This window comes from Coregonus lavaretus (genome assembly GCF_964263955.1).
Source record: "Coregonus lavaretus genome assembly, chromosome: 27".
Lineage (NCBI taxonomy): Eukaryota > Metazoa > Chordata > Actinopteri > Salmoniformes > Salmonidae > Coregonus > Coregonus lavaretus.
Window position 1 is genome coordinate 12,131,152 of NC_140014.1, and position 144,179 is coordinate 12,275,330.

Consider the following 144,179-nt stretch of genomic DNA (forward strand, 5'->3'; position numbering starts at 1 on the left):
AGGTTAGGGTTAAGGTTAGGTTTTTGGGTTAAGGTTAGGGTTAGGGTAAGGGTACGGGTACGGGTTAGGGGTTAGGGAAAATAGTATTTTCAATGGAACTGAATTGTATGTCCCCACAAGGTTAGCTGTACAAGATTGTGTGTGTGTGTGTATGTGTGTGTGTGTCCTATCTCAGTGTGAGTTTGTCCAAATCTCAGTGTTCGTGAGTGTGTGAAAATCCACATTCCCACTGAGACAGAGGGAGAGATTACTAAATGATTTAGCCATCAGGGTCTATCTATGAGGTTCACTGCAGGTCTGAGAGAAGTGTATCAGTAGAATGTAGAGCCAAGTCTATCATTTCTAGCCTACATCTAACCTCTCTCATGGCATTACCAAGTACGACGAGGGTGGGCATACTTTGATGTACTGTATATTGACTTAATAAAACATGCTGAATTGTATTAGTGTTGAGGTGTCAACAGGAAGATATGAAAGTACTAAGGTACAATTGGGCTGCCTGTTTAAACGCAGCCGTTGTGTTCTGAATATAAATTGTTGATTTGTGCAAGGAGATATAATTTTTCAACACCCCATCTCACATTTTCACATTCTCATTTAAATCCTCTGGGTTAATCTGGGTGTAAAGTATTTTTGACTCATTTAAGTGTCTTGGATTCCATCTTGTTTCCTATTCCAGATGTGACATCTGCTTCTAAATGCCCTCTATGCACTACAGGCCTTTCATAATCACAATTAAACATTCATTAAGAGATGTCTTCATGACATAGTCATCTCACACACGGAGGGAGAGAGTGTATGTGTGTGTAAGAGAGGGAGAGAACACATTTCATTGCATTCATTATTACTGCCCATTCTGTTGTCGTTTTATATGGTTCTATCTTGAGAACACTGGCTGCCAATTATATCCTGCAACACAGAGAGACACACAGAGACCAGGTTCCTTGAGTTGGCATCACCATGGCAACTTCCCCCAAGCTCCACAACACAAACCTTCATCAATGCGGCATCCTGTCTTTTTAAACACTGCACCCAGGGGCCTATATTTTGAGTGTGTGGTGAGAGAGGAGAGTCCTGTGAGAGCTTTAAAGGCCAGAGAAGTACATGTCCGAGTGATGAATGGCTTTTAGAAAGTTCCCACTCAATAATAGACCTAACCCTAATTCTACTATTACTATAAAGAAGAATGCCCAAATACATTTCTTCATTCGTTGTGAATTACATCTGTTACACAGTGCCTCCACTGACCCTAAAATGAAGGACAGGGTCATTCAGCTCGCATCCTTACATAGTAAAGAAAGAATGAAAAAGAGAGTGAGAAAAAAAAGAAGAGAGGGGTTTCCAGGCCAACCCGTCCTCTCCAGGGAAACTTTTTTTTTAGGGATGAGACAGGAAATGTCGGCCAGAGGTCACTCACTGTACCAGGTCTCAGAATAGAACAGGACTATGCCACAGAGATGGACATGTTGTTAATTTTGCGTCTGTCTGCAACTCCTCATGTCTGAAAATCATGTTATAGTATGATCATTTGCTCTTCCCCCATCATCCATCCTTCATCCTCCCATTTTCCACTAACAATGTCTGCGTACACTGAGTGTACAAAACATTAAGGACACCTGCTCCTTCCATGACATAGACTGACCAGATGAATCCAGGTGGAAGCTCTGATCCCTTATTGATGTCGCTTGTTAAGTCCACTTCAATCCGTGTAGATGAAGGGGAGGAGACAGGTTAAAGAAGGATTTTTAAGCCTTGAGACAATTGAGACATGGATTGTGTATGTGTACCATTCAGAGGGGGAATGAGCAAGACAAAATATTTAAGTGCAGGGTACGGTAGTCGGTGCCAGGCGCACCTGTTTGAGTGTGTCAAGAACTGCAATGCTGCTGGGTTTTTCACACTCAGCTGTTTCCCATGTGTATCAAGAATGGTCCACCACCCAAAGGACATCCAGCCAAATTGACACAACTCTGGGAAGCATTGGAGTCAACATGAGCCAGCATCCCTGTTGTACCCTTTCGTCACCTTGTAGAGTCCATGCCCCGACTAATTGAGGCTGTTCTGAGGGCAAAAGGGGGTGCAACTCAATATTAGGAGGCTGTTCCTAATGTTTTGTACACTCAGTGTTTTTCTACTGAGCAAGCACTGTCTGATCACTCTAATGGTCCTTTCATCTCCGGGGGATTTCTTCTTCAGGAGGAGCACTTTAATACAAACATTTGATAGGCTATTTTGTCTGACCTGCGGGAGCCAATTAGGTGCCTCATCAGGGTGACGTCGTCCAATCAATTAGGTATTGTTCTCCGCAAGTCCCAGATTACATTGAGGCCACTCTGGTTATCTAAGACATGAAAACACGCTGTGTGTCCAAATATCGATTCCAACGTAACTCTATGAAATAATAGATGGCAAATATAGTCTGCTTGCCTTGTAATATAGAGTGTAGTATCAGCTTTGGTATTGGGACTCAGTGTGTTGAGCTCATTGTGGCGTTTGACAACCAGAGGCAGGGGAGAAGATACCACAAAATCCAAATCAGCCCCACACTGGCCCAGGCTAGAGACAGAGCTGTGATTTTCCCACACCGACAGCACATTTAAAAAGAGATTGGTTAAGTGCATACACCGCCATCTATTTTTGTGAAGGAAAAATGAACTCCTTTTAGCTCTTTGTTTCTTAGCTGCCACAGTAGGCAGAATGGAGGGACAGTCAGCATTCACTTTCCTTGAGCCTGACTTCGTGTGTCCTCTCTCTCTCTCTCTCTCTCTCTCTCTCTCTCTCTCTCTCTCTCTCTCTCTCTCTCTCTCTCTCTCTCTGTCTCCCTCCCTCTTTCACCCTAGAAATGGCCCCGTTAATTCAATAACAAAACAAATGCCTGTACGCCACATGAGGCTGCTGAGGGGAGGACGGCTCATAATAATGACTGGAATGGAGTGAGTGTTTGATGTGTTCGATAGCATTCCATTTACTCCGTTCCAGCCATTACTAAGAGCCCATCCTCCCCAATTACAATTTTTCTCAATTGCTAAAACACTAAACCCTATTGTCTGAACCAAATGCTCAGTTGCCTGAACCCACTGATTGAATCAATCACTCTTTTGGCAAAACCATAAGCACTTTTCACCTGTTTAGACATAACTTGCCAACACATTTTCATTGTGATGCACCCGTGCTGCATAATGGTGAGCACAGGTGACAAAAGTCAAACACAATTAGAGCTCAGGTGTCACCACTTGAACACAACAACTCAAAATTGATCACACTTGTGGCTAATGATGTGAGGGAACATATACAGTAAGCCAGTTCAGAGAGCACTGGTTTGTGAGGCCCTACAATGGATAGAAGTCTGAGAGGAAGAGTTCGTGTGAGAGGAGGTCGAGGTGGTCGAGGTGGTCAGCGAAGACAAAGAACAGTAATATCTGATGAAATCAGAGCTACTGTGATTGACCATGTTCTTGTCCATGGTATGAGCATGAGGGAGGCTGGACAAAGGGTACAACCAAACATCAGTAGATTCACTGTGTCCACCATAATCCGAAGATTTAGAGAAGAGAACAGGTAATTACCTTTTTTTGACATTATAGTACAGTATGTAAATGTTGACAGCAATTACTGTATGACATACTATATACTGTACCACAGTATACTGTAAGTAAATATATGTTTCAGTACATCACTGTACCAATGTACTGTAGTATTGTAATGGAGGGTTGGTCTAACTGTTTGTAGGCCTAGTATTCCATGTATATTTTTTGTAACTCCATGTTCTCTTTTTGTAGAATTGAAAGACTGCCACATGGGGGTGGGAGGACAGGTATGTTCTCCCCACACCAAGAGACCCTAATTGTTGATATGGTCCGTGAGAACAATGCCATTAAACTGAGCGAAATTCAGCAGAAGATCATTGAGGACCATTTAAATTTTGAGGGTATCAACAGTGTCAGCCTCTCTACTGTTGATCGTGTCCTCAAGCGCAACAGACTGCGCATGAAACAGCTATACAGAGTGCCCTTTGATCGCAACTCAGAGTCAAAGAGCAAAGATTCCAGTATGTACAGGTTGGCATATATCCAGACACATTCAATGTTGATTACTCTAAGTAGTGATTTACTGTAGTGGCCTAAATCACTTTTTCCGTATCACTTACAAAACTATATCTATTTCTACAGAGGGTTTTTCAACTGGATGCAATGGAAAGACCCCATCAATACATCTACATGGATGAAGCTGGGTTTATTCTCACCAAAAGGAGAAGGAGAGGCCGTAATGTGATTGGCCATCGGGCCATTGTTGGTGTTCCTGGGCAGCGTGGTGGCAATGTCACTTTATGTGCTGCCATCAGCAATCATGGGGTTGTCCACCATCATGCCAACCTGGGGCCCTACAACACTCACCAGCTCCTCATTTTCCTCAATCACATGCGAGATGCTTTGTTAGGGCAGCAGGATGAGCATCCCATCTATGTTGTTGTTTGGGACAATGTGAGTTTTCACAGAGCCCTCCAGGTTAGAGAGTGGTACAATATGAACCAAGGTTTTATCAATCTTTGCCTTCCACCGTACTCCCCTTTCCTAAACCCCATTGAGGAATTCTTCTCCTCATGGCGGTGGAAGGTATATGAACGCCAACCTTACACCAGGGTAAATCTCCTGCAAGCCATGAGACTTGCCTGTGGTGACATAGGTGTGGAGGCATGCCAAGCCTGGATACGGCATGCCAGGGGTTTTTTCCCCTGTTGCCTGGCCAGACAAAATGTGGCCTGTGATGTGGATGAAGTCCTGTGGCCTGACCCAGTACGGAGACATGATGCTGTGGCTGAGTAATGCACTTATTTGTATATTTTTGTACTTTATTTTTACATGGGCTTACTGTACACAAGTGGCAAACGCATAAGATTTCTGTTTGTTTTTACAAGTGCTACATGTAAATGCACAAGATTTCAGTTTTGTCTTTTTGTACAAGTGCTAAATGCACAGTTTTTTTTTGTTTTGCAACATGCATTTAGCCTACAGTGAACAATAAACATTTATTTCTCCAGCTTCATGTCCTGAGCATTGTGTTTTCTATTTTTCTACGTAGTGTTTAGTGACTGTTCAGTAGTGTTTTTTATTTTGATTGACTCAGGGCACGATTTGACAACATAGTTCAGTTTTGAGCACAGATTGAACGGTTTTGAGGTGAAAGTTTGGTTTTGCAAGAAGAGTCTGAGGTTTTGTGAATGTAGCTTGAAAATTGGGTTTTGTGTTCACAGTTAAGAGAAAAGGAGAGCAGCTTTCAAGAAATGTGTCTTAGCAATCGAGAAAAACTGTAAAGTACCACGGCCGCCTGTGCTGTAATCTCGCTTTTCCTGGAAGCCATTTCTCTCCTTGCCACAGCAGAGGAGCAGCATATTCTCAGACTCATTGCATTGCAGGTGCTGTTGCCGCCATGTGTGAATCTGTATTCATGCCCTGGAGGAATGGGAAGAAGAGAATGTGTCAAACCAAGCCAACCACCCCAGAAAGCATGTCCTCATTATCCTGATACCCCTGGGTAGGAGTGGAGATAATGACCACAGCAGCAACAACTTTACCACTAGCAAGCACTGCAGAGTGGGCTCACAATACATGCAGACTGGGAGGGAGGGGAGTGAATGTGTGTGAGCAGACTCAAATTCAGGAATGCACCTTACCTTCCCTTAAATCACCAGTATTGCCCTTAGTTACTCAAAGTAGCATCTCCTGCTGACTTTTTTGAATTGTTTTTGTGAGAGTTCTGCAGGTTTTAGAGTCCTTACTACAAAATAAAAGTCACCATCTAAATAACAAAATGTGTGTATGGCTGGGTAGCCAGGACTGTTAATGAAAGCCTGCAGTTAGATAAACATACTAGGATAAAACGACAGCGCAATACTTTTTTATTCAAGGTGACTTACAATGGGATCAATATTCCAATACTACTGTGGCTTATCATACTGGATCTTCCTTATCTTGCCTCCTTGTGTGTTACCCCTTTAATTAATGCTATAGCCTGATAAAGAACAGGGTTGGTAATGCAGGCGGCTGTGTTCTGTTGCTATATCTAGAGGGTGCTAAAATACCACTCTTTTTCACTTTTTTCTTTAATACATTGGCATATTTCAGCTAATATCTATGGTATCTAATATCCATGGTAATATCTATGGTATTCTGCAAAACATTTTCTCCAATGTTGAGAGGGCTACTATATCTAATCTTCTCACTCTCCAAGAGGGAGGTGCCAACCCTGTCACACATTATCAATCATTGAGGACATGCTTTTTCGTGACTAACACATCCATAGAGGCAATCATATTTTTTCATCAACGTTCCTGAGCATAAGGGCTTTCCTTTACCCACACTCTGAACCCCTCAGTCTAAAATGTCTGACTGAACTCACCTGTTTACGTCTCTGAAATCTCCACTGAGGATTCTACTAACGCTTTCAGTTCATATGCTGGGTTAGCATCCTCAGACAATATAGTGGTGGGAGGATTGTTGCTAAAGGCTATTTGAAGCATTACCCAGCAGGACCACCACTGTCCTCTGACTCAAATGAATGAACAACGTGCCCCAGAGATACACTTTCTTCTTTCACATCCATCCATCTCAGCGGATCCCTTCTTTTATACACCAATTCAAATGCATCCCAGTTCGAATCAATCTGTCTTCCTCTGCTTTAGTAGTGGTAGTAGTGGGGCATTATGGGAATTTCACTATGACAGGTTACAACTTAGGGAGTTCACAGAACTGTCAGTGTTCTGATATGGGTTTATAGTTGTTAAGCTGATTCAGTCCAAGCTTACAAAGCAATCTGCTCACAAACGGTTACCCAGGATTGCATTCAATTAAGGTGAATGGAGTCGGCAGCTGTGGTTGTAGCCCGATAGTCCTCCCCAAAGTCTTATCCATTTCTGCAATTGGCTGCATGTCAGCCAGCTAAGAGCATATTGAAAAGGTCTGCCCCTCTGGGACCCATGGTGTACTTCTACTGTAGTACAGCATATGCTCACACTGGGTATGATATTGAGAGTGGGATGGAGCCATGTCCTGTATTGCATTCTTTGCTATATGAGCAGACTAGAATGTTCTGGCACAATGTCTGTCACCACTGCCTGTCTTCTCTGATATATGACATTTGTCACTTCCAGTGAGTAAAAGCAACCCCCATCCAAATGACAACAAATGGACTTACAGTGTATATGGGGAGACATCGGAAGTACTGTACCTTCCAGCTCCTTCCGCCTCCCTTTATTAATCTCATGAAGATAGTGGTCTCGCTGTCATGAATATTGAGTTGCAGCTTATGAAATGCAACATCGCAATGAAAGATTGGTTTCCAAGGTGTTACCATGCGAGACAAAAAGTTTGTGAATCATCAAATAATTATTTACGACATTTCCATAAATGTGTAAATGACAAATAAATGACTTGTCGTTTGTGTTTTACAACCATAAAGGAACAGCAACTCACGGTTCAGAGGCATACACAAAGTTATATGAATCATTTTCAGCTTGATAATTCGGTGTATTGTACTATCAGCATTTCAGAAGCGTTACAATTATCAAATCTATTGCTGAAATTCTACCAGTATACCAAATATACTACCAGTATACTACAGAGTATACAAAATATTAAGAACCAGGTGAAAGGTGAAATCCAGGTGAAAGCTATGATCCCTTATTGATGTCACTTGTTAAATCCACTTCAATCAGTGCAAATGAAGGGGAGACAGGTTAAAGAAGGATTTTTAAGCCTTGACACAATTGAGACATGGATTGTGTATGTGTGCCATTCAGAGGGTGAATGGGCAATACAAAAGATTTAAGTGCCTTTGAACGGGGTATGGTAGTAGGTGCCAGGCGCACCAGTTTGTGTCAAGAACTGCAACGCAGCTGGCTTTTTCAAATAAAATAAAATTGTATTGGTTGCATACACATATTTAGCAGATGTTATTGCGGGTGTAGCGAAATGCTTGTGTTCCTAGCTCCAACAGCGCAGTAATATCTAACAATACACAACAATACATACGAGGGAGAGGGGGGGGGGGGGTGCAATTCAATATTAGGAAGGTGTTTCTAATGTTTTGTATACTCAGTGTATGTCACTATATCGAATGTGTTACTGAGCCATATTGTGTAGTGTGCTGTAGCTAATGAACAGGTGCTACTTAGTTGATTGCATTCCAGGGTTGTGAGTGAGAGGATTCCCTGGGTGGGGGTTAGGAGGTGTTGAAGTGTGGGGGTGGGGTATGTAACTAGGAGACAAAGAGATGATGAGGAGGGTTGACATGTTCCCTGTCAGAGAATAATAAAGGTCTGAGACACCCTACATGCCTGGGCTTGTGGGAATGAATCCTCTGGGAAATCATAATGACTATACCATTTAGACATTACCCCAGGATGTCATTGATAGTCTATTGCACACTTCCTGATGTTCAGGTCTTAGAGATGGCTTTCATGGCTTTCAATAATGTGGTTTTAAGCAGTAAATCAATTAAGGAATCCAATGGCTTGATATCCTTGATGTTTTCAAGGTTAAGTGAGACTGAGAGTCGTCGTTCAGAAGCTTTCATTTTTACACACACAAGTGCACGGAATTAGGCCTAGACTTGCAGCGTTTCCCAAACTCTGTCCTCGGGACCCCAAGGGGTGCATTTGGTTTTTGCCCTAACACTGTACAGCTTATTCAAATGATCAAAGCATGATGATTAGTTGATTATTTGAATCAGCTGTGTAGTGCTAGTGCAAAAACCAAAACATGCACCCCTTGGGGTCCCGAAGACCGAGTTTGGGAAACCCTGGCCTAGAGGTTAAAATTGACAAAAGCTGTCAAATAAAAGATGAATCAAGTCACTACACTCTTTAGAAGTGGTACCAATGTAAGATAATTTATGATAGATTTACATATCATCTCTGGACTCCCTTATAAAACATACATTTTTGTAAGGAGAAGTATAACACATGTAAATTACATCATCGATCATAACATGCAACAAACTGAGTCCTCAGGAATTGTAATTAGCTTCGGAGAGAGTGCAAGAAACACTTTTATATTTTACTCGTAAACTGATTTCCTATTGATTAGGTAAGCTGTAATCAAAGCTGACCTTTGTCCTAATTGACATTAAGCAGTTAATCCTACATTGAGTTGAGGAAAGCAATGCAGTCAGTGTCGGATCAATGTGACAAACAGGCAGAGATAATACTAGATCAGAGATGTTGTAACCTTTTTACAACCACACAATTGATAGGGGACACATTAAAATCCAGCCTGAAGATTGTGGATCTTTATTAACTCTTATTACAAAAGACATAATCAATTGATGTTTATTCACTTATAGTCACAGTTAGTGTAATAACAATATTGACAATGATAAGAAGAGGTATGGGGATTAATAAGTAAGTTCTGAGTATGAAGATGCAAGCTGGTCTGTTGAAGAAGCTAGCAGGAAAGAGTGAAAGGTGCTAAGTATTTCATAATGATGACCCGATGACATAACATTTCAGGCACCACCATCTGTGAGTTATTAAAATAGAGCTCACTGTCGAACCAGCCTGCTTATACCGCCATCTTCTCTCTGCAAGGCGTTCGCACCACAGAGATACTATTTTTGGAGTGCAGAGGTGGAGGGAAAGTAAGAGAAAGTACAGTTGGGTTAAAAATAGGTTTCCTCTAAGATTACAGTGGTTTTCAGAATAGTTGTTTTATTTATTTTTTACAAAGAACTACCCCCCTCTTCCATTTCCCTCAGTATAGTTCCATTGTCCTATGACCTTGAACAGACAGAGAGCCCAGTCAATTCATGCATACATTTTGTCCATTTGTCTAGCAAGCATTGCTTTAGCCTGCCCACAAAGCAACATACAGTGGGGGAAAAAGGTATTTAGTCAGCCACCAATTGTGCAAGTTCTCCCACTTAAAAAGATGAGAGAGGCCTGTAATTTTCATCATAGGTACACGTCAACTATGACAGACAAATCGAGAGAAAAAAAATCCAGAAAATCACATTGTAGGATTTTTAATGAATTTATTTGCAAATTATGGTGGAAAATAAGTATTTGGTCACCTACAAACAAGCAAGATTTCTGGCTCTCACAGACCTGTAACTTCTTCTTTAAGAGGCTCCTCTGTCCTCCACTCGTTACCTGTATTAATGGCACCTGTTTGAACTTGTTATCAGTATAAAAGACACTTGTCCACAACCTCAAACAGTCACACTCCAAACTCCACTATGGCCAAGACCAAAGAGCTGTCAAAGGACACCAGAAACAAAATTGTAGACCTGCACCAGGCTGGGAAGACTGAATCTGCAATAGGTAAGCAGCTTGGTTTGAAGAAATCAACTGTGGGAGCAATTATTAGGAAATGGAAGACATACAAGACCACTGATAATCTCCCTCGATCTGGGGCTCCACGCAAGATCTCACCCCGTGGGGTCAAAATGATCACAAGAACGGTGAGCAAAAATCCCAGAACCACACGGGGGGACCTAGTGAATGACCTGCAGAGAGCTGGGACCAAAGTAACAAAGCCTACCATCAGTAACACACTACGCCGCCAGGGACTCAAATCCTGCAGTGCCAGAAGTGTCCCCCTGCTTAAGCCAGTACATGTCCAGGCCCGTCTGAAGTTTGCTAGAGTGCATTTGTATGATCCAGAAGAGGATTGGGAGAATGTCATATGGTCAGATGAAACCAAAATAGAACTTTTTGGTAAAAACTCAACTCGTCGTGTTTGGAGGACAAAGAATGTTGAGTTGCATCCAAAGAACACCATAACTACTGTGAAGCATGGGGGTGGAAACATCATGCTTTGGGGCTGTTTTTCTGCAAAGGGACCAGGACGACTGATCCGTGTAAAGAAAAGAATGAATGGGGCCATGTATTGTGAGATTTTGAGTGAAAACCTCCTTCCATCAGCAAGGGCATTGAAGATGAAACGTGGCTGGGTCTTTCAGCATGACAATGATCCCAAACACACCGCCCGGGCAACGAAGGAGTGGCTTCGTAAGAAGCATTTCAAGGTCCTGGAGTGGCCTAGCCAGTCTCCAGATCTCAACCCCATAGAAAATCTTTGGAGGGAGTTGAAAGTCCGTGTTGCCCAGCGACAGCCCCAAAACATCACTGCTCTAGAGGAGATCTGCATGGAGGAATGGGCCAAAATACCAGCAACAGTGTGTGAAAACCTTGTGAAGACTTACAGAAAACGTTTGACCTGTGTCATTGCCAACAAAGGGTATATAACAAAGTATTGAGAAACTTTTGTTATTGACCAAATACTTATTTTCCACCATAATTTGCAAATAAAATTCATTAAAAATCCTACAATGTGATTTTCTGGAATTTTTTTCTCAATTTGTCTATCATAGTTGACGTGTACCTATGATGAAAATTACAGGCCTCTCTCATCTTTTTAAGTGGGAGAACTTGCACAATTGGTGGCTGACTAAATACTTTTTTTCCCCATTGTATATAATCTATCTGTCACACACTTTCAGAGTAGCTAGGCATTCTCATTTATTGTGGCAATCATACCCTCTTCATGTTAATGCACAAGAGATAATGTACAAAATGAGAGCACATACCGTAATGTTATATTCTTTACTTGAAAATCAACTTGTTAATGTTCAATTTGAAAGTGGAATATGATTTGTGTGGTTCTTTCACCTGTTAGTTACACAATCCTGGGTATGAATGAAGCCCTGGCAGTGGAATGAGGAAAAAGTAATATTACAACCATCTAGATCATTGCTTTGGCATGATGTTAGTTTCCCATAACAATGAAGTGCCAAGTTAATAAAACTACTTTGGATGTGTGGGCTTTCTCTGACCAGAATCAGAAGACAGAGTGTACCAGAACCCCACCCTATGGGTCTGCCTTTTCAATTTAGGACACAATGGTAATCATGAACATTCTTGCCAAGAAACCTTTAATCCAGAATTACGTCTGCTTTTGGTTACTGTTCTGTAAGTCTGCAGCTGTCTTTGGATCCTGGTTTCTGTGCCTTGCAAAAGTATTCATCCCCCTTGGCGTTTTTCCTATTTTGTTGCATTACAACCTGTAATTTAAGTGGATTTTTATTTGGATTTCATGTAATGGACATACACAAAATAGTCCAAATTGGTGAAGTGAAATGAAAAAAATAACTTGTTTCAAAAAATTCTAAAAAATAAATAACAGAAAAGTGGTGCGTGCATATGTATTCACCCCCTTTGCTATGAAGCCCCTAAATAAGATCTGGTGCAACCAATTACCTTCAGAAGTCACATAATTAGTTAAATAAAGTCCACCTGTGTGCAATCTAAGTGTCACATGATCTGTCACATGATCTCAGTATATACAGTGGGGGAAAAAAGTATTTAGTCAGCCACCAATTGTGCAAGTTCTCCCACTTAAAAAGATGAGAGAGGCCTGTAATTTTCATCATAGGTACACGTCAACTATGACAGACAAAATGAGATTTTTTTTCTCCAGAAAATCACATTGTAGGATTTTTAATGAATTTATTTGCAAATGATGGTGGAAAATAATTATTTGGTCAATAACAAAAGTTTCTCAATACTTTGTTATATACCCTTTGTTGGCAATGACACAGGTCAAACGTTTTCTGTAAGTCTTCACAAGGTTTTCACACACTGTTGCTGGTATTTTGGCCCATTCCTCCATGCAGATCTCCTCTAGAGCAGTGATGTTTTGGGGCTGTCGCTGGGCAACACGGACTTTCAACTCCCTCCAAAGATTTTCTATGGGGTTGAGATCTGGAGACTGGCTAGGCCACTCCAGGACCTTGAAATGCTTCTTACGAAGCCACTCCTTCGTTGCCCGGGCGGTGTGTTTGGGATCATTGTCATGCTGAAAGACCCAGCCACGTTTCATCTTCAATGCCCTTGCTGATGGAAGGAGGTTTTCACTCAAAATCTCACAATACATGGCCCCATTCATTATTTTCTTTACACGGATCAGTCGTCCTGGTCCCTTTGCAGAAAAACAGCCCCAAAGCATGATGTTTCCACCCCCATGCTTCACAGTAGGTATGGTGTTCTTTGGATGCAACTCAGCATTCTTTGTCCTCCAAACACGACGAGTTGAGTTTTTACCAAAAAGTTCTATTTTGGTTTCATCTGACCATATGACATTCTCCCAATCCTCTTCTGGATCATCCAAATGCACTCTAGCAAACTTCAGACGGGCCTGGACATGTACTGGCTTAAGCAGGAATATCCGGAACTTTGAACATCCCACGGAGCACCATTAAATCCATTATAAAAAAATGGAAAGAATATGGCACCACAACAAACCTGCCAAAAGAGGGCCGCCCACCAAAACTCACGGACCAGGCAAGGAGGGCATTAATCAGAGAGGCAACAAAGAGACCAAAGATAACCCTGAAGGAGTTGCAAAGCTCCACAGCGGATATTGGAGTATCTGTCCATAGGACCACTTTAAACTGTACACTCCACAGAGCTGGGCTTTATGGAAGAGTTGCCAGAAAAAAGCCATTGCTTAAAGTAACAAATAAGCAAACATGTTTGGTGTTCACCAAAAGGCATGTGGGAGACTCCCCAAACATATGGAAGAAGGTACTCTGGTCAGATGAGACAAAAATTGAGCTTTTTGGCCATCAAGGAAAACGCTATGTCTGGCGCAAACCCAACACCTCTCATCAAGACATTTAAATGTCTTGGAATGGCCTAGTCAAAGCCCAGACCTCAATCCAATTGAGAATCTGTGGTATGACTTAAAGATTGCTGTACACCAGCAGAACCCATCCAACTTGAAGGAGCTGGAGCAGTTTTGCCTTGAAGAAGCTTATTGAGACATACCCCAAGTGTCTCTACAAAGTATTGACTTTGGGGGGGTGAATAGTTATGCACGCTCAAGTTTTCTGTTTTTTTGTCTTATTTCTTCTTTGTGTTACAAGAAAAAATATGTTGCATCTTCAAAGTGGTAGGCATGTTGTGTAAATCAAATGATACAACCCCCCCCCAAAATCCATTTTAATTCCAGGTTGTAAAGCAACAAAATAGGAAAAATGCCAAGGGGGGTGAATACTTTCGCAAGCCACTGTACATGTGAATTGTGTATCTCTACACTGCAGTATGATGTCATGTTATAGCTATGTCACTATTCCTCACCTTATTTTGAAATAAGAAAGCAGTTTGGTATACACTATGATGTCAAATGAAATGTAGAATCAAGGGATTGTTGAACGTGTGCACATTTTGAAATTCAAATTTCAAAGAAACTCTCCTCCAGCAGTGCCAATACCTTTGTCATACATGGATATCTGCTATTACAAACAGAGTTGGCTTTCCGATTTGATATTCAGAGCGCCTGTTATTTTGATTCACCTCAGATCCATAACGAGGATGCCCACCGACTAATAAACAAGCTTGTGTTAGGTTTATTAGGCAGACTGACAGCTTCTGATTTGGAAGCTCTTCATGAGCATTGGCAAAAACTTGGCTGTAAAAGACAACAACAAAACATTGAGGCTTCACAATATTGATACTGGTTTTAATCAAAGACTATATACATTATATGTTGGCTAGAAGAAAAGTCTGTCCTTGAGTTTCATTTTCAAACTTTCGATGGGCCTACACAGGGATTGAAAGTAATCTAGGGCCCAGAGTTTCCCAGTGAGGTGATGTGGTCAAGAAAACCCCTGGCCTATACAGAGCAGAGTGAATGATGATCCTTTCAACCATATCCCAGAGAGTGACTATGTGAAAGAATGTTAATAATCAAGGGGGAGTGTGGCTACCTTTGGCCTCTGTAACTCTGGGTAGCAGATGTTCATTGGGATTGTGCTGAACGCAGCCCAGTGTTGTGATTTAAAGGCTGCCCAGGGTTCCAGCCTGCCGCTGGGTCTCTACTTATAAACGGTGGCGGTCCCGCCGAGGTTGAATGAAACAGGGAACGTCAGCAGATTCTCCATCACAAAGCCCAGGAAAAACACAAGCGTTAGGGAGCTCAGTGAATCAGTCCTTCAAGCTCCCCCCAAAACTACAGTGTAGGAGAGACTATTCAAAACACCTCAATGTATAATGATGGAGATGTTTTTTTAATACTCAACAATGTTTGGGGTAGAATATGAAACTTTCATATCTATTTCTGGCTGTTCCTCATAAAAACCTGTCAATGTTTTCTCCCATGAGAATACTCTGCTCACTGTATCATGGCAGTGCTAATGCCACTAGTTATAATTGGTGTATGCTCTTCTTGTAGAGATATAGAGATAATAGTCCTCTTCTAATTATCATTTTAATTAGTCTTTTGTTGCGATGCAGCAGGGTGTAACGCTAGCATCGACATAGTAGAAACTCCTTGTCAGTGTCACATTAGTAAATTAATGTTTCTTGCATTGATTCCAATGCCCGGCTTCCCTCCATAACCAAAGGTGGACACAGAGAGGAGGCAGGGAACATGATGAGGAAGTGAACTGGAAGTGATCATCGTGTCATAGGAAACTTAGGTACAGTCCTGAGGTCTGCCTGTCTGTCTAGCTCTCTTTCCTTCTCTCTACATCTCTCTCAATCCTTCTACCTACCTATCTCTTTCTGTTTTGCTCTTGGTGAATTAGGCCTACTGAAATGACAGAAGAAGTCCATCAGGATTAGGGCTGACATTACAAAGTTGAAGTCAACCTGCTCTCCGGAGCCCTACAAGGAAGGAAGCAACAGATTGGTGTTATCATACATTCTGATACACATTCTACAATAAAATAATAATGAAACGAGAGGGGAATAGACATCTTTTTGAGTGGACTATTTTCTCACGACAAACAGGCAATAATCTAGAGAACTACATTAATATGAATAACTGACAGAGGCTGCCATGACGGATGCCATGCATGACAACCAGTTCTACACAGCACAACACAGCCACCTGCTCATCTGAAGATAAGGGTTTGAAATGCAAGTCTCCAAAGGATTGTTTGATATAGCATTGTCAAAAGGAGACTCTTGTGATAAAGACTCAAATATGCATTTTCTGTATTCAACACTGTATTCAAAGAGATCATGATTTCCCCAAACATACAAAGTACGTATTTACACTGAACAAAAAATAAACACAACATGTAAAGTGTTGGTTCCATGTTTCATGAGCTGAAATAAAAGAGTGTGCAATTGGCATGCTGACTGCAGGAATGTCCACCAAAGCTGTTGCCAGAGAATGGAATGTTCATTTCTTTACCATATGCCGCCTCCAACGTCGTTTTAGAGAATTTGGCAGTACGTCCAACCGGCTGATTGCTCCCAACTCATAGGAATCCACACCCAATTGACAACTTTAAAATGGTGGACGCCCTCAATGGAAATGTCTATCTCTATGAGACTAACTCTTTTGCAAATGCAAATGCACCATAGAATAATAGTACGTTGAAAGTCAAGCTGTTGCTAATAATTATTTGTTTTCCACAAGCTTTCATTTTATAGCCTTTTTAAGATATTGAAGTATGTTCAGTTGTGCAACTGGCTAGGTATCCCCTTTTCCAAACAACAAGTTAACTTTTTAACTGTAATTTAATATGTGTATTAATTAATTTATAGATTATTCTGATTTAGTTTTATCTTACAATGAATGGAAACATAATAATGAACAGATTCAGTACTATTTCTATTTTCCAGTCAGTTTTAATCAATTTTAAAAACCTCTCAGAATACCGCTGTAATGATGACAGAGACCACGCCTTCCTTCGACTCTGATTGGGTTATATTTGCCAGCTGGTGTTCTCCATTGGATAGTGCACATCCATTGAATCCCTCCTTCACCTTTGTCAATTTCTGCACTTTCATTGAAACGCCTTGTTTGTTTCCAAGGATAGGAAAGAAGTTCACAGGCTTTATCTGAGGTTTGGAAGACAGAGGGCACCACCAGAAGAGAAAAGCCTAGAAGCTCTTTTTGGATTTCCCTGGAAGTCGAGTACCCGCCAAATTGACGGGAAAGGATACATTTTAGAACAGTGACCGCGAGCCATCGAATCGAAAAGGCTGCAGTAGCAACTGAGTTAGAAGCGTGCAACATTGTTGCAGTGAGGTTGTGCTGTGACTGCGCGAGCGCGAACAAGGGAACAGCACACAGCAATGGTTAACTTGAGAGCATTTTATCAGACTTTTCTATTGTAAACTTTTCTCAAATTCGAATTAAATCCTTGAAGTTTAACAGGAATACAATATATTTTCTAAAAGGATAAAGAATGCCGGACCAAATTACAGTTTCGGAGTTCGTGGCGGAGACAAATGAAGATTATAAAGCGCCAACGGCTTCAAACTTCACCACTAGAATGTCCCACTGTAGGAATACCGTTACTGCTTTGGAGGAGGTGAGTTGTTCGGTGAATGTAGAAGCCTATAGGCTACTTCAAGGTCCTCATTCGGTAGCGTCAATGGACACGACGGGGGTTATAGCTAATGCATAACTTCAACCTAGTTGTATTACGTTGGTCGGTTATAAACGTACCCTAAAGTAACTGGCAAGATGTTGTCATCACAGTAGGCTATTTTGTGAATGGTTGGGCGTTTTCATCAAGCAGGCTACTAGCTCCATTTGTCCTGCATTGCTCTCACACAGAGGAAAGTGGAAACGTATCTTCTCCAATTAGGCTACTAATCGTCATTGATTTTACACAGCTTCTCTATTGTTGCTATTATGTGCATAAGAGAATAAAAGCCAAATAGTTGTTGGATAATAGAACTGCGTAATGGGAATTAGCCTCTTTGTTTACTTGGGGCCGCCGCCTTTGGCCATTAGTTTACAATCAACGAGTTCAAAACGAATCGCTTGCCCCTAATGACAAATTAACGTAAAATAATAACAATTTTCCCAGGGAAACATGGACAGCACAGTGGAAAATTATATCATGCAAACAAAGACTCTACATGTTTTTTTGTTTTTACAATGTAATGTATATTGAGGAATAGAGCTTTGCAATGAATGTGGCACCTGTCTCAAAAATTAAGTATTTATGTTGCATTGTTAGGCTACGCCCGAAATACTATTTTACTTTGGTTTATTAGATGGGGAAGCTTAATCAAACTTGCAGGTCGTTATCAGAAAGGACACTTCTGCTTTGTTCTATGAAAACCCACCAACACCACCCATCTCTATACAGCCAACTGAGAGCTCTGAGCCTCGCCCTGTCAAATGATATAAATAGCATTTCCCACATGGGAAGCTTCGCACCACAGACTGCATATGCGCCACTTCCACATATTACTAATCACATAGCCATTGTTCAAAAGGCAACAATAGCTAATGTCATCCATTTCTGAAGTTACATAAGTGACCAGCATTTGAGACCCAGCAAAATGTTTGAAATATGCCTGCTCCATTCTTGGTTGTGCGTGAGGAGACCCACCTAAGCCCTTGATCATGTCCCCAAACCTGTTGTATTGCCATTGTTTGCATGAAAGGTGTGCAGCTAATCTTCCTCCATTATCATGCATGTAAAGATGTATACTGAACAAAAATATAAATGCAACATGTATAGTGTTGGTCCCATGTTTCATGAGCTGAAATAAAAGATCCCAGAAATGTTCCATACGCACAAAAAGCCTATTTCTCTCAAATTTTGGGCACACTCCAGCCCAGGACCTCCACATCTGGCTTCTTCACCTGCTGGATCGTCTGAGGGGGGAGAAGGAGGGGTGCTGAGGAGTGAAATCCATAGATTAGGGCCTCATTTATTTATTTCAATTGACTGATTTCCTTATAGGAACTGTAACGCAGTAAAATGTTTGAAATTGTTGCATGTTGTGTTTTATATTTTTGTTCAGTATATGTAGTTATTTCAGGGAGGAAATGCTGCAGGAGGGACAATAGGTTCATGCTAAACAAACTGTTTTGTATGCTTTGAAATGATATCAATCTCAACCGTTTATATTTTCCAGTGATGAAGACATGGATGTATGGTGAGGTATATTTTTCGAACACACATTGTGTCCAGACGGCTGCCTGGAATCAGAAATGCAGTCAAAAGGTGCCTTGGCCCGCAGCAGTGCTTTTGAACACGACAGTGTAATCTCTACAGATTTTTCTTCTTATTGTTCTAGTAGTGTTATTAAGGAGCTATGAACAAATGCAAACCGTATTTGATTAATCCATTTGATTTAAGCAGGTGAAAGGTCACAAGTTTTTTTTTTTTTTTTTTGTGTATGGGAAGTAGGCCTAATATTCATTGTCATGTCTATCAATGGACACTGGCACTGTCAATCAGAGAAGCAACTTCCTATTAAATGAGGTAAATAGACAACAAAGAAAGACCCCAGTGCCTTTTGGTTCTCTATTCCTCGCTCCTTGTTGATGACGAAACAATAAAGACCCACTGTTTTATTTCACATGGGCATTAGGCTACATCCCTGTTTATAGAGTGCACCAAGGATATCTGATAGGGCTGTTTTGGATTCCCAGCACTGTGCTGATTCTGTGACCATAAAGAATTGTGGCTTGCTATAAAAGTGCTAGTGTCTCCATTTTTGTCCTTGAAGTGACAGTTGAGGACTGTCTGAATGTAGCGGTAGCTGAACACATCTAGCCTACTCAAGTCTGTATTTCAGCAATGAAAAATGTCGACTGTGCAGCAGATCTTTCGCAATATATAGAACAACCGTTGTCATTCCTTTTTTTATAATTGCCTTATTGCTTGTCATACTGCCTCACTCTTCACATCCCTCAAACTGGACTGATGGCATTGATGGGGTCTGTTCAGATGAGCCCTCTATCCCCACAGTGTTGCACAGAGGGAGATACTCTATCTATGAGACACTATACAACTCACAGAGCTTAATGGGACCTTGTCTGTTGCGTGATAAACCAATTACAGTGGACGGAACGTTAATTAGGCTTGCGGCTGTAAAAGCTTTGTCGATCATCCCCAAATAAATTGGCTTAATGTGTCCAGCAGAGGAGGAGCCAATAGAAGTGCTACTCGGATTACCGTGTTCTTAAAACCACAACTATAAAAAACGGTTTGTCAACTAAGAGGATGTTTGTGCCTTGTGTCATTAACCCCCCCTGGGTTGCTGTAAAACAAGGCAACTCCTCCATGCCTTTGTTTTACCCGCTGAGCTTTTTTTACAAGAGCCTTGGTTTATATTAGTCTGATGATCACATACGTTCTCATTTTGAGCAAGCAAGTCTCTGACTGTGCAGATGTTACTTTGCTCAGAGTTCAAGAGAAATGCACACTGTGTTTTGAAAGAGGCAATGCCATTCACAGAACATTAGGGAAAGGGAAAGGGGGATACCCAGTCAGTTGTACAACTGAATGCATTCAACCGAAATGTGTCTTCCGCATTTAATCCAACCCCTCTGAATCAGAGAGGTGCGGGGGGCTGCCTTAATCGACATCCTCGTCATCGGCACCCATTAGTGTGGACTAAGTGCTCAGGTCAAATGGCACTCACTCTAATGTATTCAGAGTCAAAATATACCATCACTTGTATGCCTTACGAAGAACTGAAAAGATGTCAAACTCCCTCCCACTTGAGGCTAAGAATGTCAGACACTCTTAGTTAGTTATTTGGAGCAGTTAAGCCCCAGTCTTGTCTTTGCCCCTGGCTCTGATTTATCATGCCTCCACCTCCAGATCTGTGTCAGAAGGAGAGATTTTTCTGATAAGTTAATGTTCCCTTCACTAATGGCTGTTGTTCAATTACGCTCCCATTTAACTGCTATGGCAGGGGTTCAAGACAGGAGCATTTGTACAGTAGACTAGAGGCACTGGCAGAGAGGATTTGCTTTTGGCCTCACTCACAACGTGAGCGAAGCCTCTGACTCAAGAACTAAATTGCTGGTCTTACTGAATATCAGCGTTGAACAGCAGGTGAGTTATCTAGTTCTTAGATATGACTTCTAGTTATTTTGGTTTTATGGAACTTCAGCTGACAGCCATGTCACCTCTGATTATGGGTTCCAAACAAACTGCAGTTTCCTACTCAAAGGTACATGTGGGTTAGCACATCAGTGTGAAACCCACACCGTGTTGCATAAACGGCGCCTATCCTTTGTGTTGGCCTGTAAATTGGATGATATTTCATGTGTTCTGATAGCACCCACGGTGCACACACGGGCCTTCCTTTCACAGAGAAACATTCCTGGACTCTGAGCATGGCAGCAGGCCACACGAGTCGACAATAGGGGGACCAATGGTGGACCAGGTTCATTGACTGTCTCTCCCCCCCCATCCATGCTGCTCATTTTTCTCAGTTGAATCATGGATATTTATAACCAGCATTTTGCATGGACATTTTTGTTGTTGTCCTGTACATACATTCCTGAACCCTCTGGCTATTTTATCTCGGCACAACTCTGAGTTCCTCACGTTGGTATTCCAGCAATGTGCTGGTGATGCATGTTGTCCAACTGCATTGTTCTGTATGGAGATTATTGGGAAGTATTAGGGGAATGACAGTGTTGTTCCTGGAATCTGGGGCAACTGTTTGCACCAGCCAGACTCTGTATTGAGTAAATTCTATGTTCCTGGTTAACAATGAGGAAGTGGTCTCCGCTCCATACTCAAGTGGTTTCTAATTGAATTCCCAAAGATTTTGGAAAGCAGGGGGAATAGCGGATGCAGTGAGGGTGACTGCCAAGGCTAGCTGCATTGTCTCATGAAAGGAATGATGCAAAAAGGACTCTTCTTGGCCTTCAATCATCCTTTTCAGCACACTTTTCAAACCCCTCTCCAGTTGTTCTGAATTGCGGTTCCTCTTTGAGTACGGAGAAATGGATGCAACTGATATCCTTTATAAAAGATTATATCAATACTCTAGCGTCCAGCCACACCAGGCTGCTCCACTCTGCTGAGAGGTGTGTAATCTGAAGGCTTAACAGCAATATGCCCCTGACCGTATCTACAGACAAAGAGTAATAGGTTTTCTCATGGAGCCTACAACCCTGTTCCCTCTAGATAAGCAGCGTGATGGTGTGTCCGACAACCCTTCATGTGTTGTGGTTGTGTTCCCGGGCCAGTGGAAGACGTAGCCTCATCTACTCAGAGATTCTTGTGGCCATTCCAGGCATTGTCCACGGGAACAGCCAGCCAGGCTGGACTGGAACGAGCAGCTGTGGGGCAGAACAGGTGGCATGGAGGAAAGTTTTAACAAGGCCTCAGACACAAGGATTAAGCATGCATGCAGAGACGATCCATGAGTAATTGCCTTAGGGACAACACAGGAGGACGTTTGCCTAGTGAGCTACCCAGACTGCCAGCCACCTTGGCCTGCATATCCCTCTTAAGGAGCTTATCATACTTACTGTAATTGAAATGTCAGATTAACTTTTGGATCAGATGAACTTGTGGATAAAAATTGTATGTCTCTGCGTCCAGTATGAAGGAAGTTGGAGGTAGTTTCGCGAGCCAATGCTAACTAGCTTAGTGCTGTACCCGAAGACTTCAAGTCTGTTAACGTTGTTCTATTCGGTCATTGAAAGCTGTGTAAGTGTTTTTTGTGTCTCTTCATTCTTCAACTTGGTCTTTGTTTTAAAAAATGAGACCTTTAAGGCTTGAGGCAATGTTTTTTCTACAGCTTCACTTCAATCTGTTTGTTTAGCAAATAGGCAGAAATGCCATGTGGTATCACACAATCGGAAACTATGAAAAGTCATCTTTTCCACCCCAAGAGTACCCAGCGTGTTTCCTCCATGGCGTGTGTTAGAAGTGTGAGGTATCTCATACAGCTGGAGCCAGAGGCAGCAGGCTCCCTGTTATCACTGAGTCTCAGGCTCTCTCTCTTGGTCTTTCCTACAGATGAGAAATCCTCCCCATGGGGCTAAACAGTGGAAAGGGGGGGGGGGGGGGTCACGGTACTGACCCAATAATCTTTTGAGGCTGTCCTCCCAACTGGTGAGCCTAGGCTGTTGGGATACAATACTGCAAGCAAATCTCGGTGGTGTGTGGGCATTGATTGGGTAGGGGGGTCAGGAGTGCACTGGCCTTTGTTGGGAGTGGGGTTACATGGAAGTGTGGAGGCCCTCCGTCAGGGGGCCTGTCAAAGATTGCCATGGACAGCTCCTTTTTAAGGCCATTGTTCTCTGACAGGCCGTGCCTCTTCATTAATGAACTCCCTCATTGATTTGTTGCCGTGCCCTCTGCACATGCAGTTTCCTTAGGAATCCTTGTAATTGTGTTGCTGGGTTGTGGCTTTCACTTAAGAAAACTGCAGTGGGCTCATGGAGGACGGGCTTTCAGATGTGTTCACCCTCGAGAGCTTTTATTAGGTTCTGTGAAGCTGGATCTAAGTAAGCCATCAAGAAAGCCAAATGTCTTAAGTAGTCATAAATGGCTAGATTTAGGTTATGTTGTTTTTTACATGATTGGAAGTGCTCTTAGCAATTATGCCCCTTTTCAACAGATGTTCTACATTAATCAACAAAATATAGATTTAAAGACTCTTAAAGGAACTCTGTTTTAGAAATGATCTAAGTCATCCTTGTCAGGCTATGATATCTTTGATATCCTCTGTCCTCATGTGGCTGATATTCTAGTTTCCTGAATGTCGGTCCTCTGACTGACTAGTTCCATTTCTCAAGCAAATCTGTCTCCCTAGATTGTTGGGAAATGGACAGTGCACCCATTCTCTCCACATATTGTAGAGCTGAAAAAAACTACAGAAATGTGCTGAGAGATTTCAACTGTTCGTGCATCTCAAAGAACTCTATTTTTAACACAGCTGAATTTATTATGCCTCTGCCTAACGTGATTCTGTTGCGGTACCTCTCTTCATGTTGACTTGGTACTCCTAGAGACAGGACTTAAGTGGGATGAGAATCCTTAAAAGTAAGTCCTGAAAAACTTAAAAGGAGCTTCATACAAGGATCTTGCATTCCTCTTCATAGCATTCCTTCCACAGCACACTGTACAATATGTTTTCCAGAATGACCAGTTGATCTTTTCTAGGTGAACGCATGGTCTTACTCCTTGTCTATCAAGCCTCCTCATATGCTCCTTGAATGTAACTATGACACTTTGCCTTTGGCATTGCTAAGTTTCCACCATGGTGCCTACACATTGGAAGATGCGAGCAGACCAGAAACTGTTTACGTTCACTGGATTGTTTTTTTTGCAAGACACATTTGGTCCTAATTTACCCGCCCCTCCCTCAAGCTGAGTTTATCAGTCCCCTGCTAATTTATAGACTTTGTTAAATACTCTGTTAAAAGTCAAACAGACTCCCAAAAAGTGTGCTGTCGGGTCTCTTTCCTGATTCCCCTAGGTAGTTAAAGCTCTCTTTTCCTTCAAAGCTTGATATTTGCATTGTCACTTGGTATACTCAGACAGGGCATCATCGAATCCTGAATTTCCAGTTTAACAGTTACTCATTGTACTGCCTACCAGAACATGCCCACTGAGAGTGGATGCGGGTCACTGTGTCACACTTACAGCTAATGGTCTATGTGTGATTAAGTAAAAGTGTACTGCACCATTGGGGTTTGGCGACGCTCCCTGTTTGTCTTTATTTGACCTTTTCATCTTCTGAGCGCTCTATCAATGACCAATCATTGAGGGCTGAGGAAAAGTCCCACTTGCCCCCACTGCTCAGTCACCTCAATCTACAAGCACATCAGTAGTATATATTTTCAATCGGTCCCTGTGAGTCTGTAGTGTTGAGATGGACAGTTCTCACACGGTCTCAAATAGCCACCACGTGTTGAAAAAGCCCAAATCCCTATGCTTTTGAGGCATGCCCCATCTTGTCCAGTGTTCACAGGAAGTGGTGGCTCATGAAAGCTGAGAATCATCTTGCACCCAAACCCCAAGTGCATTATAACCTGTGAGAATCTGCTCAGGCTAGACCCTTGAAAGTTTGTTGACGATGGTTGAGAAAGCCAATTTGCGATGGGGAATTTTGGACCTCATATGTTCGAAAGTGTCTAGATAACACAATAAACCCCCAATGAACACAAAGGAAGGGTATATGTCTTTTGAAGTGGTCAATTGAAGGGCAGAGGGTCAGTCGGATGGCAAGTGGTTTCTCCAGACACAAATGGAGCCATCCATTGATGTAGCCTAGATTGACATGAGGTAGCTAGCTACACCAGAGGTTCGGCACTGGCTGGCTTTCTATTTCAAACTAGGGTTTGTTTTCTTTGACGGTTTTAGTACCTCAGTTTATGTCCTCACCAAAGTGTGAGTATTATTGCTGGCAGGTGGTGACTGTTCAGGTCCAAGGGTGCCCCCTTTAGTAGTTTTTACAGTTTTCACTAAGGAGTAGTAAAGCACCAAACACCTTTGAGTTAGTTTTGAAATAAGTGTGAGTCTGGCAGTAAGTTTTACATATTTACCAGGTTGTCAATGTAAGCTGGTACACTTGTTCTCAGTTTACCATTTTGTGTGTTGTCCTGTGTTTCTTTTTCTTCTATGTTGTGTTTAAAGTAGCAGGTACTGCACATGAATCCTGCTTAACATCAGACTCCTGTTTTGCTGTGTAATGGAGTGGCCTTCAGAGAGGTGTGTGTGTACTTGAGACTCACTCACTGGTCAGAAGCTGCAGGGGCTGGTCTTGTGACACCGGTAGAGAGAGAGAGAGAGGGCTGTGTTCTCCCTTCTTTTTGCTAACCTTCCTCTGCATGGCTCTTTAAACATTCCCAGCGAACATAATATGCCCAGTGAAGACACTGACTCTTTGAGCCGACTGACTTTTCCACAGTCCCCCAGGCTAGCTGCATGCATTACTGTTCTGTGCCAAACACTGGAACCATGGCTTGTTAGTAGTTCCCTTAATGGTTCACGGGCCTATTCAAATATTTACTTAGTTGCTCCAAATTGCTCAAAGTTGTGAATGAAGCGCTTGGAAGGTTTTTTTCCTTTTATTTCTCACTCAAATCACATACTGTGAGTGCATAGAACTGAGGCAGTAAAGCACACAGAAAAATTGATATGGAAGTAGGCTGTGCTGTTTCCTTTGCTCAGTACTCTTCTCATGCACACACATGTTTTCTGGCCCGACTCGTCTGCTGTGCGTTTCAATTGTTAAATGACATCAGTCTTATTCTCTAGAGCTCTGAATAGCTTTACCACAAGGCAGCTCCTTTAGTCTCCTGCCTGCTCTCACGCGCTCTTAACTACGCACTTCAGCCATGAACCTACAGTGCATTCGGAAAGTATTCAGACCCCTTGACTTTTTCCACATTTTGGTACGTTACAGCCTTATTCTAAAATGGATTAAATCATTTTTTCCTCCTCATCAATCTACACACAATACCCCATAATGACAAAGCAAAAACTAGTTTTTAGACATTTTTGCAAATTAATACAAAATAAACAACTGAAATTTACATTTACATAAGTATTCAGACCCTTTACTCAGTACTTTGTTGAAGTACCTTTGGCAGCAATTACAGCCTCGAGTCTTCTTTGGTATGACTCTACAAGCTTGGCACACCTGTATTTGGGAAGTTTCTCCCATTCTTCTCTGCAGATCCTCTCAAGCTCTGTCCGGTTGGATGGGGACCATTGCTGCACAGCTATTTTCAGGTCTCTCCAGAGATGTTCGATCGGGTTCAAGTCAAGGCTCTGGCTGGGCCACTCAAGGACATTCAGAGACTTGTCTCGAAGCCACTCCTGCATTGTCTTGGCTGTGTGCTTAGAGTCGTTGTCCTGTTGGAAGGTGAACTTTCGCCCCAGTCTGAGGTCCTGAGGGCTCTGGAGCAGGTTTTCATCAAGGATCTCTCTGTACTTTGCTCCGTTCATCTTTCCCTTGATCCTGACTAGTCTCCCAGTCCCTGCCGCTGAAAAACATCCCCACAGCATGATGCTGCCACCACCATGCTTCGCCGTAGGGATGGTACCAGGTTTCCTCCAGATGTGACGCTTGGCATTCAGGCCAAAGAGTTCAATCTTGGTTTCGTCAGACCAGAGAATCTTGTTTCTCATGGTCTGAGAGTCTTTAGGTGCTTTTTGGCAAACTCCAAACAGGCTGTCATGTGCCTTTTTACTGAGGAGTGGCTTCCGTCTGGCCACTCTACCATAAAGGCCTGATTGGTGGAGTGCTGCGGAGATGGTTTTCCTTCTGGAAGGTTCTCCCATCTCCACAGACGACCTCTAGAGCTCTGTCAGATTGACCATCAGGTTCTTGGTCACCTCCCTGACTAAGGTCCTTCTCCCCTGATTGCTCAGTTTGTCCGGGCAGCCAGCTCTAGCAAGCGTCTTGGTGGTTCCAAACTTCTTCCATTTAAGAATGATGGAGGCCACTGTGTTCTTGGCGACCTTAATGCTGCAGAAATGTTTTGGTACCCTTCCTCAGATCTGTGCCTCGACACAATCCTGTCTCAGTTCTCTACGGACAATTCCTTCGACTTGGTTTTTGCTCTGACATGCACTGTCAACTGTGGGACCTTTATATAGACAGGTGTGTGCTTTTCCAAATCATGTCCAATCAATCGAATTTACCACAGGTGGACTCCAATGAAGTTGTAGAAACATCTCAAGGATGAGCAATGGAAACAGGATGCACCTGAGCTCAATTTCGAGTCTCATAGCAAAGGGTCTGAATACTTATGTAAATAAGTTTTTATTTTTATTTTATTGTTAATACATTTGCAAAAAATTCTAAAAACCTGTTTTCGCTTTGTCATTATGGGGTACATTATGGGGTATTGTGTGTAGATTGCTGATGATTTTTTGTATTTAATCCATTTTAGAATAAGGCTGTTACGAAATGTGGAAAATGTCAAGGGGTCTGAATACTTTCCGAAGGCACTGTATATAAGGGGGATGTGTGTATGTGTGTGCCTGTGCGGTCATATGTTTTTTAATGAGTTGCAGCTTTCCCACTTCTGTTTCTCCTCCTCTCGACGGGGAGGCTGAGAGAGTGCTGTTCACCCTGTGCCACGTGTCTACTGCTTTATAACATGCTCTGTGTCAGCTGCCTACCAGAGCATGGGGGCTCCTACTGACCGTTACTGTGTGGTTGACTACACTTAATGGAGAAAGCTGTGTGTGCAGGCGTGTCTTACCATTGTGCTCTTGTGTGTATCAGGGTTTTGTGTGTGCTCGCTCAAATGCATCTGTATTTGAGTGTACGTGCATGCAATTGCGTGTTCGCACAAAGGTAACTAGAGTAGCTGCCGGCTTGCCATTGAGTGACTGGACCCCTGCTATGATGCCAATTGGTCGGTCTGACGTGGCAGATGAGGCCCATTCAAAGAGGGCACCATTAGAGAGGAGGAGGTTTGTCCACCTCAGCAGTTACAGTAATGGGCTCTGCAGTGGCAGCCTACTCCCCACGGTCATGGCTGCACATAGAGACATCATTACCCAGACCTCTCTCTGCCTCATTTAATTCCTCACCTCCCCAGTCTTGCTCCATTTTTCTGAAATATGACTTACAGCAAGAGCTAAGAGGTAGCCAATATCTTCTGTGAAGACTTCCAGGAGTGACACTCTAGTGTGTACTTTTACTGCCACCGTCGGAAGGGGGAGGCTTGAACACAGTAGTAAAATGAGTGTTGGAGCACTGTGCGCCAAGTCTCTCCCATGGCATACAGGATTTCTCTTCTTTCACACAGACCAGGGTAGTGTAAAGTAAACCCTATGGCAGAAACACTGCTGCCTAGGCCCAGCCGGCTTTTTTTCCCCCTTTTTCGGGGTGTTTGTTTGCTTTAACTATAACATCTGGTGCCTCTATAAAACTTGGATTAGAATCAAGCCCCCCCCCCCCCCCCCCCCTCCTACCCCCAATGAATTAGATAATTACCCCAGACTGCCTCCTTTCTTGGCACTGTCCCAATTTGTGTCAGACTGTTTCCTCGTATGACTCCAGCTTTGGGGGAGGGGAGTCGGTGACGTGTAATAAATTGACACCAGACGGGAACCAGACGTGTTTTGTGGGTGTCCCTCCCTACTCCCTCCCATGATCTTCAGCAGTTCAAAGAAGGTGTGGCGGCGAGGTTGACCGACTAGTCTGAGGCCAGACTAGGAGAGCTGGCTGTGGGTTAAAAAAGTGCCGACCCCACACAACTGCTTTGTTTTCTCTGGGTGGGAGTGTGTCGTGGTGGGGTCCCAGCTGCTAGACGTACGGTCATCAAATAGTTCCAAGAAAAATGAGTCAGGGTCGTCCCTGACACCACACAATATGCAATCATCCAGGAATACCTTTTATTCTGTGTAACTAATCTAATCCTGGCATTTTGATTAGTCTCTTCCTGTCTAGGAGGAAGAGCATATTGTCCTAGATTGTCAACATATCTTTCTCATGTCCCTTATTGACCAAAACATCTGCTCTTTTTACTCTTCTTGCCCAGTTCCAACTCCTCTGGCCTTAAGATGGCCTTGGAATCAGCTGTGGACAGAAAACACATTTGCCTGGCTACCCAAACTCATTGTTTCGGCCAAATGCTATGCCACACCCACGGACGTTAGTTTCTTCTCCACGATGAGTCTGGATCTGAGTTACTCCCCTATGATTCCTAGAATGGAAATACATTCTAGATCGTCTGATTGGTCCCAGAGACCGATGGGTTGGGCCAGAGCCAGAACACACGTGAGTAAAGCCAAAGACAGTACAGTATGAAGATAGGCAGAAATTGCTTCTCCAATAGAAATCCCCGATCACTCTTGTAGGCAATGTCATGGTGACGTTGGCTATTTAATCTCATGCGCAGAAACATATAATCGGGTCTAATGGTCGTCTTGTGCCGAACTGCACATGTGCAGGCCGTCAAATCAAAGGCAGTCCTTCGATATAAAGTTGTTTTCAACGAAAATGAAAACGTGAAAGTGACAAACTGACATAAGGTTGGATTAATAACATATTCAACTACTTAAGATGTTGGCTCAAATGTAGGTTGTACCTTTTGAGATTTGAGAAAATTAACAAGTAAATAATATTCTTTTATTTTTCTAATTAACTTCTCAAACCCCGGCCTGGTCTGTTTGGTCTCTTTCGCAATCGTTGCCGGAAGTCTGGCGATGTTGCGCCTCTGGGTTTAGAAACTGAGTAGTAAAATGACATTCTGAAAATGTGTCATTGGCTTCAATTCTCTGATTGGTTAGAGATGATCGAATCCCTGATGACTTTGTTTTCTACAAGCGGAAGGATTCAGTTTGAGCCTTGACAGAGGCTCTTTTCTGATTACAAAACAAAACTGTCTCTAGCCAATGTGATGATATCATAGCCTAAGAATACACATGAATTTTTAAATCACACTTGTTATTCCAAGAATTTTCCTCCCTCATTTTCACAAACAGCAGAAGAAGAAAGGGGCATTGAAATATACACCAAACCCACGAAGAGACTGAACAATGGATGCACTATGAAAAGCTTATGAAATATAAATGACCCTCCCCAGCTAATTTCCCTCCATGTTTTTGTTTGGGAGACCTTGGATAATGTAGGGAAAGTGGTTTAGGTATGAGGCCTTGCCTCACATTCCCAGCTCTGAGCTAAACCAGGCCCAGACAGTAGATGTGGGGGCCTGTGTTGGTCAGTTAATATCTGGCTGGCAGGAATTGGTGTTTTTCTCCGGTTATGGCGGTGACACTGACAGCCAGGAGGGAAGTGGCATGGTAGCGCAGCCAGAGAGGATGTTAGTGTGGTTTGGGGAAATGGGTTTGCAATATGGTCATGGGTTTACTTGTAAAGCCTTAAAAGAAGATCTGTGTCCATCTTTTCCTGTTATCTTAAAGCCAAGTAGATCATACAAGGATTTTCCATTTGTTCAACAAGTGTTAGGCTAATCGTGACGTAATAAACCCACTAGTGAGAACCCAATTTATGTCCATTGGCTCAGTTTCTTTTACAATGGCCAATATTTCTGGTTAGACTGGTGAATTCATTCAGAAATATATTATTGCTCTCTCTTAAGACATTATAAAAACATATTTCTATACGCAACTCTCTCTGTGAAATAACATGGCTTGCAACATCTTGATGCTGTAGCCTGCCCTGTTTTGTCATTTGACTCCGGGCCGGTTGTTTCCTGATGATGATGCGTTGTAAATTTAGAGTGAATCTATCGGAATTGATGAGGAACTTTGAAACCTTAACCCTCTCTGTGTCCTGGGATGTACCCTACAGGCTCAATGGTGTTAGTCTCCAGATTGGAGAGAGCCAGATGGTGCCTGATGTCATGCATTAAGACTCATTATTTCACTCTTATCTACTCAACTCAAGCAAGGTCATCGTCGGTACCAGCAGAGGAACTGAAATCTTCATCCTCAAAAAATACTTTGTTTATCATCTGCGAAATGTGCTGAGTTTGCATTTTTAATGTTTTCTCTTGGAACAGATTCTGTTATAAGCCCAATCCATTCAGGCTGGGTGGGGTGTAACAAGGCCCAGCATTGTCTTATCATACTATGGTGCAGTGGCCAGTGATGGAAATCTCCTCTTGTTCTCTAATCTTTTGGTTACAAGCCTCTAATTTTAAAAACGTCTGCTTCAAACAGCAAGACATACAAAAGAGTGGCCTGGTTCATGGTGAACTGTGATTTTTTTTTTTTTTTCAGCGCTTGGAACAGTGAATGCCTCAGTGAGGATAAATGCCTCTGAGCAAGGGAGAGTGAATGTGTGAGAGTGATTGAGGGTTGTGTTGTCGTGTTCAGCTGGGCTTGGTTTATGACTCCGTCTGTCCCTGTGCACTCGCCCAGTTTCCTGACAGAACACTCTCCAGATTGAAAGTGTCTACTGAGACATGATGCTGGCTGACCACACTGCTCGCATTGCAAAATACATTTACACATAAATGTTATTCAATGTTTTCATCAACTGTTTGCGCAAGAATGCGTAGCTAGGCGCTAAAATAGAAATTTGTTATATTTTTTACAATTGAGGCTATGCAAGTTCCGCCTCTCCCATCTCCTCATTGGTTTTTAGGAGCATATACAGTGCATTCGGAAAGTATTCAGACCCCTTGACTTTTGCTGCATTTTGTTACGTTACAGCCTTATTCTAAAATGGATAAAATAAATAAAAATCCTCATCAATCTACAAACAATACCCCATAATGACAAAGCAAAAACAGATTTTTAGAAATGTTTGCACATTTATTAAAAATAAAAACTGAAATACCTTATTTACATAAGTATTCAGACCCTTTGCTATGAGACTCGAAATTGAGCTCCGGTGCATCCTGTTTCCATTGATCATCCTTGATTGGAGTCCACCTGTGGTAAATTCAATTGATTGGACATGATTTGGAAAGACACACACACCTGTGTATATAAGGTCCCACAGTTGACAGTGCATGCCAGAGCAAAAACCAAGCAGAGGTCGAAGGAATTGTCCGTAGAGCTCTGAGACAGGAATTTGTCGAGGCACAGATCTGGGGAAGGGTACCAAAAAAATTATCCTTAACAGCGTCTACCCCCAAGCAATAAGACTGCTGAACAATTAAGCAAATGGCTACACGGACTATTCTTACACTGTTGCTACTCGCTGTTTATTATCTATGAATAGTCACTTTACCCCTACCTACATGTACATATTACCTCAATTACCTCGAGTAACCTGTACCCCCTCACATTGACTCGGTACCGGTACTTTAGTTTATTTATTTACTTATTTTCTTAACTGCACTCATGGTTAAGGGCTTGTAAGTATTTCATGGTAAGGTCTACACCTGTTATATTCGGCGCATGTGACAAATAAAATGTAATTTCCCTCAAGAATTTCCCTGTATTTAGCGCCATCTATCATTCCTTCAATTCTGACCAGTTTCCCAGTCCCTGGTGATGAAAAACATCCCCACAGCATAATGCTGCACCACCATGCTTCACTGTGGGGATGGTGTTCTCGGGGTGATGAGAGGTGTTGGGTTTGAATCAGACTTAGTGTTTTCCTTGATGACCAAAAAGCTCAATTTTAGTCTCATCTGACCAGAGTACCTTCTTCCGTATGTTTGGGGAGTCTCCCACATGCCTTTTGGCGAACACCATCCCCATTGTTGTGGTGCCATATTCTTTCAATTTTTTTAAATAATGGATGTAATGGTGCTCTGTGGGATGTTCAAAGTTTCTGATATTTTTTTATAACCCAACCCTGATCTGTACTTCTCCACAACTTTATCACTGACCTGTTTGGAGAGCTCCTTGGTCTTCATGGTGCCGCTTGCTTAGTGGTGTTGCAGACTCTGGGGCCTTTCAGAACAGGTGTGTATATATACTGAGATCATGTGACACTTAGATTGCACACAGGTGGACTTTATTTAACTAATTATGCACCAGATCTTATTTAGGGGCTTCATAGCAAAGGGGGTAAATACATATGCACGCACCACTTTTCTGTTATTTATTTTTTAGAATTCTTTGAAACAAGTTATTTTTTTCATTTCACTTCACCAATTTGGACTAATTTCTGTATGTCTATTACATGAAATCCAAATAAAAATCAATTTAAATTACAGGTTGTAATGCAACAAAATAGGAAAAACGCCAAGGGGGATGAATACTTCTGCAAGGCACTGTTGCTCCTCTCAAAGCCTCTTATCTTTGTGGGTGATCTAGGTAGGTATTATCTTCTTAGAAAGCAAGAGTGATATACAGTACATCCCTGTAGGTTTGAAAGAGTGCCTTTATCTCTAACAAATTGCTGCCTTCAGTGAAAACGTGGCAAAAGCCAGAAGCAGCATGTTCTCACTACGTTCTAAATCGTCTGTCCATTTGGCTTGTACCTATCCAGAAAGCCGACAACCAACTTGCCAGAGAGGACAGCTGCGCTTAGTAGTCTGCTGGATCTGAACCCATCGCACCACAGCCACTTAGTCGGCACATTTTCAACTGCCAGACTTCGCAAGTTGTTTTAGGGGCCTGTATAATTATTTCTCTTATGGGGCTCCCCTGCTGTCAGGGCTCTACGCTGACCTTTTTTTACAAGGAGCACGCGCCTAAGTAGAAAAATGTTGGCTCACACAAAGAAATGTAGGAGGAGAACAAAAAATATTTGAGGTCATAAAGGTAGAGAGCACTGGTGCTCCTAAATAAAAATTCCAGGTCACACAGCAAAATATTTAGGCGAATATGCGAGTAAAATGGTCGCACTCTAGAGCCCTGGCTGGGTTGATTGCTTACCTCTGCCAGCCATGGCTATGGCTTTAATCAATCAACACTTTGATATTGCAGCTACAGGGCAAAGCTAAGACCCCACTGACTGACTCCTGCGGAAGCTATGTGTGTTCAGACTCAGTTTATTTGGCAGAAGTGATAAAATACTGGATCTGGGGAACATGGAGCTACAGAGTGACTTATAGCGCGGTCTTGGGCATGCTTGGAGATGATGTTCCTTTTTTTTCGCAGCAGTAGTTAAACACCCACACCAGCAAAAGCAGTTTTTTATAATCTGAAAGTGACTACGCCACTGCTTATAAGTTAAGTATAACTAGAAGAAGTCTTTGATGTGTCATAAGTTATATCCAGCTCAGGGCTCCAGCTATGCATTTGGTTTGCTTAAAGCCGATTTTATACTTGATCCTGCAATGCGATCCGGAGGCTCCGTACGTAGGGTGTGACATAAATGCGGCACCTTTGGAACACTGCGGAGGGCTCCGTATTGCTCCACATTGACATGATTGGTTGCCGGTAGGTGTAGGTGGTACATCCTGTATAAACACAAACTCACTTATTTGACCAGAAACATGGAGAACTTTGACGAAAGGCTATCAGAAAAAATTAAATACATCTTTATGATACCTCGTGTAGGGATTTCAAAGACACAAACATGTGTTTCAACTCCTGGAAAGAGATCGGGGAGGTGATGGGGATAGATGCGATAAAGAGGTCAATGGAATGCAGACCGTGGGGGATAGAAGGACGCCGGATTGGCGCACATTCAACACATCTGATCTAACAAAGTGGATATTCGTCAAATTTGTCATGATTAACGTATTGTAACAGGCCCTCAATGTGGTTACTAAAATACGATTTGGATATATTTGGCTGTTTTTCGCTGTGTAACATTTAGAAGATGTCCGGTTTCAGGTTTAGATTGCAGTTGATTGATGACGATGACATGAACATGTTTTGGGGTTGACATCCATACAAGCATTATACTCAGATTTTTACCTCAACATAGTGTGAAATACACATATAAACAATAGCCTAAATGCCCCCAGCTAAATTAGCCTACAATGGGGAGATTCGGGATGGAGATGCAGGTGGGAAAACGGTGCAGCCTTTTTACTTCATGCTATCTTGGCTGAGCTCCTATGTCAAGCACCGGGAAACGGACTCTAACATCTCAGAAGAGGTACGGTCTTTTCGTTTAGCCAGTTGCTCGAAATTAGCTGGATGGCTAAAGAGATTAGCCCTGAATCACTACAAGTGGTGTGGCGCAGACTAATTTATTGGATGCGTATGACAGCTCCCCAAAGCGCAAGAAGTATGAATGCTCTGATTTCTGCAGAGGCCACATTGCAGTAAATGCTGTATGGCCACTGCAGACGACGGATTGACCATAAATCGGCTTTTACTTGCTAGCTATGTGGCTAGATGTCAAGATCAAGCTTCTTGGTTACAGCAAAGACATTCAATCCCATTCAATAGCGCCCCTTGTGTGCACTTCTGGTAATACCATATACCCCGGTATGGTACAGAAACGGTATGACTGTATGAAAATCTGGATACCGCCCAACCCTAATATGAAGTAGCTAAGTTCAATATATATAGTTCAGTGAGTAAATCACTGCTTTACCAGTACTAACACTACTGCATCGCCTTTATGTTACCAAACGCGAAGCTGTCTCCAAAACTGCAAGGTGTCTCTACGTGAAAACTACAGTTCAAGTAAAGTTGTAAGGACAGAACCTAATTATGTTTTAATTAGCTAGTTAGCTTACTTTCAAAATTGAGAGATTGGGTGTATATAGCTAGTGAAATTACACTGACCAAAAATATAAATGCAACATGTAAAGTGTTGGTCCCATGTTTCATGAGATGAAATAAAAGATCCCAGAAATTTGCCATACGCACAAAAAGCTAATTTCTCTCAAATTTTGTGCACAAATTTGTTCACATCCCTGTTAGTGAGCATGTTTCCTTAGCCAAGATAATCCATCCACCTGACAGGTGTGGTATATCAAGAAGCTGATTAAACAGCATGATCATTACACAGGTACAACTTCTGCTGGGGACAATATAAGGCCACTCTAAAATGTGCAGTTTTGTCACACAACACAATGCCATAGATGTCTCAAGTTTTGAGGGATGATGCAATTGGCATGCTGACTGCAGGAATGTCCATCAGAGCTGTTGCCAGAGAACTGAATGTTAATTTCTCTACCAAATCCACCTCCAATGTTGTTTTAAAGAATTTGGCAGTACGTCCAACTGGCCTCACAACCGCATACCACATGTATGGTGTCGTGTGGACAAGCGGTTTGTTGATGTCCACGTTGTGAACAGAGTGCCCCATGGTGGTGGTGAGGTTATGGTGTGGGCAGGCATAAGCTATGGACAACAAACACAATTTGCATTTTATCAATGGCAATTTGAATGTACAGAGATACCGTGACGAGATCCTGAGGCCCATTGTCGTGCCATTCATCCACCGCCATCACCTCATGTTTCAGCATGATAATGCACGACCCAATGTTGCAAAGATCTGTACGCAATTCCTGGAAGTTGAAAATGCCCAGTTCTTCCATGGCCTGCATACTCTCCAGACATGTCACCCATTGAGCATGTTTGGGATGCTCTGGATCGACTTGTACGACAGCGTGTTTTGGCCTACACTTTGTTTCATAGCTTGCTTTGAACAGTACCTCCAGAGTCGTTGAAAACCAGAGTTTCAGTATGTGTGGGGTCTGGACTTTGTTTGGGTCTATGAATCCAGATGGTCTCTGTGGAGCTAATAGAATTGTGTTTATGTGAGTCATATTTTACGCTAGACTGGCTCATGACTCATATTTGTACAGTAGAATGGTGAATGGGAAACTTTTGGCACCAAATTAAAACAAGGCAGAATACACCTTAGGAAGGGTGGTTAGGATAACGCCATCTATATCGATGGCATTTGGAGGTTTGTCTGACATCAATTAGCTACAATTGCTGCAAAGAATTGCTGGCCACTGGCTAAATCAGTCAGCTGTAGCACATGCAGTGACTGTTGTGTGATAAATGCTTATAGGCTGTCTTAGGAGAATCTTAGGAGGCTTGTGTTGTGTGACTCTCAGCTAGTGGTGGGCAGGCAGCTAAGATTAAGTGGGAGAACCCAGGTGGAGATCTCGTTAGCGTCAACGCTTGTGATGAGTAATTCTGTTCAGCTAATGAGACAGTGTTTTTAGTTTTTGTGTTGTTTGTTTTTCTCTCTTTCAGAGCAAACGGTACTTCAGCGCCAGGATGAAAATGACTATTTGAAGAGCTCTTATGAGAGATGGCTTTCTTCTCTCCTGATAAAACGGGTTTGATGGAAACTTCTAGAAGTGGGATGTGGATTGAAAGTCAATAATGTCTCACACAATAGGCCCAGTGGCATCGTAACCCGGGGCAATGCTGCTGCACTACTTCCTATTGTCCAATCTCAGAGGTCAAGTTAAGGTCAGAGGCAGCCCTTGTTTGACATTACTACAAAGAGGAACGGTTTTCAGAATTCCAGTCACTGACATGTTTTCATCTTATTTTCCACTTTCTAAAAGGGAACCGCCCCTAAATTGTAGGATTCAACAAGTTGTAGCATATATTTGACCACTAGTCTATGGTCGTGGTCGATAAGCGTGGGTGCTCAACTGTCTTCTAATTCTCAATTCCTCTCTTTTTATTATATCTTCTCTGTAGGTAAGAAGTCTATTTAGATATCCCTACGCCCACCTTGTCTCCAACACTTTGTATGTAGGTGGCCTTCCCTGTGTCAGCAAGAGGCCACCCCTGATAAATGTGGATAAGTACATTGTCAGCTCTCGCCCACTCCGTGAAATTCAATACCAACAAAAACAGAGCACAGAGCACTTCTCAGGGCCTTTTTTTAATATAACGCTGATTTAGGCCTACTTATTCTCTCTCATGGCTAGCAGTGTAGCACGGGGAATACTGTGTATGTTTATCTGTGGCAACTGAATGGAGCTGCTGTGCCTGGGTTAGTTTTCACTAAAGTAGATTCAGACTGAGGCAAAGAGGAGGGATATGATGATCTGTTGAATTCAGTGATATTGGGAACAAGGGCAGAGTGGCGCCGGGTGGATCTACTTGGTGAAGGACAAAACTAATTTCCCAAATCCCCCGGAGACCCTCCAATCGTTGGTTGGTTGGTACAGTGGTGCATTGTCTCCGCTGGAGTCAGAGAGAGTATGTGTGTACTGTAAGTGAATTAGCGTCTGTGTGTGTGTGAGCGCGTTAGCATGAGTGTGTGTGTGTGCATGAATATGTATGCTTTGTGAGTGTGTGTACATCTTATAGGAAAGGCTTCTTAGTAGTGTGAGACCTCATCAGCCTGACCTACCTCCATAACGGAGTGGCTCCACCTATCTGGTCTGTATGGATGCCTCCTGCACTCCTCTCTCTCCCCTCTTACGCCACACTGGGATTCTGTTGAGCCTATTTATAGCATCGTCCTGAATAATGAATCTCCTGCAGTCAGGAGGCTTTGCCCTTCCTCCTTAGACACACACACACACACACAAACACACAGATGTTACCCAAAGTCACACACATATACACTTTCAAACACACCTGCTACCTACAAAAACAAACGTGCACCCACATACAGATAGTAGGCACACACCGACACCCCTGTGTCCACAATGGCTTGTGGCAAGATAACCGCTACCAATGCCAAAGATGAGAGAAACTCTCTATCCTCTAGAGAGAACGTTAGGAAACAGAAGTAGCCCAGAGCTGACAAAGTGCCTCAAACGACATTATCACATCCAATATTACCCTTGGAAACGATTCAGACATGTTAATAGGCAAGGCAAAATGAATGCTACGGCATGTGTGCCATATTGCTTTCATTGTGATCTTGATCTGACAATAACTGGACTTCCTTCCCCCTTTTCTCCTCCCTCTTTCTCTCCTTCCCTCCCTCCAGGCGCTGGATGTGGACCGTAGCGTGCTGTACAAGATGAAGAAGTCAGTCAAGGCCATCTACACCTCGGGTCTGGGTGAGTCAGAAAGGTTAACACTCATTTACAGTCAACACCATACCGTTCCCATCTGATGAAAGGTCATAGGTCAGAGTTCAGAGCCACCTGTGACGGTCATCACAGAAACTCAATAAGCTAGTCCATGTACCTGCTCAGGCTGTGTGTGGGCCAGGGTATGACAGGGTTTAGGGTCCGGGTGTTTTAGGGTCAGATGAGGGGAGAGGATGGCCTCTGTTTGAAGATTTATGGCCTTGCCTTCAAACTCCATATGTTCTCCAAACACAGGGTATGAACAGCATCGCTGACTACCTCTGTCAATGCTTGTCAATAGGCTAGGGTTTACACTGAGGAATCCATATGTACTGGAAGATGGCCACTGGTAGACTGGCTTCATTAGTGTGTGCTTGTTTTGGGTGGGTTGCATGTGTACGTGCGTGTGTTTGTGTGCATGGAGCTCATCATCATGCTCACTCTGGCTGGCTGTGACAGTGTGGGGTGTTTCCAGCGCCTTGTGTTTGGGCTGTATGACAGGGTCCTGCTGAGAGCGTATGGAATGCTTTTCTCTATCTGTGCTGAGCTGGGCTTTTTTGGGAACACTGCTACCTCTGTTCAAGGGGGGACAGCTGTCTACCCCAGACCCTCGAGGAACAGCTGTACCAGGGCACACCCTTTGTGTGAGTGCTTGTGAGTGTACGGGGGCAAGAGGGTGACAGTGTTCCGCTCTGCCCCACTACACTGTGTTCTAATGGAGTTCCCAGCACTCACTCCCATCTCCTTCCTCTCTTCCTGGTATCCTGAAATAGTGCCTTTGTGTCACTAAACAACATTGCAGATGTGTTTTTATGTGTGTGTATATGTGTGGATGGCTCTGGTAGGCGTTTTGACTCTTTTACCAGTTGGTTACTAGGCAACATCTGCATAATTTGCTGTGGTATCACCCTCAATAGACTTCATGGTGTTGGCTGAATCCTCTCAAAAACAAGTGGCTTAAATTCTTTAAAACCACATTAAGCTTTTAAGCACTTTCGGTAAGAGGCTTTATGGACCTCTTAACACTGACAATCTTAATTGTTTCTTGGACAACAGAAACTCCAGGGGTTCCATCCGTATGCTTTAGGTAATTATCTGTATTTCAGTACAGAAAACACACTATAGATTCATCTTGTTTCTGACATTATTTTTGCTGACATAAAGGGAAGTTAGAGATTCAAATTTAATGTAAATTTGATGGCTTTGCTAGCCACTGAGCGTGAGCGTACAATGAGCGTGTAAACGCAGCTAGCAGCTTGTGATTGTAACCTAGCCTACAATTCCCCTAAGGTGCCAGTACAAGCCATTGCTCATTTGAGAAACGTAATAACTGCGTAGATGTTCAGTACAGTAAAATCAGTGCATAACAGGAAGGTTTCGATAACATTTTTTTTAAAGGTGCAGTGAAATGTTTTACAGTGTCGGCCATAGTAGTGCGGCGCCCCTTGAGTAAATTAGAGTTAAGTGCCTTGCTCAAGGGCACATCGACAGATTTTTCACCTTGTCGGCTCGGGTATTTGAATCAGCAATCTTTAGGTCACTGGCCCAATGCTCTAACTGCTAGGCTACCTGATTTGAGTGGCGTTGGAGGCCAGCAGTAAATCTGAGGCCTGGTGACGTGAGAGATTAATCTCTCCTGAAGGCTTTAGTCTGTGATCCTCACAGATAAACCTCGACTACTGGTTAACCTCAGGCCTCAGAAAACGAAATAGTCAAGACATCAGCACCCAGGTTTATTACACCCCTGTCAGCTCTGCTCAGCTGTCAGATGTGTTACAGCTATATTAGATACCTGTAGGTAATATTAGTTAGTGTTGTTCGTATTCAGTAACTCTGGACTTATTGTCAATACAACCTTTCAAGTAGTCTTGTTAATTTCACGAGGCAGAAGTGTTAAGAATGCTGTAGAAAAATCAAAGTAGTTGTACTGCTCTGGTCATTGATGTAAAGAGACTATTGTGAAGTAAGAGATGTTCCGAAGTCGTCGCTCACATTAGATTTGAATCTGTCCTTGACATTCCACTATTGGTGTTCTTTCATGTTGTGGTTTGCCCCTTGTCATTCATCTAGATGGACCCTTTTCTGAATGTACCCTCAGTCAGAAGAAGAGCAGAGGTTGATTACAAATGAGGAGAACATTTGGTGACCAACCAGTCTTCCTGAGAATTAATGCTGTGAATGAAGACTATTTTGCTTTAGCAGAGGTGTGGGAGCTTACATTCACTGGCCCTTCTGTGCAGAGACTTTGTCAGTTCCAATATGAACAGTGAAAGCTTGTGTTGCCGGGCTTGTTAGCATTAGTGCTAAAGTTGGTTCCAATGCTAGCTATCATATTTAGCGCTTGTGTCAGGCTCTGCATAGAACAGAAGGTACCCTTAGGCATAGAACCTAACCCAGAACCTAACCCAGTCCCTCCAGGATTCTGCGCTCACATATGCTTTTGTAATATCAACAATTCCCTGCATATTATGCAAGGGCTTGCAAATTTGACCAATCACTGCACTTTTTACGCATTAAAAACAGTCATATCATTGCAATATTTTAGCGTAGAAACGGACCCACCACTGCAATACAAAAAGAGTGCTCGCAATTTCAACCAATCACTGCACAATATGGTTCAATCAAGCCACACGTCGACAAACCTTTTCCCTCGTCAGCGCATTTTCACCACAAATTGGACAAAATCATTGCAAATGGCAGAATTGCTGCAGCAAAATCAAGGATCTTTGCCTGCAAATATCACAGAAAATCCCTGTGAAATCCTGGAGGGATTGCTAAACTTGACCATTAAGAAGAAGAATGACATTTTAACAGCTCGACATCATTGTCAGTGAGATTCTGTGTTGGTATTGACCAGTCAGGAGGTCTATGCAACTTTGAGTCTGTGCTGCTTGGTATTCTAATGTGGGCTAGAGGCACTGAACTGAACCTATACATCTCTCCCAAGTTCCCTTCCCTACCCACAATCTTAGTCAGTTACCTGGGCCTCACTCTCCTTTGGTGAAATATTCATCCCTGACAGTTGGTCCGAATGGGGAGAAGTCTCTCTTTGCTCTGTAGATTTTGTTTTATCTGTGTTGCTGCCTGCCCTCCATAGCTTTGACAACCACGACCTTCACATGCCCAGGTTTGTAATGTTATTCCCTCCAGCAATACCGACAAGCTGTTTTATCTCAGTCTCCCTCTGCCTCTCCATCTCTTCCTCCCTCCTTTCTCACACTCAGGTAAAAAGGCACGTTTTTGAGAAGATGTGAAGCTAGCTATGTTGTCGAATGGACAAGAATCGTTTTCTCGGAAAGCAGCACCAAGAGATTCTCACCTTGTTACAGTTGATCTGAGCAGCCTCTCTTGCCTGTCTTGAACAGTCAGGCATTTAGTCAATCAGGCACGCAGGCAGTCAGTCACAGTGACTGAGAAGATGATATGTATCTCCCTCACCACGGACAAAGCACCATCCTCCTGGAGGACAGGGACCCAGCGGATAGCCCGGTCAGACTGACAGAACTGGAGCAGAGCTTCCCCTTGCCACGCCACATGGCTCCCTGGTGCCGCCTATCAGTCTGCCCATCACTGGGCCTGCAGAGCTGTTTTTCATCTGGGTGGTTTATTTTCAGACACAGCTGTTGGTCTAGCTGATGGTGTTTGCTGTATGCACTGCTGTGCCACTGGGTTAGATCTGTTTTTCTGGGTAAACTTTGTCACGATGAGCCCATGGCTCCATAGGCAGGCATCACACCCATGATAATGAGTACACATCTACTTAGTACTCGCTTGCATACACACATGTTGTAAACTGTGATGAATATACCATACATTATACTGGAAGCACACACTCACATACTGTAGATACAGACACACATGAATTAATTTGTCATTCCCCGTGCAGTCTCGCCTTTTTCCATCACAAGCCACACACACACTTTATCGCCAAGCTTCTAGGTAACGGAGTGAATTAGGTTTCCATAATGTAACTACACTGTGGATAGATGTGTCTGTGCCTTAACTGCAGGTAGAGGCCACTGAGAGCCACAGAAACCGCAGGACAGCCATAACACACACACACACACACACACACATTTTACTCCTCTGGCCTCTCTCACTGAGCTCTCCCCTAACGACGACCCCTCTCTCCTCCAATTGGTTGTCCTCTGGGTAAACCTTAACGGCCATATTGTGAAAAGGGTGTTAAGTCCAGCAGTATTTATTCAGCCTCCATGGAGAGTGGCCCTAAGCTGGAAATCGATAGGGATGTGGACATGGAGTTTGTCAGTGCTGAAACCTCCAGCAAAGTAAGCTTGTGATTGACCCCCCTAGAGTGTGTGTGTGGTGTGAGAGTTTGGGTTGAGGAAACAGAAGCTAGGCGACTATCTGTTGATTAAACAGAGATCTGTCTGGGGAAGCAGACAATGCTGGCGTAACAACACCCCCACCACTCTCTGTGCTGTTAGATAATCCACAGCAGGGGCGTGTGTGTATGCATGTCTGTGTGTGTGTATTACGTTTGTTGTTGCAGATCTACAGTTGGTTTGTTCTGTGTGTCTTTGTATCCATTAAGTTGTCAAAGAACTGTGTGTCTGCCCGTGTGTTGATTGTCAAAGAGCTTTCTATGGGTGAATGTGTCACCTCTCCTTTCCTGAGGGCCTGCCACAGACAGGAACCCAAGTCATTCCATCGACTCATCCACAACAGCAGAACACAGCCCTCCATGTCATGTTATCACTGACTATCCCTGGCTGAGACGGAAAGAGACGAGACAGTGTAGGAATGCAATGGAGGGTGGTGTATACTAGTGTATTTACAATTTACACCCTCACAGACACACAGTACCCTGACGTGTCTAACGGCTGGGGTTGCATAACAGTAAACAGGAGACTAACCCTGTGGGCTTTACACCGGGTGTGTTCTGTCATGGGTTGATAGTTAAGGCACTGAGAGACCCTGAACTCAGGTGCCACTTCAAAACAAAAGCCCAGGCAGGGCCCGCTGGCGACACACAGGCCAGGGCAACCCACAACAAAGCAGTTGGGTTTGCTGCCTAAACAGTCTGCGTGTGTTTGAACGCGTGTTGTACCGTTAGACACCTATGGCCAGAGGTGAGCAAGGGCAAATATAACAGCAACCCAAAAGGAGTTCATCGGTAGGTCCCATTTAGGTAACTTGACTAGAGCTTTATGGGTTCTCTAAAAGCAGGAAAAATGTCCTTCAGTAGACATTTTGTCTTTGGGAATAAGGTTTAAAAGCCTTTAAAAAGGACTTTCAACTCGCCCGTTAAATCTATGCCTATGAGCTCAGAGGACTCCGAACGCAGTGCTTGTCGTTCATGTTTAACATTGCAGTTGGATTTTTATGATATGCTGGTTCTAGACATGATTCATCCACCTTGATCTTATTGCACGACCATAAGAGTTGCTTGTAGTTTTTCAATTTCACGTGTGAACACGTTAAAAGTTGCTCGTTTGTGTGTGGCAGTCTGTCTGGACAGATGCTGTGCGATAATGTGTTCTGCTGACTCATTCTCTGGGGGCAGATGCCTTGGGGTGTCGATACTCACACTCCTCCTCCACACCGCTCTCTCATCTCTCTCTCATCTCTCTCTCATCTCTCTCTCATCTCTGTCTGTCTGTCTGTCTGTCTCTGTCTGTCTCTGTCTGTCTCTGTCTGTCTGTCTCTGTCTGTCTCTGTCTGTCTCTGTCTGTCTGTCTGTCTGTCTGTCTCCTTTACTGTATCTCGTTCCACCTCAAAAAGCACAGGAAAGAGGATGTGTGCCACAAATGCTACAGTGGCCAAGTAAACAAAACCAAAGCATAGGTTGCTGTCGTACCTTTTCCATAGACTGCTTACAGGGTATGGAAACCAATATGTAATTTGGGTGAACTTTCCCTTTAACAAATCACCTAATAGTAGGAACAGCACCGTCTAGTGGTCAGAACCTGGTAATATGAGGATGTAGGATGGGACATAAACCTAAACAACTTTAATGACTACTTTCTCTGAACAGAAAAAATATTTTTTTACTGAGAAAACATTACATAGGATGAAGAAAAAATACTCAGAGCCGCAGCTCCATACTACTTGTCAAAAATATTATCTCTCTCAATTCAATTCAAAGGGCTTTATTGGCATGGGAAACATGTTTACATTGCCAAAGCAAGTGAAATAGACAAGAAACAAAAGGGGAATAAAAAATGAACAGTAAACATTAACACATCTCGCTTTTTTCTCTCTCTCTCTGTGTTTTCGAGGGGAAGTCTCTGGATCGTCATGGCAACGCTCCCTGCACCGAACCAGTGCCTCAAATCCCAGTGTTCCTCTCCACCTCTGGTTTATTAGCTGTTAGCAGCACTAAATGAAGTGTGGCTCAGAGGCTAGGTGACATCTGTCAGGCCTGCTTTATGGACTTCCCTTTTGTTGCTTGAGTTGGTGCTGCTGGGTTTGATTAGTTGAATTGCCCACTTCCTGTTCCTCTTAGGTTTGACTCTCCTTTTTAATGAAATACCACACCCATATGTATTAGCTTTAGCCTTAGTTTTAGAATCAACCTAACTTTAACATGTACATTTTAGTCATTTAGCTAGCACATTTGGTTCCTTTGAAGTTGTGGGAACGTACGTTTTTGTTTTCCAATTGCTTCTGGGAACGAAGCCATAATTTATTTTTTTAACATTCTGAGAACGGAAGTGAAGATTTTTCGTGATATCCAATTGGTAGTTACGGTCTTGTCCCATCGCTGCAACTCCCGTACGGACTCGGGAGAGGCGAAGGTCGAGAGCCATGCGTCCTCCGAAACACGAGCCTGCCAAGCCGCACTGCTTCTTGACACACTGCTCGCTTACCCCGGAAGCCAGCCGCACCAATGTGTCGAAGGAAACACCGTACAACTGGCGACTGAAGTCAGCGTGTATGCGCCCGGCCCGCCGCAAGGAGTCGCTAGAGCGCGATGGGACTAGGACATCCCTGCTGGCCAAACCCCCCCCCCCCCCCCCCAGTATGACTCTGCTGATTAGCTACTTTATTGATGAAAATATACTTACTATGCCAGTGATATGTGGTTGTCCCACCTATCTTAAGATGAATGCACTAACTGTAAGTCGCTCTGGATAAGAGCGTCTGCTAAATTACTAAAATGTGAATGTAAAAATTAACTGGAATTCCCACAGAAGAACGTTGTTTCTTAACGTTCTCTGAACAATTTGAGAACATTACTTTAAATAGAAACATGAGGGAACCTGTAGAAGACGTTATGGGAAGGTTGTATGCAAAATGACCATAGGACAAACACGCTCTTACCAAGCTCTTAAGATACATTTGGTTCTCAGAACGTTATGTGCTAGCTGGGTTACAATCAGGAAGTGCATACTGTAACCAGTGACACTGGCAGTTTTAGCTATCGACTCCTACAGTCTAATGAATGGCATCGTTCATGAGTAATTCCTCTTTCTTTCATCTCATTGTAGGAGAGAGTTTGTGATACCCCGTCTGCACAATTGAACCCAGACAGTGTAACCACAGTTCCCTTTGACTGTCTGTCTCTCTTCCTCTTTCAAGGCCTTAGTTTTTCTCATCCCCGCCACATGGCCACTGCTCTGGAGTCACTCCAGTGTGACAACACAGGCTGTGTCCCAAATGGGACCCTGTTCCTTATATAGTGCACTACTTTTGACCCATCCCCATTTGGGATGCAGACACTGTCTTCTCCAACGCTCTCTCTCTTCCTGTCCCATTGTGTCCTTGATTCCCAAAGACAATGCCAGAGAGATGGGGGGGATATCGGAGTGAATGGAATTCCACACACACTGCACTGTGCACTCTAAACAAGGCCCCTATTTATTATTCATTGGAAGGGATTGATTTTTGCCATGTAAGGATCAGAAAAGGTGTGCGTGTGCACTTGCACATGTTATCCTGCTGAGATGGCCCGTGTGTATGTCCATACCTGAAGGACAGGCTGGCAGACTGATTGTTAAATTGCACACTGGCATTGTGCTGCCGTATTCATCCCTTCTTCTCTCTCTCTCTCTCTCTCTCTCTCTCTCTCTCTCTCTCTCTCTCTCTCTCTCTCTCTCTCTCTCTCTCTCTCTCTCTCTCCTCTCCTTCCAGCCCATGTGGAGAACGAGGAGCAGTACACCCAGGCTCTGGAGAAGTTTGGGGAGAACTGTGTCTACAGGGATGACCCCGACCTGGGCTCTGCCTTCCTCAAGTTCTCGGTCTTCACCAAGGAGCTCACTGCCCTCTTCAAAAACCTGGTGAGAGGAAAAACCGAGATTAACCCATACCTGGCAACCCATGTGGTCAGTTCTTGAGGCAACACAGATTAAATCACCAGTGAATCAGCTCTCTGTGTAAATTGACATTGTTCCTGTGGTGAGGCAAAATCCTCTAGAATGACTGTCAGGTGTTTCTAATAAAGCTTTGGGGTTGTTTGAATCTATTGGATTCAAAGCAGGGTCTCGGTAAATTGGATCCAGCAGGTATTTGGTCTTCAAGTAGCACTTTGGACACTGTGATGGAAAACTGATCTACCCCAAAGGCCTCCGATTCCAGATAACATTCTGACCCTAGAGTATATGCACACAATTAGAGCAGGATGGAAATCTCTCCATGTCCCTAGGGTAGGAATTCCACACGCACACATATGCCTTTAATTCCACAGTAGATACAGTATTTTCAGAAAGTACACTACATGACCAAATGTATGTGGACACCTGCTCATCGAATATCTTATTCCAAAAGCATGGGCATTAATATGGAGTTGGTCTCCCCTTTGCTGCTATAACAGCCTCCACTCTTCTGGGAAGGCTTTCCACTAGATGTTGGAACATTGCTGCAGGGACTTGCTTCCATTCAGCCACGAGCATTAGTGAGGTTGGTCATGGTTGGACGATTAGGCCTGGCTCGCAGTCGGCGTTCCAATTCATCCCAAAGGTGTTCGATGGGGTTGAGGTCAGGGCTCTGTGCAGGCCGGTCAAGTTCTTCTACACCAATCTCGACAAACCATTTCTGTATGGACCTCGTTTTGTGCACCGGGGCATTGTCATGCTGAAACAGGGAAGGGCCTTCCCCAAACTGTTGCCACAAAGTTGGAAGCACAGAATCGTCTAGAATGTCATTGTATGCTGTTGCGTTAAGATTTCCCTTCACTGGAACTAAGAGGCCTGAACTATGAAAAACAGCCCCAGACCATTATTCCTCCTCCACCAAACTTGACAATTGGCACTATGCATTGGGGCAGGTAGCGTTCTCCTGGCATCCGCCAAACCCAGATTTGTCCGTCAGACTGCCAGATGGTGAAGCGTGATTCAACACTCCAGAGAATGCGTTTCCACTGCTCCAGAGTCCAATGGCGGCGTGCTTTAAACTACTCCAGCCGACCCTTGACATTGCGCATGGTGATCTTAGGCTCGTGTGCGGCTACTCGGCCATGGAAACCCATTTCATGAAGCTCCCGACGAACAGTTATTGTGCTGACATTGCTTCCAGAGGCAGTTTGAAACTCGGTAGTGAGTGTTGCAACCGAGGAATGACGATTTTTACGCACTTCAGCACTCGGTAGTCCCTTTCTGTGAGCTTGTGTGGCCTACCACTTCGCGGCTGAGCCATTGTTGCTCCTAGACGTTTCCACTTCACAATAACAGCACTTACAGTTGACCGGGGCAGGTCTAGCAGGGCAGACATTTTACCAACTGACTTGTTGGAAAGGTGGCATCCAATGACGGTGCCTCGTTGAAAGTCACTGAGCTCTTCAGTAAGGCCATTCTACTGCCAATGTTTGTCTATGGAAATTGCATGGCGGTGTGCTCGATTTTATACACCTGTCAGCAACGGGTGTGGCTGAAATAGCCGAATCCACTAATTTGAAGGGGTGTCCACATACTTTTGTGTATATGGTGTATTCACACCCCTTGACTTTTTCCACATTAAATTGCAAATGTTTTGTCACTGGCCTAGACACAATACCCCATAATGTCAGTGGAATTATGTTTTTGACATTTTGACAAATTAATTTTAAATGAAAAGCTGAAATGTCTTGAGTCAGTAAGTATGCAACCCCTTTGTTATTGCAAGCCTAAATAAGTTCAGGATTAAAGATGTGCTTAACAAGTCACATAAGTTGCATGGACTCACTCTGTGTGCAATAATAGTGTTTAACATGATTATTGAATGACTACCTCATCTCTGTACCCCACACATAAAATTATTTGTAAGGTCCCTCATTCGAGCAGTGAATTTCAAACACAGATTCAAGCAGAAAGACCAGGGAGGTTTTCCAATGCCTCTCAAAGAAGGGCACCGATTGGTCGATGGATAAACATTGAATATCCGTTTGAACATGGTGAAGTTAATAATTTCACTTTGGGTGGTGTATCAATACGCCCAGTCACTACAAAGATACAGGCGTCCTTCCAAACTCAGTTGAGGAAAGAAACCGCTCAGGGATTTCACCATGAGGCCAATGGTGACTTTAAAACAGTTACAGAGTTTAATGGCTGTGATAGGACAAAATTGAGGATGGATCAACATTGTAGTTTCTCCAAAATACTAACCTAATTGATAGAGCGAAAAGAAGGAAGCCTGTACAGAATACAAAAATTCCAAAACATGCGTCCTGTTTGCAACAAGCCACTAAATTAAAACTGCAAAAAATGTGGCAAAGCAATTCACGTTTTGTCCTGAATACAAAGTGTTATGTTTGGGTCAAATCCAATACAACACTCCATATTTCAAGCATAGTGGTGGCTGCATCATGTTATGGGTATGCTTGTAATCGTTAAGGAATGGAGCTAAGCACAGGCAAAATCCTAGAGGAAAAACTGGTTCAGTCTGCTTTCCACCAGACACTGGGAGATGAATTCACTATTCAGCAGGACAATAACCTAAAACACAAGGCCAAATCTACACTGGAGTTGCTTACCATGAGGACAGTGAATGTTCCTGAGTGGCCGAGTTACAGTTTTGACTTAAATCTACTTGAAAATATATGGCAAGACCTGCAAATGGTTGTCTAGCAATGATCAACAACCAATTTGACAGAGCTTGAAGAATTTTGAAAATAATAATGGGCAAATGTTGCACAATCCACATGTGGAAAGCTCTTAGAGGGTTATCCAGAAAGACTCACAGCTGTAATCGCTGCCAAGGTTGCTCCTACAAAGTATTGACACGGGTGTGAATACTTATGTAAATTATATATTTCTGTATTTCGTTTTCTATACAATTGCAAAAATGTCTAAAAACATGTTTTCACTTTGTCATTATTGGGTATTGTGTGTAGATGGTTGAGAAAAAAATATATTTAAAGCATTTAAATTCAGGCTGTAACACAACATTGTGAATAAGTCAAGGGGTATGAATACTTTCTGAAGGCACTGTATGTCACTTAAAGGAATACTTTTCTCAAAACCACAAATTCCTATGATTTATGTTGTTAAATAATGCAAAATATGTGAACAATATATGTTGTGAAAAAATGTTGTGTTTTGTTGTTGCTTCCTACCTTATTATAACATGTGACATGTGGGGGGGGGGGGGTGCAACTCAATATTAGGAAGGTGTTCATAATGTTTGGTATACTCAGTGTACATAGCTATGATGCGTTCCTACACTATTTCCTGAATTGACAGACCACTAGAAGTTAAATCATGGTGAAAATTGTTATTTGACCTACTGATAGAACATAGGCTTTCACCAAATTGACAGGAGTTTCATGATTTCTATTTCTGGGAGTAGATTATCCCTTTAAGACAACAACACACCGTACAGTATATCGAAAGACAACCCCCCCCCCCCCCCCCCCCCACACACACACACACACACACACACACACACACACACACACACACACACACACACACACACAACCAGCTAAGGTGAGGGCATTTAAACAGCACACATCATCTCTGGTTGTCACTATTCACCCATGCTTGTGTTAAACCCCTCTGACCTAAGCCCTCTCCACTCTGTCCATTCCAGTTCCAGAACATGAACAATATCATCACCTTCCCTCTGGACAGCCTGCTGAAAGGAGACCTGAAAGGAGTCAAAGGGGTGAGTAACACTATCCTCCATGGCTTTCTGTTACACTGTTTGGGGTGTTGGTTATCACAGGCAGAGATTAAAGTAGAGGCCTCCATAAGGATTTGTATAAAGGCTCTCCCATTACCCTACTGCACTGTAGTAACTCAGGCTTCTGTTTGTGTGATGTTAATTACTAGGTACTGTACATGTTTTGTACCTGGTAGAGATAAGGTGTGTGAGATGGTGTTTTCCTGCTGGCACGGTGCGACCCCAGACCCGGTTTGTTTGTGTGTGTGTTGGGGGTGGAAACTATAAACAGCGCACCATTCTTGCACTAGACAACACCGTAACTACACTCCATCACACATGTAAAGTCTGGGACCAGCCCACACATTCTACTAGCTCCAGGAGAAACCAGTCAGCCAGCCAGCCAGTGTGTGATGGTGCAGACAGCCTACTGCAGGAATTCAATCAGCGTCTTGTTTATATAAAAGGGAGGCTGAGCCCAGACACCCATCCAGTCTGCCAGGCCTCTAATCCCATCAGCACTCATTACTGTCTTCTCTGACCTCTACACTATAACCACGTGGGTCATTAGTGCCTCTCTCTCTCTCTCTCTCTCTCTCTCTCTCTCTCTCTCTCTCTCTCTCTCTCTCTCTCTCTCTCTCTCTCTCTCTCTCTCTCTCTCTCTCTCTCTCTCTCTCTCTCTTCAGAGAGACTGGCTAGCAAGCTAGTCCCTAGCTATCCCATGGCTGCTCACTCTTGCCTCTTCAAATCTCCAAGGACTCTTGCTTTTTTTCTTCTCTACCTTGCCCTCTCCCCCTCACCGTTGTAACTGTTGGCATCCACAGGCTACATCAGCCCAAACGATTAGGCTTGTGTACAGATTAAGGCTGACCCCAATTAGTCGACTGGTCGATTGTTTGGTCTTTAGGCTGTTGGTCGACAGAGATTGTTTTAGTCGATTAGTAACAAAATAAAACATATATATATATATAAATATTTGCGCCCATCTCAATGAACTAATCCATTGCGGAGGCCTAGACTAAAAGCCAATTTATGTTTGATCCGAAAACGTCATAAAATAGACCTACCTGATTACTTCTTACCAGTGCTTGACTTGGACTGAAATAGGTTCTGGTACTCATTTTGGGTGCTGGTACTGTTTATATTTAGGTGCAGGAGCTCCACAATACTTTTGAGCTAATATTCTATAAGAGGAACAGAAGCTCAAGCAGTAGAAAATTGAGGTGCCGGTACTCCACTCTGGTGAGCTCCTGCCCAAGTCAAGCACTGCCTCTTATCCCTTGCGCAAAATAGCCTACAGCTGTGTCTGTCCCAAGCTCACTGGCACAGGAAACTCTGAGGGCCCAGAATATTTTATACAGCAGGAGCGGGAGGAGAATAGTTCAGAAGCAGTGGTGCAGATATGCTCATTACCCCACTGATGACTTTCATTACACTCCTGACATGGGGCTAATGGGGTGCTAGTTATGGTGCTTTCTGCTCTGACTCACACAGCCTGTCTCTCCATTACCACTGGGGGGTGAGAGGAGAGAGGGAGGGGAGAGAAAGAGAGAATGCGTGCGAGACTGTTAAAAAGAGAGACAATTAAAGACTTTCCATCCCCAGCTTGCAGTATGTACCGTTCACTATCTCTCACCTACACAGCCACAGGGCCTTTTCCCTCCTCCCTTGCTTTCTCCATCATTCCTCTCCTCTCCCAGGGGAGGTACCTGTGGAGTACAGGAGGAAGGTGTCTAGACCAGCCTGAGTAGTGTTGGACTGAACACAGGAAGTCTCTAACATCCCCTGCAGTCTCTCACACACACACGTAATTTATCTGTTTCGTAGTACTGTTTCTTATTTTTGTTTAGTTTAGACACATGATTTCTCAATTTACAGTACGTTTGTCAATCAGCTGTGCAGCCAGACTTAATTACCATTCCTTTTGCCTTGTCGCTCACTACCATAGTTTTTCAATTCCTCATCAATCCATGGAGCCTTAACAGTTCTAACAGTCAGTTTCTAAATAGGTGCATGCTTATCAGTAACTGGAAGAAACAATGTCATAAATGCAGAAAGTGCAGCGTCTGGTTGCTCCTCATTACACCAGCAAATACGTTTTACATCTTAAACATAGGAATCACTAGAAAACCTTTTGTATGATCTCTTGTACAACATTTTAGACCCAGCCTTTGGAACTTTGGTTTTTCTAAATATGGCCACTATATTATGATCACTACATCCGATGGGTGTGGCTACTGCTTAAGAGCAGATTTCTGCAGCATTAGTAAAGATATAATCAATACACGTGCTGTTTGTAAATGTCCTTGTAGGTTGACTGATAACCTGAACCAGGTTGCGGGCACTGGTTACAGTTTGAAGCTTCTTCTTGAGTGGACAGCTTGATGAAAAACAGTCAATATTTAGGTCACCCAGAAAATATACCTCTCGGTTGATATCACATACACTATCAAGCATTTCACACATATTATCCAGATACTGACAGAGTACTCGGTTGTCTATAGCAGGGTTTCCCAAACTCGGTCCTGGGGCCGCCCCTGGGTGCACATTTTGGTTTTTGCCCTAGCACTACACAGCTGATTCAAATAACTAACTCATCATCAAGCTTTGATTATTTGAATCAGCTGTGTAGTGCTAGGGCAAAAACCAAAATGTGCACCCGAGTTTGGGAAACCCTGGTCTATAGCAACTTCCCACAAGAATGGGCTTTAGGTGAGGCAGGTAAACCTGTAGCCATATTACTTCAACAGCATTTTACATGAGATTCTCTCTAAGCTTTACAGGAATATGACTCTCAATACAGCAACACATCCCCCATTGGCATTCCTGTCTCTTCTGTAGATGTTATAACCATTTATTGCTACCATTTTCTCGTCAAAGGAATTACAATGCCTTCAGAAAGGATTCATAATCCTTGACTTATTCCACATTTTGTTGTTACAGCCTCAATTCAAAATGAATGACATAAAAAAAAATCTCACCCATCTACACACAGTACCCCATAAAGACAGTGATAACATATTTTTAGAAATTTGTGCACATTTGATTGAAAATGAAATACAGAAATACCCCTGAGTCAATACATGTTAGAATCACCTTTGGCAGCGATTACAACTTTGAGTCTTTCTGAGTAAGTCTCTAAGAGCTTTGCACACGTGGATTGTACAATTATTCTTACAAAAATTCTTCAAGCTCTGTCAAGTTGGTGGTTGATCATTGCTAGACAGCCATTTTCAAGTCTTGCCATAGATTTTCAAACCCAATTTAAGTCAAAACTGTAACTAGGCCACTCAGGAACATTCAGTGTTATCTTGGTAAGCAACAATGTTATTTTGGTAAGCCTTGTGTTATAGTTTATTGTCCTGCTGAAAGGTACATTTGTCTCCCAGTGTCTGTTGGAAAGCAGACTGAACCAGGTTTTCCTGTAGGATTTTGTCTGTGCTTAGCTGTATTCCGTTTATTTTTATCCTAAAAAACTCCCTTGCCGATGACAAGTATACCCATAACATGATGAAGCCACCAGCATGCTTGAAAATATGAAGAGTGGTACTCATGTGTTGTGTTGGATTTTCCCCATACATAAGGCTTTGTGTTGAGGACATAAAGTTAATTTCTTTGCCACATTTTTTGCAGCTTTACTTTAGTGCCTTATTGCAAACTGGATACTTGTTTTGGAATATTATTCTGTACAGGTTTCCTTCTTTTCACTCTATCAATTAGGTTAGTATTGTGGAGTAACTACAATGTTGTTGATCCTTCCTCAGTTTTCTCCTATCACAGCCATTAAATGTAATTTTATCAATTTACCAATAGGTGCCCTTCTTTGTGAGCCATTGGAAACCCTCCCTGGTCTTGGTGGTTGAATCTGTGTTTGAAATTCACTGTTCGACTGAGAGTCCTTGCAGTTAATTGTATGTGTGGAGTAAAGAGATGAGGTAGTCATTCACAAATCATGTTAAACACTATTATTGCACACAGAGAGTCCATGCAACTTAGTATGTGACTTGTTAAGCACATTTTTACCCCTGAACTTATTTAGGCTTGCCATTACATTTACGTCATTTAGCAGACGCTCTTATCCAGAGCGACTTACAAATTGATGCATTCAACTTATGATAGCCAGTGGGGGAGGGGGGGAGGTGGGGGTAGAAGGATTACTTTTAATTATTCCAGGTATTCCTTAAAGAGGTAGGGTTTTAAGTGTATCCGGAAGGTGGTCAGTGACTCCGCTGTCCTGGCGTCGTGGGGGAGCTTGTTTCACCATTGGGGTGCCAGAGCAGCGAATAGCTTTGACTGGGCTGAGCGGGAACTGTGCTTCCGTAGAGGTAGGGGGGCTAGCAGGTCAGAGGTGGATGAACGTAGTGCCCTCGTTTGGGTGTAGGGTCTGATCAGAGCCTGAAGGTAAGGAGGTGCCGTTCCCCTCACAGCTCCGTAGGCAAGCACCATGGTCTTGTAGTAGATGCCAGCCTCAACTGGAAGCCAGTGGAGTGTGCGGGGGAGCGGGGATGACATGAGAGAACTTGGGAAGGTTGAACACCAGACGGGCTGCAGCGTTCTGGATAAGTTGTAGTGGTTTAATGGCACAGGCAGGGAGCCCAGCCAACAGCGAGTTGCAGTAATCCAGACGGGAGATGACAAGTGCCTGGATTAGGACCTGTGCCGCTTTCTGTGTAAAGTAGGGTCGTACTCTGCGAATGTTGTAGAGCATGAACCTGCAGGATCGGGTCACCGCTTTGATGTTAGCGGAGAACGACAGTGTGTTGTCCAGGGTCACGCCAATGTTCTTTGCACTCTTGGAGGAGGACACAATGGAGTTGTCAACCGTGATGGCGAGATCATGGAGTGGGCAGTCCTTCCCCGGGAGGAAGAGCAGCTCCGTCTTGCCGAGGTTCAGCTTGAGGTGGTGATCCGACATCCACACTGATATGTCTGCCAGACATGCAGAGATGCGATTCGCCACCTGGTTATCAGAAAGGGGAAAGGAGAAAATTAATTGTGTGTCGTCTGCGTAGCAATGATAGGAGAGACCATGTGAGGAAATGACAGAGCCAAGTGACTTGGTGTATAGAGAGAATAGGAGAGGGCCTAGAACTGAGCCCTGGGGGACACCAGTGGTGAGAGCACGTGGTGCTGAGACAGATTCTCGCCACGCCACCTGATAGGAGCGATCTGTCAGGTAGGACGCAATCAAAATGTGGAAAAAGGTGTGTCAATACTTTCTGGAAGTGAGTTTCAGAGATAACCAGTATATGAATGTTGTCGATGTTATCGACTTCATGAACCTTGTTTCTCAGGCTACATATGTTAATGTGGGCTATTTTTAGCCCTTTCTGGGTTGCTTGTAAGGCCTCCCAAGAAAGCACTAAAAACAATCAGAGGTAGACATGTCAGTGATATTTACATTTGAGCCAATAGTACAGGGAGAGCTACCCACAGTGGGCTTCCTACTAGGACAAATGGTCTCAGTGCTAACTGTGTAATTCTTGTTTATATGCACAAGATTACTGATATCAAGAAGGTCCTTTTTTAAAATCAAACTCTGCACGTTTAAGTGTCACAGCCCAAGCCCCTTAAGTGATTTGAAAACCGAGGGGATATCCATATTTATGGAATTCACATTTAAACGAATAGCACTGGTTGAGCTTTCGCTAGCCACAGTGGACTTCCCACCAACTTTATAGGTTCAGGATTATGACTGATGACATGTTGGAATATGAACATCTGTAACACTATTATGATAGTGCTGTGATATAATGGTAGGGATTACCTGAGACAGCACTGATTTCTCCTGCTGTGGGGGATGGAGGGCGATAGACTCCTGAGGACTTGGGCTGTGAAAGTGTCAGAGTAAGCAACTGTTTTATGCTCAAAGAGAGCCTCTGTGCTCCACGGTAGTTGGGATATATTCTGTCCTCACTGAAACAATCCCTCCGCATCTAGAACCAGTCTAAATTGTCAACAAATGCCACTTCCACTGAGGCAGAGAACATTTTCAGCCAGTGATTCATTGGAGGAGTTCACTGAAGTGGTTGGACTCATGGCCTATTGAGGGTAGTGGACCCGAGATAAGTAGCCGCTTACCTGCTTACTTTGCAGCTCCTTTCAGGTCCATTACAGGCCATTTTACGCTCCACTCATCTCTCCATCCCACTGTTGAACCTCAACTGTGGAAAATATATAGGTGTTTAATATGCTGCTCTCTGGGGGTTTCAAGAAGCGTTTTTTGGTTTCCTCTAACTTCATTACCCCCTTTTCTCCCAAATTTTCGTTATATCCAATTGGTAGTTACAGTCTTGTCCCATCGCTGCAACTCCCGTACGGACTCGGGAGAGGCAAAGGTCGAGAGCCATGCATCCTCTGAAACACTACCCTGCCAAGCCGCACTGCTTCTTGACACACTGCTCGCTTAACCCGGAAGCCAGCCGCACCAATGTGTTGGAGGAAGCACCGTACAACTGGCGACCGTGTCAGCGTGCATGCACCCGGCCTGCCACAGGAGTCGCTAGAGCACGATGGGACAAGGACATCCCGGCCGGCCAAACCCTCCCTAACCCGGACGACGCTGGGCCAATTGTGCGCCGTCTCCCGGTCGCGGCCGGCTGCGACACAGCCCGGGATCGAACCCGAATCTGTAGTGACGCCTCAAGCACTGCGATGCAGTGCCTTAGACCGCTGCGCCACTCGGGAGGCCCTTCAATTCATGCCATTTTGTTGGTACTTCCGCATGGACAGTGCCTGTTAAAGGATGTACAAGTAGGAAGGTTACTGGTCTGTCTGGTTACACTAGCCTGGGTCCCGTCTGCTTCTACTGAGGCAGAGACAGCCCTAGATTAAGATTGATGAGGTACTTCAGTTGAAAAGGGGTACACTGTATATGAAGTACAGGTAACTGCCAAAATAAAGAAAACCCCAAAATAAAGTGTCTTAATAGGGCGTTGGGCCATCATGAGCCGCCAGAAAAACTTCAATGCACCTTGGCATAGATTCTACAAGTGTCTGGAACTCTATCGGAGGGATGCGGTACTATTCTTTCATGAGAAATTCCATCAGTGGTCAATTGGGTTGAGATCTGGGGACTGACACACAAGCACACACTTACTTTAAACCACCTATGCTCCTTTGAGACCTCTCTTTCAAAGTCACTGTCTTCTTCTAGCCACGCTAGCCAAAAGAATGGGCAACTGGGCGCTTTTATACATGACCCTAAGCATGATGGGATGTTAATTGCTTAATTAACTCAGGAACCACACCTGTGTGGAAGCACCTGCTTTCAATATACACCAAAAGTATGTGGACACCTGCTCGTCGAACATCTCATTCCAAAATCATGGGCACTAATCTGCAGTTGTTACCCCCTTTGCTGTATAACAGCCTCCACTTTCTGGGAAGGCTTTCCACTAGATGTTAGAACATTGCTGCATGGACTTAGCCATAAGCGCATTAGTGAGGTCGGGCACTGATGTTGGGCGATTAGGCGTGGATCGCAGTCGGCGTTCCAATTCATCCCGAAGGTGTTCGATGGGGTTCAGGTCAGGGCTCTGTGCAGGCCAGTCAAGTTCTTCCACACCGATCACACCTTTCCCAAACTGTTGCCACAAAGTTGGAAGCACAGAATCGTCTAGAATGTCATTGTATGCTGTAGCGTTAAGATTTCCCTTTACTGGAACTAAGGGGCCTAGCCCGAACCATGAAAAACAGCCCCAGACCATTATTCCTCCTCCACCAAACTTTACAGTTGGCACTATGCATTCGGACAGGTAGCGTTCTCCTTGCATCTGCCAAACCCAGATTCGTCTGTCGGACTGCCAGATGGTGAAGTGTGATTCATCACTCCTGAGAGTCCAATGGCGGCGAGTTTTACACCGCTCCAGCCAACGCTTGGCATTGCGCATGGGGATCTTAGGCTTGTGTGTGGCTTCTCGACCATTGGAAACCCATTTCATGAAGTTCCCGACGAACAGTTATTGTGCTGGCGTTGCTTCCAGAGGCAGTTTGGAACTCGGTAGTGAGTGTTGCAACCGAGGACAGACGATTTCTATTTGCTACGCGCTTCAGCACTCGGCGGTCCTGTTCTGTGAGCTTGTGTGGCCTACCATTTCGTGGCTGAGCCGTTGTTGCTCCTAGACATTTCCACTTCACAATAACAGCGTTTTACAGTTGACCAGGGCAGCTCTAGCAAGGCAGAAATTTTACGAACTGACTTGTTGGAAAGGTGGCATCCTAAGACAGTGCCACGTTGAAAGTCACTGAACTCTTCCGTGCGGGCCATTCTACTGCCAATGTTTGTCTATGTAGATTGCATGGCTGTGTGCTCAATTGTATACACTTGTCAGCAATGGGTGTGGCTGAAATAGCCAAATCCACTAATCCACATACTTTTGGCCATGTTGTGTATTTTGTATTCCTCAAATGCCAAAATAAAGTGTTTCCTTTATTTTGGCATTTACCTGTAATATCCGTAGTCCAAACTGGAATAGGGCACAACCAGCCAAGATACAGCATCATCACTCCCTGTCTGTCTGCAGTTCAGTGCTGGCTCAGGCCCTCATACTTGTGTGTTATTGTTGCTGCATTGGCCCTTAAGCTCTGTCCAGTGTCCACCCCCTAACCCACCATCCCACTCCAAACACTGAACATAAGCAGACTGGTGGAAAGTGCTGAGACCATCAAACAGCAGGGCAAGGGGATTTACGGATTGGACTGGACACTGGGATGATGTCATCCCTTCCAGCGCTAGACCTTCTGATCCTTTGTATCTATTGTTTTTTTGTTTTTTTTTTACACACCATAACCCCCAGCCCCCCCCCCCCCCCCCCCCAGTCATGAAACCCACACACACAGAATTGTTGGCGGAGGCTTTTAGCTATAAGGAGCTCTGCCAAAGGAGTGATCTCACCATTATTTATCACCAAGAAAAGATTAGGGAGTGGAGGCTGATCATAAGTCGTGGATTTTTAACAGGTGCCCTTGACAGCAACAAGACCAGGTTTAGGACAACATTGGAATGTAAATTGCATGTTTAGATTTGAGGTCTTGGTGAAAAGGCTTTGTCTGCGTAGCAGTCTGAATAGGTCCCATTCCAACTCACTGGACAGGCATGTGGACCTTCCACTACTGTATCACCTCAACAGTGGACCCATTCCATTCAAGAGCAATTTACATTCCAATGTAGTCCTAAACCTGGTCTTGTTGCTGTACACTTCACATTGACGCATTCAAGGTCAGTCAGCTGTGTTCAATTAGACAAGGACAGTGGTAACGGAGGTAAGAATTGAACCAAGAAACTCGACCAAGAAAAAGGCTGTTGCAGGACAAGAACTTTACAGAAGAGTGTTATGTTTTGTTTTAAAGCCTCTGTCTCCCAAATATCTATTCTGTGGAAACTCATTAAAGAGAGGTTGCGTGTTGATGTGGTAGAGTGGATGGGAGGTGAACCCTGTTTGGCTGTGCTCTTCCAGCATTCCACACAGCTAAGTTGCCCTGCCATGTTCCCTGTTGTGTGGAAGCTAGTAGCTACTCACACAGACACGCTAGTCTAGCTAGCGCCCCACTTCACTCCCTACTGTTGTTCCCCACTCTCACAGTAGCTAGCGCCTAACTTCACTTCCCATCGAGCTGAATGAGAGAGGAATGGCTGCACTTGGAGAATGTGCCGCTCTGTCCAACTCGTCTCGCTCCCGCGGCTTGTATTTTTAGCCAGTGTTCTCCTTTTTTTTTTTTTTTTTTTTTTTTTTGCTTCCTCTATTTCTCTTTCTCTCACGCGCTCTGTGTCTCTCTGTGTTTCTCTCTCTCTCTCTCGTTCTCTTTCTCTTTCTTTCTCTTTCTCTCTTTCATCAGACCATGATCCAATGACCATGGATCCATGACCGCCACACTTGTTTTGAAGAGTCTGGGCTGGTATCCACAAAGCGTCCCAGAGGAAGAGTGCTGATCTAGGATCAGTTTAGCATTTTAGATATTAATGAATTTTATATGGAAATGTTGGGACCTGAGCCAAGCTCTCCGACTCTGAGTCGCTTTGTGGATACGGGCCCAGGGGTCAACAGAGGGAACATCTCTGTAAGACACTGAGAATGGGATTTCAGGCAATCTGTTTCATATAATGACAGCAAAATAGCAACATATTTATTGTAATAAAGCCATAGTACATTAATTGTAACAAAGCTTTAGAAAGATTGGCTTTTGTTAGAGGATGCATCACCTTTTATACTACCTTTATTTTTCATTCCAGTTAATGACTCTTTAAAAATGCCTGCGGCTGCCACTGCAATCATTTTTTTGTTAGGAAAAACACTGTTACAGTTCAAGGTTTCCGAAGGAAAGAGCAATGCCATTTCAAAAACCATGATGCTGTAGCAATCCGTGCTCTCCACAATTGTTGATTGGGATGCAATCAGCAAATCAACATGAAAATAACAAGCAGATTCGCAGTGCAATCAGATAATCCATTGATCTCATCATGTTTTACCACTGTCTGTTCAATGGCCTTGGAAGCAGCATTTATGGTTGCCGCTGCGGTGTTTGGAGGAAAAATGACACGGGCAATTTCACCAGTTAATGTCTGTTTTTGTTAGCCCCTAATCACTGTTTATTCATTGGTGCGGTGCTGGAAAAGTGTTGCATAATTTAATGTTTGATCAAACAGCTGTTGAACGCTACTCTATTACCATGGGAAATCTGTTCAGCGGTGTGGCCACTTAAACCATGTTACGATTCTGAGCACTGCTCTTTTTTTATGTTAGCACTTTGTACTGTATTGTAGTCTACGGCAATGAAGAGGGAAAAGGATGACAAGATTGAGTCATGTATTGGCAGTGTGCTTTGTTAACATTTGGCTAGTGCAGGGAGATTGACAGGGTTTTCCCTGAGCTTGTAACATCACCTGACTGGAGTATTGATGTGTACCGTAGCTTCAGTGCCTTCTGGTTATAGTAACGCTGTCTGTGTGTGCAGTGGTATGCTTCATATCACAATGTGTGTTTTGACCATGTTGATATCTTTCTAGCCTCTTTAAGGAGTGATGTTAGTGCCAACAGAAACGGAATTTTGGCACTAATATTACTCCATATTTTTACAGTTGACATTTACATTTACATTTTAGTAATTTAGCAGACGCTCTTATCCAGAGCGACTTACAGTTAGTGCATACATTATTTTTTATACCCCCCCCCCCCCGTGGGAATTGAACCCACAACCCTGGCGTTGCAAACGCCATGCTCTACCAACTGAGCTACATCCCTGACGGCCATTCCCTCCCCTACCCTGGACGACGCTGGGCCAATTGTGCGCCGCCCCATGGGTCTCCCGGTCGCGGCCGGCTACGACAGAGCCTGTATTCGAACCAGGATCTCTAGTGGCACAGCTAGCACTGCGATGCAGTGCCTTAGACCACTGCGCCACTAGGGAGAACATATAGCCAAAAGGTTTTTGTGTGTGGAGCTTTTGTGAACACATCCAAGTTGTTATGTTGATAGGTTTGCTTAATGGATTCCTATGTAGATCTAACTCATCATTATTCCACATTCTGTTTCTGAATTTGAAGTTCTGACACCTGTTTCTTTCTGCTTTTTTTCTTCACAGGACCTGAAAAAGCCATTTGATAAGTCCTGGAAAGACTATGAAACCAAAGTGTAAGTTTTTTTATATATTTTACTACCACCAATATGAAATTAGGTTCTGGCCCATTGACATTATTAGCTTAGAGTACGAAGACAATCAGATGATCATTCCATTGTCTTTTGGTCCGTTGGTTCATACTATGGCCATACTGTAGCAGTCGGTTCAACTGATTCTCAAGCATTTTGATAACCTCTAGATATTGGTACTATCATAATAGTTTGCATTTGACTGTATATTTGTCATTGGTAGAGCCCGATTTGATCATCAAATGCATAAGCAATATGTTGAATGAGATGCAATGTGATATTTGTCTTGTCCCATCTCTGTGCTTGTAATGACCACTATTTCCCAACCAATAATAAATCATCCCATCTCTACACCCCTCTATCCACACTGACATCATTTGTGATTTTGCATGCAACGGTATATGACATTTTATAGCACCACTCTGATATATTTTCCAAGCTGCAAAGGACATTCTTTACTGAAAGGGTAATACATTTTCTTCTGCAACGCCAATCTGATGACGAGACAGTACTGACTTGTTGCTCCATTGATGCCACCCGCTCTCTGCTAGTCTGCTATCAATGGAGGGCAGTACTATGCTTGATCGAGAACATCGTTGTCCCATCTGCTCTGATTTTCTTTGAACTTTGCCGATCACAATCGGATTGGTTCTCATATCTCTATAATATCTCTAATCTCTTAATCTGCGATTATAATGAGGCCTTTCCTATTTGCAGACCGAAAGAGATGAGACTCTCTGCCACAAAGTCCACTCTGGCCCCGACCACCTTAAATTGGTTTGCGAGCAGCACCCTGCCATCGTCACTACAGTTAGAGTCCCATTTGATTTACTGTCTCATCTCTGTGTCAACGGTCTTTGGTGGCTCTTGTGGCTGCTGTGCAACATCTGGCTATTTTTAGCTTTCTCTCTACTCCCATGCTTCTGGGCTGATGATTAAGGTGACAGCTTTGCAGATGTTCTACTAATGAAGCAGTCGCATCTTGATGTCTTACCAGATGACGGTTTCAGACCAAAAAAGGAAGCCACCCAAAATGACTGAATATAACCCAGATTACTTTGCCTGAGACAGATGAATGTTTGTGAAGCAGTGGCAGGAACTGACTTCTTTAAGTGTCTTTGAATCAAAGGTTAAGGTTTTTTTGAACAGCAGTAGATTATATAATGTTATGTAGACTTGCAGGAGCAGGCCACAGTGCAGCGCTGGCTCATGCAATCACACCACTTTGACATCAGCTTGATGCCCCCCTCTGTCTGTCTTTTTTGGTATGATCCGTTTGTAGTTTTTTTCTTGGTTCAGTTTCCTTTGGAATGGCCTTGTTGCATCTGTGTCTTGATGGTTTCAAATGAGCCAAGCTGTTGACTGAGGTGCAAAAAACAGACAAGTCGTTTACGTTGGTTTAGTGATGGGCCACAGTGACGAGGACCTAACATCCAAAAGCATGAGTGAGAGGCCGTCTGCTCTCAAATCTGAACGAGAACAGGTGTCACTTAAGTCTCCCTTTGCTTCCTCATAGGAGGAGCCAAATGCTGCATCCTTTTTTAAGGGAATATGCTAAGCTAGTTAGCATATGCAAAATAATGCCCTGTTGCATGGAATGCCCTCCCCCTTCCACTCTGTATATTTCCTGTTTGGTATGGGTGTGTGTGTGTCTGTGGTTGGAAATGCCCTTTGACCCCCCCGATGATGTCACTTCCTGTCCCAGCACTAAGATTGAGAAGGAGAAGAAAGAGCATGCGCGGCAGCACGGCATGATCCGCACTGAGATCAGCGGGGCGGAGATCGCAGAGGAGATGGAGAAGGAGAGGAGGTTCTTCCAGCTGCAGATGTGTGAGGTGGGTAAGGAAAGTGATAGAGCTCAGGCCTGGGTTGCCAGGTTGGGTCAAGTCCAGAGCTGGAGTGGAGGGTTTTCTGACATTGTGAAATTCTGTCTCGCAGTATCTTCTCAAAGTGAACGAGATCAAGATCAAGAAAGGGGTGGACCTACTCCAGAATCTCATCAAATATTTCCACGCACAGTGCAAGTAAGTCCTGCAGTCAGTGAAAGTGTGCATTTGACCAAGTGCTCACCTCGTGGGGAAAACAGCTGATGTAGATTTGTCACTCTCTCTTTAGTTTCTTTCAGGATGGGCTGAAAGCAGTAGACAACCTCAAACCATCCATAGAGAAACTAGCCACAGACTTACACACGGTGAGTTCCTCAAGACTACTGTTGACATCTTCATGGGGGTATGTAAGGACTTGCCTTTCCATTATCAAGTATGCTGAATTCATCAAACGTATTCTGTGTGACTCTGTAACCTTTGTATGACCCCTGTGGCCTTTGTATGACCTGTGTATGACCTTTCTGTGAGCTCTCCAGATAAAGCAGGCCCAGGACGAGGAGAGGAAGCAGCTCACTCAGCTACGGGACGTCCTCAAGTCAGCGCTGCAGGTGGAGCAGAAGGAGGTAACACCCATAGACTTCGACCACTCTAGTGCCCCAAAGTATGTTTTAGCATGGGCAGCGCCATTGTGGACTTTCATCATTAGGAGATTCTCATTGGGGCAAAAGTCCGTCCTCTCCTCGACTCCTCCGTCCTCTCTCCTCCGTGACTCAGAAACCGATAAGTGGCCGAGGAGAGTGTCAATTTTGTTTGTAGACGAATTAAGGAGTCTGCTACCCTCAATCGATTTAACTACTTTGGCAGCAAGCACTGAAGTTTTTTAATACCTGCCACACCCCTTTGGATCAGCTGTTGTTTTCTGGAAGGGGAAAAGCAAGCAAACATTTAAAAACCATATGCTACTTATTCTTTTATCTATTCAATTCGTTTTTACTTTACACATTTAATTTGGGATTCCACCCCTGTAAACGTCATTGGAGAGTCATTTCATACAAGCACATTTTCGTCCATGTTCCCCCTCCTCGCCGTCTCTCTGCAATTACCTTTGACCTTTTTTTAAAGGAAGCGAGAGAGGAGGTAGGTGAAAGGACACAGGAGTTGAGCAAAACCAAATGAGATCCTCCCATTTTTAAGTAGTCAACTGGGTGGGACTTCTTATGGGTTAAGGAAGAATCACATAATTCCATCCAGATCTCTTACACACACACACACACACACACACACACACACACACACACTCACACTCATTCATGCATGCATACTGCTGTATACAACACACACGGCAACCCTCAAACTCTATAGGCCTAGTCTTTTCACTGTCAAAAGCCCAAGTTAGACATCCAATAATATAGCCGTCTGTATCTCATCTAATCCGCCTAATTCATATCCTATAAGTGATGCACTTACATGTTCAAAATCCCGATGTACATAACCAAAGCCCTCTTCACTCCCTGTCAACTTTAGCAAGCTCATTGAGAGCACGCATTAATGGTCTACGGTTAAGCACTCTTATGTGCTTAATACTCTCATTTACCAGATGCTTTTATCCAAAGCGACTTACAGTTAACACATGTACTTATGTCCTTTCAGCCTTCAGCTACTATGTGGAGAACTAGTGTACTGTTTTTTCTACTGCAGCACTATCTTACCTGTCTGTTCTCCTCTTTACTTTACTGCCTCTTTGTGAACCAAGTCTAGGAGAGTAAGTGTATCCTCAGTGCCCCCTTAATGTGCTTGTCGATCTGTGGTTGTGGTGTTTTGTCAAGGATAGTGAGAAGTTTGTCTGAAGCATTTTCATTAGAGAGCATTAGTGGCGGCCTCTAAAAGTGATTTAGTGGGGGGATTTCTGGGTTGTATTCATTAGGCACCAAATGGAAGAAAGCACTTCGAACAGAGTGAAGCGCAGAGGTACTATCTGTACTTCTGAAATACTTGTTTTTCGTTTAAATTGTGCTACATTGTGACTTAATGAATACAACCCTGTCTTAGTTTTTTCCTGTTGACAATGGTAACACTAGATACTAGAACCCTGAAGACTTTTCTTTAGAATATCTTCCAAAGGTCTTTGCTTTGGCCCCTCCCCCTCTCGGTTTCCCCTATACCACTTCCTCTGAGGAGATGACCTCACTAGTGCATGACCCCAAGGCTTTGCTTGTCCTATATACATATTGTGGCAGCATCTCAATAGTCTAAAGAGGCTCCCCTTCCTTGCCATCTCTACTTCATCTGCACTAAAGCAAATCCCCAGCCAGCATCCCGATCTGCCATATTGCTCTCCTATCCTAAATTTTAGCCTGGATTTTTCAGATCAGTGTTGACAAATGAAAATATACAAGGAGAGGAAGCCACTTTAGACAATTGAGATGCACCCCACCCACACTCACTGCAGTGTCTTGTGCCTTTGCCTACATAGATCCTTATGTTTGTTTGTGTGTGTGCTGGTATTGTTGAAGGATTCCCAGGTGCGACAGAGCGCTACCTACAGTTTGCACCAGCCACAGGGCAACAAGGAGCACGGCACTGAGCGCTGTGGGAACCTCTACAAGAAGAGTGACGGGTCAGTTTCTCTCTTCCGTTAAACTTGCATCATCTTCAACAAACATTCAAAGAACCAAATGAAAGGCCAGACAAAACAAACTCACAAAGTTCACTCATTGTGATGGCATTTATCCATAGTTAAAGACATTCTCTGGAACTTTGGCGACTACTAAGTAATTTTTCAACCTTCTGCTTTGGGCTGGATGTGTCATAGTGTAGTTCATACAGTGAGGGAAAAAAGTATTTGATCCCCTGCTGATTTTGTACGTTTGCCCACTGACAAAGAAATGATCATAATTTTAATGGTAGGTTTATTTGAACAGTGAGAGACAGAATAACAACAAAAAATCCAGAAAAACGCATGTCAAAAATGTTAGAAATTGATTTGCATTTTAATGAGGGAAATAAGTATTTCTGGAAGCTGTGCAGCGCCATTTTCCCTACATTTTCCCCCACGTGGGCCAGTCCCCTAGCAATTCGAGTTCTAGCCAATGAGCTTCAGCCCCTTGCCATTTGAGTGACAGTTATCAAGATGCACATACAGCAGAGCGAGAGAGAGGGGCAATGACGTGGTGCACATATCTGCACATACGTGTCGTAGTACGCAATTTTCGGGGACCACTTTTGGCTCGTGAGCGCTACTTTCATAACTACTGGCTAAAAACTAAACAAAAGTACCAGATAATCTCTTTAATGTTCTTTTTATGGCTGAGTGTCATAGACATGAATACACTGCCCAAACTGTACATCATTACTTATGCATGCACATATTAATGAGCCATCACACTGGTGTGGTTGATGTTAATAATTCATTAGCCATGTCTGTTCAGTTACAATGTGGATTAATGTAGAGTTTAGTGTGTCACACTGGCGCTGGGGTGTTATGTCTAAGTGTGTGTGTCACGATGTCGTGTGTCACCCCCCCCAGGCTAAGGAAAGTGTGGCAGAAGAGAAAGTGTTCAGTGAAGAACGGATACCTCACCATATCACATGGGACGGTGAGTACACACATACACACACACACACACACACACACACACACACATATATACACGCACACAGAGGGCAAGATGACCTACTCCTAGCCAGTTAGCATTAATCTACAGTAAGGCTAGTGGCTCTAGCCTGTTAGCTTACACTTCACCCACTTCACTTAATGGAGATGAAGCCAATCACTATCTCACTACTTCTGTCAAACCAGACTTTATCACTGTTTATCAAACCTCTCAGCCATCAGACATGTTTCTTTTATCTCCAAGGACAAAAAAACTGTTCCTATTGATTTCATTAACAATCTGCAAAAAAAGTTATACTGTTAACTGGAAAAGCAGATTAAATGTTTCAACCATCCATTGGCTTAGTTTACTGTGACCTGGCCTCCAGGGAGAGATCCACCTGGGAACCATTCCTATCCTACATTGCTCCCAGGCAACCCCAGACAAGATCAAATATGGCATGTGCGACCTAATTATCAGCTCTCTGCTAACTGGCAGCTTATCCACTAGTTTTGTCTTGTCTGGTCCAGTCTTGTCCTGTCCTGTCTTATCCAGTCTGGTCATCTCTTGTTTTGTTTTGACTTCTCTTTATTTTCTTTTTATTCATATTTTTTTATTTCTCTTTTTATTTATTATTACCCTACTTTTCTGCTCTTTCTTACTTTTTGGTTGTAGTTTACCTTCTTCACTATAATAAACAGTTATATGTACAGTTGAAGTCGGAAGTTTACATACACATAGGTTGGAGTCATTAAAACTTGTTTTTCAACCACTCCACAAATGTCTTGGTAACAAACTATAGTTTTGGCAAGTTGGTTAGGACATCTACTTTGTGCAAGACACAAGTAATTTTTCCAACAGTTGTTTACAGACAGATTATTACACTTATAATGCACTGTATCACAATTCCAGTGGGTCAGAAGTTTACATACACTAAGATGACTGTGCCTTTTAAACAGCTTGGAAAATTCCAGAAAATGATGTCATGGCTTCGATAGGCTAATTGACATCATTTGAGGCAATTGGAGGTGTACCTGTGGATGTATTTCAAGGCCTACCTTCAAACTCAGTGCCTCTTTGCTTGACATCATGGGAAAATCAAAAGAAATCAGCCAAGACCTCAGAAAAGAAATGGTAGACCTCCACAAGTCTGGTTCATCCTTGGGAGCAATTTCCAAACGCCTGAAGGTAGCACGTTCATCTGTACAAACAATAGTATGCAAGTATAAACACCATGGGACCACGCAGCCGTCATACCACTCAGGAAGGAGACGCGTTCTGTCTCCTAGAGATTAACGTACTTTGGTGCGAAAAGTGCAAATCAATCCCAGAACAACAGCAAAGGACCTTGTGAAGATGCTGGAGGAAACGGGTACAAAATAATCTATATCCACAGTAAAACGAGTCCTATATCGACATAACCTGAAAGGCCGCTCAGCAAGGAAGAAGCCACTGCTCCAAAACCGCCATAAAAAAGCCAGAACACGGTTTGCAACTGCACATGGGGACAATGATTGTACTTTTTGGAGAAATGTCCTCTGGTCTGATGAAGCAAAAATAGAACTGTTTGGCCGTAATGTCCATCGTTATGTTTGGAGGAAAAAGGGGGTAGCTTGCAAGCCGAAGAACACCATCCCAACCGTGAAGCACGGGGGTGGCAGCATCATGCTGTGGGGGTGCTTTGCTGCAGGAGGGACTGGTGCACTTCACAAAATAGATGGCATCATGAGGAAGGAAAAGTATGTGGATATATTGAAGCAACATCTCAAGACATCAGTCAGGAAGTTAAAGCTTGGTCGCAAATGGGTCTTCCAAATGGACAATGACCACGAGCATACTTCCAAAGTTGTTGCAAAATGCCTTAAGGACAACAAAGTCAAGATGCTGGAGTGGCCATCACAAAGCCCTCATCTCAATCCTATAGAACATTTGAGAGCAGAACTGAAAAAGTGTGTGCGAGCAAGGAGGCCTACATACCTGACTCAGTTACACCAGATCTGTCAGGAGGAATGGGCCAAAATTCACCCAACTTATTGTGGGAAGCTTGTGGAAGGCTACCCGAAATGTTTGACCCAAGTTAAACAATTTAAAGGCAATGCTACCAAATACTAATTGAGTGTATGTAATCTTCTAACCCACTGGGAATGTGATGAAATAAATAAAAGCTGAAATAAATCATTCTCTCTACTATTATTCTGACATTTCACATTCTTAAAATAAAGTGGTGATCCTAATTGACCTAAGACAGGGAATTTTTACTAGGATTAAATGTCAGGAATTGTGAAACTGAGTTTAAATGTATTTGGCTAAGGTGTATGTGAACTTCTGACTTCAACTGTACAGTCGTGGTCAAAAGTTTTGAGAATGATACAAGTATTGGTCTTCAAAGTACGCTGCTTCAGTGTTTTGAGATATTTTTGTCAGATGTTACTATGGTATACTGAGGTATAATTACAAGCATTCCATAAGTGTTAAAGGCTTTTATTGACAATTAAATTAAGTTTATGCAAAGAGTCAATATTTGCAGTGTTGACCCTTATTTTTCAAGACCTCTGCAATCCACCCTGGCATGCTGTCAATTAACTTCTGGGCCACATCCTGACTGATGGCAGCCCATTCTTGCATAATCAATGCTTGGAGTTTGTCAGAATATGTGGGTGTTTGTTTGTCCACCCGCCTCTTGAGGATCGACCACAAGTTCTCAATGGGATTAAGGTCTGGGGAGTTTCCTGGCCATGGACCCAACATTTCGATGTTTTGTTCCCCGAGCCACTTAGTTATCACTTTTGCCTTATGGCAAGGTGCTCCATCATGCTGGAAAAGGCATTGGTCGTCACCAAACTGTTCTTGGATGGTTGGGAGAAGTTGCTCTCGGAAGATGTGTTGGTACCATTCTTTATTCATGGCTGTGTTCTTAGGCAAAAATGTGAGTGAGCCCACTCCCTTGGCTGAGAAGCAACCCCACACATGAATGGTCTCAGGATGCTTTACTGTTGGCATGACACAGGACTGATGGTAGCGCTCACCTTGTCTTCTCTGGACAAGGTGTTTTCCCCAAACAATCGGAAAGGGGATTCATAAGAGAAAATGACTTTACCCCAGTCATCAGCAGTCCAATCCCTGTACCTTTTGCAGAATATCAGTCTGTCCCTGATGTTTTTCCTGGAGAGAAGTGGCTTCTTTGCTGCCCTTCTTGACACCAGGCCATCCTCCAAAAGTCTTCGCCTCAATGTGCGTGCAGATGCACGCACACCTGCCTGCTGCCATTCCTGAGCAAGCTCTGCAATGGTGGTGCCCCGATCCCGTAGCAGAATCAACTTTAGGAGACGGTCCTGGCGCTTGCTGGACTTTCTTCACAACAATTGAACCTCTCTCCTTGAAGTTCTTGATGATCCGATAAATGGTTGATTTAGGTGCAATCTTATTAGCAGCAATATCCTTGCCTGTGAAGCCCTTTTTGTGCAAAGCAATGATGACGGCACGTGTTTCCTTGCAGGTTACCATGGTTAACAGAAAAATAATAATGATTTCAAGCACCACCCTCCTTTTAAAGCTTCCAGTCTGTTATTCTAACTCAATCAGCATGACAGAGTGATCTCCAGCCTTGTCCTCGTCAACACTCTCACCTTTGTTAACGCGAGAATCACTGACATGATGGCAGCTGGTCCTTTTGTGGCAGGGCTGAAATGCAGTGGAAATGTTTTTTGGGGATTAAGTTCATTTTCATGGCAAAGAGGGACTTTGCAATTCATCTGATCACTCTTCATGACATTCTGGAGTATATGCAAATTGCCATCATCAAAACTGAGGCAGCAGACTTTGTGAAAATTAGTATTTGTGTCATTCTCAAAACGTATCACGACTGTACATGGGGAGGGTTCAGAGGTGGTAGAGCTACGGGACAGGAGTGGGTATCAAGAGGACACTAGATTATATTTGGTGCCTGGTGTACTGTTTTTTGTGATTTTAATTTAATTCAATTTTTTAAAGTCCAAAATAGAGCACTTTGGATTCATTTAGCTAAAATGGTGGTGGTGTTAGTATTATTGTCAGTCACTCTTACACATCAGAGTATTATATACTTGGCTGCATCCCAAATGGCACCCATAGGGCTCTAGTCAAAAGCCATTTGGGATGCAGCCCTTGTCAGGCTAGCTCACAGAGCTACTTTACGTGCACCGCTATCCCGGGGTCTCACCAGCCTATTGATTTCCCACTCTGCTCTGCTCTCACTGTAGCAGGCTCTACTTCCCTCCATTACACTAGATGTAATCTCTCTCTCTTCCTCTCTCACTTCATCGCTCTATCTTCCTCTCTCCTTCTCTCTCTCTTGCTCACTTTATCGCTCTCTCTTGCTCACTTTATCGCACTCTCTCTCTCTCTCTCTCTCTCTCTCTCTCTCTCTCTCTCTCTCTCTCTCTCTCTCTCTCTCTCTCTCTCTCTCTCTCTCTCTCTCTCTCTCTCTCTCTCTCTCTCTCTCTCTCTCTCTCTCTCTCTCTCTCTCTCTCTCTCTCTCTCTCTCTCTCTCTCTCTCTCTCTCTCTCTCTCTCTCTCTCTCTCTCTCTCTCTCTCTCTCTCTCTTTCTTTGAAAAGGCACACACACATACACAAACACACCACACTTTCTCCCCATCTCTCTCCTTGCCCTTTCTCTCTAATTAAAAAAAATAATATACCTCACATATGCGCTCTCCCTCTCTCCCTGGCCAACCAGCTGTGTGTAGAGGTCGAAACAGGGAAAGCAATCAGAGCTGGTTTTTAAGCACCCTGAGCTGAGCTCCAACCATGGCCTGGTGTCATCCTCCACTGCAGACCGAACACCACAGTACAGAAGCTAATCCTCCATGGACAGGCCCATTCTGACAGACCTTAACACCGGGGGGAAATATTACTTATGAAAACTGCATATGAGAGCCTGGCTATTAGTGTCATGTTATGTTGTATTAACTAAGGGAGAAGGGAAGGTGAATTTTGCAGTGGGTTATTCTATGCTGTGTTGATTCTCAAGTAGCTCTGCAGTCCAGGACTGTATAAAATTGTTGTAATGTACATAATGTTTTATAGCAAGCATAATGTGTTTTCATTGTTAGATAATGTTTTACATATATTTTGAGTGCATGTAGGCTAAATGTAATGCTTTCATCCAGGTACAGTGCATACCCCTTCTGGTGAATATGGTTATTGTGATCAACCACTTAAGGCGTCAGCATGCTTCAGTTCGGCTGGTGCCTACCTGAACTCGGCTAGGTGAACCAAACGAGTGTGCTCGCATATTCCTTTAAAAGACCTTCGCTTGAAAAACGAGTAGTAGTACTGTTTGTCTATTTTGAGACGCCGTAGCCAGTATACACTTCCTCAAAATAGTCAGAATGAATCTAAGATAACTCAAGACATCTGTCATTAATTTGCCGAGGAGATCTTAGTCGCACAATTTTACATCTAACTAAGATGTTTGGTGCAGTATTTCTCAATGAAAACATGTGCATGAAAACGAGTCCTCTCTCGTTGAATGACAACAAAGACTATTGAATCCTTACTGTTGACCAATCACCGACGAAGGGGCGTAGACTTCGGCTTGCCTCGAGCAAAAATGTTGTGTGCCCGAACAGCCGCAAAAACCCTTACCGAAGTCCCAAACAAAATGTCGTCATAATATATGCACAAACTTTTCCGAACTGTTTCTGGTGGGAAGCATGCGGACGCCATTAGTGATCAAATGTACAGATGTGATGACTATAAGAGGAGGGTGCACTGTATCTTTGTTCTGGTGGGAAGGGTGCATTTTCGTTCATGCTTTGTGTTCGCTGATTCACATGTTCTTCTTTCCTGTCCTCCCCCCTCTCTCTCGTTCAGGCGAACCGACCGCCGGCCAAACTCAACCTTCTCACCTGTCAGGTGAAACACAACCCAGAAGAGAAGAAGAGCTTTGACCTCATTTCACGTAGGTTTACCCTGCCTTTTATTCCTTCTCCTTCCCTTCCCTTCTCTTCTATTCTCTTCTCTTCTCTTCTCTCTCTTCTGTCCTCTCCTGTCTATTCTCGTCTCTCTCTTCTGTCCTCTGTGTCTCACAGAAGTACCTCTACAAATGGACATTGCTCCGTTCTCAGAGTGCCTGCACACTGCAGTTCCGATTTGTGTAAATCTGATAAAGCAAATTCCGTAATTAAATCAAGCCTGGCTTTTAGATTCTGCAGAACAAGGAGGGATGCTGTGTTGGGACAAATGATAGTTCTCATTATAGAGTATAGATATCTACTGCAGACAAACTAGGGAGGAGAGGAGACTCACAGAAAAAGGAAAAGTGGTCGATATGGTCTATGTCTCAATATAAGGGGAGATCTGAGCTTTTCCGTGGAATGAGGACAGCAGGAAAGGAGTTGGGAATAGATGAATCGCTGTAAGATTCAAATTCAGGGAAGACTCAATACTTTGTGCCTCCACACGAGCTGCTCCAAATCTGTAGCCTATTTAGAATTTCAACCACGTTCATTTGTTCCCCATGTCCTCACATAATCACATGTAACCAAGGGAGATGGAGCTTTTTCCTCCATTCACCCTCTTCTTTCTTTGTTCACCCTCTTCTTTCTTCAGTCAGGTTTTTGGGGATGTGTGTTGAGTTTAGCTGAGCGGTGACTTTCATAAACACTGGGCCAGAAATAAGTGCTCATGTCAGGCCGTCACCCTGCTGTCAAAGGACAATATTACTGCTGCAGGATATGAAAGGGCTTACTCAGGTGGAAACAAGGAGAGATGCTGCTCTCCAGAGAGAGAAAGAGACTGAGGGAGAGAGAAAGAGACTGAGGGAGAGAGAAAGAGACTGAGGGAGAGAGAAAGAGACTGAGGGAGAGAGAAAGAGACTGAGGGAGAGAGAAAGAGACTGAGGGAGAGAGAAAGAGACTGAGGGAGAGAGAAAGAGACTGAGGGAGAGAGAAAGAGACTGAGGGAGAGAGAAAGAGACTGAGGGAGAGAGAAAGAGACTGAGGGAGAGAGAAAGAGACTGAGGGAGAGAGAAAGAGACTGAGGGAGAGAGAAAGAGACTGAGGGAGAGAGAAAGAGACTGAGGGAGAGACTGAGAGACTGTCAGGGTCAGAACTCCCAGCTGTAAGGGGATCTGAAGTAAAATGTAATCCAATCGGACTGGAGGAGGATAGAGTACAATAGGATTTTCACAAGGTTTTTAGTTTGTTGTACAGTACAACAGGATGTTTGGTAGACTTTTACCTCTGTCTTGCATAGATACCACATACAGTCATTTAAAATCTCAACTGTTGTCGCCTCATCCTTTGTACTGTTGGGATGCTGTTACACTTATGTGGGACTTTTACTGTATGTACTGTAGTTGGAAATGTTTTTTTGTTTCCTTTTCAGCCCTGGTACTCACACAGGTTTGTCAGCTGGGTGCTTTGATGGGCTGAATAGCTTTCCGCTCTTACATTTCCTTGTCTTTGATAAATGTCTTGTTTCACTATGTCTCTGACCCACCCACCCCTATCACCCCCCTCTCTTTTAGATGACAGAACGTATCACTTTCAGGCCGAGGACGACCCAGAATGTCAGATGTAAGTGTGTGTTCCTTCCTTGTGTGAAGTGTGTGTTTGTGTACAGAACATGTGAGAGTGTGTCCTGTTGATCCCCCATACGTCTTTCCACACACAACCCACACGTTTCCATCTCGTTTGGGTTGTGTGTGTGGGGGGAAAGGTGTGTGTGTGTCCTGTTTGTTCCCATACCACTTCTCACAGTTAACGCATCCACTTTTCCACCCTCTAGTCTAACCCGATGTTGACCCTGCCCTCACCCCATCCTCACACACTAACTTCCCCTCCCCCTGTGTGTGTGTGTTTTCAGATGGATCTCTGTGCTGCAGAACAGCAAGGAGGAAGCGCTGAATAATGCCTTTAAGGGGGACCAGCACGTTGGAGAGAACAACATCGTCCAGGAACTGACCAAGGCCATCCTGGGAGAGGTCAAGAGGATGACCGGCAACGACATCTGCTGTGACTGTGGAGCGCCCAGTGAGTGACCCGGCGTAACATACATGTTAATACACAAACACTTGACACAACACACACACACATCTTTTCAGTGCACAGTACTACCTGTGTATAATTCATCTTACAGCCTTTATGAATACACAAAATGCATGAAGGAGCCATGAACTGTTTTACTTTATTGTGCTAGAGGTCACTTTTATTAAGGAATTGTACGGGTTATTCACAGACACGGTTACCAATGTATTATGAGTGTAATGAACAACTCCATGTGGTCACTCTACACCGACATTGTAGTGAATGAGGAACGCCCATGAGCCAGTTATTTAGGTTTGACTGTCGCTCTGGTTAACCTGTATCAGAAATAGCTCTCCCCTCTAAGCACATGCAGGTAGTTCCTACCAAGGACACTGTTACCTACTTACCTGTTATCTCTCTCTCTCGCTTTCTCTTTGTCTGTCTCTCTCTCTCTCCATCTTCTCCTTCTTTCTCTCTCCTCTCTTGCTCTCTGTCTCCTCTCTTGCTCTCTGTCTCCTCTGTCGCTCTCTCTCTCGCTCTCGCTCGCTCTCTCATCCTCTCCTCGCTCTCCATCCTCTCTCTCTCTCTCTCTCTCTCTCTCTCTCTCTCTCTCTCTCTCTCTCTCTCTCTCTCTCTCTCTCTCTCTCTCTCTCTCTCTCTCTCTCTCTCTCTCTCTCTCTCTCTCTCTCTCTCTCTCTCTCTCTCTCTCTCTCTCTCTCTCTCTCTCTCTCTCTCTCTCTCTCTCTCTCTCTCTCTCTCTCTCTCTCTCTCTCTCTCTCTCTCTCTCTCTCTCTCTCTCTCTCTCTCTCTCTCACCCCCTCCCTTCCTCCCAGATCCTACCTGGCTCTCCACTAACCTGGGCATCCTGACGTGTATAGAGTGTTCTGGGATCCACAGGGAGCTAGGAGTCCATTACTCTAGGATCCAGTCCCTCACACTGGATGTCCTCAGCACCTCCGAACTCTTGGTAAGAAGCAATTTTGTGCCAGTACGCTCACCACACATCAGCTAGTTTCACATTATGGCGATAAGGTGCTGTGACGCTGGGAGGTTAGGCGCAGTCGTGTTGGAAAGTTCAAATCGTTTATACACAGGTGGCTCGTAGAAAGTGGTACCAAAACACATCCGCTTAGGTTAGTTAGCAAAACCTTGGAAAACAATGGCTCTACCAGTGCATTGCCATGCTTGCTGTTATAATGGGAGAATCTCAGTAGCATGTCCTTGATTCCTCGCGTCCTCTCTCCTCACCTCCTTCTCAAAACCCATTGGACGAGAAGGTCAGAAGTCCCTTCTGTGAAAACCTTTTCACAGTGCAGCTGATGATTTACTGTTGGTGGGAGAGCACCAAGTATACCAACGCCCTTGGACTAATTCTACTGAACTCTCTACTGCGCTCCATTGGGATAGATAGACAGTGCAGTATTACAGAGGCTTGGAGCTGCTTCCACTTTGCATATTTCACATTTCATCTGGCTTTCTAATATCAATTTGGTGCAATTTATTGCCCATAAATCATTTGGGGCTGAACATTGTTTGTCGATAATTCAAGATGATTGCCCTCCTTAAGACGCCAGGGGTGTAATCATTAGCCAAACCGCTTGCAACTAAAACGAGAGTTTCTATTGGACAAATTCAGGTAGGTCCCTCCCCGCTTCATTTCGTTTGCTTATGTTTTGGAAACGTTTTGCAACAGAATCAACGGAATACATACGCCACAGTGTTTCACATTATTTGGCCACAAGGAGATGGGTGGAACGCATGCAGTGTTTCCCCTCGCACATGCACACGCACGTGCACACACACACACACACACACACACACACACACACACACACCATTGATTTAAGCATTTGCTGAAGTAGCAGAGCAGAAGAAATGGAGCATGAGATTCATGTATACAGTATAAACTGTACTGTAGAACCCTCAGATAGGAGGCTAATTTGCACTTTTATGGACTGTCGCTCTGGTAAGCTCTTACCTGTTTGTGTGCATGTGTGTTTTACCATGAAGCTGGCCAAGAACGTGGGGAATGCAGGCTTTAACGACATCATGGAGGCTTGTCTATCTGCGGAAGATGTGGTCAAACCCAACCCTGCCAGTGACATGTAAGCTCTCTCTCCATCTCTATCTCTCTCTATATCTTTTTTATTTGGCTCTTTCCTCCCACGCATAGACTCTATCCTCTCCTTCTTTCATCAGTCTCTATCCCTTTCTCGACCTTCTCAGAGTCCCAATACAGTAGCCCCCTTACCCAGACCCCCCCATAAGGCTCTGGTCAAAATTAGAACACTATGTAGGGAATAGGGTGCCATTTGAGATGCATCCTTAGAGTGGATGGGCCCGTGACCTTACAGTGACCTATTGGCAACATGTCACCACAGAGACACTCATACCCATTCATTATGGATGGAGCTATAAGTAAGGCATCACTAACTGAAAACATTTTTATTCAATAAGCATAAGAGAATGCTATGCATTCTGTTGTTGTTTACACACAACTTGGTGTATCTACAACTCAAGTAAAATTGAGCACACATATAAGAAACCTAATGCATCCCTCTAGATGAATTGAAAGTTTTAGTTTGAACTCTCAGATCATTTATGGCTGTAAGTAACAGATACATCAGAAACATGTATTTGCACACTTAGACTGCATTTACACAGGCAGCCCAGTTCTGATATTTTTTCCAGTTATTGGCAAAACAGCTGATCTGATTGGTTAGAATTGGGCTGCCTGTGTAAAAACAGGAGTTAGCGTCGTCAGAATTAATGACTGTAAACAGCTGAACAGTGTTAGCAAAGCTGCACTGCAACTTCCTCAAACACTTCAAACTAAGTTTGGTAGCGTCGATACTTGTGAATAACCTGTCCATGTTTTTCTTCCATGTGAGAATTTTGTTATTTTTGCAATAAAATGTAAATGTATGAATGCTTTGATAGTTCCATCAAGCCACCGCTGAGAAACGGATGCGGCTGTGAGACTACATGAGGAAATGGTTCTAGTTTTGAGTGACACAATTCCAGAAATTATTTCGGCATTATGCACGTTAAGAAAAATCCCTGCAAACTCCACCAACTATCGAATTTAGTTTGAAGTGTTTTTGAGGAAGTTTCGGCTTGCAGTGCAGCTTTGCTAACATCGGTTTGGCTGCTTACAGTCATGAATTTGGCCAGAAGTAAATAATGGATTATTGTGGATTCTGTCACCATGGGACTTCAGACACAACTCAAGGTAAGGCTAATTCGACCCAAATATACATTCTGGCTGAACTATCCCTTTATGTATATGGCCTTCCTCCCTCTGGTACAGGCAAGCCCGTAAGGACTTCATCACAGCAAAGTACACAGAGAAGCGTTTCGCCAGGAGGAAGTGTCCAGACGGGGCGTCTAAGCTGCACACGCTATGTGACGCGGTCAAGGCCAGGGACATCTTCTCTCTGATCCAGGTGTACGCGGAGGGAGTGGACCTGATGGAGCCCATCCCCCTGGCCAACGGACATGTGAGTCTACATGTCCCCACCAATACCCCTGTCACACTAGCGTACTGACCATACCGTGCTGGTACAGATATTTTTTCCACATTGTCCTTTCCAGGCCATCACGGTACAGCTCGGATTGGCTCTGCTTGGCTCAGTAGTGTGAATTAACCCCAACTCTCAATTGACTTCATTTTAGCTTGGGTGGAGTGGTTTGAGATTGGGAACAGGACTGGCCATCAACATTTTATCTGTCCAGGTGCTCTCAACGCTCACAGCTGTAGTGGAATTCAAATGGCAGTATTTTGGTTAATTCTCGTTGCTGGGCTGTGAAAAACAACTACTCCTGGCAGTGTAAATGCTTTGTATAATAGATAAATCATCACTACAAACACCTGGCTCACATTCAGGGCTACTACTGCTTTTACTGCCTATAGCAAAGCAGACTTCCAAAAGGGAGCATATCAAAGTCCCAGTGTTTCTCTGTGTCAGCCACTCCATTTTTGCTCTGATGTGTCTTTTTGTCCCTGAGGTCTCACCACAGCCATTTTGGTTATTCTGTGTGTGGTTGCAGGAACAAGGAGAGACGGCCCTTCACCTAGCGGTCAGACTAGTGGACAGGACCTCGCTCCATATCGTTGACTTCCTCACTCAAAACAGGTAAGGGAATAAAAATAAACGTCAATTAGCTTTTTGTAGAAACACTACCCGTCATAAATGTAATGAGAATGACTCAACAGAAGTCATGAACAGTCATAACAGCTTATGACGACTGACTTAACACAGTCATCACACAAACTACTCTTGTTTTTTTTTTACACAGTCCCACAGAATGCAAATTTATTTTACATTTGAATATTGTTCAGAACAAGTGCTGAAATTATGCTGATGAGTGACCGTTGTCCTGTGTTTATGGTTATCCTTCCAACTCTCACTGACTGCCTTCCCCTGTCTCTTCTCCCCCACAGTGTGAACCTGGACAAGCAGACAGCCAAAGGCAGCACGGCCCTCCACTACTGCTGCCTGACTGACAACATGGAGTGTTTAAAACTGCTGCTGCGGGGCAAGGCATCCATAGACATTGGTAAGAGAACATTACATATCTCTTCTACTGGGAAAGACTGGTTTCGAAACAGCATGGATACAGAATACTAGTGTAGACTTTGTTTATTGTTGTCGAGCAAGAAACTGATTTAGGTCGAACAATAACCTGATTTTATGTTTTAATTCATAGCTACAGAAATTATAACTAAGAGACCGCCAAACATAATTATTCAAACACACACACACAGAAGCACAAAGATTCCTCCGCATGAACGTGCTATACAGCCTTGTTTTGGTCAGGCAGAGTTCCCAGAGGCCCATGTTTTGCCAAGAGACACCACTTTCTCACAACGGCTCAAACTCTGCTTCAGTCTGACTCCATACAAACCGGCCCATGATAAGAGTTGGCAAAGGAACAGGGGGCCATGGTCTGTGGATCAGCATGTGTCTTTATGTGCCAACGAATCTCCTTGTTTCAGTCAAACCAGTTTCACACACTATCTTCAATGCTATCTAGCTTACAGAGACAGGGAGAGAAGATGTTGTTACAAACATGGCTGTTGACAGACATGGCTTGGCTCTCTGTCTAGCTGCCAAAGCAGTAGGCCCCCCTGGCAGCCTAGTGGTATGCTAGCATTGTGTTGACAGGTTGTTGAGTTGGGTGTAGATATCTTCATAATTCATGCTGTCATAGCCAAGAGATGATAATTGTGTCTCGGGTTACTTGTCAGTGCTCATCTGTGAGGTGTTGATCTCGAGTGGTAGTGTAATTTACACATATATAAAGTAAATGAATGGATCAAAATGATGTCTTCTTCCTGTAGCTAATGAGTCTGGGGAGACGCCGCTGGACATCGCTAAGAGACTGAAGCACCTACAGTGTGAGGAGCTGGTGAGTGCTGTGTGTGTGTGTGTGTGTGTGTGTGCGTGTGCGTATATACAGTGAGGGGGAAAAAGTATTTGATCCCCTGCTGATTTTGTACATTTGCCCACTGACAAAGAAATGATCAGTCTATCATTTTAATGGTAGGTTTATTTGAACAGTGAGAGACAGAATAACAACAACAAAATATAGAAAAACTCATGTCAAAAATGTTATAAATTGATTTGCATTTTAATGAGGGAAATAAGTATTTGACCCCCTCTCAATCAGAAAGATTTCTGGCTCCCAGGTGTCTTTTTATACAGGTAACGAGCTGAGATTAGGAGCACACTCTTAAAGGGAGTGCTCCTAATCTCTGCTTGTTACCTGTATAAAAGACACCTGTCCACAGAAGCAATCAATCAATCAGATTCCAAACTCTCCACCATGGCCAAGACCAAAGAGCTCTCCAAGGATGTCAGGGACAAGATTGTAGACCTACACAAGGCTGGAATGGGCTACAAGACCATCGCCAAGCAGCTTGGTGAGCAGGTGACAACAGTTGGTGCGATTATTCGCAAATGAAAGAAACACAAAAGAACTGTCAATCTCCCTCGGCCTGGGGCTCCATGCAAGATCTCACCTCGTGGAGTTGCAATGATCATGAGAACGATGAGGAATCAGCCCAGAACTACACGGGAGGATCTTGTCAATGATCTCAAGGCAGCTGGGACCATAGTCACCAAGAAAACAATTGGTAACACACTACGCCCGCAAGGTCCCCCTGCTCAAGAAAGCACATATACAGGGCCGTCTGAAGTTTGCCAATGAACATCTGAATGATTCAGAGGAGAACTGGGTGAAAGTGTTGTGGTCAGATGAGACCAAAATCGAGCTCTTTGGCATCAACTCAACTCGCCGTGTTTGGAGAAGGAGGAATGCTGCCTATGACCCCAAGAACACCATCCCCACCGTCAAACATTGAGGTGGAAACATTATGCTTTGGGGGTGTTTTTCTGCTAAGGGGACAGGACAACTTCACCGCATCAAAGGGACGATGGACAGGGCCATGTACCGTCAAATCTTGGGTGAGAACCTCCTTCCCTCAGACAGGGCATTGAAAATGGGTCGTGGATGGGTATTCCAGCATGACAATGACCCAAAACACACGGCCAAGGCAACAAAGGAGTGGCTCAAGAAGAAGCACATTAAGGTCCTGGAGTGGCCTAGCCAGTCTCCAGACCTTAATCCCATAGAAAATCTGTGGAGGGAGCTGAAGGTTCGAGTTGCCAAACGTCAGCCTCGAAACCTTCATGACTTGGAGAAGATCTGCAAAGAGGAGTGGGATAAAATCCCTCCTGAGATGTGTGCAAACCTGGTGGCCAACTACAAGAAACGTCTGACCTCTGTGATTGCCAACAAGGGTTTTGCCACCAAGTACTAAGTCATGTTTTGCAGAGGGGTCAAATGCTTATTTCCCTAATTTAAAATGCAAATCAATTTATAACATTTTTGACATGTGTTTTTCTGGATTTTTGTTGTTGTTATTCTGTCTCTCACTGTTGAAATAAACCTACCATTAAAATTATAGACTGATCATGTCTTTGTCAGTGGGCAAACGTACAAAATCAGCAGGGGATCAAATACTTTTTTCCCTCACTGTAAGTGTATGTGCGTGCGCACGTCTTTAGCAAGATAGAGAGTGACTCCTTATCTTCAAGCTTTGTTTGAGCTATTAATCACTGTCAGTGTGTGTGTGTGCGTGTGTAGCTGAACACAGCGCTGGCGGGGAAGTTCAACGTCCACGTACACGTAGAGTACGAGTGGCGTCTGCACCATGAAGACATGGACGAGAGTGATGAGGACCTGGATGAGAAGGTGAGGGTGAGGACTCACTTCAGATTATACACACACACACACACACACACACCATGAACTCACACATACACACAGACACACACATAAAAGTATATATATATATATTTACATTTACTTCATTTAGCAGATGCTCTTATTTTTTTATATATATATTATTTTTTTTAATGTCATTTAGCAGACGCTCTTATCCAGAGCGACTTACAGGAGCAATTAGGGTTAAGTGCCTTGCTCAAGGGCACATCGACAGATTTTTCACCTAGTCGGCTCGGGGATTAGAACCAGCGACCTTTCGGTTACTGGCACAACGCTCTCAACCACTAAGCTACCTGCCGCCCCAGAGCGACTTACAAATTGATATATATATATATATACATATATATACATACATACATACATACATACATACATACATACATACATGCCTTGCAGAAGTATTCATCCCCCTTGGCGTTTTTCCTATTTTGTTGCATTACAACCTGTAATTTAAATGGATGGTTTTTTGGATTTCATGTAATGGACATACACAAAATAGTCCAAATTGGTGAAGTGAAATGAAAAAAATTACTTGTTTCAAAAAATTCAAAAAAATAAATAACAGAAAAGTGGTGCGTGCATATGTATTCACCCCCTTTGCTATGAAGCCCCTAAATAAGATCTGGTGCAACAAATTACCTTCAGAAGTCACATAATTAGTTAATTAAAGTCTACCTGTGTGCAATCTAAGTGTCACATGATCTCAGCATATATACACCTGTTCTGAAAGGCCCCAGAGTCTGCAACACCACTAAGCAAGGGCACCACCAAGCAAGACCAAGGAGCTCTCCAAACAGGTAAGGGACAATGTTGTGGAGAAGTACAGATCAGGGTTGGGTTATAAAGAAATATCCGAAACTTTGAACATCCCACGGAGCACCATTTGAATCCATTATTAAAAAATGGAAAGAATATGGCACCACAACAAATCTGCCAAGAGAGGGCCGCCCACTAAAACTCACGGACCAGGCAAGGAGGGCATTAATCAGAGAGGCAACAAAGAGACCAAAGATAACTCTGAAGGAGCTGCAAAGCTCCACAGCGGAGATTGGAGTATCTGTCCATAGGACCACTTTAAGCCGTACACTCCACAGAGCTGGGCTTTACGGAAGAGTGCCCAGAAAAAAGCCATTGCTTAATGAAAAAAATAAGCAAACACATTTGGTGTTCGCCAAAAGGCATGTGGGAGACTCCCCACACATATGGAAGAAGGTACTCTGGTCAGATGAGACTAAAATTGAGCTTTTTGGCCATCAAGGAAAACGCTATGTCTGGCGCAAACCCAACACCTCTCATCACCCCGAGAACACCATCCGCACAGTGAAGCATGGTGGTGCAGCATTATGCTGTGGGGATGTTTTTAATCGGCAGGGACTGGGAAACTGGTCAGAATTGAAGGAATGATGGATGGCCCTAAATACAGGGAAATTCTAGAGGGGAAACCTGTTTCAGTCTTCCAGAGATTTGAGACTGGGACGGAGGTTCACCTTCCAGCAGGACAATGACCCTAAGCATACTGCTAAAGCAACACTCGAGTGGTTTAAGGGGAAACATTTAAATATCTTGGAATGCCCTAGTCAAAGCCCAGACCTCAATCCAATTGAGAATCTGTGGTATGACTTAAAGATTGCTGTACACCAGCGGAACCCATCCAACTTGAAGGAGCTAGAGCAGTTTTGCCTTGAAGAATGGGCAAAAATCCCAGTGGCTAGATGTGCCAAGCTTATAGAGACATACCCCAAGAAACGTACAGCTGTAATTGCTGCAAAAGGTGGCTCTACAAAGTATTGACTTTGGGGGGGGGTGAATAGTTATGCACCCTCAAGTTTTCTGTTTTGTTTGTCTTATTTCTTGTTTGTTTCACAATAAAAAAATATTTTGCATCTTCAAAGTGCTAGGCATGTTGTGTAAATCAAATGATACAAACCCCCAAAAAATCAATTTTAATTCCAGGTTGTAAGGCAACAAAATAGGAAAAATGCCAAGGGGGGTGAATACTTTCGCAAGCCACTGTACATAACACAAACACACCCTGATGACCTTTCTATAACCTTTTGACCCCTGTCCTCCCTCAGCCCAGCCCCCACCGGCGAGAGGAGCGCCCGGTCAGCTGCTACACCCCTGGCTCCAACACCCACCGCCAGCCCAGCCCTGCTTCCCTGGCACGGGACGCTGCCAGCCTGGCCAAGGACAAGCAGCGTGGTGGGTACATGCCTAACCTGGTCAACAACGAGACCTACGGCACCATCCTCAACGCCAGCCCCCCCGCGCCCGGGGGGCCCACCCCCACCTCCGCACCCCCTCTGCCCCCACGAAACATAGGTACTTTAAAAAATATTTTTTTTTTCTGTGATAGCAAGTTGGGTGCTGCGTGTATAGAGAGCCACATTCATTTGGCGAAACGAACCAAATTCTATGAACAAGTTTAGTTTGTTCAGGGAATCAGTGTGAATGCTATTTGAGCACTGATTTAGTTTCAGAATGTTAAAAAAATTATCCTGATTTGAAGTTGCTAAACGTGATCCATATCAAATTACCCCGGCGTCAAGCCCTTTTCAAATCAGATTCACCTCTCGTCCTCCTCGTCATTTTTGGAGAATGGTATTTATAATACATGCCCAATGGGTTCAGTTCAAATAGAGGGAAATCTCAATTTGGCCACATATCTGTCATATACTGTAGATGGCCTTCTCTAATTAGTGCAAGGCCCCATGGTGACTTGTGTGACTCGTGTGGCGCTCTGACCTATTTGAAGGGCAGAGAGGACTCTGGGTAGGGAGCATGGACAGGCACATTGGCGGCGGCAGAGTGAGCTAGTGAGCTAATTTTTCCGAAAAGTTCTCAGTCTGTGCTCCATAGTCCATGATGAGAGGCAGACTGAAAATAACCCAAGATATCACTGGAAAGCAATTTGGTTAATGCGCATTGAAAATAGTCCAAAACTTTCAATTCCTGAATTGAATTTGTCTGTGCATCCGAATGCTCGCATTCCACCATGCTGAACAATTTGATTAAACTCACTCACTTCGAAGCACATGTTGTCTTTACTTACTTGGGCCCATTGCCCCACGAAGAGCATTGGCCATCAGCAACTCCTCTCCAGTGAACTTGACTTTGGCCAGTCTTGTCTATTTAATTCCAGGAGTAGCCAATCTTTCTGTGTTCTGCATTGGTGTCAAGTCTCTCTCAATCAATCAATCAATCAATCAATCAATCAATCAATCAATCAATCAAATGTATTTTATAAAGCCCTGTTTAACATCAGCAGTGCTTTACAGATACCCAGCCTAAAACCCCAAAGAGCAAGCAATGCATGTCTCCAGGTGCCAAAGCATATCTTCTTTCCCCCTCCTCCCTCCCCAGTCCAGTTGTCAGGTCTGGGCGGGATGGTCCAGTCATCAGGGTCCTCTGGGTGGAAGCCTGGCTCTATAGACCTGGGGGTCCGACAGAGGTCCTCCTCAGACCCCCCCAATATCCACCCCCCCGTACCCCCCATGAGGGTCACCTCAACCACTGGTAGGCACCTCACCTCAAGGACTCATTGTCTTAACACATAATAATCATAATAATAACCATAATCATTATCATAATCATAATAATCATGGTTAATGATTGTACATAGCATTATTGTCGATAGCTCATGTTACAGTATATATAAGGCACATGCAGTATGTTTACAACATGATGTACAAAGATGACACCAAGGAGAAAAACACACCCAGTTTAGATGAGAAAGAGATGGGTAACTTAGGATGAGGACTCATCTTTGTATCTGTGCCTTGATGATGTCTGTGACAGCATGGGCAGCGCTATTGAGGCTATCTCCATTTTGTCCATCTAGAGCCCTCTTTCAACCTCTATCTCTCTCTGTCACCCCAGGTCTTGCTCCTCCCCCCGTGGCCAAGACAGTGAGTATGATGGAGGCGATGAACCAGCAGTCTAAACCAGGGACCGGACAGGGCCACAACAGAGCCCCAACACCCAAGTCTCCTTCTGGGTGAGCACACACACACACACACAAACACACACACAAACACACACACAAAAATGTTGGACACACATTGCCTGAGGCAGCATGTTTTACTTTGATGAACACAAAGCAAGTTTACCTTTGGAAAATAGCCTATAGGGTTTCTGGTTTACCACTTCATTAACTTCCAAGCTGAGCTGTCCTAAAAGACAAACAACTTAACACTATTCATCCACATGGCTCTACTCAAGCTCCCATAGGTCTGAGTTGTGTGACTGTTAAAGGGAAATGCACTGTGGGGTAAATGTGTGTGGGTTCATTTTAAGCACATCCTAAACAGCAGCTGACTACAAGGTTATGTTTGTGGTTTTTAGCAACGACAAAAGCTTCAGCAAAGGACCGACTCGAACTGGGTCCATCGAAAGACCAGGTGGGTGTAAAAAACAACAACTTGATTTACTCTGTGTCTGTACATAATCTGTAAAAGCATCACAAGTAACATAGTCAGATTACAATTTTACAATCAGGCCGGTATGTTATCTGTGGGTCGGCTGCAGACAATCTGGTTGTGTGATTTTGTGTCTGTGTGGAACAGTTTGTGTTTTCACAACAATCTCATCAAATCCTCTTCCTCCTCCAGCTAAAGAAGTGCCGGGATGCCCCCAGAACTCAACAGGTCAATCGCTGCCTCCCGCCCCCATGCCTAGGAAGACCTATCCGGTGAGTTCCTCCGACCTACCGTTGACCTTATATGGTTGTTTGCCCTGTTATTGATTGTGATGGAACAGTTATGGACAATACAGAGGCACTTATTGGACTTCTCTATCTGATCTCGTCGTTGTGTTTCAGTTGGTCTTATTGTCCCACACAGTCCAATGCACTCTGAGTATCAATGGCTCTAACAGTGTTTTCTCTATGAGGTGTCCTTCCTGTACCCTATGGAACATACAATGCTAAGAGGGAGGGAAACCTTGAAGTGTGTACTTGTTCTTGACAGATGGGGAAACCTCTCATATCTCTGTCCCTAGCTCAGTGCTAGCATTCTGTGTCACACGGGCTCACCATGTAAACCACTGACAGATCAGGGATAGCCTGTGGCGAAAACACGTGATGCACAACTCCCCCTGCCTGACAGTTACTATGTCCTGTGTCATTTGTCTGCTATGCAACCCTCCAGCAGTCAATGTGGAAGTGGGCGTCAAGCATTCCAAAGGAGTGACAGATAGTTAGATACTTCAGTTAAACGACAGCATCTGTCTGCAGAACAGTCAGTACACCTGCCTGTCTGCATTGAAATAGAATGATTAGAATGGGGAAAAGCCCCTGAGACCATGGCAATTTGACAGTGCACTTGTCATGGGCACACTCAATATGGCCCCGGACCACCCGTCACGGAAGGTTGACTTGAATGGGAATGTTGGTTCTAGTAATTATATTTTAAATTGTATATAACTGCCTTAATGTTGCAGGACCCCAGGAAGAGTAGCTGCTGCCTTGGCAGCAGCTAATGGGGATCCTTAATAAATACAAATACAAATACTGCTATGCCCGTCTGTCTGTGTCTCTTCAGAAGCAGAGGCCCAAGCGGGTGAAGGCCATCTACAACTGTATGGCGGACAATGCAGACGAGCTAACCTTCTCTGAGGGGGAGGTGATTGTGGTGGACGGGGCGGAGGACCAGGAGTGGTGGGTGAGTATCATCTCTAGATCAGGCTACTATTTTGTGTATTGGATGTGTGAAAATTGAAAGTGGAGAGCGTGAGAGTGGGTGTGTGTTTGTCTTCATTCACACGCAGTGAGAGCAGTCCGGCCCTTTTCTAGTCCAGATTTGGCCCATTCCGAGAGAGTCCACTGAGCATGTGCCAGAAATCTTGGTGGCCCCAGCAGCACAAAGCCATGACCTCATTCTGGCCATCCTTCTTCCTCTCCCTCTCTCCCTCCCTTCCTCTCCCTCTCCCCTGCCCCCGCCTGCCTTCCTTCCTCTGCAGAGCCCGTTGTCTGAATACAGACCAGCTGCAACTTGTTTTTCCAAAAGCCACCTCTGCAAACATGACCGTATTTAGTCACTTATTCTCCATGGGACTCTGTGTTACAGATGCCTTTCCAAATCCCCAAATCTCAGCCTTCCTCTCTCTTTTTCTGACTTCAATGGCATTTTGTTTATGTCCGCGTCTGAATTGACAACAACTGAAGCAGAATTTAAAAGGTGTTAGAAGTCAAATGTGTTTGTCTTCTGCTGATGCCTCTTAAGGGGAATGTAATCCAAAAGTAACTGAAAATAATCAGATTACATTACTGAGTTTGGGTAATCCAAAAGTTACGTTACTGATTACAATTTTGGACAGGTTACTAGTAACTGTAACGGATTACATTTAGAAAGTAACCTACCCAACCCTGCCATAGCTATATGCAAAAAGTGTGTGTTTTGTCCCAATTATCAGTGTGTTACGTTGTGCATCTCTCCTGTTCTCTCCCAGCTGGGCCACATCGAAGGAGAACCAATGAGGAGGGGGGCTTTCCCCGTCACATTCGTACACTTCATCATGGACTGAAGGTCAAAGGTCACCGGAGGTCAACACATGGACTGACCTGGGATGGAAATGCCCTTCACGAAATTATCTTTGTCATCATCATCAAGCTTGTGCCTGCACTGACACTAAAGAAGAGTGAAGTGTTGCTGCCCAATGCTTTGGCTATACAATGTGTTGCCATGACAACAGATACACCCTTTACTCCAGGAATGTCATGTGACGTCATATCACTCCTTTAGGCCAAGCCTGCAAAGGCTCATGGGGAAACTGTGTTTAGACTTCTGACACCATCTGACATAAAAAAACAAAAACAATGATTGTAGTAGGTAACCTCTTGCAATAAAATGCACTTTCTGCTTATTTATCCAGGTCGCGACATTTAGAGGATTATTGACAAAATGAAGGTTCTGTTAATAAGTATTTCACTCTGTTGTCTTCGGTTTGTGAATTGTACAGAAAGTTCTTCAAGGACAGCTGACAGGGACAGTACTGTTTATCTTTAGGATTTCTTTCACTTATCATTAATGTGAATATAGTCGATATGCTTTGCATTGTTAAAGGGTGATTATTATTTATTTTTTACACATAACTGCTTAATAGGCAAAGACATGTTAACTTTATAGGACTCACAATGTGGGAAGCAAATTCAGTGGTGTAGTGGTGCCTGGAAAAGTGGGTATACTATAATTTGGCCAAAAAATTCCCAAAGGCCCGCCTGGTGACGGAAAGGCGCCTGTATGAAAAATTATATGACAAAAAGTGACACTGAATGACCTAAAATGATCAATCCCATATTGGTCTTTCACAGTCAGGCCAACCCAAGCTGTACTGTGCAGTAGGCTAATAGTAGGCCTACTATTGAAATGCATAAATGAGGCCATCAACTGAGTCCATAAATTCAGAGTTCAGATTTTTATTTTTTATTTTTACAGGTTTTCACTCTAAGTCACACTTTTTAATAGAAAAACAACAAAATTGGATGTTGTAAGTCCACAACAATGCCACAGCGGGAGACCACTTTTGAGGTATGGGAAAAATCTAACAATGACTTTTTTTTGCAGTAATTAACCTTTAATTAAACTGTGCAGACGCCTAGCACTGTTTGGTTAGCAGTGTTTCTGTAGCACACATGAGATGGAGTTTTCAAAACAAATGGCCACTGGATTGATGGAAATAATCATGCTGCCAGGTAGGCATAGGCTACTTTGGAGCTAGTTAACATTTTAATTGAAAGTTTTTTGGGGAAAGCCTTTCCATCTAGGCTACCAGAAGACTGTTAGGCCTATCATTAGCTTCGCTATATTTTTCCTGTTCCTTAATTGTTTGAAACCTTGACGTTTTACTTCATATTATGGGGCATGTCTTACTTTCTACAAAGTAGCCTATAGTCAAAATCCCATCATAGAAACGTGGAGGTAATTAATTTATAAAGACATCCTCATATTCACGCTCCTGTTCTATTGGTTTTAAAATCAACTTTCTTTCATTGTTTATCAGACAAAGGCATTATCGTAGTCATATTAGCAACCCATGATAGTTGTTGCATTTTTAGATCTTCCCTCTTTCAAAATGTCTCTGTCCATGAAACCGCTCGCATTTTAGAATTGTGTTTCCCCGCAAATTGCATTTTGGAACATTTGCGTGTAACCCTACCGCCATGTGCACATTACTGTGCTTAAAATGTGAAGAAATAATAGTTGATCAACATTTTAAGCTAAACATTGTGATCTGTTCCATCAGCCGTATTAATTGATACAGCGTATACCTCCACCACACCACTGGGCAAACGTCATTCAAAATGGTGCTAGCCCAGTAATATGCTAGGAGCCCTTCCCTAGGGGTGATCCACTGTCCCCATTTCTAGACAGCCCTTGGTAACATGGTAACAACATGGGGTTGCTGGGGGTATATTTAGGCCTCTATTGATCTGGGAGAACCCAGGCTCACTACCCTACTGTGTGTGCGTACCTGCATGTGCAAATCAGCTTGAAACAATATAAGTTACTTACAGCACATCGTCTCCATTTAGATGGCCTACAGTGTGGTACCAGATTTACTGCATTAATACCCATCTCTGACACATTTACTAGCTGTTATAAAATGCCTAATTGTTGCACTTCTTACCCACCTGCTATAATATCAATATCAGTGAAATGGATGTTGTGAACTATCTTAGCTGCATAGATCACACTTTAGTTGTGAAACACCTCCATCTTTCTGTGGCTCTGGTCAAAAGTAGTGCACTATATAGGGAATATGATGCCATTTGGGACATAGACAGTGAGAGGGGTTTATGCACCTCCAGGGGGTGAGGGTGATGGCTCCTGTCCTGTGCCTTTTATCTGTAGTGGACAGCAGGCTACCAAATGGCACACACACACAGAGGTACATGTGGACACACATGCACATAGTTGTCATTGTACTAAAAATTACTTGTCCTTTGAGGTGCCATTGTAAGGGGGATGGCAATACCAGATGACACACTTCAAAGGACAATGCAAATACTTTTACGCACACTTTCTCACTCACTCACACACACCTACCATAGTATTCAATCTGATTAATAGTGCTCAGCCTAGGATTCTACCATATTCCACAACTTTATTACTAGCTGGGACCAGCATTAGTTACAGACTACCCTTGTTTTATATATCCTAGGTCCCATACTGAAGAGTATGTTTTAAAATTATAAGCATTTGATGTCATGTCTGATTTTGGTTGCAGGGCAACTCTCTCTGTACATGTTTGATGTTTAATCTTAAATGGGACATACAGAACTCTCGATTGTGAATGAACTACGATAGACGACGACAACAGGAGGTGTCGCATGTGATAAATGTACCTGCTACACTATTCCTCCCCATATTAACTCACTGGAAATAGGATGGTTAATCTGTAAATGTTATAGATTTTGTTTGTTGATATTTAAATGTATAAAATAAGAGTTAATGACCTTGGCAGTAACTGTCTTTTAATGCACTGTGATGACGTGCTGTTGCCAGATTGTACTCCAGCTGGTGTTCAGTGTGTAGACTAGTAGTGTACACGCAAACCAAGGCTGAGAAGCTATTCCATTCATACTCATTGACTCTAACCTATTGTGCAAAATAAATGGGAAATTGAAACTGGAATAATACAATGAAATAATTCCCAGTGTTTTAGTCTCTCCATTCTTATCTTGCATTTATCATAGTGTATTGTTGCTTCTAAAAGCAGTTTAACAGTGTGTAAATGCTGTGTAGTATGGTGATTTTAGAGTGCTAGACTACTAGGTTTGTAACTTTCTGGGCAGTACACTAAATATAATCATAATGCAACAAGAGCTCTCTCTGGTGGAGAATGGTCAAACCCACTACAGCCCAATCCTATGTATGAGCTATGTCCATGGTTTCTAACTTTTTCTACGATTTTTCTCCCTTATGTTCTGGTGCCATACCACTACACCTAAGGTTTACATCCACACTGAACTCTATAGGGTGGCAGGTAGCTTAGTGGTTAAGAGCGTTGGTTCTAATCCCCGAGCCGACTAGGTGAAAAATCTGTCGATGTGCCCTTGAGCAAGGCACTTAACCCTAATTGCTCCTGTAAGTCGCTCTGGATAAGAGCATCTGCTAAATGACTTATTATTATTATATAGAGAGTACGGCCGGGATTCAATCCGATCACAGGTTATAGGCATTGCTGTTTTTGAAGGCAATGTTCCCATGTCGCGGAGAACCCATTCACTGTAAACGCTGCATATGCCAGCTCAATCGTAAATTGCCTTTTAAAGCCGCAACGCCTATAACCGGCAATCAGATTGAATCTCGGTCTATAGAGAGTAAACTAGTTCTGTAATGTTGGGGCCGGTATGTGTATACAGTATCTCCTTTGATCTGACTATAACACCGAATGACAGGGTCATTTGGTACCTCAAGGTAATTTCTTCACAGACACAGCCAGGCTGGATGCTTCATAAACCTGGAGGATTTAGGACTCCTATCCCACAGAGTTTGGGAGGAAGCAGGCATCCCATAAATCAGCCTGAGAATGACGGGAATACTGAAGTACTGGACAGCCTAGTCACCGGAACTGATCTGTTTTAAAGGGCAAAACAGCAGGGAATCAAAGAAAAAAGACTGCATGATTCATTACAATTCCTTTCCTTTATTGTACCATATTAACTGATCCAATCCCATCTGGACCAAGGAGTAAAGGGAGTATGGGAGGAGTGGTATGGAGAGGGGGATGAGAGTCACAGTGTTATGTCTTGATACCGTGGGCCCCGTGTAGCTTAGTTGGTAGAGCATGGTGCTTGTAACGCTAGGGTTGTGGGTTCGTTTCCCACGGGGGGCCAGTATGAAAATGTATGCACTCACTAACTGTAAGTCGCTCTGGATAACAGCGTCTGCTAAATGACTAAAAATGTAAATGTAATACCGTACCTTTGATTTGTATAGAAGAGAGAGGGATAGAGGAGAAGGGGGGGGTCTACAGCATGTTTGTGATAGTCTAGGTCTGTTTCTCCATCCATAATGGAAATATTGACTGCGGCGTACCATACGTACCACGGTTACCACTTTCCCACTTTTATAAAGGAAGTCAATGGAGTCTCTGGATGCAATATTATTATCAGAGACCTAGACAGCAAACAGCCACTTCCTTCCCAAGTCCAGCCATGAGTTCCCTGTACTGTCTAATGTATTTACATTAAATAAGATTAAGTTAGATTAAAAACAATAAAACAAGCTGTTTGTGGCCTGTAGGTGGTGTGTGAGAGGTGTTACAAAGCATGCTGGGTATGTCGTGACCCTGCTGTAAACTATGGTTTCCAGGCTCCTGATTGGTCATGGTGCTGCCCCCACGTGAGGATAGTCCCGTCCTTCAGGGCGACTACCTTTCAGGACTTCTCTGATGTCAGCACGCAGTCGAAGGAGGCAGACAGCACCTTGCAGATGGCCTGGGCTTGTTCCTGCACAGAGACAGGGAGAGGAGAAGGGAAAATGACGTGTTATGAAAACACAGTGTGGGAGTAAATATGAAAATAAAAGCTTATTCCAAATTAAACGAACACCACTACCTCTGTCATGGTTTAAACCAGTGACAGTTGGTTCAATTTTTTTCAATCGCATGAATCTCTCTACTCTGCCTGTCTCCCTCTCTCTGCCTATCTTGAGCTTTCGTTAGCAAACTTGCAACATTGGGCCCTCACCATAGCCACGGGAAGTGGTTGTGGGGTGGTGTGATTTTTTTTAGTTGTTGCCGAATATATATTTTTTGGGGCTGGGCTGAAGACGTCTATATTAACTAAATGTATTTGTATTTTATGTTTACCAGCATTTGTAACTTGAGTCTGGTAATAATCTGTACAAAACAGTTAATACTTGCATGATATGTTTTCCAGTTTCTTGAAATACTTTGCTAATATTTCTGTGAAAACTGAAATGGTCTATTCATTCCTTTTACATTTTAGTAGATGCTCTTTTCCAGAGCAATTTACAGTAGTGAGTACACACATTTTCATACTTTTTTGTACTGGTCCCCCATGGGAATCCAACCCACACCCCTAGTGTTGCAAGCGCCATGCTCTACCAACTGAGCCACATCATCACAACCCCCTTGATGTCTCAATGTACTCAATGACTGTATTGTGCATTGTTTTTCTTCATGGTGATGGAAAGTTTACAGGTGCAATCCTAGATGACCAGCCAATGTAAAATACAGTAATGTACATTTACATTAAGTGGTTTGTTAGGATGGTAAATGAATACTGCACAAAAAGTTATTTTATCATGAAAAATATTTAATTTGATGTGGATGTTTTGTGTCTTTGCCCATAACTTTGCACTTTTTGTTTTGTTTTGTATTTCACCCCCAATTTCGATCTTGTCTCATTGCTGCAACTCCCCAACGGCTCGGGTGGCGAAGGTCGAGTCATGCGTCCTCCGAAACATGACCCGCCAAATCGCGCTTTTTAACACCCGCCTGCTTAACCCAGAAGCCAGCCGTACCAATGTGTCGGAGGAAAAACACTGTTCACCTGACGACTGAGGTCAGCCTGCAGGCGCCCGGCCAACCACAAGGAGTCGATAGAGCGCGATGAGCCAAGTAAAGTCCTCCCGGCCAAACCCTTCGCTAACCCGGACGACGTTGGGCCAATTGTGCGCCGCCCTATGGGACTCCCGATCACGGCCGCTCATGATACAGCCCGGAATTTAACCTGGGTCTGTAGTGACGCCTCTAGCACTGCGGTGCAGTGCCTTAGACCCAAATTTGCACCTTTTGATGTAAATATTTAAGGACAGGGTTTTGTTCTTTCTGGATTCCATTCGAATAACAATCGCAAAGAAAGGGACAGGGCAACAAGTCTTACAATTCCAACTATTGAATCCTGCAAGACACTGATCTTAATTATACAACAACCTTTTTGCCAAAGCGGAGATGCTGAAAAAAAGAAATGCCCGCACTACGGACATCTATATCGGTCCGCTAATGCTAGTAAAGGCCCAGTGCACTACTTTTGTGAAAAAAATGTTTGTTCACATTTTGTATTAAATTCAGATTTTTTAGGGGGTGCCGCAGCACCCTCAGCACCCCTACTTCCCACGGCTATGGCGCCGATGAGCTCAGGACAGACACAGCTGTATTTGCGTCCCATATTTCAGCCCCTTTTCAGGTGTCCCGACTTTTCTTTTTACAAAAAAAACGTATCAATTAATTCAAGCTACAAGAGTGTAGGCCTAATGACAATGGTCATTACACCTTTTGGGGTTTTGTAACAGATGTCTCTTTCCCTTCATCAAATGGCAGGTGCACAGTGCACTGTTTGGATGCTGGAATAATTTTGGAGTTGACGAATGTGCGCAGGTAGCCTACTTTTTCAAGTGATTTGTTTGACAATCAGATGAAAATATCATGACTGGTTGTGTTCATGCCTCATTAAAAGATAATACATGTTTAGCATTCAAATACATTGTCTTTACTATGTACAAAATGGCATTTTAAACAAATAGGAGAATGGATCAATTAGAGACCCACCCAAAGTTTGACTTTTGTTGCATTTAGGGGAGCTCATGCCCCCTATAATTCACACACTGTTTCAGTCATTTGGCAGATGAGTTTATCCAGAGTGACTGACGCTGAAGTGGGGCCACTGTGAAAGAGACTTGTCTGTATGAGCCATTGAGGCCTGCTTCCTAAGTCTGCTGCTATTCTTATGAATGGATGAGGGGTCAAGACAGGAAAGCTGTCGCACACATGATAAACAATTATCTTGCTCAGCATTGCCTTCAGTTTGCCACAAACTGTGGTATGAAAAAAAGCTAGAGAGCACCCGAGCTTGTGTGGACCCCAGAATATTGCTTTGAGATTTATCAATATGAGACAGTGGTAGTCAGTGGTGTAGTTGGGGGGAAAAAATAGGTGGGTAAATGCATTGGTCCGTCTATCTATTACATGTAAACACAAACACACTCACCGCGCTGCTGCACTGGTACACCCAGATGCTGCAGTCCTGCTGCTTGGCATCAGTGGTCTTGAGAGCCAGCAGGTTCTTCCCAGCCCCCAGGCCGTCATCATAACACAGCATCCTCATTATCAGATAGAGAGGGTGGCGGTGCAGAACGTCCTATACAGGAACCACAACAATAATGCACATTACAACATCATTATAACAGCAGACATACAGACAGACAATCAGGTAGAGCGGGAAACAGTGCAGAACATCCAACTTAGGAAACGTTACAACAATATGTTCCAACTAGAAAGGTCAAGTTTCAGTAGAAACTTTTGTGGCGCTAGAACTTTTATAACATGGAAATGGAATCACTCACACACTGATCCATGGAGGCCACTTTTACTCCATACTTGGACACTCCCAGTACCATCTCCTCATCTCCAGGCACAAACGGCAGCTTTCCATCTTGCTATGGAAGGAACACAACAGATACTCTTTGTTCATATAGAGTGACTTGTCAAAGAGGAAACAGAGGCTGCCTCTGCCTCACCACTCCAACATTCATCTCCATCACCATAATCAAATTGAGTGATTATACAGTCATGAATTGGTCTCCACTGCACTGCATTGAACCTGAATGTATAGTATTGCATTCTGAAGTGCCCATACTGTACTGTACATCCCAGATTTGAAGGTGTTTCCAGGTTCTAATTACCTGGGCTGCATCTATGTAGTTGATGAGTTCCAGAGGCTCCTGCAGGGTCTTACTCATCTCAAACGGCAGCTTCTCAATGGCGCCGACATACTTCACCCTGAACTCAGCACACGTCTCCGAGGCAGCACTGTTACCTAAAGTTCACAGTTCAATCATCCGTCGTCATTACCACTGGGTCATGAAGGTGTTCATTAGGCATCAAACTGAAGAAAATGAACTGAAACAGGGAGGGACTACCAATAAGACACTCATTTTAGTTGTCCATTGCGAAACATTTTGAAATATTTTGTTGCATGCCCTACATTGGACAAGAGCCAGATCTGAAAGGACTTGATATGTACAGGCAATATGGTTGGAACCTTTCCGGCCCCTTCATCGGACTGTCAGTGAATAGGAAGGAAAGGGGATGAGGAAACTAGCCGAGGTCATTTCAGAGAATTGAGATGTGGCCATGGTTGTAGGTTTTCTTACCTGAGCTCTTGGTTGAGTCTGTGTCAAGGCTAGCTACAGTACTGGACCTGGAGAGACCTCCCAAACTGGAGTCTACTGACTAAAGAGAGGAGAGAGAAAAGCACACCATCTCACCATATTGTCTTGAGAAAAGTTACATGATAGACTGAAACGTTGACCAAATCGCAGAGGTCATGGTTTCTGCTGCAATATTTGTGTATGAGAACGAAAGAAACACACACACCAACCACTTATGAGTAGAGTTTCAGTGAAAAAATAGAAATGAACTCAAGCAGACATCGATTCAGGAGTCCTTGACAGAATGCAAGACCTTCTTAATAAACTGAGTCATGTTTGTAATCAGAAAGGACAGCTGTGCAGTAAGTGAATCGATGATAATAAAGAGTCATTTCTCCATCCGCCCCTTCGGCTTAACCATCTTAGCATTTGTTTGTGATTCACCACATGGGCAGGCATCTCGTATGAGACATGATTACATTGTCCAGACAGAGCTCTCGTCTAACATGTATAAAAGCCACTGTCATATGTGAAGGGATCTTCTAATAAGATTATAATCAGTCTAATCCGCCTGTCTGTCCGTTTACCTGCCTGTCTGTCTGCCTGCCTGTGTCTGTCTCCAGTATTTTCTGAATGCGTCTGCTTTTGTATTCTGAGACTGTACCCTGTTGCCTCCATGGTAAATGATTTACCAAGAACAACAAGCAGCTCCAGCACCAGAACCCCCCCAGAGACTAGACAGGTGAACGCAACACAAGGGAAAATCAAAGGAAGCTCCCTATTGGAGGACTAGGTGGAGCTTCCTCCATTCTGATTACATCTATCCTCTTCAGATCAACTAGAGCGCATCATCGAAGGACGAGGGAAGGGAAAAATCCACATTTTCTGGGATTGGAATGTAGCCCAGGACAGTGTAGTCTAATGTAATGTATAATGGCCCACCTTGCTTTTGGTACTGATCTCACTGCTTTGGGAGCTGCTGCTGCTGTGACGCTTTTTGACCTTCCGGAACATTCTTCACCATGACGCCAGCACTCCACCAGCCCCCAGCTCCCTTGCAGGCACCACTGTCTGATGAAGACAAGGATATTTTGTTGTGATGGTCCCAGCACTACACAGGGCAAGTCATGTGATTTGGCTTGTAGTCTACAGAGAATGAGATGAACCCATCCACTAGGTGTGAAGGTGGTCATACATGTATTACAAAGTTATTACAAATAATATTAATATTTACTTCCTAAATAAAAATAATAATATTGAAATATCGTTTTGAAATGGAATTCCATACATAAATATGGTGTGTCCTTGTGAGACTAACAGCTGCCACACAGTGAATGCATACTATTCAAGTCCTGCATACTACCACTCCCACCATCACAACTCAAGAGCTTTGTCCAACTTATTAAGAATCAACAGGCTGCCACACGCGCACTTTCTCGCGCCTGTCCCTTAAATGGTGTCTGGAGTAGGCTGGCACTCAATGAAAGTCCATTGTCCCAAACTTTGTCAATGAATGCCCCTTGTAACGGAAACCCGTTGCTATGATAAACAATTTACCCCACCCACACCCTTATCGACGTATCCGTTCACGCTCAAAAAGGTTGAAATTATCGTGTATTTTTACAGAAAGTGCCAAACCGGAGCACTACGCACAAATACACAGGGCATACCTCAGTTTGAAACTTGTTCTAAGCCAGTTTGGGGCTGTTTTGGGGTGTTGTTCATCAAAGGAGCAGGGCTGTGGCTCTTTCTGTGTAGGCGAGTGAGAGACTCGCATTGACACTTCACTTCCTCTGCAGTTCCACCCAAAATCACATTAAAGGGGACGCAACTTAGTTACATTTGTATCAATATTGTAAACTTTGTTACTTTGTAAAAAATTACGCGGCCGCTCACCTACAGTGCACCATTGTTACAAAGTATGAACATCAATTGATACTTTTGTTTCGCGTGCCACAAACACGTGTCTACAGTGTGACGCTGCTTTTTATACAGTGATTGAATTGGGCGCTAAAACTAAAAGTTCTAAACCAATGTATGTTCAGTATCTATCAATGAAAATATAAAAACGTTTTCTAAGATGAGCAAATAATGTAATTATGTCGGAACTAAAAAGATGGCTTGAGTGTTCTTCGGTCGTATTTTGACGACACGTGTGCGCCAGCCGGAAGTTCATACAAACATACGTCTGGAGGGAAAATTCAATGGAGAACGTCATCATTATCCAGGTCCTGTACTACTGCTATAAATGTACCATTAGAATATGTTACTTCTGCAGTATGGCTGCAAAACTTAAAACAGAAATATCGGCAGCCCGCGGAGGAGAGCGACCAGCTCCTTATTCGACCACTGTGAGTAGCACCTGCCATTCCAAGGATATCCAGATGTATTATGAGATTTGCAATAAATTAAAATGAGATGTATACAAAAAGTACAATGCAATTATGTGATGGTTTTCTCCCTGTGATGCTTTTATCATGGAAGTGCAGGGCAGGACGTGGGCAGATCGTGCATCATCTTGGAATTCAAAGGAAGGAAAATCATGGTAGGTCAATTCTCCATCTTAACATCCATCCATGCATGTTTTGTGGGTAACACTTAACATAGGGTAATGCTGTTATAAGCATGTATTGTGACCCTACACATGTCTCCTGAGTTGGACTGTTGCATCCACCCAGGCTTGGAAGGCATGGACGCTCTTCCCTACATCGACTTGATAGATTCATCTGTGATAGACCTGCTCCTCATCAGCCAGTGAGTTGTTGTTGTTGTTTACATAGATGATGTCTTCTTCTCACCAGCTTCCACCTGGACCACTGTGGTGGAATGCCCTGGTTGCAGCTTCAAAGGGAGAACCTTGATGACCCATGCCACCCAGGCCATCTACTGCTGTCGGATTAAGTCAAAGTCAGGTAGGCAACACTCCTACTTGTTTTTTATTATTATATATTTTTGAAGGAGTGGGGCAGTCCCATTCCTAATGTATTTTATTGGTTTTATTGAACAGATAGGACAGTGGCGAGATGACAGGAAAGGAAAGAGAGTGCGAGTCAGAAGGGAATGGGTTGGATTCTAATGCCGACTCGGGTATATAATAATTCATTTAATTTGTCAAGCGTTTTTCTCACACCCAAGGCACTACATAAAAAAATATATATATAATAATAAAAACAATCCAAAACACAGAACATAGAACACAGACAACAATCAAAGCTATATACAGGTGTCGTCAGATCCGGAGGACACGAGAACAGAATTAGCAGAGGTCCTTGAAAGCTTTCTGAACAGCACAGTCTTGAGCTGTGCCTTAAAGGAGGACAGAGACTCTGCAGCCATAATACTGTCTGGAAGTGCGTTCCACAGCTGCGGAGCCGCGCAACTGAAAGCCCTGTCACCCATAGTTTTTAGTCTGCTGCGGGGCTGCTGAAGGGAGGCGGAAGTGCGAAGGGTGCGTGTGGGGCAGGAGGGTAGAATGAGGTCAGACATGTACTTGGGTCCAGAGTTGTGGATAGCTTGGTAGGTGTGAACCAGGATTTTGTAGTCAATGCGTGAGCATATGGGGAGCCAGTGGAGGTTGAACAGCACTGGAGTGAGGTGTGGTGAGGACACGTGCAGCACAGTTCTGGACATATTGTAGCCTGTTTAGGCACATGGCAGATGCGCCTATAAAAAGGGCATTACAATAGTCCTGACGGGATGAAATAAAGGTGTGGATGAGTCGCTCAGCTGCAGGTTGTGATGGCATAGGTCTTAACCTGGCAAAAAATATGGAAAATGAGACTTTGGTCATACTCTTGATGTTGGCCTCAAACAAATGCTGACTGTCAAATATCAAACCCGGTTTGTGAAACTCACTGGAGGGGAGGACCTTGACACCATCAATATTGAGGCTGTAGCTGCTGGTGTTGTTTATGATGGTGCGAGTGCCAATCAGGACGACAGGAAAACTCCATGCTTTGATGTCCTGCAGGCAGCTGACCAGGAGTGCATTGGCAGTGTCAGTGTTTGTGGAGACATACAGCCGAGTGTCGTGTATGTGTACTGGGGTCTGTGGCGCTAACTGCTAGACCACACAGGCCACATCATTCATAGGAGTTTTCTCCTTACACAGTGTTCCTTTATGGCAGAGCTGCCCAAGTCTAGTGATCGAGGCCCACAGTGTCTTTGATTTCTATTTCATGTCAATATTTGTCACTCTGTCGTTCTATTTCTGAAGACGACATGCTATACACAGAGACCGACCTGGAGGGGAGTATGGACAAGCTAGAGACCATCAACCTTCACGAGGTGAAGTAGGTGGCTGGCATCAATTTCTGGTGCTGCCACACCGGGCACGTCCTTGGTGCAGCCATGATCGAGATTGCTGGAGTTAAGGTAGGGAGTGGATTGAAGTATTGTGATGATTGAACTTCTTAATTTGTGTTTAGGTTTCCTCTGAAGTACACAACTGTACACAATATACTGTATGATGTGATATTGTTATTGTGTTAGTTATTCTATTCCTTTTTTATTATATTCTAATGCCTGTCTCTGGTAATCACAGTCCTCTGTATTGGGGATGAATTATTCAACAACAACAAAAAATCTCTCTCTCCCTAGCTGTTTTCTCTCGCCAGGAGGACGGTCATCATGGCTGCCGAAATCCCCAGTATCAGACCTCACATCCTCATCATATTACGGAACCAATAGTCAGTAAGCACTGTGATATTTTGTCCACACATTGGCAGATGGGTTCAAAGTTCATCTCTCTCTCTCTCTCTCGTCCACAAATGGCATGCACATCCACGAAAAAAGGGAGGAGCGCGAGGCTGGCTTCTGTAACACGGTCCATGACATAATGAACAGGGAAGGCCGCTGTCTCATCCCCGTGTTCGCCTTGGGGAAGAGCCCAGGAGCTGCTGCACATCCTGGGTGAGACCTTCCGCCTCAAGCGCCTCTGCGTTATGGTCAAATGGTTCTGACTGAAAATACCTAACATTTCTCCCTCCCCTCTTATTACACATTGAATATAAACTGGAGGCTCCGGTTGTGTTTTCTCTGTAGATGTGTATTGGCAGAACCACCCTGAGCTCCATGATATATCTACTACGTCTCTCTGGCCAAGAAGTGCATGGCCGTCTACCAGACCTACGTCAATGCCATGAACGACAAGATCCGCAAAGCCATCAACATCAGCAACCTCAAGGTTAGAGGAACTCTTAGGAGGATACTTACCTGTAGGTTTTCTTCTCTAGGGAGAATGCTACAAGCACACACTCGTAATGCTATGTTTGACAGGTAGAATATGGTCGTTATGTCCATATTCCATATATGGATCAATATGTCTGGCTTATCTGTTTTCAACCTAGTTAGCTTGGGAGACACCACTTAAACCCTCTCTCAATGATGAACCTATGTCCCAGACTCGAGCATCCCCCGTCTCTGACTTCTCGTCCCCACTCTGTCTCTCCAGAGCATGCACCACTTTGACGACATAGGTCCCAGTGTGGTGATGGCGTCTCCAGGTATGATGCAGGGCGGCCTGTCCAGGGAGCTGTTTGAGAGGTGGTGCACCGACAAGAGGAATAGAGTCCTCATCGCTGGCTACTGTGTGGAGGGAACCTTGGCCAAGGTAAGATTGACTTACATATTGGTCGCATTCATTAGGCAACAAATGGAGAGAAAAAAACTGACTGAAATAGGGAGGGACTAGTCCGGTACTTGTCCAATAAGAAACACTTGTTTTCGTTTTATGTGCCCTAATGAATATGACCCTGGTTTCACTTCAGTTGTTCAATGTCTATGTAGATCCCATTTTCAGGACATACAGGCTATTACAATCATTCTAATTGTCTTTTATCTCTGTCTGTCATGTGTGGTCTCTAGCACATCATGTTAGAGCCAGAGGAGATCGACACCATGTCAGGGCAGAAGCTGCAGCTGAAGATGTCTGTGGATTACATCTCCTTCTCATCTCTGGCCATGCAGTCATGGGTGAACAGAGAGTACAGGAGGGGACTGAGCACGCACCTCTGAGGGGCCCCCGGGTTGAGGATCAGCATGGCAGATGTGTTGTTATCTACCCTTATCACCTGGGGGCGGCCCGTCAGGATGTCCAGGATCCAGTTGCAGAGGGAGGTGTTTAGTCCCAAGGTCCTTAGCTTAGTGATGAGCTTTGAGGGCACTATGGTGTTGAACGCTGAGCTGTAGTCAATGAATAGCATTCTCATGTAAGTGTTCCTTTTGTCCAGGTGGGAAAGGGCAGTGCGGAGTGCAATAGAGATTGCATCATCTGGATTTGTTGGGGCGGTATGCAAATTGGAGTGGGTCTAGGGTTTCTGGGATAATGGTGTTGATGTGAGCCATGACCAGCCTTTCAAAGCACTTCATGGCTACAGATGCGAGTGCTACGGGTCGGTAGTCATTTAGGCAGGTTACCTTAGTGTTCTTGGGCACAGGGACTATGGTGGTCTGCTTGAAACATTGGTATTACAGACACAGTCAGGGACAGGTTGAAAATGTCAGTGAAGACACTTGCCAGTTGGTCAGCGCATGCTCGGACTACACGTCCTGGTAATACGTCTGGCCCTGCGGCCTTGTGAATGTTGACCTGTTTAAAGGTCTTACTCACATCTGCTACGGAGAGCGTGATCACACAGTCATCCGGAACAGCTGATGCTCTCATGCATGCGTCAGTGTTGCTTGCCTTGAAGCGAGCATAGAAGTAATTTAGCTTGTCTGGTAGGCTCGTGTCACTGGGCAGCTCGCGGCTGTGCTTCCCTTTGTAGTCTGTAATAGTTTGCAAGCCCTGCCACATCCGACGAGCGTCAGAGCCGGTGTAGTACGATTCAATCTTAGTCCTGTGTTGACGCTTTGCCTGTTTGATGGTTCGTCGGAGGACATAGCGGGATTTCTTATAAGCGTCCGGGTTAGAGTCCCGCTCCTTGAAAACGGCACCTCTACCCTTTAGCTCAATGCGGATGTTGCCTGTAATCCATGGCTTCTGGTTGGGGTATGTACGTACGGTCACTGTGGGGATGACGTCATCGATGCACTTATTGATGATAACCAGTAACTGATGTGGTGTACTCCTCAATGCCATTGGAAGAATCCCGGAACATATTCCAGTCTGTGCTAGCAAAACTACCACATCCTCACCCCCTCAGACCTCTCTAGTGAGTACTGGACCACTAATATATGTTACAGTATGTTCATATTAGCATGTATAGCTAAGTCATACAATCATACAGTCTTTTAGCCTGGTTGCCAATCTGTTTCTGCTTTAGCCTAGCTGGCATTGTCTAGCCAAACAAGGTAACAATGCACTGTAGTGTTGTTAACAGGCTAAGGTTCTCACGTATTTCTCACAATGGAGCCTGGTTCTTCTGACTGTATCCATAATGTTTCCTAAACTACCCAGACCTGGCCATGAGCACAGTGAAACAGACCCAGGCCATCCCATTCACTGGACCACTCTTAAGATCTTCAATAACATCACACTGGTGCATGAGGCAGGCATGGTGACGCTGGAGGTGAGCAGGCAGTCTGTTGTAGTCTGGGTCTTGTTCATTAAGCACCAAACGGAAGAGAATGGACTGAAACAGGGAGGGACTACCTAGACTTAACTAACGTTTTCTGTTGCAAAATATTTTCTGTCACATGCCCTAATGAACATGACCCTGCAGTATCAATAACAATATATTTTATTTGGTGAACAATTGTGGTGTCTGAGATTGGTGAGAAACTGGAATGTTTACATCCATGTTTCTCTGTCATCCACTAGTGGATTGCCAACCCGTTGAATGACATGTACGCTGATGCAGTCACTACTTTTGTGTTGGAAATCCAGTCCAACCCTAAAGCTCAGAAAGGTATGGCCATTGACTTTGACCTTTACCAGTATCCACTTGCCTTTCTTAATTGCCCCTGAGGGGAATAAATAAAGTTGTATTGTATTGAAACCATCACACAAAACATCAACTATTTTAAAATAGGTCTCTGCCATGCTTCTTGTCTTCTTTCATTGAAAGGCCTGTAATGTATTGTTACTTAACTAAAAATGCTCTTTAAGAGTCATGGAGACTCAAAGAAGTACAACGGTGGACATGGAGATTTACCAGAACAGACTGGAGGTCAACCTGGGGTGGTGGCAGGTAGCTTAGTGGTTAAGAGCGTTGTGCCAGTAACCGAAAGGTCGCTGGTTCTAATCCCCGAGCCGACTAGGTGAAAAATCTGTCGATGTGCCCTTGAGCAAGGCACTTAACCCTAATTGCTCCTGTAAGTCAATCTGGATAAGAGTGTCTGCTAAATGACTAAAATGTAAAAATGTATTGCTACAAGACATGTTTGGGGAGGACTGTGTAGATTTAAAACATGGTAAAAACCTCACGGTGACAGTGGACGGTAAGACTACCTACATCTGCCTAGAAACCAGGACAGTGTCATATGAGGACGACTCTCTGAAGGAGATGGTGGAGCTGGCAGTGCCCTCAATCCTGTCATATGAGGGGTTCAACCAGAGACATATTAATCTGTTTATATACATCATTGTGCCAAACAACCCCTGAAAGGTCAGGGGTCATCCTGCAGTTGTCTGTTCCTCCCCAGACCTCCAACCCCCGTTCCCAATAGATGTTTGATCCTGATTTAGGAGCATCTTACGCTCCGAAATCGTAACGTTAATCATTAGAGGGGAAACGTCAACCTACTCCTCCCATACTCTCACTGATACTTCTAGAATGGATAGACTACTAGAGGGACAGCAGTGGCTGTCTGGATCTGTTTACACAATTAAAGATGGATGACCACTGTAAAGTTTACTGCATTCTGTAACTAAGCACTGAGATGCATGGCTCAAATGTAGTGATCTGTTTGGACATTTTGTAGAAAAAAATGTGATGTTGATATATCATAAGTATAGAAACAGCCAAATAGTGTTTGATCAACAGTATTATCAGTGATAGTGAACTGAAATCAAGGGCAGCTATGATCATAACTAGAGATGTTTGGAACCATACAGGTAACCTCCAGAATAATGGAAACACTTGGGTTAATGAGGGATACAAAGTATATTAAAAATTAAAAGCAGGTGCTTCCACACAGGTGTGGTTCCTGAGTTAATTAATCAATTAACATCCCATCATGCTTAGGGTCATGTATAATAAAACATTTTACTTATTGGAGATTCTGGAGTGGCGCCTGAAAGTGTTTTCCACCACCATAAACAAAACACCAAATTATGGAATTTTTCGTGGATGAATGGTGTTACATCCCTCCAATAGAGTTCCAGACACTTGTAGAATGTATGCCAATGTGCATTAAAGTTGTTCTGGCTCGTGGTGACCCAAGGCCCTATTAAGACGCTTTAGGTTGGTGCTTCCTTTATTTTGGCAGTTACCTGTATATCATGGTTCTGTATCTATGTTTGGAACGTTGTTTGAAAACTTGTTGTGATCTTGTTTTATGTCATTATGAAAGGTGTTTTATGTATATTTTTTTACAGTAAAGAAATGCATGGCATTCATCAAAATAGTCAAATAAACATAAAAAATGCGAAATTCTTGAACTCTGCCCTCATTTTGTTCACCTTCCACCTCCACACGGTAGATGGCGCAATTTAACATGCGAGCTTCTATCATAGGCCCTTTTCACGTGACGTCAGACAACTTCCGTTCTGCCGCGATGCAGGTTATGTTTACATCCGGTGTCGCTTAGGAACGCTTAGCTAGTAGCACATCATTATGGAGTTCACCCAGTCCCTTTCACATCTGCCACCAATACGACTTAACGACGTAGAACGACTTGCTGACAAGTGGTCCCTTACTTCAAGATCGAAGCTTGATAAAGGCTACAAGTTCTTCGTTGAAGGTTACCTGTTTGATTATGAAGGTACGTGTTTATCTTTATTTAGCTTAAATTAGCCCTATGCTAGCGAAGGTTATGAGCTGACGAGTTTCTGTTTTGCAGCCTCTTTTTAATATTACTGCTGTTTGTATCGACCGTAAGATAAGAGTCAGTAATGTATTAATGGCTAATGCTGCGCCCTTTCTCCCAATCACTGTATTGAAACAGTCTCAAGTGTAGTTAACGGTGAGGTGACAGTGAGAGGGCGATGTTACAGGTCCATGAAGAAAAATGAGGAGGCTCATCGGCTTCAGGTTTCTCAGATAAACAGTTCTCTAACATTATGATAAGATAGGTTAAGATAGATAAGTTTTCTTTTTGTTGTGTTTTGCTGCGGTTGCAGATTTAATAAGAATGATTCCACAAAGTTCCACTGTGGATCAGTTTGTTTCTCAGTCTGAGCTCTGATTTTGTATCATTAAACTTAATACACAACGAAATTCTTACAAACCGATGTGGGTTGTTGACGGCAATAAAGACTGGGAAAGATTCTGTGATAACTCAAAATGTTCAAATTTTCGATAAGTGTTGGCACTACTTGTCAAAGGTTTCAGAACAGCCAATTTTTCTTAATTAAAAAAAGAAATTGGGTTTTGAAAATTGTGTACAGTAGTTTATAATGAAACGCAGAAAAAATGTTTTGTAAGTACAGCACTAATTGTTATGTCTCTATGAACAGGTTACACTAGACTCTGCAGAGGTTCCTGTGGTACTCAATCACATGTCATGTTCCTGCTCTGCTGGGAAAGCACTATGTAATCACATAGTAGCACTTCTTTTTCAAAGTGCTCACTATGTTACCATGGGCTTTAAGACAGTGCCATTGCCTCTGTCATGCACCAGCGCACTGCAGACCTGGCACCGGCCTAGGACACAGGTCAGACATTATTTGTTACACTGATGCAGAACTTTGCAGTTTGTATTGACTTTTGACAATGTATTGTTCATCATTATTATATCACAGGGAATTGTACCAGAGGCCACCAATGATATGGCGGTGTGTAAACCAGCGGCTAAGAAAAAAACAAGTGTCAGAGCTGGTGTGAAGTGCACACTGTACCGAGCCTATGATGGTGAGTCTGAATGAGCCCCCGCCTGTACTAGAGCACAAAGACTTTAGTGCATTTCTAAAATAATACAAACATAAAAGTGATTATTATTTGTTACTTTTTATATAGACTTTCAGTGGATATTTTGTTATTTGTATTAGAAGCATGTACGAGACTGGATGAGTGTGGTTGTCTTTTTTAGTGAAAAAGATAAGGTGGCATTTAATGAAATCTAAACTTGACATATCTCACTTTCATGCCAGGGCCTATTCCGGATCCTCACGTCATGGCCAGTGCTGAGAAACTGAAAGACATCCGTCCACAACCAGGGATTTGCAAATTGCTGCACGGGCTTGAGGGCCTTAATTTGGTGGACTCTAAATTTGGCCCTGTGCCATTTGGGTCTGTGCTTTCTTACCAGTGCCCTCTAGAATTAAGTAGAGATATTATTAAACACCCTGGTGCCAGTGAGTTTCCTCAGTTGCCTATTGAAGGTTACAACTTTAAATTTCCCATTGATTTTGAGCCCAACTACATACAACAATGTCATTTGGACAGCCTGATTGTGTCAGAGGAGATGTCTGCTGCTATTGAAGCAGAAACAAGAATGCAGTCAGAATGCCAGCTGTGGAGCCAGGTACGCAAACCCCGACTGACAGCCAGCAGATTCCGTGAAATATGCCATGTTCGTGGGGAGTTGTCTGCCAAGGCTTTGGCAACCCGCATTCTGAGTGTGAAATTAACCATATGCTTGTCATGATACATTTTGGTAATCACTTTTCAGTCCCTAAAATGACAAAATGTAGCAGCTATATTGCATCAGGATTAAATTATTAAACATTTTGTACAAGTAATATATTATTGGATTACAGTAGTATTACGTTTAACGCTGTCTACCTATCCTTACCCCAATCATTCCAGTGGAATCTAGACGGCACTGATCCCTGTTTAATACGGATCCGTCCACTGGCCGATGTGTATCTATCCTCAGGGGGAAAGTGCTGACTGCAAACAAAGGTGCTCCCACGAAGAATCTTAAAACTTGGTCCCTCATCTCTCCTGATCGCCCTCACCCAACGGGCACGTATTTCTCCATCAACAGGGAAATCGTGAAAACTCAGATACGGGAATTTCTGTTTGTTGTTTGAACAAAATGGTACACTGCAATAGCATCTTCTCGAAGATTGTGCCATGCTTCGGTGTTGGATGGGATACTGTTGCGATACAGACACCGGGAGAAAAGAAACAGCTAAATTAACATTCAGCTTTGACCAGGAATCAATATTTATCTAGCTATCATGCACAAGAGTATTTGAATAGGTGAGTTACTATACATTCATGAATAAACTAACTGCCTAACAAAGGGTTAGATAGCTAGCTAAGTAAACTTGTTACATTACAGCCAGGCAGCAATGTAACGCTACCTTTTAACGTTATCGGTATCTGGTACTAAGTTGTTGTTAGCTAACGTTAGCCCACTTTTAAGTAACTAAGGCAGTGAACAATTATGAATTAACAATAACGTTAGCAAGTTACAAACCATTGCATATACGTAAACATTATTACTCTTAACTTTACTAATTTAACTTAAACGTACCTTTTGGAATTTCTTCAAGTAGCTAGCTTGCTAGTTAGTGGTCAACAGTTGTATTTTCGTTGAGAAGTCTCAGGTTACGGGCGAACGGAAGTGAAGTTAACCTGCTACGCGGAAAGGCGGAAGTTAGATGACGTCATCGTGAAAAGGGCCTATTCAGCACTGCTTTCATTTCTAAATCTGAAAGTGTAAATTAGCTATCGGCTCAATATTTCTACCAGCTAGCAATGTCCAAAATCAAGAACATAATTTGGCCTCAAATCATATTATTTGGCGACTCAATCACACAGGTAAATCTTCTCATTCAGAAACGATTTGTTTGTAGGGTTTAGTCCATTTACAAATTGGGTTAGCTTGCTAGCCAGCAACTTGACAGGTCACTACTCACTTTGTTTTGTTTATTGTTTCAGGTTTCATTTCAACCTAATGGATGGGGTTCCGAAATGGCAAATAAAGTAGTCAGGTGAGTAATATTTTGCGCACATGGCATACCTTTTAAATAGTTGCACGCACCCTTCCTTACATGCTTTACATAGGGTTGGCAGGTTGCCCATAGTCGTTCCATGTCATTTCAGGAAGCCCATGACATCACAGATTGTTCTGAAATCGTTTATGTAGTTAGAAACATAAGATTAGCGTTCATGCAACATTATTATTATTACAATGTAGAAAATAGTAAAAATAAAAACCCTTGAATGAGTAGTTGTGTCCAAACTTTTGACTGGTACTGTATACAATGAGCTGTTTGTATGTGTCTGGTATGAAAGTGAACTGTATTTGCGTGTGATCAGGGGTGTATTCATTTCGCCGATTCGGTTAACGTTTCTTAAACGGAAGCAAACGGAACGAAACCGTGATAAACATACTTGAATTTGTCTAATAGAAACTTTCTTTTGCGACTGTTGGACTAACGATTACACCCTAGATGCAGGCAAGAGTGTGCAAGGCGGTATTGAGTGTGTCACGGTCTGTTACCTTGATTACTCAAAATGCTCTCGACCTGTGCACCTATGTTGTAAACTTTCATTCATAGGCTAGGTTGTAGCAACCTCATGATGGGTACAGGGGAAATTTGAGTATCATGTAGTAGCCTAAACCTGTCAATGTTACATTGAGCTGGGTGAATGGAATATGAATGACAGCTATAATAGAAATAAGGCCATGTTCATAAAACATTTGTAAAAATCCTCCATCTTACATGGCACCGACCGCCACTGATATAGACCCTGTATCAGTGGTTAGGGGCAACTTCCTGCTCTGAGAATAGGGTGTGTGGTAAATTAGGCCAAATTGATCAAACAATGTCACTTTTGTCCACTAGAAAATGTGACGTTGTGAACAGAGGGTTGTCAGGCTACAACTCCAGGTGGGCAAAGGTTGTCCTGCCTCGCCTCATCTCCAAGGAAAGTGCTTCAAGCAACCACATAGCTGCTGTCACCGTCTTCTTTGGAGCCAACGACTCTGCTTTAGAAGGTAGGGAAAGTGCAACCTGTTACTCTCAACCCAAGTGCTGGGCGGGCACAAAACCCTGCACACCCTTTGTGTCCCTTAGGACCAGGATTGACAAACACTGCTCTTGCCAATATTAAGAGATCTCTGTCCGATATTGTCTAATTCTTTCTTTAGATAAGAACCCACAGCAGCACATCCCATTGCAGGAGTACTCCGAGAACCTGAAGGACATAGTCAAACACCTGGGGTCTGTGGGTGTGTCTGCAGACAAGGTCATCTTCATCACTCCTCCACCTCTGCATGAGCCAGCATGGGAGAAAGAGTGTGTCCTGAAAGGTTAAAGAACACACATGCACGTCCACCAGATAACAATGCGTTCGGAAAGTATTCAGAACCCTTGACTTTTTCCACATTTTGTTACGTTACAGCCTTATTCTAAAATGGATTACATCGTTTTTTCCCCCTCATCTATCTACACACAATACTCCATAATGACAAAGCAAAAACATATTTTTAGAAATGTTTGCAAATGTATAAAAAAATAAATAAAAAAAACGCATTTACATAAGTATTCAGACCCTTTACTCAGTACTTTGTGTGCTTAGGGTCATTGTCCTGTTGGAAGGTGAACCTTCACCCCAGTCTGAGGTCCTGAGCGCTCTGGAGCAGGTTTTCATCAAGGATCTCTTTGCTCCATTCATCTTTCCCTCCCCTGGATTAGTCTCCCAGTACCTGCCGCTGAAAAACATCCCCACAGCATGATGCTGCCACCACCATGCTTCACCGTAGGGATTGTGCGAGGTTTCCTCCAGAAGTGACACTTGGCATTCAGGTCAAAAAGTTCAATCTTGGTTTCATCAGACAAGAGAATCTTGTTAATTATGGTCTGAGAGTCCTTTAGGTGCCTTTTGGCAAACTCCAAGCGGGCTGTCATGTGCCTTTTACTGAGGCGTGGCTTCCGTCTGGCCACTCTACTATAAAGGCCTGATTGGTGGAGTGCTGCAGAGATGGTTTTCCTTCTGGAAGGTTCTCCCATCTCCACAGAGGAGCTCTGTCTGAGTGACCATTGGGTTCTTGGTCACCTCCCTGACCAAGGCCCTTCTCCCCCGATTGCTCAGTTCGGCCGGGCGGCCAGCTCTAGGAAGAGTCTTGGTGGTTTCAAACTTCTCCCATTTAAGAATGATGGAGGCCACTGTGTATTTGAAGACCTTAAGTGCTGCAGACATTTTTGGTACTCTTCCCTAGATCTGTGCCTCGACACAATCCTGTCTCGGGGGCTCTACGGACAACTCCTTCAACCTCATGTCTTGGTTTTTGCTCTGACATGCACTGTGAACTGTGGGACCTTATATAGACAGGTGTTTGCCTTTCCAAATCATGTCCAATCAATTGAATTTACCACAGGTGGACTCGTTGTAGAAACATCTCAAGGATGATCAATGGAAACAGGATGCACGTGAGCTCAATTTCGAGTCTCATAGCAGAAATTTGCTAAAATTTCAAAAAACCTGTTTTCGCTTTGTCATTATGGGGTATTGTGTGTAGATTGATGAGTAAAACAAATTATTTAATCAATTTTAGAATAAGGCTGTAACGTAACAAAGTGGAAAAAGGGAAGGGGTCTGAATACACTGAAGACAAGTCCTAATTCTTGCTCCTGAGCAATCAAATAACGATGGCCTCAAACAGATATTGCATTTTGAGGACTTGAATGCTGTAGTGTTTGTGGTGCTGTAGTTCTAATTGGCTTCTATATGTCTGTTCTCTCCTGTTTTCCTCTCTCCCTACAGGTAGTGCTCTGAACCGTCTCAACTCTGTGGCGGGCCAGTATGCCCAGGCCTGTGTGCAGGCTGCAGGTCAGTGTGGGGCAGATGTGCTGGACCTCTGGACTCTCATGCAGAAAGATGGACAGGTGAGACAACATTTGAATAGTTGTCATTTTGATGTTACTGTTGCTCAGCTTGTTCGACAACGCGCCATTTAAATGTAATTTCCGATCGGGCCAACATAAGCAGCGTTTACTATGAATGTGTCGGGAACTTTAAAAAGTGCATTGCTGACAAGGCACTATCGGATTGAATCCCAGCCTTCCTCTAGTCATGTAACACTAGTATAGTGATGTATAGCCTCCTGTAGCTCAGTTGGTAGAGCATGGCGCTTGCAATGCCAGGGTTGTGGGTTCGATTCCCACGGGGGGCCAGTATGAAAAATGTATGCACTCACATTTACATGTGATAAAGCGTCTGCTAAATGACTAAAATGTAAAAGTATGGTAGTAGCTATGTAACTTTATCAACAAACAAATAGTGCACAGTATCAGTAATTGAATACAACTTGCTCTTTCCTGCAGGACTTCACAGGCTACCTCTCAGACGGGCTCCATCTCTCTGAGAAGGGGAACCAGTTTGTGGCACAGCATCTGTGGAGGCTGTTGGAGAGCAGGGTGGAGCAGCTCCCCTTCATCCTGCCATACTGGGGCGACGTAGACCCTAAACAGCCAGAGAGCAGTCTACTGTGTGACTGAGAGGGGAAGGGTAGAGATGAAGCCTCAGGTCCACCCAGTTTTATGTCAGCTATGGTAATGGGATGACACTGAAAGGGGTTGGAATCAGTCTTCATTCCATCGGACTGAAATGTATAACACCATGATGTGACATGTTTTAAATGTTGTACAATGTTTGATTTCCTGAGGTCTGTGTTGAAACACATATTCTTTATTTTTAGAATGTGTGTTTCACTGTAAGCAAGAGGCCAGTTTAAAGTGGGTGTACACATTTTATTAATTCAGGTCATTCAGTACACCCTGAAAATGAAATGTAAGACATACGGAGTTGAGGAGTTTCCCTCACATCTCGGAGCAAAAACTATGGTGTAGGCTTATACTCGATGTCTGCGGACCATAGCCAAATATTATAGCAAAGCTGCAGAAAGCCCTTGGCCCACAAGCAAGAAACATTTCAACATATACGTAAGTACTCATCACCTAATATATAGGAAATGGTGAAAAGACTAACAGTATTTTGCATAATATTCTACAAGCTGATAGGTATTCATTCATCATTGGCACATTAATATTCCAAAGTGGGGCTTACGGAGCTTAGAAATTGCATTTCCCATTAGTAAGCACAAGTTCCAGCTGGGGTGATATTGTGACATTCCCATTGCCTACAGTACATAAAGAAATAAGGAGCGGTGGTCAACATGAAAAACATTTAGGCTCAACTTCAGAAATAAGGCACTAGTCTTTTTTGTGTGGATTAAAATAAATCAGAGGTTGGTTTACAAACAATGTCTGAATGAATGAATAGTCCCTCATCTTCCAATGTGTTGAATGAATGGTGAAATAAATCACTTACTTGCAACCTTTGGGATGAAGAACAAAGTTCATAGGTCACAACAGTGTAATCAACATCAGGCCATACACAACAATATAAAAATGTATCATAATTATTTCACTACAAATGAAACGGAACCAATACTTGAATAGAGTGGAGACATAAGTTTTAAATTCATGTTAGGTAAGTTTGATGCAGCACTCTTTTCCTGTTGGGTTTAGATTACCAGAGAAAAAGATCTTCCTCTGCAACAGTTCAACCAGTCCCCTACGTTTTAACACTACCCTTTGGCATCCATTTAACAGCTGAATTACTTAAGTAAATAATACATGCATGTTTTTTGACGAGGTGAAAAACCAGGAAATATCAGAAATAAAGGCAAAATACATTTCTTGCTGACATGATAACAGAAAGTGACATGACTAAACAGACATTTAAAATAACTTTTCTTTATAGCATGATTCAAAGATGACACACTAAAGCCTAACCAATAGTTGATACAGTCATGGCAGTGGTATACCAACCCATTTGAAAGAACATGTCCAAAACTACACTGTCTTGCCTGTATCTGAGTGGGTGGTGCCAAAGAAAGCACTTGGCTTTGACTCTTGAAACTAACAAGGCACAAATCATTTCTTACCCACACACAACATAATTCAGTATCTAGACTATTCTAAACTGCAGTCACTGGCGTCAGAACACTACTATACTCATAATAAGCACCTATTTTGGTTGTAGGGTGAGTCTTCCAAATTGACCTTATAAAATCTAGACGTAGCTAACCCCACGTGGTGGCCTCTTAATAAGAGTCCTGCTAGATACTGTGTTCTATACACCACAGCCAGTGCTGTGTAACCAGTATTAGTCTCTTCTATGAGTGGGTGTTTGTGTGTACTATAACAGTGTGTGCAATGTTTAGTCATGTATGCATGTACAGGTATCTGCCAAACTAAAAGAAACTCCAACAAAGTCTTAATAGGGTGTTGGGCCACCACGAGCTGCCAGGTCAGCTTCAATTTGCCTTAGCATAGATTCTACAAGTGTCTGGAATGCTGTTGTATGGATGCAACACCATTCTTCCACGAGAAATTCTATAATTTGGGGTTTTGTTGATGGTGGTGAAAAACGCTCTCAGGCGCCACTCCAGAATTTCCCATAAGAGTTCAATTGGGTTGAGATCTGGTGACAGACACACCCTTTAAACCCCCTATGCTCCTTTGAGACCCCTCTTTAAAAGTCACTGAGATCTTTTCTTCTAGCCATGGTAGCCATTTGTATTTAATTAACACAGGACCACACCTGTGTGGAAGCACCTGCTTCAATATACTTTGTATCCCTCATTTACTCAAGCGTTTCCTTTATTTTGGCAGTTACCTGCATCTACTATATAGTATAATCTATTCTATGCATATATTCTGTGCATGGATATGCATGAGTGTCTGTATGCATGTACCTACATACTGTATCTATTCTAGACTGTGTGTGTGCGAATGTTCCCTCATGTACAATTGTGTGTGAGTGTGTCTGTACGTGCGCGCAACTGTGTGCGTACATATACAAACATGTTCCTCAGCACTGGGTCTCTTTACTGTCCACCACGCAGGCCTGCCTCTTGAGGCGGCGCTTGTCGTGGCGGCCCGAGCGCGGCGTGCTCTGCTCCGCTGTCAGGTCCTCGTATGAGGACTTGGTGGCGTTGGAGCCTCCGCGAGGAGGGAAGTCGTCCTTGTCCAGGTCGTGGTGAGAGTCGCAGCTGGGATCCTCCTGGATGGTGGCCATCCGTGGGCCCTCCCCCCCCACCACCACCACTCCGCTCCCCGAGGACGGGCCAGGGCCCGAAGCCGAGCCTGGGGCTGGGGTACTGCTGCTGCCTGAGGCAGACGGGCCCATTGGGGGTAGAGGAGGGAGGGAGTGGGGTAGGATCCGAGCGGCGGAGAAGAAAGTGGGAGGCGGAGGTGGCTTGACGATGCGGACGGAGGCCGACTCGAGGCTGTTCAGCATCTCTGCATTCTGGGGGGGGGGAATAGCAGAGTCAGGGTTGTGTTTGACTAACTCTGCCTGTAACTGGGGTGCGATCCTTTTTAACTCAATTCGTCATGACTTGGGACACAAATTCACCTTGGAAAATAAAGAGCAACTGTTCATTATTTCCAAGTAAACTGGCGGAGATGAAATGGAACAGACCCAGTCTGTCCGCACCATTAAAACTGAACAGTCCACTGCAGCACAACAAACACAACAGCTTGGACACTCTGGCTCCAACAAGGTCGACAAACGGCCCCACAAAGACAACATGGTGCACTCCTCTCCTCACACACGTCGCGCATCCTTGTGACACACACCGACAGCGTGCACCCTGCCCCCCCACGCCTCACCCACTCACCTGAGGGTGGAGCTCTACTAAATACAGGTACCTCAACCATCTGCTGCAGTTCCACGAGGGGCCAAGGCAAACGGAACAGTAACGGAACAGGTCATTGTAACCCAAATATCCCTCAGTTTACTATTATTTACATTTGATTTCACCAGGGAAGTCACAGTGAGATTAACATCTCTTTTTCAAGTGAGCCCATCATATGTGCTACTGCATAGAACTCATTCATGCTGCATATGGGCTAACTACGGGCCAGTTCCAATCTTTTCAGATTTACAAGAAGTACATAGGAGCAAGGGTTTAGGAATGGATTTGGATGGGTAATAGCATATGATTCTCACGCCAACTTGCCCTCTGATAGGCTTGGTGGAATCTTCACCCTTTACTGCTTACACTTATGCAGTCCTTTCAGATCTAGGGGATATGGGCTAGGGTCGGGGTCGATTTTGGAATTGGGCAAATAACTGCAGGTGAGCAAATAAGACAACATGCTCTCTAGTAGTATGACGTTTCTAAAAGGGATAGCGTGTTATAGTGAGTGCGACTTCAAAGTTCAAACCTAGCACGTGGTCAGTAGTGAACATGGGAGGGCATAGGAAGCTTCAAGGACTTACGCTGGGGAAGTACATGGTCTTGGTGTTCTCCTCATACTCCTTGTCCAGATTTTTATCCTACAGAAACAAAAACAGTAAGCATCCCATTAGTGTATAAACAGCTAACATTATTGTGTCTTTATCAACAATGCAAGAGATGGGCTTTGAAAGCCAAATATCTTATAGCAGATCTCTACTGGACAACAAGATGTATAGACAGCAAGGGTCTGATTTATTTATTATATATATATATATATATATATATATATATATATATATATATATATATATATATATATATATATATATATATATAAATAATAATTTTGTTGTACTTTTAGCCCTTTTTTGCCCCAATTTCGTGATATCCAATTGGTAGTTACAGTCTTGTCCCATCGCTGCAACTCCCCTACGGACTCAGGCGGGGCGAAGGTCGAGAGCCATGCGTCCTCCGAAACACGACCCTGCCAAGCCGCACTGCTTCTTGACACACTGCTCGCTTAACCCAGATGCCAGCCGCACCAATGTGTCGGAGGAAACACCATCCAGCTGGCGACCGAAGTCAGCTTGCAGGCGCCCGGCCCGCCACAAGGAGTCGCTAAAGCGCGATGGGACAAGGAAATCCCGGCCAGCCAAACCCTCCCCTAACCCAGACGACACCTGGCCAATTGTGCACCGCCTCATGGGTCTCCCGGTCACAGCCGGCTGTGATACAGCCTGGGATCGAGCCCGGGTCTGTAGTGACACCTCAAGCACTGCGATGCAGTGCCTTAGACCGCTGCGCCACTCGGGAGACCCCCTGATTGATATATTTAACATGATAAGTGTATCTGCTATTTTAGTCATCACTAAACAATTGATGCAGGAATCTTTGGCCTGAAGGAAGGGTTGAGGTAAGTCTGGTATTGGTGTGAGTGTGTTTTGGGTTCAGGTCTCACCACACAGTGCACCAGGATGCTGAGAGGGATCCAGAAGACTAGAGAGAACACCACCACTGAGCCCACTATATTGTCTGCTAGGAACTTCCCTATGAGAGAGAGAGAAAAATACTTCAACTCCAACCAGCCTTTCAAGTCAATCAACTCTACCCCCTCACTGCATCCCCACTCACCGAATGTGTTGATGTCCAGCTTGTCGATGAAATCCCACAACCTCTCGATCACATCCTGGACTTGCTTCATGCATTTACCCTGAAACAAACACATACAAATCAATATACTGTATCATCATTGTCAGAAAATTGTAATTGAAAGCGGTAACTCCCCCTGTAGGACCAATAAAGTATTTTTAAAATATTTTATTCGTGTCAAAATGAAATTGTATTATTTCGATTGAAATTTATTTTTTGAAGTGAAATGTGTTGAAACTATGAATACAGCCTGTGTCCATTAAGTGTGAGTAGAGGTAAAATGGCAGTGCTAAAAAGGAAGAAGTCAGTCACTCACGCCCTCATCACAGAAGCCCACGGTACAGGGTTTCCCCTTGCGCAGGTACAGGAAGTTCCCGTCGCTTTTGACAAAGGGAGTGCAGGCACCATTTTTGTCCCGACAGCACACCTTACACGAGTCGTATGTCTCTGGAAGAGTCGAGAGAGGTCAGGTTGGGTTTGAAGACAACCTGGACCACATGTGCTATACTGCTACCTGTATCTTTCTCAGAATATCAATTAGTTACAGTATATTGGCAGGAATCAAATTAAAGGCTTTGGGTTTCACACAATGTCAACTTACGGGGCATCAAATCAAATAAAGAACAAATAATTTCTAATGCAAGATATTGGGTACCATAGAAATATAATCTATAGATTAGAGATAGAACGTAGACATCAGTCTGTCTATAGTTGTATTTTGATGGGTACACCATGGAACTGGTCAGTTGTGTCAATCTAGATTGTAGCAGTGTGTCTGCTAGAGGGCCGTACCATTACAAGCACAGGGCTGCAGGTTCTGCACGGCCTCACAGAAGGTCATGCACTCCCCGTCGCTGCACCTCCCACTGTCCACACAGATGGTATTGTCCGGAGCGTTGTCTGGGGCTGGGCACTCACTGCTGTTCCCTAGGGGATGGACAGTACAACACAGTCAGTCAAAAACACCAACAGATGTCTCAACAGCAAGACCTGGGGACCTATCCAGCTATAGAATTTTGGTCCAATAGATCACTTACATAGCAGATCATGACACATTGCTATGTTGAATAGAGGAAAATGTCAGACAAGCAGGAGTTTATTTAACCTGTATTTAAGCAGGGGAGAATCCCATTAACAACAAAGTCTCTTTTACAAGGGAGCCTTGCATTACATAGCAGCAATGACAAATCGAAAAAATAAATCCCATCTGTCCGTCTAGCCGTGACAGTCCTGTGTATGTCCAGTAGGGGGTGCTTACCTGTGCAGCGGGACATGCCCTTGCAGGTGGCGTTGATGGGCTCCTGGCACGTCTTCCCTGCCTGCTCAAACTTGCATTTCTTACAGCACGGACTATTCCTGTCACTGGATGTACGGGGACACAGACAAATAGTAGACAACCTCAGTTCACATGTTGTGAATGTTAGTAAACAGCTTAGCAGTGTATATGCACTTCACTTGGTCAGGCTGCTCGAGAGTTGCTCAAGATACTAGAGAGGTAGGCTCCTGGATACTGCTTGAATCAAACAAATGCAATGTGTGGAGTCAATGTCAGTTGACTAAGAAAGTGCCAGTTGATTCTACCAGTTTACTGCATACTATGCAAATGATAGTATGTAATTGTTTGTAATCACCTTCTTACATGTGCCTGCTCTCGCAAAAAAAAATCCCCAACGGGATAATAATGTCTGCCAGTACGTAAATAAAGGCATGAAATTAGCGAAGCCCTTGTAAATGTCCTCCTACCTCGTGAATTACTGCACTCAGAGGCGGCCATTTTGGGTCATGTGTGGCGGGTTTCTACCTGCACTGGGACTCTGGCCTGAACTTGCAGTCGGCGGAGCAGCACGGGTCGTTGTTGCGGTGCAGCATGCCCGGGTCGCACTCCTCCCCCTCCTCCACGCGGGAGTTCCCACACACCTTGCTGTTCCTCTCCTTGAAGCAGATAGGGGCCTTGAAGCGCAGCGTCTTCCCTATGGATATCTTACTGCAGTTGGAGAATCGCTGTGGAGGGAAGACAAACGTAAAGCTAGGAGAGAAAAGGAAGAAGGCAACTGATGACAGAAGATCACCTCATTTGAAGTACGCAAGAGCTGTACCTTGTTGTTGTAGTGGTCCCCGCTCACAGCGATGGGGTACATGACAAACTTGCCCCCATGGTCATCGCTAGGGGCGCAGTAGGGGATGTTGTCAGGGTCGTGCTCTGCCCCAAAGTTATGGCCCAATTCATGGGTTGTCACCAAATCTGCTTCCTGGTGGTGGGAGAAAAAACACACACACACACGTTAATGTTTGGAAACTATACATTGACTTGCAACAATTCAATAATACAGACATTTTTACATGATCTATTATCTTTGGGCTATAAAAGCAAGATTTCTCAGTAGGATATCGGAGGAGCATTGACCTAGAGGGTCTTGTAAGGTCTCAAGTCATTATTCATTAGACATAGAATGCTGCCTGTTCAACCCATGACCCAACACAAAGTGCCCCACAGACTATTCGATTCATCAGACAACAGCTCAAATCATCATATTGAAAGGCCACAAGGCAGTGCTAAATCATCTGACCTATGACCCAGTTTTTCAGTCCTTGTTCTAGTGTGTTCGATAGAGGGTTCAGATACCATAGCAATAGTATGACTAAATTGAACTCAATGAGGAACCTACCTTGGTTAGAATGGTTTTGCCATAATTCTTGGTGCTGGTTAAACCAGTGTTGAGGTAACTGGGCTTCTTGACGGACTGAGATGGATAGTACGCTGCAGAATACAAAGAGGAAGACATTTTACATTTTTTTTACATTTTAGTCATTTAGCAGACGCTCTTATCCAGAGCGACTTACATATTTTTATTTATTTTATACTGGCCCCCTGTGGGAATCGAACCCACAACCCTGGCGTTGCAAACACCATGCTCTATCAACTGAGCTACATCCCTGCCGGCCATTCCCTCCCCTACCCTGGACGACGCTGGGCCAATTGTGCGCCGCCCATGAGTCTCCCGGTCGCGGCCGGCTGCGACAGAGCCTGGATTCGAACCAGGAGCCTGGATTCGAACCAGGATCTAGTGGCACAGTTTTGCACTGCGATGCAGTGCCTTAGACCACTGCGCCACTCAGGAGCTAGAGAAATCAGAAGAGAAATCAGACTAGAAATATAGGAGCAAGCTCTTATGAATTTATCACACCATTATCAAAACACTCATCATAATAATCATAGTAATTTGATCTCAAATGAGAGGATGTCTGTGAGAGGCTGAGCCTTACGTTTGGGGCAGAGGCCCCCCAGAGCCTGGGCTTTAGAGGGGGCCACGTAGGCCAGGCCCAGTGTCCCCTCGTCAAAGTCCTGGTAGGTGAACAGGTGGGCCAGGCACACAGTGCTAGCATTGTCCGCTATATCCGAGCTGAATTGCTGGAGACAAAGAAAGGGATTGGAAAGTAAAAAACAATACTAGTTAGCTTAGCTAGCATATCCCCTATTGATGAGGACATTTTTTGTTGTCAATCATGTTTAGTCCCCTTTCAAAAAAATGCTTCTAGTTTTACAACGTATAGACCAGGGGTATTCAACTCTTAACATACGAGGTCCGGAGCCTGCTGATAATTCATTGCACCCACCTGGTGTCCCAGGTCTAAATCAGTCCCTGATTAGAGGGGAACAATGAAAGAATGCAGTGGAACTGGCTTTGAGGTCCAGAGTTGAGTTGGAGGGGCGTAGACAATACAGTGACCTAATCATATTGTGTATGTTTGTGTGGGTACTACTCTAGCCTGGTCCCAGATCATTTTGTGCCTTCTTGCCAGTTGCCAGTCAGTTAGTTGCTGATCTGGGACCAGGCTAGGGGAATTACCTTCCTACATACTAGCACACTGTATAGATTCCGCTCTCCTTTCAGATCAGTAGTAGTGTCTCACCTCCAGCAGTTTCTTGACGTCCCACACCTCCTTGCCTTGGCTGGGGCTTCCCATCATGTTGTAGTGGGTCCAGCCCGGGCCAGCCTGGCCAAGTGGCGCTCTGGTCGGCTCCTTGTTGATGATGATCTACAACCAGCACATTACAACTTCTTAAACCCCATTAGAGGTTGCAGCATGTACCACAGTACCCATAATGCTCTGTACAAGATATCCGGTTGAAGGTCAGGAGAAGAGATGGAGCATGGACCGCCGCAGCATATCTTTTCAGTGAGAGAGTGGTGGATTTGTAGTAGACGCACAGTGTCGCAATTCATTCCCCGAGCGAGGGGAACCAATTGGATTTCCCCACCCGCTTTTCCACACAAAGCGCTTTCACTATCTGCTCCAAAAGTTATTTTCAAATTCAATTACAGTACTACAGTCATACGACCTCACTTCTCTACCCAGCACTGACACACTGATATAATGTTGTCAGTAGTGATATGTAGTGATGGAAAAATGCCAAAAATGGTATTGCGTACTACTACTATTACTACACTACAACTACTACCAACACACACGGCAATGTAGCAGTTGTCCTCACCTGTTGGATCTGAACACCGTATCCTGTGAACTCGTCATCCCAGGTTGTGTTCCTGTACATGTCGTCCACTCTGTCAATCAACTCAATCTGGAGGAAACACAACAGACTGTCTTAGTACTAGAGTTGCAAAATTCTGGTAACCTTGGCAAAATACCCTGGTTTACCAAACAAAATCTCAGTTTAATCAATTAAAAATTCAGGCTGTACCACAACAAAATGTTGAAAAGGTCAAGGGGTGTGAATAGTCAAGGGGTGTGAATAGGGCTGTGGCGGTCCTGAAATTTTGCCTCTAATTTCCCGGCGGCATCCCCTTTGTGTGGCCTTTTGCGGACAGTGAATGGAGGACGCTTTTCCCGTGGTTCATTTTCATGCCAGCCAGGTAGGCTATACTCATGTTGTAAAGAGAAGCTATGTGCTTAATATTAGGAAAGTTGAGAAATAAATATAGTAGGCCTAGCCTATAAGTCACCGTAACAGCCCTAGGTGTGAATACTTTCTGAATGCACTGTACCTAACCATATAGTGCCAATAGGGTAGCAAAATTCTGGTAATTTTCCCAGAAATCCCTGCTTATTCCCTTGTAATTACAGGAATCTTCCAACCAGGATTTCTGGAAAACCAGGGAATTTTGGGAAAGTTACAGGAATTTTGCAATCATAAATGCCAATAGGTTAATGGTCCTCTCACCAGGTAGTTGAGTGTGATGCTCTCCTCTCCACGGCCCATGTGTTTGAAGAAGCGGTAGTCAGCCACCAGGGCTAGAGGACATGTGTTCTTCTTGTGGTTGTGGGCCGCTCTCTTCTCTCTGTGGAAGGAATCTATGGAGAGATATGAGAGAGAGACAGAGAGAGTGAGAAATAAATAAATAAATGAATAAATAAAGAGAGAGAAAGAGAGTAAAAAACAGAAACACTACTGTAGGATGTCACAGGAAGGGAGAATGATTGAATGAGGCCACTAATTCAGTTTCCAACTGTTAGATGCCCTTGTTCTCACATTTGTTTGCGTATGAACTGATTAGAAGCAGTATACCATGTGTTCTTATGACTAAAGTGTAAATGAAGAATATAGGTCTAGCAGACAAAGCCTTTAATATAGAAAGAATACTTTCCAGTACCACCACATTTCCAACTTTGTGTGAAGTAAAATGAATCAACACCACTTATTCTATGTTGGAGACTGGCTGTGGCTTGTATGATTCAGCATGACATTAATCCCTAATCAAAATAGCAAAGCACTTCTTTTGGAATAGAATTTTAATAAACCTCTGTAAAATAATAGAGTATGCATCAATTCAGACTAACAATGTTAATTCTCTTTCCCTTATGACTACATCCATTTTGTGCCACACAGTCAGCCCCCTCCCCACACACACACCAAGTAATGTGCTCTCCTTCCCTTTACAAGATTAATAAAAAGTAATAATTTGGTGGTTATATTTCAGAATTTGAAATGTGTTTTTTTCATATCCCAACTTCCCTTGAGACACCCTCGGAGAGTGGGGTCACGGCCAGGGTCAGCCATTATCAACGGCGACCCTGGAGCAATTAGGGTTAAGAGCCTTGCTCAAGGGCACAACAGACTTTTTCACCTTGTCAGCTTGGGGATTCGAACAAGCAACCTTTCAGCTACTGTAGCGAACCACAGCGAGTGGGTGTAATCACTATGTCTTTTTCCTCCCTTTATCCACAGCACCAGGAGACCAGCGACTCACACTGTAGTCCAGCCCACCCACATTACGTACAAGAGCTCTAATGAATTTGAATGCTTCTTCTGTGGAGATCATTCACCTCCATTCATTTTCCACACAGTGTTTTGAATAGAGGACATTGTCTTGAGGTCCTTAAGATTTTCCCCAGGTCATTGTCATTCTAATGAGCTTTACATTTTACTGGCAGCACAAAGGAATCAGAGCTTTATATAATACCCTGTTGCCAGTCCATGTATGGAACACACATTTTACACATGAAAGGCTTTTATTCATTGTGAGGCTGTGTTGGGACAAGATAAAATGGCTGCCCACTTACCTACCACCTCCTTGTCCTACTCTCCTACCACCTCCTCCCTACCTCCTCACACTATAATGTTGTATAAGGTAGCCTCTTACACGTTTCTGACTGCTTGTGTAAAGCACCCGGTCTATACGCATGGAACATACACAAATGGAGCATATACTGTCAAACACACACTCTCTCTCTCTCTCTCTCTCTCTCTCTCTCTCACCCTCCTGTGCCTCTCCACCTCTAGCGGCCTCTGGTAGAAAGTCCTGGGCCCCAGCGTGGACGTATCCACACACCTTGGGCGAGGCCAGGCGACTGAGGTTCCTGATGTCCTCTGAGCGGTACACCAACAGACGGCCATCGGGGGGCGCCTCGGTGAACCTCCACAGGGGCTGAGGAGAGGGAGGAGGTGGGAGGGGAATGGGTTAAATAAAGGGAAGAAAGGAAGGGGATGGAGAGAAGGAGGAAGAGGAATGAGAGGGAAGAGAGAGGGCGGGGGGGTGAGAGAGATAGAGAGGGAGAGGGGAATGACAGAGGGAGGAGAGAGGAAGAAGATGGAGTGGGAGGAGAAGGAGAGGAAGAAGTGGGTGGAAGAAGGATTGGTTAGATGGTCTTCTACCATCACTAAAGCAAACGCTGGTTTATATAACTGATAGTTTTTACTCTCACACACAGTTTTGGCATCACTTTACCCAGCAACTGTTTTAAGACATGTCTGGCCTACTTTAACTTTAAAGCAGTGCTCCTATTTTGGGAGGGCATTTACCTCTACATTGTACTCCGTCTCATCAGTCAGGATGTGGGCAGAGAACTCGTCCCCGTCTATGTGTGCCTGCACACGGGAGTGCTCCTCTCCTACACACACAAAAGACAGAGCTTTTAAGGGATTCTACTCACACACACTAACGCAGACACGCAAGCACACACACCCACCCATATGGTTATTCCATATAAAACCAACCAAATACCCTAATGACTTACCTACAAGATGTCCGGTAAAGTAGTTCTGAAGCTGAACATCATAGCTGTCCTCCTTCCCTTGCTTATCTACAAACACAGCTTTGAAGTCCTCAGTAAACAAGTCTGTGTTAGTTGTCAAGTAAAGCTTGAAATGTCTGCGGAAGAAAAATGTCAGAGTTTGATGGTAAAAAACATGGGGAATGTACATATTTTGGTTTATTGGGGAATGTACATACTTTGGTTTATTGGGGAATGTACATATTTTGGTTTATTGGGGAATGCACATATTTTGGTTTATTGGGGAATGCACATATTTTGGTTTATTGGGGAATGCACATATTTTGGTTTATTGAAGATACAAACACATTTTTACTTTGTCAATGGTCTGTCTGTTTTAATTGCACAAAAGCACTGAAAATCACATGAAGATAAATGCACTTAGTCACTAGGCCTAGGAATGGGAAAAGCCATTCCAGTAACAATTCAAAACACATATGACCTAGCAGGGAGGACTCCCACCCCAAATGTCAATGCAATCTTTCCTAGGCATTGGGTAGCCCTAGTGATACAGAACCATTTACATCCCAACTTGTTTGCTTGCTCCTGAATGTTACGTGAGTAGGTGAGAGCACCCCATTGAGTAGCATGGAGTCTTTGCTGTTTTGCCCTTACATTTTAGTCATTTAGCAGGAGCTCTTATCCAGAGCTTTCGATGTGGAAGTCTCATATGGGAGACCTTGTTCCACCTACCTCTTGAGGGCGCTGAAGCTGACCAGGCGCTCCAGGTGGGACAGGGTGTGGACGTCCCTCTTCCTGACCGAGTGCTGCTGGAGGCCGGACACGGGCAGCACCTCAAAGTCAGACAGCAAAGAACTCAGAGCCTCTAAGAGAAAAGACAGGGTCACAGGGGAGTGAGAGGGACAAACAGGCATAACTGGTCTCTCCCTCCCTCAACATCATTGGTATAGTAAAGTGGTCACCAACCAGTGGAGGCTGCTGAGGGGAGGACAGCTCATAATAATGGCTGGAATGGAGTCAATGGAATGGCATCAAACACATGGAAACCATGTGTTTGATGTATTTAAGACCATTCCACTGATTCCACTCCAGGCATTACCACGAGCCCATCCTCCCCAATTAAGGTGCCACCAACCTCCTGTGTCACCAACTCTGGTCCTGGAGAGCTTTAAATGTAAAGGCTTTGGTTCTCACCCAGCACTAACACACCTGATTCATGTATCAATCATAGTCTTCCTGATTAGACTATGGAAAGAAACTAGACAGTAACCAGGTTTCCATCCAACTTTTTTATGGAAGTGAAGTACATGTTGGATAACAAATGTAATGACAGGCCTGATGGAAACAGCAAATTTGTCGGTAAACTTTGCAAAATAAGCTAGGCAAGGTGGAATCTTTTTGTGTCTTTAAAATTAATAATGCGAGAAATGGCAGAGGAAACGCTTTTATGCGCCAATATTGACATAATAACCATCATATCGAAGTAAACTTGGAGTCACAGGATGACATATTGTGTGGTCCTCCCACTATGACTTGTCGGGAAAGCATGCAGTTTATTAGGCTACGGATGAAATAAGTTATGATGAACTTCACAGGGTGGTGAAAGTGCAAGGTGATGAGCTTGATGCTGCCAATAAATATTGAGGGTCTAATTCTGGTGACATGATGATCGATGCTTAGCTGCCGTTTGAGAAAAAATTATAATATAACTATTTTGTCCATAATAATCTCATCATGTGGGCTATATAATACACTGTATATGCAAGCTGTTTGCTAGAGCGCATGTGCCAATACCGGAGTGGGCACATTCGCTATACAACACATTTTTGGTGACAAAACCATCCGTAAAATGGATTTCTTACTGCAGCCAAGAGTCGCGCGCATCTGTGCGTTACGTCAGTGTGTCGTGTACTGGAAAAGTGATTCCTGCTTATATTCTTTATGGTGCAACAAACTAACATACAACAAAAAAATAACATAACTAACGGCCTAATTTGCATACATTTGACTGACAGCTTACTAACAGCAACATGTCTGCTAGCTCAGTTAGCCGCTAGCGAACGTTACTCACCGAACTCGGGGTCATTTTCCCGTGTTTCTTCCTCAATCGCCCTTGGTTTAATCGCACAATTGACCCAACAAGGAGCCCAAAAGGCTACAAGCACCAAATACTTCATCGTGACGTTAAAATAGCTTACACTTGTGCCATTATCGCAAGTTGTTGATGAATAATGTCAACACCGGACAGGTTGACCAAGCTAGGCTAAATAGTTAGCTATCTTGCTCGCTCTCGACTTCACAATCAAAATTATTCCCTGACGGCGACTTTATTCGCAAGCCTTATAGCGCAAAGGTTAAAATGTCTAATAATGCATTGTAGATTTGACTGAATTTGAATTTCAGTTAGCTACGGCAGTCGTTTTGAGTTCCAAATGCTACTTCCGACACCCGGAAGTTCATTGTTTTGAAAAAGGGAAAAAGGGAACATCCGCTCAATGACTGTATCCAGAGATACTTTTGAGGAGATGTAAAACTCCATTGGAATCATATTAACGCCCACTGTGTAACTTGCCCGTACGTTGTCAATGGGCCGCGTGGTGCATTCTGGGTACACTCCGACAAGGAGATCTCTCCTTCAAGGAGTCAATTGGGCGCTAGCACAAAACCCCAACATTAACACGAATTACGTGAACAAGAAGCTCAACATTACAAATATTTTCCTGGATTTCAGATAATTAACTTGTCCTATGTAATATCGTATAGCTTTGAAATAGTGACATTACGTTCTTTCGAGGAAAATAGGCAGGTTTCTCGACTCATAGTCATACCCTGACTCAGTGGAGGCTGCTGAGGGGAGGACAGCTCATAATAATGACTGGAACATCGCAAATGGAATGGCATCAATTGATGTATTTGATACCATTCCACCAATTCCGCTCCAGCCCTTACCACGAGCCCGTTCTCCCCAACGAACAAGGAAACTCTGTGGTTTCTACTAGCATCTGAACTCGGCAATAGTTATACCCTGACTTTTAGAAGGGATTACTTGATTATTAGTTTAGCAACCGCTTGAAGCAGCATGATAACATGAACGCGACTGGTCGACATTCTGCTGGGTGGAGCATTATACGTTTCACCATTAATTCTTATGACGTTTTCAAGACAACTGGGAACTCAGAAAAAAAAACTAGGTCAAATCATGACGTCAGTGAACTTCAGGTCGGAAAGTCGGAGCTCTAGAAAGATGCCCGAGTTTCCGACTTGGTATTCCGAGTTGGATTGCTATTCAAAACTATTTTTTGTAGGAGGACGTTTTTACGAGTTCCCAGTTGTCTTGAATGCACTGAAGTCGAAGATTTCCGATTTGTTTTGAACACGGCATTATCTCCTCATTTTCTAATATATCTGCTGTATCCGTTGCAGCTACGTCAGAGAAAAGGGCCGATAAAATATCCTCTTGACAAATAAAAATGTGCCATGTCTTTACAAAATGATGCTGAGGGAACATTTAGGACAGGGAACGTATATCATACTCATGATGTACCTGCAGCAGGTCTATGGACTGCACTAGTTATTTTTTTTATTTCCATCAAAAGGTGGGGGCACATTGACCTAGTGGATGAGGGCTCCAATCTTCACTCTTCTCAAAATTAATCTATCATGTATTTTTTTGTATTTTATTAGGATCCCCATTAGCTGTTGCAAAAGCAGCAGCTACTCTTCCTGGGGTCCACACAAAACATGACATAATACAGAACATTAATAGACAAGAACAGCTCAAGGACAGAACTACATACATTTTAAAACGGCACACAGCCTACATATCAATACATACACACTATCTAGGTAGGTCAAATAGCAGAGAGGTGTTGTGTTATGTTTTTTTAAAACCAGGTTTGCTGTTCATTTTACCAATATGAGATAGGAGTTCCATGCAATAATGGCTCTATATAATACTGTATGCTTTCTTGAATTTGTTTTGGGGACTGTGAAAAGACCCCTGGTGGCATGTCTGGTGGGGTAAGTGTGTGTGTGTGTCAGAGCTGTGTGTAAGTTGACTATGCAAACGATTTGGAATTTTCAACATATTGTTTCTTATAAAAAGAAGTGATGTAGTCAGTCTCTCCTCAACTCTTAGCCAAGAGAGACTGGCATGCATATTATTTATATTAGCCCTCTGATTACAATGAAGAGCAAGAACTGCCGCTCTGTTCTGGGCCAGCTGCAGCTTAACTAGGTATTTCTTTGCAGCAAGATAAGACAACTAGAGCCCGCAGGACTCGCTTTTTGGAGTGTGGTGTCAAAAAAAAGCAGAGCATCTCATGTGACATTTGCCCCACACAATATCAGCTGTTGCTGACATGAACGCTGGTCCAAAATTATGTTAGATGACCTTTTCAATTACAATGTCAGCTGATTTTCTATAAAATGTGTGAAATCAGGTTCAAAACAGCACACAGATTAACAAAAGGCAGTTAAAAAGGCACACCATACACGCCAACATTTTTTACTAGAAAGACCCCAGCTCAAGATTGGTTTATAAAATGTCATTTTTTTTATTCATGTTACATAGCTGATACATAGGGCATTAAACATTTCCACGAGGCTTTTGGGGACTACAATCGATGATTAGCAAAAACACAATAGTGGTCCAAATCGCTAATGACAATCTCTGGACTAACCAAACACCCTCTTTAACATGTGCACAAACCTGCATTGAAAAGTACTAAATTGGACACTTGGGACATGGTGTGTATACAGCATCAGTTCCCGTTCCAGTGTACTATTAAATTACATGCATGTAGGAGTATTTTTTTCTTCCCATTATCAGATTGGTTTTATTTTTGGTTTTTAGAATGCCCCACCTCTGTATTCTCTTCAACCAGACATGCTTTATAGTGAATACCATAACCAGGGGGAGTGAGGAAAGACCTTGTCAGAACCAATGGAAATCACCTGGCTGCAAAAGACTGGGTGCCAGCTCATAGACTGGCTGTCCCTGCAGTATGGAACAATTGGACTTGTTAATGTTGGACGTCAGCAGCTGTAACCGTACCAGATAACCAGGTGGAGAAAGAGACTATGGAGGATGACAGTACTATTCATCCAGTTATCCTATTCTGCTTAGCAAACACCCCTGTTCTAAGAATACTTAACTGCCCTGGTATTTGATGGGACTCACATTTTCTGTAGCTCAGCAAAAACCCTAGAATTTCTTATTTTTTCCTCTAATTTGGACTAAAACGTTGATATAAAGAGGTGAAGCTATTCATACTTTTCTAACAGCAGAAACTGCACATATGGAAGGCCAGGATGAACACAAACCAAGGAATGGAGGGTCTTTTTTTCTCTCCAATCAATATTTCTCTTGTCCAAAAACTACAGTATGAAAATACTAAAATGATTTTGGAATTTCCATACGCAGTTTTGACAGTAATGGTTTCATTGCTAGAATCATCTAGAAGTGGAGCGATAAAGGAATGGAAACGTGTAAAAAGGTCATTTTTCTTTTTTTGGAGAGATGACCCCGTTTGAGTTTTAGTTCTCGTTCTCTCCGGCCTCGCCGGCCTCTCCACCTTCCCCTTCCCCTTCCTCGGGCGCGTTGTTGGATGTCCATAACTGGAGAGAGAAAGACACATTGACGTTAAAAACACATGGGGTTGCAAAAAAATAAATAAAAAATAAATTAAGTCTACAAATCTTTAAAAGTCAAAAACTTGTCTACTAAAAACTCGTTACCCATGCAGTCTTCCAACTTAACTCTTATAAGTGAACATGATCATTATTGTACAGTCTCTAAACAGCATCCAAGTTTCATTTTTAACAGACCGTAAATATTGATTGCCTAGAATAAGGAACATGGCAGAGCAGATAGGGAAGGGAACTCACTGTCAGGTTGTCTCTGAGCAGCTGCATGATGAGAGTGCTGTCTTTGTATGACTCCTCGTTCAGTTTGTCCAGCTCTGCAATGGCATCGTCAAATGCCTGGAGACACAAAAAGCACATTTATTACACGGCAAGCTTGGAAAATAGAATCACTGTGCAAAATCCAAGCTACCATAGATCGAGTAAACCCCCTGCATGTCCAGCACAGATATCAAGCTATGTACTTGGTATCTCCCACTGAAATAACTTTTCCCAGAAGAGACATATCATTACAAATCAACCCATTCACACACTTATCTACTTGTTAGCAATTCAATCAAACACACCACTTATCTTTCATTCTGATATAGAACAAGCAGATAACACAGGAACTTCTCCACATTTCAAACAAAGTCCCCATATCTAAAGAAAACAGCGGACAGGACAGAGGAGAGGGGCTGGACTAACCTGTTTGGCCAGTGAGCAGGCCTTCTCTGGGGAGTTGAGGATCTCGTAGAAGAAGACTGAGAAGTTGAGGGCCAGGCCCAGGCGGATGGGATGCGTGGGATCCATCTCCTTCTTGCTGATGTCAAACGCCTGCTGGTACGCCTCCTGAGAGTTCTCTATGGTCGCTGGGGAGCACAGAGATCAGAGTGGACGTTGTTGGAAGTCATTGGAGGCAATGGTACAGTGTGACACCCCACCAGACTTATTTTGACTAACACCAAGTGTGAGACTTGTTAGCCAAATTCACTCTGTAGCAATTATGATATAGGCTAGTGGACATTGACAGCTAGTGGATGCTAGGTTAAAGACTACAGGTGTCGTATTGGACGATTCTGTGTGGCATGTTCTCTGCAATAAGCAACTGAACATCGCAGTCAAGCGGCACATTGATTTCCTTTTGTCCAAGCCCCATTTGAAATGCACATGCTTATAACTGGGCATAGAGCCCTCTTTAGTGTGCGTCACACAATGGGTGCCAGTGGGAGTCTCATAGAGGTCCATACAGTAGGATAGGATCCTCCCCTCTTCCTCAGGAGACGGTTCCCTGCGGTGGCGCGAGTGTGTGTGACGCCTCACTTGACACCATTTCCCGCTCTGTGACAAAATGTGCCGTTCTATTTCGGCTGCTGCACGAAGGGCTCAGAGTTTAAAGCGGAGGGGCCTCATTTTAACCTCCTCGCAGACTGTAGAACAAAGTCCTAAAGAATATCTTGTAATAGTGGCCATCAAAGGCTTCTTTATTAGGATGTGACTCGGAGGGGAGATTCATATTGGGGCTGTTACGCCATCAGAGGGAGGCGAAATCTATTGGGCTGCGAGGACCAACGTATATACCCCACAGAACATTTACTTTATGCCCCACACAGTCTTTCAAGCCTGTTTAGATGTCATTCTGGGATTAAATAAAAAAAAGTTGATGTATTTTACATATCTGGCTCGAGTAGCACTTGGGCTAGGGAGATTATTACATTTGACATTTTATTCATTTAGCAGACACTCTTATCCAGAGCGACTTACAGGAGTAATTAGGGTTAAGTGCCTTGCTCAAGGGCACCGACAGATTTTTCACCTAGTCGGCTCAGGGATTCAAATCAGCAACCTTTCGGTTACTGGCCCAACACTCTTAACACTAGGCTACCTGCCGCCCTATTCAGAGTAATTCACACACCTAAAATGTAGGCTTATTTCTTGCAAATACCAACATGGCAAAAACCTCATGCAGTATTCAGTTCAAGGGGCCATTTCAATCTCACCTGTCTTGTCATCCCCGGAGGCGACTTCGGCAAGGTATCTATAGTAGTCGCCCTTCATCTTAAGATAGAAGACTTTGCTTTCGGCATTTGTGGAGTTCTCAATTAAATATTTATTCAGCAGTTCCTGTTGAAAGGAAACAGGGATTAATCATTTGTTCACACACTGCATAAACTTCCATCCATTTAACAGTCAATGTTTCCTTATTATTGAAATCCTGTTAACCTACTCTGACTGGCTAAAGAAAGAAGGTTGATTCTGATTGGCTGAGACAACATACACCCAAACATGACCATGTGAGTTGAGTTCCCATCTTATCCAGAGTTCCCAACCAAACCCTCCCACACCAGTGGTGGGCAGATTAACCTAAATCTTTCCGTTACAACTGTAATGTATCCAACAAAAACTGGGTTAGCAGCATTAGTGACTGTACTGGACCAAGGAGGTGTATCAACGATGACGAACACACGTTTCAAAATTCATATCTTGATTATTTGAACATTTTGATTGAGCCTGTGACCAAATTTGATTAACCAGTTCAGTGGCCTCACGTGATGACATCATGCGAGTGATGTCCTTGCTGGATGTGCCCACACGAGGGAGGCATACACTCGTAGGGCTGCGACAGTCATGGAATGTTGGATGACGGTAATTGGCCAGCCAATTTTGCACTGCGTCAAGTCATTCCAACTTGTCCATAATGAGGCCAGGCCTCCTGCGGGTTCCTGGCCATCTTTTGCCCCAGATTCTTCCGGGCTCCTTTCGTTCCAACGTTCTTCAGTGCTCTGTCTTAGTAGCACAGACACCGCCATCGAATCAACGTGTCTCAGAAGCAAAACCAGCGGCTGAATGCACTGACTGCACTGGGAAAATAGCAGCACTGCTTGTACGCTACATATTAGATAGCACTCCCAGGCCCCCCACAGCATATGCATCTATATTTAAACCCTGCAGCAGCAGAAACTCCAGCATCACTGCAGACCAGTTCCTCTGCAACACACTAAATATACTGAAGAGGGTACAGGAAATACAGTAGGCGCTATAGCCTGCATGACCATACATTTCATGTGGGGTTCAATCCAAGGCAAGTTTCATTCTGTAAGGGAAATGTATCAGCTCCTGACACTGCGGTGTGGAATGCTCAATCGCCAGTTAGTTAGCGTGAAGGAGCCTAACCAGGCAGGGCCAACTCATCAGGATCAGTCTCCAAAAGGGCCTGACTGCTGCCTGATTACAGATTACTGCGAATCTGTGTCAGTGAGACCAAGGGTTTAAGGTCACATTACCTTGTTTTAAATACCAGATTAAACAAGTTCACCGCAGATGAGGCTGACAGACCTAATGGCAACTACTGACACTGACAGACAGTGAGTCGAAGTAGGCGTGTCTCAGGGCTCATCCGGCCCTGCCCCCGCTCTTACCCAAGCCACTCCCACCCAGTCTACTTACAGACGAGATTAGTCTAGATGATAAACAGCACGCTCAAATGTCTAAAGTTCCCAGCATTCCTTCCCATACGTCGCCCTGCCTGCAGACGAGTGGAGGGAGAGTGGCCTGGTTGTTCACAATGTGTTCAGTTCACACAGCGCTCTAGTTTCACTCAGACCAAGGCAGTCTTTATTAGGCACCAAATGGAAGGAAACAGGGAGGAATTACATGAACCTGTCCAAAAGGAAATGCTGGTTTTAATTTTGGGGTTGCAAAACATTTAGCTACGGTTTGCCCTAATAAATGACCCAGGCAATAGCACTGTGCTCGATAAAACCAGCTCCTATATATCATCTGTGGCCATGATATAGTCCTAACAAGAGCTGGTGAAATTCTCCAGGGTTCGACTAGATTGCAGTATAGTGGCTGTGCTCGTCTATTGGAGATGAGCATATCGTGAACATCCGGATGCTATTCCATCAAGACTACTGTGCGAATCTGGCCGGGTTTTCAATTATCACGAAAATGTGGGCCATCGCCATTACAACCTAGAAGGTTTGACTTTGAAAAAATGTGTCTTGCCAAGGTTATATTCACAGGTGAAGAAGAGACAAGCCTGGATTGTTGTGTAGTGGGCCACGTTCTGTTCGGTCTTACCTATACCTGAAAGTGGAGCACTGAAAACAGCCTGCACCACCCTCAGCAGGACTCCAATTTCCCGGCGGCATCGATGGCCACGGCCTAACCAACAATAAGTGAACCGATTCTGAACAATCACCTGTAGTTGCATACAAACTACAGCTGCCAACAGATTGAGAGGTGGTTACTGAGGGTAACTATCCAGCTTCCATGATCCATTCACAGTGCAGACAGGCAGGGTGGGTAAGGGTACAGTGTCTGCCTGGCTGTGGGCAGCAGAGCAGAGGGGTTTCACCCAGTCCAGTCTGGCATGACATCGCCTCAGTGGAAAGTGAGTGCCATATTATCCAGTCCTGTCTCCACCACCAGGCCTAATTCAGCCCAGTCAAGCCAAGGCCTGTCAGCTGAGAGGAGACAGGTGGTTATGTGCACCAGTAGCCAGCCGCCAAGCAGAAGGGGCGAGTTGGGGCAAGCAGTGTGATACACATTCTCATAGGCTGGCTCCACCACGCCCTCAGTCAACACTGGCAGGCAGCTGAGTCAGAGCCACACACACTAGAAAGTGGCAAGTGCACAGACGTGGGGTAGCTGTAAGGTGTGGTCAGAAGATGTGCCCATCTGTACAGTTTACATAACCATGACTCACTGGCATACAGGAAAGGAGAGAGGGTGGTTAACCAACCTGAGGTACACCTACACCATAGCCTACAGTTAGCTGCTTATCAGTTATGCCTACATACATAGGGTTTGACATTGTTTGCTTGCTCGTATAGAGAACCACTATGCATATATCCCACTAAAAATCTCTGTTGGTGACCATTAATATCTATATTGGTCTGAGTAAATAACAGCAACCCAATTAGAACAGCAGTGGCAATGAAATGTGATTAGCAAGTGACATGCTTTGAATATCTCCCTGGCACACTGCCGCCTTCATAAAAATCTGTAGAGATGTGACATGACATTGTCATAACCCTTAATCGTATTCTTATATGTATGGTTCAGTGCTAGATTGGGCTCCAGTGTGCTTACAAACGCTGCCCGCCCCGCCCCTCAACCCAATCCCCTCATCTCAGACCTCCTTGTGTCTAAAGGCCAACAGCACAGTGAAATTCTCTCAACCTCACAGTTAAGCCTCCACGAGATCCTCTCTTAATCCACTATCAAGACCGGATAGGAATAATGGGCAGAGCCATTCACTAGTACAGCCTTGGATTTAAGAAGTGAAAACAATTGCCTCAGATGAAACCAAACAGAAAAAGAGTCCGTAGTGGCAGTCAAGTAATATTAATGGAAGGGAACCAAAAATATATTTTCCTACATGTTTCAGTTTTAAATCAATCAGAGCACCATACCATTTCGGAGCCCCCAAACGGGTAGCAAGCTAGGTTAGTGGGGTTGAGAGACATAGCCTATTGAGCAAACTGGGCTATGATAGTCCTGTTACACAATTGTGAATGAACTCTTTCACTTCGCTAGCTTCATTACAACTCATGTGCCAGATTAAACTATGTGAATGGTCCGTGCTATCCGGGTTCCTTGGGACATCACTACTCCATTGAAGTTTATATTTAAAAAATGATTAAGGTAAAGGTTATGGTTAGGGTAGTGTTTAGGGTAGGGATGTCCCAAGGAACATGGATCCTATGTCAGTATCAAAACAGGAGGAGCCCACGCACTCCCAGTTTCAGGCCTGTAACAGCACAGCTCTTGATCAGCCACCACTGGTGCTCTGCCAGTGTCTACTCCACCCATTCTGACACACCTTGCTGTGCAGACACACTGGATTGTGACCTTTGTCAGTCTGCGCCATCACGTGGTTAAACCCCATTGTTCAGTGAGACATTCCCAACAGGAAGAAACCGGGGAGGGGATGAAAATACAATACTACCTTCTCATCTCGGGGCCGGGGGAAGATCCCCATTTTAGACCGTAGGAACTCATGGAGAATCGTGGGACATGACATTTGATCCACATTGCATTGAAACAATCTAATGTTAGTCTCTGTTTAGAGTAAAATAAAATGGGAGGTGTGATATGCTTAACAGATTTTAAATAAATTCATGGTTGGGTTCAGGGAAACACTCAATGCTGAGAGTGAGACCAAAGGTCAATTCCATTTCAATTCAGGAATTAAACTTAACATAGAAAAAAATATATATGTGCAATTCTACCTGAATTGAGACAGAATTCAACCCAATCCTGGTAGACTGATAAAAACATGGAGATAAATCTGCATAGCTATGCTTTTGTTATGCAAACAATGTATTTCATCGAGCATACTTAAATGTAGTGTTGACTGTTCAGAGAAGGCATTGCTCCTAATTTAAAGAGAGACCCTTTTCTTCAGCACATTTATCCAGACAGCATAGAGATTAGATTCCTGTGGCAGTATGGCTGGGTGAATTACTGATGTCTCGTGCTTGCACTGATGCACTCAAATATGCCTCAGGAGGAGCAGGTAACCAAACACTTCCTAGACCTAGAAAGATAACTAATCAACTATTTAAAATGATATTTTACATCCATAGTCAATATAATGATGCAACACAGTGACTGTCTGACTAGTGACCACACTTTCCCAGCTGCAAGCTGTGAGAGGGTGAGATGAGTGTATTCAGTATCCTAGGCCAGTGGTTCCCAACTTTTTTTGGTTACTGTACCACCAACTGAATTTTGATCTACCCGGAGTACCCCCTCATGCACATTTTACCAGTAGGCCTATGGTCTCATGAGTCTTCTCAAGTACCCCCTGTGGATAGGCCAAGTACCTCCATGGGTCCTAGTACCCCTGGTTGGGAACCACTGTCCTAGGCTAGTACCATACACTTAACACCCACGCCCACTTTATGTACTAAACATTTCCAGAATAATTAATCTGTATTAGTACTACATACCAGTACGTCGTTGCAGATATCTCTCAGCTCTCCCTCCACCTTCTCCCGGTATTCGTTGACCATTGCGAGCTTCTTGTCGCTTCCCTCGGTCTTCTGTCCGATGCTGGAGATGACTCTCCATGCCGACCGCCGTGCTCCGACCACATTCTTGTATGCGACAGATAGCAGGTTCCTCTCCTCGTTTGACAGCTCGCCCCCCTGCTCCGTTACCTCCTTCATGGAGGCAGCCATGTCATCGTAGCGCTCGGCTTGCTCCGCCAACTTGGCCTTCTGAATAAGCTCCGTTTTATCCATTGTTTTTTATTCTTTTGTGTGTAACCTTAGCTTGACTAGTCAGGGACTGTTTAAAAACAATAGGAGTCCAGGAATGCAACAGGGAATAAATTGAAGAAGGAAGTACAAGATGGAGAGTAGGGGATGCTCCGGAGTATTCCACCAAAAACCTGCAAGTGTAAAACGGGAGGTTTATGTCACTGTTTGTCACGGGAGGTTTATGTCACTGTTTGTCAATTTATTATGGAAGAGGTTGTGACCCAATGTAGTGAATGCACTTTTGCTAACACCAGCGTATTATAAACTGAAGCCGATAGAAATAACCATTTGAGAGCAATCGGACTTGTACAGGTTACACACGCTAACTACCGTTACATTCGGATGTGTGTGCGCGTGTCTTGCGTGCGTGGACGTGGTGTCTGTCAAATTTGATGGGTCGCTACCGTTTGCTAGCTAGTGAAACAGTACCAGTAGCTACCTGACGTTAGTTAACGCAGAAAGACTCAACGCTAGCTATAAGCTAACCATTTAACGTTAACTAGTTAGCAATCATAGCTAGTTAGGCTGGCAGTGCAGTGGTCACAGTTGCTGACTGTGTAACGACGTTAGCTAGCAAGCTAACGTTAGCATTCAGACAGTGCACAGATAGACTATGCTAGAGATAAACAGTTACCTAACTACATCCCTACTACGTTGACATTTATTCAACACAAAAAGGATGCATCTATCTTGCTTCCGCCAGACAAACTAACTAACATAAGCCCGCCAGATGAGCATCTAGCTAACGTTAGCCTACGGTAGTAAAAGCTAACTAGTAACGTTAGCGTTGGGCCACTCCTTTAATTATGAATGGGTTGCAACAACATAATGTTACCATTCTATACACTTGGCTACAAAAGAAACAGACTTTACAAATCGCAAACTAAAAAAGATTGAAATAGAATTTCTGAATTTTCTAACCTCTAAGGTCCCGATTTCTTCCTCCGAATTGATCCGCTTTTGAGATTGGTATGAGGCAGAGCGGAAAAACAGCAGACGTGCAATTCAACCAAACTTGCTAGGGCGGCTCTAGCTGAGAATGATTTTCCAATCAGAAATATACATTTTCACCTGTCAATGATAATTTCTAGAGATACTAGCCAGTAGCTATTTAGCGCGGGGAAAGGGGGCGGGAGTTCAGGGACTTTTAGACTAGCCTGTAGGCTGCGGCTGGGGCCACGGGGTTTCCTCCAATTAGAGCAAGGGAGAAGACGTCACCATTGCCATGGTTATCCTTCGTTCCAGCACACTTTCATACATTGGAGTGTAAGTGAGGCACGAAGGCGGGCGTGGCACTCGAGATATTCCTAATTCTCCCCCTTGATACCTTTTCTCCCTCTGAAATTTAGATTTTGTGGGTGATGTCGGCCATACAACCTTGACCAAATGACTCCATATTAGTTCTCACTAAAGCAATGATGGCTTTAATAACATTTTCACTGCACAGAACACATGATTCTGGTAATAGGGCTCACAGAGCACAGACCAATGTATTTAATTATTTGTGACATAGGCCTGGTTATGTCAAATATCGATTTGCCTTTTCCCTCTATTTCATTTCACCCATGGGGAAATGTCCCCGAATCTTGATGGTGTTATTATGCCTCGGATGATCAACTGGCTGGGTAATCTGCATCCCCTTGTGTTCATGTTGTTTCCCCTATGGCCATGATTTGTAGCCCATAGCTGAAAAGGGGACTTCCGTGTCATAATTTGCTATGATTGTTGTGATTGCCTAATACTGTGTGGCTTGGTTTGTAAAAAAATTAGCATCACAATGGCAGAAGTGGTCTGCCAACAGGCAAGCGGGCTGAGTGCCCTCTCTATCATTTCTGGGGTCACAGACATGGGAGATCCACCTGTCTAATCGAATCCTACGCCTAGATGCATTCTGATCATACCCGATGTCAACAGCTGGATATGCTATTGAGAAAGATTTTATTTGACACCAGCCGAACAAGGTTGTAATCTGGAAAATCATTTTTCTAATTCAGACCTCATTCTGTGAATTATATTGATCATATGTTTTTTCCATGAGGTCAGTGTCCAGCGGCCTTTTTCTTCCCGATCAACTGATATTCTCTCTCTCGAATCCTATCTTCAAAACAAATTCCCCTCCCCCACTCAGAAATATAACCAGCATATGTTTTTCTTATTATTGTTTTTTTTAAACAGTTTTCCATTGCAACCTCATCATTAGCCACTTTCAGCAGCCATTTTGTTTGTTTCCGTCGAGTCTTTGTCTACCCTGTGGTTTTATTGTCCGATAATTGGCAGCATGCATTAGCTGAAATGAAAGGTCTCTCAGAAGGGCCCTGAATGCTCTCACACAGTGTCATGGGAACAATCTACAGTGGAAAACACAGAGCATCAATGCCACGTCCGTTCATCATAAAAACCTGTGATTTTGTTGACTTTGAAGTAGGCTACACTGCTGTGATTTTGGTTGACTGAGACAAGGCTACGCAAATCCCACGGGATGTAATAGGTAGGCCTAGATGATGAACGTGTTTTGTGGGTCAATTATTTCGTCATGCTCAGCTCAGTCCTGACACTTTCGTTGTGATGGATAGTGCAGTCCCTATGATTTCATGGGGTTGGTTTGGGTGTTCTCGATTGTTTGGGGAAAATGGCCTGTAGGCCATTAGGGTGATTTTTTACAGTGGCCTCACATGTGGATAAATTACAGGTCTGGAATGTCCCCTCACAAGCCCTGTAACTCTAGAACCCCATTTGCTATGACTGAACAGACAAGGGAGGCTAGTTATGTTATACCTTACTCTCTTTTGGCCCTGAATCTTTACTCATTTCCCAATAGATTTATCTTTGCTTTCAAGGGGGTATCTGTCTGCTAAATGTAGACTTATTCACAACCTATATGATATTGCAGAGATATGACAGATTTGAAGATGATGTCATAGACAGTGAAATGATTACACTTACATTTGGGCCTTTTGCCTTTCTGGCCCCTTTGGACAAATGGTTATCAAACACCTTTACATTCTGTTCTTGAGGAAGCTACCCACAGGGAATTAAGTGAATGAAGAGGAAGCAGAGAAGAAGCAGCAAGGGTTTCTGAAAACCTGGATTTAAGCTATGCCTATTGCCTCAAGGACAAAACACAGCTTTTTGTGAGGCTCAAGGTGTGCTGAGTGATGGACAATGGCCATCTTCAATTTCCCCCTCTTGCATACATTCCCCGTATCTACCCTCAGCACTAGTGTGACCTCCACCCCGTCTCACCTCCAGTATGAAAAGTAGATTCCACAGGCTGCTCAGTAACTGAACAGGCAGGCGTAGGTTTACGTAAGTCAGAGAAACCCTTGGGTGTTGTTAGTCTCTACTGAAACCTGCCTGCCTGGCAACAGTCCTACTGACTCTCACTCACTACCCTGCCTGCACAGATAGACAGGACAGATATGAGTCCAATAGACGACAAGGCTTGATTTATAGCCGAAAGTGCTGCTGAGTCATAAATGTCCAAGGTAACCTTCCATTATTTAAGCCACCAGCAGCAGTCAGCCTAATTGGGATCTTACTCATGGCAATCAGTCTCCGATGACCTGTCCAAAGTGACAAAGAGAGAGAGATGGAGGGAGGCAGAGAGAGAGAGAGAGAGAGAGAGAGAGAGACGAGGCAAGGAATATTAAGAGCATCTTTTCAATCAATCACAATCTTTGCTCCTGTTGGAATTAGCTTTCCTTGAATGCCTTTTCCTTGGTGTTTCAACAACAACAGAAACAAAGGCTGAAAGGTTTGTGAGAATAATTAATAAGGGAAATAATGGAGATGATGTTGCTCTCAGACTGCATCCATCGTGCTTTATTTAGAGTA

At 43.7% G+C, this 144,179-nt stretch overlaps 5 protein-coding genes and 1 pseudogene across 9 annotated transcripts; 3 read left to right on the forward strand and 3 right to left on the reverse strand.

Moving 5' to 3' along the window:
* The first annotated feature begins 16,814 nt into the window (after positions 1-16,814).
* On the forward strand, positions 16,815-90,327 carry asap2a (ArfGAP with SH3 domain, ankyrin repeat and PH domain 2a). The gene is made up of 28 exons (XM_084143694.1): positions 16,815-17,325; positions 38,960-39,032; positions 47,142-47,287; positions 51,012-51,086; positions 62,664-62,713; positions 64,434-64,563; positions 64,667-64,752; positions 64,844-64,919; positions 65,091-65,177; positions 67,068-67,171; positions 68,081-68,150; positions 74,001-74,088; positions 75,658-75,706; positions 75,996-76,162; positions 76,990-77,123; positions 78,167-78,261; positions 79,467-79,656; positions 80,207-80,292; positions 80,601-80,716; positions 81,501-81,568; positions 83,309-83,416; positions 85,525-85,771; positions 86,813-86,965; positions 87,329-87,446; positions 87,794-87,849; positions 88,060-88,139; positions 88,990-89,109; positions 89,897-90,327. The coding sequence occupies exons 1-28, from the start codon at positions 17,200-17,202 to the stop codon at positions 89,969-89,971; spliced, it is 2,973 nt and encodes a 990-aa protein (XP_083999820.1). The 5' UTR covers positions 16,815-17,199; the 3' UTR covers positions 89,972-90,327.
* A 3,749-nt stretch (positions 90,328-94,076) lies between these two features.
* itgb1bp1 (integrin beta 1 binding protein 1) lies at positions 94,077-100,363 on the reverse strand. 4 transcript variants are annotated; one of them, XM_084144635.1, is made up of 7 exons: positions 100,239-100,363; positions 99,511-99,639; positions 98,572-98,650; positions 98,101-98,234; positions 97,762-97,854; positions 97,407-97,556; positions 94,077-94,901 (listed from the first exon to the last, which is right to left on the reverse strand). In XM_084144635.1, the coding sequence occupies exons 2-7, from the start codon at positions 99,580-99,582 to the stop codon at positions 94,830-94,832; spliced, it is 600 nt and encodes a 199-aa protein (XP_084000761.1). In that variant the 5' UTR covers positions 99,583-99,639; positions 100,239-100,363; the 3' UTR covers positions 94,077-94,829. The 4 variants fall into 4 exon arrangements, with proteins under 4 accessions (XP_084000761.1, XP_084000764.1, XP_084000762.1 ...); XM_084144638.1 differs by having other exon boundaries at positions 99,511-99,714; positions 100,239-100,309; XM_084144636.1 differs by having other exon boundaries at positions 99,857-100,260.
* Positions 100,364-102,789: 2,426 nt separating this feature from the next.
* Positions 102,790-106,510, forward strand: LOC311102603 (cleavage and polyadenylation specificity factor subunit 3-like; annotated as a pseudogene). Its single transcript, XR_014615772.1, has 6 exons — positions 102,790-102,855; positions 102,996-103,017; positions 103,296-103,479; positions 103,612-103,753; positions 104,021-104,179; positions 104,434-106,510. The product of XR_014615772.1 is annotated as a cleavage and polyadenylation specificity factor subunit 3-like (transcript).
* Positions 106,511-111,214: 4,704 nt separating this feature from the next.
* On the forward strand, positions 111,215-115,850 carry iah1 (isoamyl acetate hydrolyzing esterase 1 (putative)). The gene is made up of 6 exons (XM_084144248.1): positions 111,215-111,383; positions 111,504-111,556; positions 112,415-112,566; positions 112,720-112,881; positions 114,336-114,457; positions 114,896-115,850. The coding sequence occupies exons 1-6, from the start codon at positions 111,321-111,323 to the stop codon at positions 115,067-115,069; spliced, it is 726 nt and encodes a 241-aa protein (XP_084000374.1). The 5' UTR covers positions 111,215-111,320; the 3' UTR covers positions 115,070-115,850.
* Positions 115,851-117,365: 1,515 nt separating this feature from the next.
* adam17a (ADAM metallopeptidase domain 17a) lies at positions 117,366-129,712 on the reverse strand. Its single transcript, XM_084144247.1, is given in 20 exon segments — positions 117,366-117,492; positions 117,495-117,887; positions 118,866-118,922; positions 119,783-119,871; positions 119,956-120,034; positions 120,290-120,420; positions 120,766-120,900; positions 121,232-121,335; positions 121,775-121,974; positions 122,070-122,222; positions 122,640-122,731; positions 123,238-123,382; positions 123,886-124,011; positions 124,469-124,555; positions 125,156-125,286; positions 126,692-126,860; positions 127,235-127,323; positions 127,450-127,583; positions 128,179-128,311; positions 129,518-129,712. Coding segments are annotated over 20 exon segments (2,580 nt in total). The 5' UTR covers positions 129,624-129,712; the 3' UTR covers positions 117,366-117,465.
* A 3,096-nt stretch (positions 129,713-132,808) lies between these two features.
* On the reverse strand, positions 132,809-141,421 carry LOC311102375 (14-3-3 protein beta/alpha-1-like). The gene is made up of 6 exons (XM_084143697.1): positions 141,267-141,421; positions 140,034-140,476; positions 135,072-135,195; positions 133,780-133,943; positions 133,336-133,431; positions 132,809-133,065 (listed from the first exon to the last, which is right to left on the reverse strand). The coding sequence occupies exons 2-6, from the start codon at positions 140,325-140,327 to the stop codon at positions 132,985-132,987; spliced, it is 759 nt and encodes a 252-aa protein (XP_083999823.1). The 5' UTR covers positions 140,328-140,476; positions 141,267-141,421; the 3' UTR covers positions 132,809-132,984.
* Positions 141,422-144,179: the final 2,758 nt, after the last annotated feature.

Coding starts and splice junctions, on each gene's coding strand:
- iah1 (XM_084144248.1), top strand. CDS start 111,321: ATGTCCAAAATCAAGAACATAATTTGGCCTCAAATCATATTATTTGGC. Junction 111,384..111,503: donor TTGGCGACTCAATCACACAG/GTAAATCTTCTC, acceptor TTATTGTTTCAG/GTTTCATTTCAACCTAATGG. Junction 112,882..114,335: donor GAAAGAGTGTGTCCTGAAAG/GTTAAAGAACAC, acceptor CTCTCCCTACAG/GTAGTGCTCTGAACCGTCTC.
- asap2a (XM_084143694.1), top strand. CDS start 17,200: ATGCCGGACCAAATTACAGTTTCGGAGTTCGTGGCGGAGACAAATGAA. Junction 64,753..64,843: donor TATTTCCACGCACAGTGCAA/GTAAGTCCTGCA, acceptor CTCTCTCTTTAG/TTTCTTTCAGGATGGGCTGA. Junction 74,089..75,657: donor GAGCTTTGACCTCATTTCAC/GTAGGTTTACCC, acceptor CCTCTCTTTTAG/ATGACAGAACGTATCACTTT.
- LOC311102375 (XM_084143697.1), bottom strand. CDS start 140,327: ATGGATAAAACGGAGCTTATTCAGAAGGCCAAGTTGGCGGAGCAAGCC. Junction 133,944..135,071: donor CTCCGGGGATGACAAGACAG/GTGAGATTGAAA, acceptor TGTGCTCCCCAG/CGACCATAGAGAACTCTCAG. Junction 133,432..133,779: donor CCTGCTCACTGGCCAAACAG/GTTAGTCCAGCC, acceptor TTGTGTCTCCAG/GCATTTGACGATGCCATTGC.
- itgb1bp1 (XM_084144635.1), bottom strand. CDS start 99,582: ATGTTCCGGAAGGTCAAAAAGCGTCACAGCAGCAGCAGCTCCCAAAGC. Junction 97,855..98,100: donor ACTACATAGATGCAGCCCAG/GTAATTAGAACC, acceptor TTCCTTCCATAG/CAAGATGGAAAGCTGCCGTT. Junction 94,902..97,406: donor TGTACCAGTGCAGCAGCGCG/GTGAGTGTGTTT, acceptor GTCTCTGTGCAG/GAACAAGCCCAGGCCATCTG.